Source organism: Notamacropus eugenii, chromosome 3 (genome assembly GCF_028372415.1).
Source record: "Notamacropus eugenii isolate mMacEug1 chromosome 3, mMacEug1.pri_v2, whole genome shotgun sequence".
NCBI classification, from domain to species: Eukaryota; Metazoa; Chordata; class Mammalia; order Diprotodontia; family Macropodidae; genus Notamacropus; species Notamacropus eugenii.
This window is the reverse complement of record NC_092874.1, coordinates 85237866-85382044: the sequence shown is the minus strand read 5'-3', so window position 1 is coordinate 85382044 and position 144179 is coordinate 85237866. Positions and strand designations below refer to the sequence as shown.

The window sequence follows — 144179 nt, the reverse complement described above, 5'->3', positions numbered from 1 at the left end:
TTTATATAAAGCTTTAAGATTTGCAAACATGTATGTCATGTATATGTACTACATATATACTATAAATATGATGTATACGTAATGTATATATAATATATCATACACATATAACATATACACACTGTACATAAAGGCATTACTTACAGTGTTTACATGCAGTGTGTATTGTTACATATGTATAGTACACTATGTATATATAGTGACTATGTGTTACGTATGTAGTATATTATGTGTGATGTTGGTATGCAGTGTGTACATGCTACATGTATATAGTATGTTGTGTATAGTGTTTATATGAAGTGTGTACGTGTTACGTGTATGTAGTATATTATGTATGGTTTTTCTACATAGCACGTGTGTGTGTGTGAATTTGATCTTCAGAACAACCTATGAGGAAGATGCTATTATTATCCCCACTTTATCTGGTCAGGAAATTGAGACTGAGACCAAAGTTAAGTGACTTGCCCAGGGACACACAGCTATTAAGGGTCTAAGGCAGGACTTGAATTGAAGTCTTCCCTACTCCAATCAATCAACAACATTTATTAAGTTCTTACTGTATTCTAGGCACTGTGTTTAGAACTCAAGCTATAAGAAAGGGCAAACACAGTACCTGTGTTCAAGTAGTTTATATTCTAATGACAGAGACAACATGTGAATAAGTATGTATGTGTAAGATTACATACAGAGTTACATATAAGGTAACCTTAAAGTGGAGGTGGTGTTTGAATTGAGTCAAAGCAAGCCAGAGATTCTAGAAGGGACAGATGAGGAAGGAGAGCATTCCAGGCATGAGACAGGACAAAAGCAGGATCAAAACTGGAGCGCTATATGCCTGAAACAGCAAAGGGACCCATATAATTGGATTACATGGAGGGGCCAGGTCATGAAGAATTGTAAATGTCAAACAAAGGACCTTTTATTGGATCCTGAAAGTAAGAGAGAGTTACTGGGGTTTATGGAGTAGATGACATGCTTTAAGAACTATGCTTTTAGGAAACTACTTTGGCAGCTTTGTGGAGGATAGATTAGAGTGGAGAAAGATTTGAAGCTGAGAGACCAATCAGAAAGCTAATGCAATAGTCCAGGTGTGAAGTACTGATGCCTGTGCCAGAGTGGTGACTCTAAGTGCAGAAAAGAGTCCTCAGAAGAAAGATGTTATGATCACAAAAAGGCCAAGATTTGGTGTCTAGTTGAATATGTGGGGTAAGACTGAGCAGCCAGAGATGATCGTGAGGCTGAGAACCTGGTTGACTCAGAAGAGGATAATGCCCTCAACAACAGTTGGAAAGGCAAGGCAAGAAAATAGCATAGGGGGGAAAGATGATGACTTGAGTTTGACATGCCTAGGGGACACCCAGATGGAAATATCTACTAGGCAGCTGGTGATATGAGACTGAAGTTAAGGAGAAAGCCTAGAACTACATAGATAGATAGATCTGGGAATCAGCTGCAGAGAGATGATTAAACTCATGGAGTTCATGAGATGACCAAGTCAGAGTATAAAGAGAACAAGGAAGAAAGTGCAGGGTGGAATAACAACTAGTGAAATTCAAGTTTGACATGTTCTCTACTATACCAAGTTACCTCTATATTACCATATATTTATCGTACAGTTATAGAGCTAGAGCCAGAAGGAATTGTCTGCTCCAACCCCCACATTTTATAAATGAGGAAATCATGACCCAGAGATGCTAAGTGACTCGCCCAATTAATACAAGCATTAAGTGTCAGCATCAAAATTTAAATCCTTGTGACTCCAAGTTCAGTTCTCTTTATCTACCTGGTTTTTGTTGGATTAAAAGAAAAACTTCTTGAGGGCGAAGTCTTTGTCCTGCAGTTCCTAATAGAACACTTTAGACATGTAAGCACTTTATAAATATTTGTTGATTTTGAATTTCCAACAGTTCAGCTACATAAGATTAGGACAGATACGTCATTTTCTGGTTCCCAGTATGAGGTACTCCAGGGAAAGAGAGGCCCAGGTGGGGCACAATGGTTAGCAGCCCTCAAGAGCTGGGGAAAGTATGAGGGCACTGGACTCCTAATGACAGGCCTGGTAAAAGGAGACATGGTTCAGGGAATCAAATGCAAATTCCATTGACTCACTTCACAGATGTTACCTGAGACCTCCTCTGCTCACAGTATGGAGCAAAGGGCCCCTGGCTTACTACAAATGCAATTAAAAATAATGATTAAAAAAACAGTGAATGATGGAGAAATCTGTGCTGTACTATATGCCTCTGGGAAGGAGAAATCTAACAGAGACCCAGATATACTTACACACATACACACAAATTGAGCTTAATTGAAGCTAATGGTTATCTCCTCCAGGCTATATAAATACAAGTATTGAATAGGTGTGGGAATAAATTATTCTAACGCTGGTAGAAACTAACGAGGCAGAATATGGAACACTGTGCCATTTTCTTCTGCCTAAAAGATGAGCACCCTGAAAATTACCTAGAGAGAAAAAGCCTGCAGTTTGTGACTTCACAGTCTAAGGTTTCTAATACTGTGGACAGCCCATGTGGCCAACATCCCTGGTTTTATACTGTACTAGCAATCTATGCTTCTCAATCAAGAGTTTGGCAGAGGAACCAGAGACAACATCTTGGTGGGTTTAACCCTTTCAACTCCAGAACGTCTATCCTGGAACCCCAACTGCCCGATCTGGCCCTCAACATCAGACAAGACCTAAAGTTATCTCATTTCCCTCCCTGCTAAAGGGCCATCTTCTCGCCAACAAAACACCCTTCTGCTATATGAGTACCCTCACTTCCTTGCCACCACCCCTCCAATTCTCCATTTCTAGAACCATGATCAAAGGAACTCAGCTAGTCCTCCTGAAAGTACCCCCCTACTCATCATTCTTGAGCTTTCTGAATCAAAGTACCCCACTCCAGCCACTACTACCCTATATGTATCATATCCCCCTACTGGAAAGCAAGCCCCTTGAGGGCTCTTGATTTTTCTAACTATCTCAGGTCTTTGTAAGTGATTTATTATTTATTAATTAATTCATTCTTAGTAGTACCTTATGCTTTAATCCCTTACTGAGGACTTTTCTCTAGCTACCATGCCACTGTGAATGATAAAAATAAATAAATAAAATTCATATAGCACTATTTAGGTTGTGGAGAGTATCTTATATATTCATGAACCAGAAGGATACAGGGATAAACCCTGCTGAAGTTGAAAGTCTTTCATTCAAATCCTGCCTGTGATACAACTATTGGATAAGTCACTTGACGTCTCTGGTTCTCAATTTCTTCATCTGTAAATTCAGGGATTTGATCCCTGCTAGCCTTAGATTTAGGATTCTATGATTATTTTAACCCCCAGAGAATATGGGAAAGAGAAAATGACTTTCAGTAGCTCATTAAAAATTATTCAATTCTCTTCCCTCTCTGGTAAGTCCCCCTTTCTTCCCCCTTCCCTGGATGCAAATAATCTCCCAGATGTGGTTTTGACTTCCACCATAAGGGAAACAAATTCAAGGTTACTAGAGAGACAACCTCCTGGCATTCACCTCTACTCCTTAGAATTCTTAACTTCCTTTAAGGCTCATCTTAAGTGCCATCTCCTGTAGAAAATCTTTCTTATACTCTTAGTTATTAATGTTCTCTCCTTCCTCAGACTAGATGGGATTTACTTATCTGTTGATTTTATTTACTATATGTTGCATCTCTCAGTGCCTGGCACAATACCTTGCACATAGTAGGTACTGAACAAATACTTAACGAATTGAATCAAATGTTAAGACACCAGATGGGCCATTTTTAATTTGGTATTTTTCATCATTTAGACACAGCCTGTGTTTCTATTTAATGGCAGACTTGGGTATTAATTAATCTAATTCTGCATAGAGATTGGAAAACAAGCTGTCAAAACCTCACTAAAAGAAACCTTCTTCTGGTTTCACTAGTCAGTCAGTCAGTCATTTGACATTTATTGGGTATAACTCTAGGAAAGAGAATATACCTATGAAGGTAGAAGCCAATTAGTTCACACCTAGAAAAGGAAATAGGTCATTCCCTATGTAATTGTCCATTTACATTTCTCAGAGAATTCTCTATAATCTCCCCTTACTATTGTGTGGCCACTCGCCTTCTCTTAAGGATGAACAAAACCCTCTTATATCCTGTTCTCCCCAGAGTGATGTGTTTTTCAAAGACAGGGGAATAACTTTGTCAGATGTGCAACTCTAGGTTGGATGTGGGGGTAAGCGCATCCTTGCTCAGATTCTTCCAGCGATAAGGCAGAAAGTTAACTCCATTAAGGCAGGGACGATTCCAATTTTGTCTCTGTATTCTGAGCTCCCGGTCCAGTGCCTTGCTGTCCAGTGACTCTGCAACTTCTTACTACCTCTTCCACATGACACTCCATCTCCTTTCTCAATGACTTTACAGGGCCATTCCCTATGACTGGAATGCATTCCCACCTCCCTCCCTCTAACAGAATTCCTTACTTGCTCCAAGATCTGACTTAAGTACCACTGTCTATTTCCTGATCCCAACTATTAGTGTCATCCTTCTAACTACCCTGTAAACAGGAGAATTCTCGAGTCAGCTTGTACCAGCTCCCAGACTGTTCAATTTTGAATGTGAGCATTTGTAACTCAGATATTGGCAATCACTAAAAATACCTTAGGTTCTGGCCCAAGAATGATGGATCTGGTCCCTCCCTTCCAAAGTCCCTCTTTTGTGACTTTGGAAGAGTAGAGTTTCTTTGCAGATAAAAGCTTATCTCTATGTATCTCTCTGCAGATGGAGGGATGCAGAGGCACATGAGGAACTGGCCAATTTGCCTGAGTATCACAGAAGCTGGAAGTACTATCTGGCCCAACTCTCTAATTTCACACCTGAGAAAACTGAGGCACAAGGAGTTGGTAACTTACCTAAGGTCACATAGTCAGTCAACAAGCATTTATTAAGTACCTGCTAGGTGCTAAGCACTGGAAATAGATAGAAAGACAAGACATTATCTGCTCTCAAATCGAAAACCTATCACTGTAGAACCTGAAATCTATACCTCATAGATAACAGATTTAAACAGGAATGAATCCTTAGAGATTTGACCTCCTATTCATCAAATGGGCCAAGAGGAGAAAAAAGGGAAAATGACAATTGTTGGAACAACTGTGGGGCGTCAGGCACATTAATGCATTGTTGGTGGACCTGGGGTCAGGAAGACAAGTTCAAATCTGGTCTCTTAGGCACTTACTATAGAGGTGACTCTAGGCAAGGGAGGTCTCAGTTTCCTCATAGATAAATTGGGGATAATAATAGCACCTACCACCTATCAAAGAAGATAACAATTATAAAGTTATTAACACAGTATCTGACACATAAGAAATACGATCTAAATGTTAGATATTATTATTTGTTACAAGGGAAGACTTCTATTTTTGGAGAAGGGAGAATGGTGGAGGAGAGTAATAATGGTTAAAAAAATAAGGTGATAGAGTATTAATTGACTTTTACCTTCTTAGGTACATTCTCTTACCTATAGATGATTGACAGCCAACCATCCACAATCTGAATGTATCCAAAATGCTCAGATCAATATCAATATCAATAAGATAACAGAGTATCAATCAGATAGAGGAGAGCAGAAGGAAACATATAAACAAGGTTAGTATTGATACTATCATGCTAAATTTAATATAAGCTTTTTTAAAAAGTTGTGCATAGGAAAGTCATGATTTTATACAGTCTTTTTTTTTCATTTCTTTATATATTGAAATCCTCATGTTTGATTGTCAAGTTTATAATAAAAAGAAAGAAAAAAAGAAAAATTATCACCTGTAATAAAGAAAAAAATATATAGAAACTGAGGCCCAGAAAAGTTAAGGGGTTTGACCAAAGAGCTAAGATTTAAATCCAGTTCCTCTGATTCTAAAACCAGCTCTCACAACACCACATCCTGTTGGTTGGCAAACACTACTGACCTGATCTCAGCTTACTTGGTAGACTCGTACCTAATTTTTTCTGAGGGCTGCTACACCTAACAATAGAGGGAATAAAGGAGGAAGCTGCAGTTCCTTAACATTAAAAAGGAATTGGATTTTATGATACTAAAGCTTTTCTCAGCTCAGAAGTTCCACAACTCAATGACAAAACTCTAAAATTCTCCGTCAAATTCATCTTCAATTTGTAATGGCAATGGAGAGAGTAGAGGGATTGATAAGCACGGGCATCATTCTTGGATAAAGCAATCTTCATGTGAAAGAGGCTGGAGAGCTTTCTTCTCAAAAGATGTGATGACTTGCAATTGAAGGAGAATGCAGGAATGTTCTGGTCAGCTACCTACATATTGAGGAAAAGGACCATTATTTGGCTGTGGAGTTGGAACTTGGGTTCATTTAAAAGGCACTAACCAGCTAGAGGCAGTCTTTTATTTTCACTCTTTTCCTTCCTTTGAGGAAAGAGAAGTGACTCTATCTGATGATCTCTGATGATCTCAGCCCTCATTCACCATTTGAGATCTACAAGTGGTGAATGAACACAGGACTCTGGTCTTTGTCTCTTTGCATTTTGCTCTTTCTTACTTTTAAAAAGGAGAAATATTGGAGATAGCTATGATTTTGTGAAGTTCAAAAGGTCAAAATGGTTAGCTAGTAGAGGTCAGATAGCTAGAATCAGTGCCAGGATTTGAAGCACCAAAGCCTGAATGCATGCCACATTTTTTGTCCAGGCCAAATGGTGAGAATTAAAGTTGAGAGTGATCTGTTTGACCCAGCAAAGACCGAAGAAGGCAGGCAGGAGAAAATACAATTGTTTATCTTTGGAAGTGAACTTGGTGGGGCAAACGCTATGCAGAAATTGTTTTAATTTCGAGTCCACTCTCCCCAGGGAACAAGTATATAGTATAGAGGGTGTATGTAGACTAGAATATAGAGTATATGGTGCAGAGTGTGCCCGAGGGTTTTGGAGAGAAGAGGTGTTTGCTATTTCTTCAAAATAAATACTCCTCTGTAAAAAAAAAAAAAAAGTCACCTAAGTGGCAAAGTGAATAGAGTACTGGTTCTGGAGTCAGGAAGACTCATCTTCCTGAGTTCAAATTTGGCCTTAGACACTCACTAACTGTGTGACCCTGGGCAGTTTACTTATTCCAGTTTGCCTCAGTTTCCTCCCCTGTAAAATGAGCTGGAGAAGGAAACAGCAAACCACTCCAGTATCTCTTCCAAGAAAACCCCAAATGAGGTCACAAAGAGTCAGACGGGATTGAACGACAACAAAATCCCTTTGTAAAAGATAATTGATGTTAATTTGTTAAATGGAACAAGAGTGTTAATTGCTGGAGGTTAACAGTGGGAAGAAACACACTGGAATAGACGATCAATTAGAAAAAGACACCTCCAACTCTAGAAGCCTAAGGGAGAGAAAGTGTAGAATTTCACAACAATTCTAATAAATGGTACCACAGCTAAAGCTTAACTGCACTAGAAGGGGGCAGGAGTAGGTTATCCTTCATTGTATTAATACTCAATTGCACTTAAAGAGTGCTTTAAGATTTGCAGGCATTTAGCCCATTATTTTATTTGATCTTCACAATGCTGCTTCAAGGGAAGTAGTATAGGTATTATTTTCCCCATTTTACCAGTGAAGAAATTGGTGGTCAGAGATCCCCAGTAAATAAGACTCAAACCTATATCTAAGGATTTCAAATCTGAAATTTAATTCTTGGCAACTTTCACACATTTCTCTTAGTTTTTCCTTCTAAGGTCAAGAAAAATATGTCCTCATTCTTATTCCGCATCACTCTGCAAATACTTGAACTTGCTATCATCCTCCCTCCCCTCTAAGTTTCCTGCTCCAGCCTTGGCATCCTGATTTCTTTCAACCAATCATCATGTAGACTATATAAGTTGTGAGAAAATACCTTAATTCCCACTCTCAAGCACACATAGTGGGTCCTCAAGCAATGATACATCTCCCCCTCAGGGCTCTAGTGTACCCTCCTGAGGAGTCAGGGTGATTTTCTAATGCCACCAAATTCAAGATCCCACTGGTGTGCTTCTGCTTGCCCCCCAAGATTATCAATTGAGAATCATGTCAGTCAGCCAGCTTTAATGAGCTATTAGAAAGGCAGCACAGGAAAAATAGTAGGTACAAAACAGTCCTCCAAAAGTTGGTGACACGCTCTCCTACACATATGGAGAGGATCCAAGGGAAAGTAGACTCAAATCCAGAGAGCACATGTAGTAAAGGAGTAACTCAGAGCTGCAAGTCCTTTCCTCTCTTTCATGGCATGCTCAAGAAACTTCCTTAGGCAAACTAGGATACATTTTCTTTACTGGGATTCTTGTGGAGCTATGACTCTATAGCTAGTAGACACTGTTGTCAACTGATCTGGGGAGGCCACTAGGACCCTAACAAGAAGTCTAACATCTTCTGGACTAAGAAGCTCATATGGTCCTCTTCTGATAAAAGAATGGAGGTGGAAAGAGATCTGGGCCAATGCTAAAGCTGAGGTGGAGACCTGGGCTTCTCTCCCTACCTCCAAGCAGTTAGTCTTCAGGAATTTTATCCCAACTTGTTCCAACACCTCTAAGAATTCTAGTTCTAGACTAGCTTGATAATTTATACATGAACCATACAGTAAGACCAAATTTCTAAGACTTTCCAAACAGGATTCCTTTTCCAAGAATTTTTCTCATGTTTATTCTAAAGCCTACCTATGATTGATTTAAGCTAAACCCTATGACTAAGATTGATGATTGTTTTCACCTGGTCAAGGTTCTAGGTTCTCTTATCATTTACTATAAGTTGGGGTGGGGTGACTTGATTAGTAATTCAACCAACCATACCTTTACATGAATATGGTGTTCTTTCTCTGAGGGAACAAGAAATTCCTTTAAATCCAATTACATCAGTGAAATAGGTTTTGCCTTGAGGTTTATAACAAATCTAATACTTGGATGCAGCTGGTAGCCAACCATCTGCAGTCCGAAAGTGTCCAAAATGTTCAGCTCAAGCCCTGCTGGACTACTTCAACTTAGATTGACTATCTGTGTAGCCATGTGGATTTCACAATCCTAAGTCTCACATTAGGGAGATCTGCTGTGTTCATTTGGTAGTATATCAACTACCACTGTGTCTTTCAATCTGAGAATCACAAAGCACTTAACAAACCTTAATTAATTATGCTTGTAACCCCTAAGGTATGGCTGGTCCATCACTGACTAAACGGAATAGAACAGAGGCCAATGGGATGACTGAGTAAAGGCCTAAGATGAAGTTCTAATGTTCTTCATTGACAGAACTAAGAGCCCCAAACACAACTGCTTGTAATCCAGGATATGTAACATTAGGGAATTGACCCTTTTGGGACATGGAAATGGGACAAAAAACTTCTAGTTAAATTTTATGTAGTCTTCTCTACTTGAAAACTGTTTTTCCCTTCTTTATTACCATCTGATTACAACCATCTTGTCAATGATTAATTAATAAGCAGGAATTAATTGTATACTATCAATAAGTTACTACTGTCCTAAACACTATATGCTATATAAAAATATAAAATATATTCTCTTCTCTCCAGGACTTTCAAGTCCAGCTAGAGAGGCAGGAAAAATACACAAAGCAACAACAAACCAGATTGGATAAGCAGAATAGGCCTGAAATGATTGGTAGTTTAGAAAAGATTAGGTAGAAAACAGAGATTTACATGAAGGTTACTGAGCAGGAGAGGAAAATAATAAAAATTACATTAAAGACTATTAGTGTAGCAGCAGTATGCAGAAAGGATTGCATAGGAAGAAAATTGGTGTGCAGGAGCCCAGCTATGAAATTGTTGAAGTAATGAAGGTGATAAGAGTCTAGGTTAGGCTAGTGGCAATGAAAAGAAGAGTTACAGATAAAAGATATCTAGAAGGAAACGTTGGTAGGATTTAGTGGATGATTACACATGGGATCAATGAAAACATTGTCACACATGATTTCAAGTTTTCTAAGTTGTTTGAGTCAAGATAGATACATTTTGATATCAATTTCGAGTAACATTTTAGATCGCCAAATTGATGGTTTGTGAGTTCTTAGAAAAGAAAGTAATGATCAGGAGCCAGCATGAGATTACTAAGAACGAATTTTAAGTCTGAGAGACCCTAGCACCCAAAGAAGTATAGAGGAGACCACTAGCAAGATGAAACAAGGGTGGGTTTACCTTCTATACTGGCAAAGCAAAGCCCAGATCTCACAAATAATCACTTTCCCACAGTTGATAGCAACAAAGGCTAGTCAAAAGATCTACTAAAGAGAAAACAAAAGACTCTTCAAGAGGTAGCAGGTAGCAGATATAAGGAAGTAAGAAGAATTTGGTTGTGAGTTGGAGTGTTCTTTCTTTGTTTTCCTGACAGTACCACACAATGTCATTGAGTGTACAAACAGAAAACTGCTCTGTTTCTTAGAGAAGAGACTGAAAAGCCTGGAGGAACTTTTCTATTCCCCTCACTATCAAGGACAAGTGCTCCTTAAAAGAATAGCAGTGATCCAAAAGAAAACAAGGAAGAAAAAGAAATGTGAAAAGCAAAGGGGAATTCTTACCTGTGAGATTAAGGGTGAAAGAATGTGATTTGGAAAGGGAAGGGAAGAAAGACCACTGGAGATTTGGAGCTGTATCATATTTGGAATGATTTTGAAGGACTTTTTTTCTTAGAAAAGAGGAAAAAGACCATCTCTGGGAGAAGCAATTTCCTACGCTTCTAGTAATTGTGATGCAGTTACACAGGAGACATAAGGTAAGTAAAGATGCCCTCCAAAAATAGTAAGAAGGTGAAAAGGAGAGTACTGATGGTTGTTGCAGAGGGGTACTGAAGCAGGTTTTTTGTTTGTTTTGTTGAGGTTTTTGTTTGGTGATGGTTGTCTTTGTTTTGTTTTGCCCAAAATAAACAATAGAGAAGTTTGTTATCTGCCTGGGGCATGCATTCAGAACACGACTGAGACCCTCCAGAGACTTGTCAAACCCACTTCTGATGATCCGCTGGGTCAAATGATAGTACCAAAGGGAACCTAGAAAGCATTGCTAAAGATATAAAGTCCTGGGCAAAATACTTAAGAACATAGGAAGGCAATGGGTATGTTCATTACTACTGCTAACTGAAGATATGAAATTCAGTAGAGAAAATTTCAGATTTGGGAAATGAAAAATGGTGACCTAGGATGAGTCTTAGTTTCCTTCATCCTGGCTTAAAAAAACAAACAAGGATGAGCTTGGAACAAATGATGGAAAATATATTTTCATGAAAGGAAAGGGAAGGAGAGAACTAACCACATATATTTGAGAAGTCTGGTACCACAGAGAGTCAAATCTATTTTGGAGTTGAGGAAAATTTGTCCAAGATCACATAGGTAGCGAGTGTCAGGGGAATTCTGGTTAAGATACTGATATGAAGAGTGCAGCTTTCCCAAAAAAATATATTCCAGCACACACACAAAAAATTAAAGGGCACCAGATAGACTAATAAACAAGAAATTCAAAGGGAAACAAGAGTGATCTCCATCTTCCAGGAAAGATTGGGATTCATCTGTCAGTGAAACCACTGAAAGTCCACATAAAAAAAATCTGAAAAACTACCAGTGCTCTTAGAGTAAACACCCCAATGCCCGAAACCTGCAGTTTCCAGCAGGCAAGAAGCTTGGAATGCAAAGAAAGGAAAGCTCTAGAGTAGTCTGAAATCTGTAGCACTCTGACCATGAGAGGGAGTCGGGAACTAGCAGTTCTTTGAACAGAATGCCCCAACAGGACTGGTAGTACATAGGACACTGACCTAAATCACTCCAGAGGACCCTCAAAACTACAGAACTCTGTTGAGGAGAGGTGAGGAGGTGCTATGACAAGGAAACTCCAGGAAGTTTGGAGACCAATTGCCCTCTGTCCACATACTAAGGAGCAAAGTCTGATTGGGCTAACACAGGAAAGTTTGACATCTATGGCGCTTTCACAAGACACTCCAGAGGGCCCTGAAGAATTAAACCCTCTGATTCTGTACAATAAATAAATAGAATACTTTACCCAAATAACAGACTCCTTGAAAATTTGAAATCAGTGAAACTGTACTCCATGACAAAAATATTAGAGCAAATCAAAGGGTTGAAAAAATAGAAAAAAATATAAGGTATCTGCTACCAGAAACCACTGACATAGAGTAGGTCAAAAAGAAATAATTTTTTTAAATGTTTATTGATTTATTTTAAGTTTTCAACATTCATTTTCACAAAATTTTGAGTTCCAAATTTTCTTCCCATCTCTCCCCTATCTCCACCCCAAAATGCCGACCATTCTGATTACCCCTTTCGCCAATCTGCCCTCCTTTCTAAATCCCCTCCCTTACCTTATCCCCATCTTCTCTCTTGTCCTGTAGGGCAAGATAAATTTCTATACCCCATTACCTGTATTTCTTATTTCCCAGTTGTATGCAGAAACAATTCTCAACATTTGTTCCTAAAACTTTGAGTTCCAATTTCTCTTCCTTCCTCCCTCCCTACCCATCCCCACTGAGAAGGCAAGCACTTCAATATAGGCTATATATGTATAGTTTTGCAAATGACTTCCATAACAGTCATGTTGTGTAAGACTATGTTTCCCTCCATCCTATCCTGTCCCCCATTTCTTCTACTCTCTCTTTTGATCTTGTCCCTCCCCAAGGGTGTTTACATCTAATTGATCCCTCCTCCCATTGCCCTCTCTTCCATCATCCCCCCATCCTGCTTATTCCCTTCTCCCCTGCGTTCCTGTAGTGTAAGATAGATTTTCATACCAAATTGAATGTGCATGTTATTGCTTCCTTGAGCCAAATGTTATGAGAGTAAGCTTCACTTTTTCCCTCTCACCTCCCCCCTTTTCTCCTCCATTCAAAAAGCTTTATCTTGCCTCTTTTATGAGAGATAATTTGCCCCATTTCATTTCTCCCTTTCTCCTCCCAATATATTCCTCTCTCACCCCTTAGTTTTATTTTGTTAGATATTAAACTCACCCTGTGCTCTCTGTCTCCCTCTCTCTCTATCTCTTTCTCTCTCTCCCTCTCTCTCTCTATATATATATGTGTGTGTGTGTGTGTGTGTGTGTGTGTGTGTGTGTGTGTGTGTGTGTGTGTGTATAATCCCTCCAACTACCCAGGTACTGAGAAAAGTCTCAAGAGTTACACATATTATCTTTCCATATAGGAATGTAAACAGTTCAACTTTAGTAAAGTCCCTTGTGATTTCTCTTTCCTGTTTACTTTTCATGCTTCTCTTGATTCTTGTATCTGAAAGTCAAATTTTCTTTTCAGCTCTGGTCTTTTCATCAAGAATGCTTGAAAGTCCTCTATTTCCTTGAATGACCATTTTTTTTCCCCTGAAGTATTATACTCACTTTTCCTGGGTAGGTGATTCTTGGTTTTAATCCTAATTCCTTTGACTTCTGGAATATCATATTTCATGCCCTTTGATCCCTTAATGTAGAAGATGCTAGATCTTGTGTTATCCTGATTGTATTTCTACAATACTCTAATTGTTTCTTTCTGACTGCTTGCAATATTTTCTCCTTGACCTGAGAACTCTGAAATTTGGCTACAATATTTTTAGGAGGTGGTTTTTTTTTTTAGATCTCTTTCAGGAGGTGATCAGTGGATTCTTTCAATGTTTATTTTGTCCTCTGGTTCTAGAATATCAGGGCAGTTTTCCTTGATAATTTCATGAAAGATGATGTCTAGGCTCTTTTTCTCATCATGGCTTTCAGGTAGTCCCATAATTTTTAAATTGTCTCTCCTGGATCTATTTTTCAGGTCAGTTGTTTTTCCAGTGAGATATTTCACATTACCTTCCATTTTTTCATTCTTTTGGTTTTGTTTTGTCATCTCTTGGTTTCTCATAAACTCATTAGCTTCCATCTGTTCCATTCTAATTTTTAAAGAACTATTTTCTTCAGTGAGCTTTTGAACCTCCTTTTCCATTTGGCTAATTCTGCTTTTGAAAGCATTCTTCTCCTCATTGGCTTTTTGGACCTCTTTTGCCAATTGAGTTAGCCTATTTTTAAAGGTGTTATTTTCTTCAGCATTTTTGGGGTCTCCTTTAGCAAGGTGTTGACCCACTTTTCATGATTTTCTTGCATCTCTCTCATTTCTCTTCCCAATTTTTCCTACTCTTCTCTTACTTGATTTTCAAAATTCTTTTTGAACTGTTCCATGGCCTGAGACCATTGTATATTTATTTTGGATGTCTGGGACTTTTATGTCTTCCCTGATGGTAAGCATTGTTCTTTCTCTTCCAAAAGGATAGGAGAAAATACCTGTTCACCAAGAAAGTAACCTTCTATAGTCTTATTTTTTCCCATTTTTTGGGTATTTTACCAACCAGTTACTTGACTTTTGGGTCCTTTGTCAAGAGGAGGGTATACTCTGGGGACTATAAGATCTCAGTTCCTCCAACATGGCACAATCAAGGGAGAGGAATTACTCCTCTCCAGACCTGCAGACTGGTCTGGGAGCAACAAGAAACTTTTCTGCTCAGAGTCTGCAAGTAGTAGAATTCCCTTTCCACAACCGCCTCCAGATCTGCCATGCTAGCACTCCTCCTTATCCTGGGACCATGCTCAGGGATGAGGTTCAGATCTGTTGCTCAATTCCTCCAAGGGCTTTAGGCAGAGGGCAGGGCCACCATTAAGAGCTGAGGTTCAGATCAGCTTCTCAATTACCCTAGGGGCTTTAAGCTGAGGGGTACAAAAATGGACACTGGCTGCTGCCTGCCATGGCCACCACAGCCATCACTGCTTGATGCTGCTGCTGCTGCTGCTGCTGCCTCCCCCACCACCACCTGGGGCTAGAGCTAGAGGAGGACCCTGCTCCCTTCTCACCTAGTTTAAAAATCCCTCTCACTGACCTTTGAAATTGTCTTTGGCGCCTGTGGGTTGAGGGATCTAAGAAGCTCTGCTGCTGCTGGGGATTCCACCCTCAAAGCATGCTTTAGTCCTGCTCCACCTGGTGCCATGTGGCCAAGGCTGGGCTGTGCTTCACTCAGCATCTGGTGTGACAGACCTTTCCTGTTGGCCTTCCAGGTCACCCTGGGCTAGAAATTTCCTTCACTTTGTTGTTCTGTGGCTTCTGCTGCTCCAGAATTTGTTGAAAGTCATTCTTTACAGGTATTTTATGGGTTATGGGGGAAGAGCTAGAGTATGTGTGTCTTTCTACTCTGCCCTCTTGGCTCCATCCCCTAATAATTCAAAAAGAAATAAATTAAGAATCAGTGGACTCCATGAAAAATAGGAACAATAAAAAATTTGCATATCTTATTTCAAGAGATAATAAATAAAAATTGTCCAGATCTGTTTGAACCACAGAAGGAAATGGGGGGGGGGGGGGGGCGGGGAACTCTCTCTAAAAGTCACAGCCAAAATCCAGAACTTCTAACTAAGAAAAAAATAGTCCAAATAGCCAGAAAGAAAGAGTTCAGGTACTAAGCAATCACAGGATTACAAAAGACTTGTCAGCAACTAGTCTAAAAGACAGAAAATTTTGGATTATGATATTCCAAAAGGCAAAATATAGAGACATATCCAAGAATCACTTATCCCACAAAACCAAGTATAATCCTCTTGGTGGGAGGCGCAAGTAGAAATGAGGAGGTGGAATGGACCTTTAAGGGAAGAGAAGATTTTTAAATATTCCTATTAAAAGTTCCAGAGTGTTCACATCTGTTCTTAGATACTAGTTCCATAACCCTGGGAAGTCACTTAACCCTGTTTGCCTCAGTTTCCTTATTTGTAAAATGAGCTTGAGAAAGAAATGGCAAACCACTCCAGTATCTCTGCTAAGAAAACCCCAATGGAGTCATAAAGAGTTAGATACAGCTGAAACAAAGGGGCAAAAATAGATAAGTGTTTATTAAGTGCTTGCTACATGCCAGGTACTATGCAAAGTGCTTTACATATATTAACCTCATTTGATCCTCATAACAAGGGGGGAGGGGGAGATAAGAGGTTGAAATGAGGGGTTTCTATTATGATTCTCATTTTAAAGAAGAGTAGAGGATGTGTTCAGGGAGGACTAGTACCTGTGGTGTGGATTACTGCCAAGCCCTTTTTGGGGCTCTTTGCACCTTTGGTGTTTATCTGTTCCACTCAACTCTCACCTGTGGCTCCAAGAAGCTGCAGCATACACAGCAGTCATACCCCAGTAAACCATTTCAGCAGACTGGCCAAACCAGATTGAGGGTAACCAAGGGGTCTCAAACTCATTAGTGAGTTAGTGGGGTGTCTACCCCAAGAATGTGAAGACTTTCTCTGGTGGAATGGGCAGATGAGAACAATTTGTTCCAATGGCCACGAAGGCAGCTGAAGCAGGCAATGCTTAGAGTGCTTAGAGCTTGCTTAGACACTAAAGACGCCAAGGTCATCTACTGCAGCCTGAACTATCGCCAGTCGTCTTAACTCTGTCCTGCCCCTGGACTATGATGACTCTGGAGGAGAGAGTGAGGCTGATAACTTCATGCAACTCTGCCTCACTTAAATCCAGTTTACACAGGAATCAAAAGACATCACCAATACCATTTTACTATTATGCCTCAAAGTCTTGTGGTGACAGGCAAGTCATGAAGCCACACGTGTGAATACACTAGGAGCTAGAGTCACAACTTGGCACATAGGTGGCCCAGGCCATAGGGTCATTTCTCACTGGAAGCAGCAGGGGGACTTGGCAACACCCTGGGTGTCTGAGCAGCCTTTTAAGGATTGCACTGCTCACCAATGGTGTGAGGAAGGGGGCTAGAAAAGGTGCCCTAAACATTGTCTGCTTACCCAATCCTGACCTGATTACTGCGGCAGTCGGGGAATCCCACTATGTGGTCAAAATACAAAAAAATGTACAAAATGTACAAAAATATCTTCAAAGATGATTCCACTCATCATTGGCACATAGAACATGTGCACACTTATAGACAACACAAAATCTAGTAGACCTGAAAGATGAATTGCTCTTTTTGCAAGAGAACTCAACAGGTATCATATCCAAATAGCAGCCCTGAGTGAAACAAGTTTGATAAATGAAGGCCAGCTTACTGAAGTTGGAGGTGGATACACATATTTCTGGAGTGGGCGCAGTGAAGAGGAGCACTGTGAAACTGGCAGGGGTTTTGCAATCAAAACTAATCTAGTCAGCAAGCTGGTATGCCTGCCAAAAAGAGTGAATGACAGGCTCATGACAATGCGACTGCCACTTGCAGAAAAATGCCATGCCACCATCACTAGTGCCTATGCTCCCACCATGATGAATCCTGAACAGGTCAAAGAAAAAATTTATGAAGACATAGAGACCCTTATCAACAATGTGCCAAAAGAGGACAAGCTTATAATTCTGGGTGACTTTAATGCTAGAGTAGGTTCAGATTACCAGACTTGGCCAGGAGTCCTAGGGAGAAATGGAGTTGGAAATAGCAATAGCAATGATCATTTACTGCTAAAGACTTGTGCATCACATGACCTTCTCATCACCAACACTGTCTTCCCTTTACCAAAACACAATAAAATTTTTAAATTTCATGGATGCACCTTCACAGCAAACATTGGCATCTAATAGATTATGTGATTGTAAGGAGAAGAGATAGACAAGATGTGAGAGTGACAAAGGCAATGTTTGGTGCAGAGTGCTGCACTGGTCATAGACTTATCCTTTCCAAGCTAAATATTCACATTCATCAAAATTGCTGCCCTCGAGGCAAAATGACTACCAGAAGAATTGTCAACAAATTAGAGCTCTTCTCTGAGTGTGAACAGTTTGTTTTAACTTGGAGGGAAAGTTGAGCCACCACATAGTTGGCAATAGTGGAGCAGAAAAGGAGTGGCAGCTTTCAAAGATTTGGTGTACAGCACTGCATTTGCTTATCTGGATCAGAACACTCACAAATACCAAGACTGGTTTGATGAAAATGATGGGGAAATTCAGAAGCTGCTACATGAAAAACGAGAACTCCACAAGATTTACCAGCAGGATAGTTCATCCACCTCTAAGAAGGCAGCATTTAATTCCATCAAAAGCAAAGGACAAGCAAAGCTTAGAGAGATGAGGATTGCTGTCTCAGTAAGAAGGCAGATGAAATTCAGTTTTATGCTGATAGTAACAATCCAAAGCACTTTTATGATTCTCTGAAAGCTATTTATGGACCAAAAACCTATGGTGCGTCACAACTACTCAGTGCTGATGGAGCCATATTGATTGGTGATAAAGACATGTTCCTAGACAGATGAGCTGAACACTTCCATGGTGTTCTCAACAGACCATCATCAATCAGTACTGAGGTCATTGACTGTTTACCTCAGGTTGAAGTCAATCCCTCCTTAGCTGAACTTCCAACCGAAGAAGAGGTTTTGAGGGCCATTAGGCTCCTTTTATGTGGCAAAGTTTCTGGTGCTGATTCTATTCCAGCTGAGATTTACAATGTAGGGGGACCATTGCTCATACAAAAGCTGACTGAAATATTCCAGGTTATATAGCAAGAGGAGGTTATCCCCCAGGAGTTCAAGAATGCCTCCATTGTCCATTTCTATAAAGGTAAAGAGAATAGATTGTCCTGTGACAATCACAGGAGAGTCTCTCTCAGTCATTGCTGGCTAAATTCTTGCTAGAGTCCTTCTTAATAGGCTGATCCTTCACCTGGAAGATGGCCATATACCTGAGAGCCAGTGTGGCTTCAGAAAGGGCCAAGGAACAGTCAATATGGTGTTTGCTGCCCAGCAACTCCAGGAGAAGTGCCAGGAGCAGAACAGAGGTCTGTATACAACATCTGTAGATCTGACCAAGGCCTTTGACACTGTTAGTCATGAGGGTTTATGGAAAATTATGTCAAAATTTGACTGCCTGGAGAAGTTCATCAGTATTGTATGTCAACTTCATGATGGCATATTTGCCCAGATTTTGGATAGTAGACAATGCTTTCATGCCTTCCCAGTCACCAATGGAGTGAAACTGGACTGTGTACTTGCTCCCATGCTTTTTAGCATGATGTTTTCAGCCATGTTGTCAAATGCTTTCAATGAGGATGAACACGGCATCAAAGCCAACTACCATACTGATGGTAAGTTCTTCAATCTGAAAAGGCTACAAGCCAACACCAAAGTGGAAGGAGTGTTGGTGCAAGATTTTCTGTTTGTAGATGAATGTGCACTCAATGCAGCCTCTGAAGCTGAGATGCAACAAAGTATGGATCAGTTCTCTGAGGCCTGTGCTAATTTTGGCTTAATAATTGACACCAAGAAAACACAGGTACTCCATCAGTCACCACCACACCATCCATACATGGAATCATCGTTTACAACAAATGGAGAAGTTTTGAATGCTGTGGATAAGTTCACTTATCTTGGTAGTATCCAGGGATGTATATATTGACAATGAGGTTGATGCACGCATTGCCAGAGCTAGCTCAGCATACAGGAGACTCCAAAGAAAAGTTTGGGAGAGAAGAGGTATTATACTGACTACCAAACTGAAGGTCTACAGAGCCGTTGTGCTGACCTCATTGTTACATGCTTGTGAAACATGGACAGTCTACCAGCGCATTGCCAGGAAACTGAATCACTTCCTTGAACTGTCTTAGGAAAATTCTGCGGATCACCTGGCAGGATAAGATACCAGACACTGAAGTCCTTGCTCGAGCTGAAGTGCCAAGCATTCAAGCTATGCTTCAGAGAGTGCAACTTCGATGGGTTGGCCATGTTGTTTGAATGCAAAATATACACTTGGCAAAAAGATTATTTTATGGAGAACTCACATGGGTCAGGCGATCACATGGTGCCTAGAAGAAACGATACAAAGACACTTTCAAGGTCTGTCTCAAGAACTCTGGATTTGACTGTGTGACATGGGAGACACTGGCACTGGACTGTTCAGCATGGTGTGACCACATCAGAAAGGGTGCTGCGTTCTATGAGCAAAGCAGAATTGAGACAGCACAAAGGAAACATAGGATGCACAAATTTGGAGTATCCACCCCAAATATTCATACCTACTATCTGTGCCCAACCTGTGGTAAGAGCATTCTGAGCTCATATTGGTCTGATCAGTCGCAGTCAGATAAACTGAAACTTCACTTTATCATGGTGATGTCATTTTGATCATCTTCGAAAATGAAGGACAACAACAAACCATTTTAAAGATATGAAGGACTACAACAAACCATTTTAAAGATGAGAAAAACTGAGCCAGAGAGTAGTAAAGTGACTTGCCCAAAGTCACAAACTAGAAAGTGTCTAAGACCACATTTGAACTCAGGTCTTCCTAACTCCAGGTCCAACCACCCTCCATCATACATTTTTAGATTTGGTCTGAGTGTTATCACAAAATTCAAGGGTTTAAGGGATAAATTGGAAGTACAACCAAATCAGTTCTACCAAACTCACATATCCTATGTTAACATTGTATTTCATTATTATTGATAGTAGTGATAGTTCACAGAAGGACAACATGTAACTGTTGAAAGAGTGCTAACAGAAAAGGAAACATAATAAAAAAAAAAAACGGAGAAGTGAAGGAAGTTCCTTTCAGATCTATAATTAGGGGGAGAATTCTTTACCAAGCAAAGCATAGGAGAAATCCTCAAAGATAACATAGACAATTTTACCATAAAATTTAAAAGGTTTTACACAAATAAAATCAATGCAGCTAGGATTAGAAGAGTATATAAATTGGAGAAGATATCTTTGCCTCAAATATCTCTGATAATAATTGGGTATATCCAAGATATATAGGAAATTGGCAAAAATATTTAAGTCCAAGAGCCACTCCACAATGATCAAGTGATTAAAAAATATGAAGTTTTCAAAAGGAATGCAAACTATTTTAAAAATATGAAAGACTGCCCCACATCACCAATAAAAAGAGAAATTCAAATTAAAGAAACTCTGAGGTTTCACAAATAACCAATTATTCTATAAAAACAGAAATTGTCCATTTTAAGGGGTTATAGTAAGACAAGAACACTAAGACATTGTTGCATTAGAAAATGCACTAGAAAACAATTTAGAATTATGTAATAAATGGCACTCAATTGTTCCTATCTTTTGAACTAGTGAAGAAACTCCATAAATAAATGGAATAGTCTGCTTATCAGCTCTATGGAGAAGGGAAGAATTTATAACCAAAGGAAAGACAGAGAGCATTACAAGAGGTAAAACAGATAATTTTGATTATATTAAATTAAAAGATTTTTGCACAAACAAAACCAATGCAAACAAGATTAGAAGAAAAGCAGAAAGTGGAGTGGGGAGGGGGCGGGAATTTTACAGTCAAGTCTCTCTATAAAGGCCTCATTGCTCAAATATATAGAGAACTGAGACAAATTTTTAAGAATATGAGTCATTCCCCAATTGAAAAATAGACAAATGACATGAAACAGACAGTATTCAGATGAAGAAATCAAAACTATAGTCATAAGAAAAAAATGCTCTAAGTCATTACTGGTTAGAGAAATGCAAATTAAAACAACCCTAAAGTACTATCTCATACCTATCAGATTGGTTACTATGACAGAAAAGGAAAATGTTGGAGAGGATGTGGAAAAATTGGGACACTAATGCATTGTGGGTGGAGTTGTGAACTGATCCAACCATTTTGGAAGTAGGCCCAAAGGTCTATAAAGCTGTGTATATCCTTTGATCCAGCAAGATCACTACTAGGTCTGTATTCCAAAGAGATTTTTTTTTAAAAAGGGAAAAGGACCTATTTATATAAAAATATTTATAGCAGCTCTCTTTGTGATGGCAAGGAACTAAAATTGAGGGACTGTCCATCAATTGGGGAATAACTGAACAAGTTGTGGCATATGATAGTAATGGAATATTATTGTGCTGAGAGGATGCACAGGATGATTTCAGAAAAACCTGGAAAGACTTACACAAATTGAAGCAGTGAATTGAGCAGAACCAGGAGAACTTTGTACACAATAACAGCAATATTGTATGATGATTAACTGTGAGTAACTTAGCTATTCTAATCAATACAATGATCCAAGTATACTATTTTTTATTTTCTTTCTCTTTTTCTTGGTTTTATTTTTAATCTCTCTTCTTTCACACCATGACTAATATGGAAATATTTTTTGTATGATTGCACATGTACAACCTATGTCAAATTGCTTATTGTCCCAGGATGGGGGAAGGGAGAAAGAGAATCTGAAACTCAATTTTTAAAAATGAATGTAAAAATTTTTTTTATATAGCTGGAAAAACAAAATATTTAAAAATAGATGAATAAATTAATGTATATAAATGTAAGGGATTATTATTTTATAAAGTAAAAAACTAGTAAAATGGTAAATCAAAGAAACAGGGGAAGACTTTTGTAGTGATGCAAAATAAATGTGAATTTTTTCTATTTTTTCTATTAAAGTTACTCTAATTTTTTCTATTAAAGTTACTTTCCTCACCACAATCCTGTGAAGTAAGTAATGAAAATATTAACCCCACATTACAACTAAGAAAACAGAGGCTCAAAAACTTAAATGACTCGCTCATAGTCATATACTGTTAAGTATCAGAACCAGAATTTGAACCTCAGATTTCTGATCTCAAGTCTAGTTGCTTTTCCACTTCACCATGTTGTTGAGAGACACAAGTAATATTAGGGATAAAAGGAAGAATTAAGAGGAAAGGATATGAAGGTTTAATTATTAGGAGTAAAATGAGACCATGCCCAGAGTCACTGAATGAGTCCTGCTGTAAACCCCAGAAGTCTAGCTATATTTTGGCAATTTACCTGCCACCTGATGCCTACTAACCACAGAAACTTCAGCAGTACAAAGTGGTCCTTAAATCCCTATACTTGCACGCATTTCCTTCCAGCAAGGGAAGCAAAACCTACTCAGGATTTAAGTCAACCTGAATTTCGGAACCAAAATGACAATTTCCTGCTATGTCCTCCACACAAACTGACCCTCTTCCCTGCTGAGAGTTATGGCAGCCAATAGATGCCACAGCATCCCAGGCTTCTGCTATTTAAGCAGCTGCTTAAGCTGGAGCTCCAGGTGGTCTACACTCATTAGCAGTTGCTTCATCCACGGAAGCAGGTGGTGATGGGGGGGCAGGGAGGGAGAAGGGTACTATGCCAGGAGAGCTGGCATGGAAGTCGACCTCAATTTGGTAGCAGACTTTTTTAACCTTAAAAGACTGACTTATACACAGCTCCAGAGGATAAGTGTAAACCTGGCTTTTGCTTTTCATTATGAATCCTCTAAACCAGACATAATTCCGTCCCCAGGGAAGAGAATTGTTCAAGCTGCTGGGATTTAATCATTATTCCTTCTTCAATACTCAGCCTCATAGCAAGTTCAGTCTTTCCTTTCTGTACTACAGCTCAGTCGTCCCTTCACTTTTCTCCTCTTAGTTTCTCCTTTTGCCTGTCACTCTGGTGTCGCGGTTCTTTCCATTTCAGAGATCTGAAGACCTGTTCCCCATTGCCTTTCCTGCTCATATCTTAGTGTCCCCCTGCCTAACTGTCAATCCATATCTGACTGCATTTATGTCCCTTTAAGAAAGTCTGAATGTGACTCAAGTCTACCTTCCAACTCAAAGATCTAGATAGTCCTAGCTTCTTCTTAAGAGTAAGAGGGAATGAAGGCATGTTTCTCCGAATTAAAAATTCCAAGATGGCAGTCAATTGTCAAACTCCTATTACAAATTAAAGAATAATTGAAAAAGCATTTATTAAATGCTAACAGTGTGCTGAAGACTGTGCTAAATATTGAAGATCCAAACAGAAAAAGAAATGATCCCTGATCTCAAGAAGCTCACATTTTACTCAGCAGAAACAACATATATACATTAAGGAGTTCTACTGTAGGGTAAATGGAAGGTCCCAGAAATTCAGAGGCAGCTACTGGCAAGACTTTTGCATGACTGGCAGATTTGATGGCAGCAACCAGGAGGGGAAATCATCAGGGAAGATCTTATTGGAAAGATTGTAGTGGGTGGTTCCCAATTTATCCAAGTCCTATAAACATCTATGCCCTCTCTATAAAAGAGGTCCCAGAGGGGTCTAACATACCATCACCAGAAAGCAGGAAGTAGGACTTAAAATCTGAGTGGGGGAATCTGCCCTTGCATCATATTCCCCTTGTCTTTTTTTTTTTTTAGCATTAATAGTTCACTTAAACCACACAGAATGTAGATATCATATATTTGTTAAACTTTTTATTCTTTCCTATAATTTGGTATTGGTTTTTCTCTTTCTTCTAAGAAGTAGGTTGTCAGACTAAACTTGTATGGCTGACTCAGAAATGGCTCTCATGTTGGTAATCAAACATGGTATTCTTCTAAAATGTAATCAATTTCACTTTTTAATCATTTTATTTGGTTTTTGCACTATCTCATGCCTCTCTTTAGAAGGAAATATTCATAACATATAGGTGTGTCTTCAAGCTTTTCCTCTTTCTTGTTTCTTACTCTTGAACCACATATTCCATCATATTTTTACCATCTTCCCTATTCCTACCTTTGCACTGAAGTCACTGATGATTAAATACATGTTGATTCAATTAGGAGAATATCAATAAGTTCTTCATAGAATTTCTCTACCTCTTCATCCTCTACAGCAAATTTTGACATGTGAACTCTAACTATTTTCATGTTGGTATTTTTGTAAATCCTTGAGCATTGCAATAAAAGATTACCAAGTGTCCTATGAAATGACATTTCTTTTTTCATTTCAACGCATGCTAAAATCAATTCTATCAACCTTTCTAAGGAAAATACATAAGCCATCTTTTCATTGCGCTGAAACTTCCTTTTGTCTTCTGTTTTCATTCATAGTAAAAAAAATCAAGATTGTTGTGAATCAGTTTCTCCAGTAGTATGACTACTTTTTGGTCACTGAACTTGGATCTTACATGTAGAATATTAATCAGAGCTGTGACTAAAGACAGGAGTTCCAATTAGGGGTTTTCTCCACAGTGTTTGAATTGAGAGAAGCATTATCTCTACTTCACGGTACTCTGCCAGGCCGATGTCGTACTGCTCTGTCATAGCGCCTCACATTTACAGTATAGCACAACCACTCTCTAGTCTTCAGCCTGGGTCCTGGCGTGCTACTCCCTTTTCTCCTGGAACTTAGTTGCTGGCTGACTAAATACTGCAGCGACTTTCCAAACAGATCCTAGATTTGAAGGAGCTCACCAAAACAATATTTTCCCCTACCATCATGCCTCCTGCCTGCCCCTCAAGAGGCCTAGGTGACCCCTATGCTATGGTCCAGACTCTCTGGACCAACCCATCTTAGAACTCTGCCTGATTTGAGAGGACTTTATTAGTCACAAAAGCAGTGATTAAATTGATGGCCAGCCTCCTTTCTTTGAAGTAGTATCCAAAGGTCTTTCAATTTCCTGGAAGGTCCCAGGTAAACTACCCCAAGCCTACGCCACTCCATTGTCTTCCTTAACTTCACAGTGGCCTTCCCCTGAATCATACTGATCTCTGTCCACCATGTAACTGTACTGTGGTACTTGAACCAGATCTGAAAACCAGAAATCTTAGTTAGGTTATGGTCATACACAGTTAAATTAGATGGCCTAAAAACTTTAATCCTCAGTACCTTCTACTCTCTTTTTTTATATTCTGTCAATGTCATGATTAAGACTAAAGGGGAAAAAACAGACTAAAGGGGAATGCACAAGACTGAGGGTCATTTTATCCTTTTTGTTTTGTTTTGTGGACTGGTAGAACTAAAGAATCCAAGTTGCCAGCTTTCTGGTAATGAGGTAGGCTAACCTTACATAGCTAGGTTAATCAAAAGAAAGTAAACCCAATCTATCACTTAGATTCACGGATATTCTGGAATCAACTCAAAGAGATGATTGTTAAATTTTTAACGTGAGCATTTACTCCTCAAAATCAGCAAATGCTACAAATCAGAGCTAGTTTTATTAACCATCTGTTATTAAGAAGATGATGGAGGCAAAAGGGCTTCTGCATATAACTGTTAGGTTTGGCTCGTGCTTTTGTGGCTGTTTCGGTTTTGGACAATATCACAATTGCATGTAAAAAAAAAAAAAAAAGAAAATGATGGATAACAGTTAACAATGCAGATTAAATTTTAAAAGCATCTCAGGGGTACTTCTCTCCCTGCTCATGCACCCAGAGCTGGTTATTATTGAACTTTACCAACACACGTCTGCCTAGATTATGACTGAAGTCTGTATTATTTTGGGTTAAAGGTTTGGAAACCTGACCACAATGTATAGCACCCTTTCTATTGGGATATATGTTTCAAGTTCTAAAAAACAGGCTTAGGAAAGAAATTTGGAATTCTACCCTATTCAAAACTTTGGGATTTCCTCTTTTTTTATTTTTCGTGCTCAGAGTCTTTCCAAGATAAAATAAATAGAGGCAGTTTAGAGAAGTTTTAAATAAAATGACCTAGGTGCTGAAAGTCAGGAAAGGAAAATATTTTTCTCTGTATGGACAACTTGCATATATAGGAGTCAGAGAAGTATGATCTTTGTTTACAAGTATTTGAAGAGTGCAAACAGAGAGAAACTAATTATGTTAAGGGAAGGAGGTATAATTGGAGTAATTTGATTAAATTAAAGGGAGGAAGGTTTAGGCTTCTTGTCAGCAGAAAATGCTCAGCAGGGAAATCTAGGAAACAAAGAAAGAAATCGTTTCCTTCAGGAAAAGAGAAAGCCAGCTTGGATTTAGCTTTAAGGTTCTGGTAGCAGATATAAAATGGCTCTGAACTTGCGGAGAAGACAATGAATAGACAATCCCTCACTTCTGTGTTTCCTTGAGCATGTTGAGTATTTCTTTCAATATTATTTAATAATTATATAAAACCATGTGCATAGGCATGTGCATATGGGGCAGTTTTATAGCAGGGGTGATTTATTGTGTATATAGGACATAAAAGACAAACTTTATAAAAGGGAGGCATCTTGTAATAAGGGCATACATGTAAAGACATACTTGGAGGGCTCTGGGATCACTCTCCCAACCCATAATTATATCAGGACTATATTCCCTCAGGGCTCTCAGGGTAATCTATAGTGGTTGTGTCAAACTCAAACAGAAATGGGGCCATTAAACCATACATAAAGATCTCTGTGGGCCACATATTGATTTAGAAAACCACCCATTAACATTATTTATATTCAATTTTTAAAATTTTATTTTGTTATATATTTCCTAATTATATTTTAATCTGGTTTGAGACCATACTAGAGAGCTGTGCAGGTCCATAACACAGCCTGCACGGCACATGCACCTCTGACCTAGAGTAGTTGGGGTTTCCTAGTACTGTTACTCAAAAGCTCCCATCTGGTATATTTCCCCCTAATATCAACTGACTATTAATAACTCCCTAATATCATTTAACCAATAAACATCAATCATGGGATATTTAGTGAAAAGGTATAGCAAAGACCACAGTAGAACAAAATCCCAAATCAGGAGCATCTTCTCCTGTGCATACCTCAGTCCTTGACAAGAATGAGCTCAAATTTAAAGTGGTTACAAAACTCTCACCAAATTCCTTCTGGGTGTGATACTGTATCCCTGCTGCTGAGTTAATTCCCTACTAGACTGGGTCAAGCAGCCTGATCCTTAGGACTTCATGATGACCAGACTTGGCTCCTGCAGTTACCAAGAGTCTCTGATACTGACTCCAGGTATTGGACTTGGAAACCGTCTCCTACAAGCTTTCAAATCTCACAAGATCATAACCTGGTCCATTCTGTCTCACATACTCGCTCACTAAGAGTAAAAAGGAATAAAAAACATACAGGCCAGAGAAGCAGCAATGCTACGGACACATAGTAGCCTGGTGTGATGGCCAGTCTGAGGCCCCTCCCTCACTTAAAGACTCAAAGAAGTTCTTGTCTCCAGGGAAGAGAGAGAGATTTTGAACGTTTGAGGCTTTTGAAATGTACATTCAGTTCTGGTCTGCTAACCAATTAAAGGTTTTTTAGTTACCATTCAGTAAACCTACAGGAAACAGAAAATAATTACATCTACTCTAAATCAAGGTCATAAAGGACCCCTGCACATCGCACATTTATGTAAGAAGGTCCACCAATCCTCCATGTAGGAATTGGACATGCTCTAAGGACTGGGCCCTCACTGGCCAGTCCCCCTAATCCCTATTATTCATGTGAAAGGGTGTGAGTGTGTGTGTGTAGGAGGGGGTCAATCCTCTCAGTCTACTTGGTTTTACAGGGTTTTCAGACTTTGACTAGACAAATTTGCAGGATGTAAGAGAAAGGTAATAGAGATGTAAAGGAGTACCCATTTCAGACATTGAATGGCTATATTTATGTATGAAAAAGACTGGAAGGTAATTAGGGAAGATAATAGACTTGTTCTCATGGATACCTACAACCTACCACCTCTATGGGGAGAGGAAGGAGGTAAGTTTTATTACCAGAATGCCTTTCAAAGTTGTCTTACCTTAGATAACTGTATCACTTATATATATAAAACAATCACCTAACCATTTGGATTATGCTTACCAAATCTACAAATAAGACAAAAGTGGAAAGGACAGCTAACACTTTTAGGTCTCCTTTGATAATTTATCATTAATATCATGCCCCTCAACCACATACCAAGCTCTGTTTTCTTCTCTCTCTCTCTCTCTCTGTCTCTCATTATCATTTCTATGCAGAAGACTGAAAGATCTACATATCCAACCCTAGTGTCCCCCTTGAGCTTCCATTCTATATCACCAGCTGCCCTGATGGACATTTCAAAATAGCTATCTTATGCACATTTCAAACTCAACATGCACAAAACTCGTTTCCCGCCAAACTTCTTTATGTTGTGAGCATCATGACTCTATCACTCTCCCAGATTCATAATCTTAATGTAACCCTCAATTCTTCACTCATCTTTATTCTACATATCTAATAAACTGACAAACTTTGCCATTTCTACCCCTACATTCCTTGCATACTGCCCCTTCTCTCTACTCAGTCACCACCTTAGTTTAGGCATTCATCCCCTTTGGCCTAGATTATCACACCAATTTCCTAATTAGTTTCCATGTCTTAAGTCTCTCCTTGCTCCAAAATGCCCTCCAACGAGCTACCAAAGTGATATTTCTTAAATGCAACCATATTACTGTCTACCCAACAAATTCCAGTGACTTCCTTTTGCCTCAATGATAAAATGTGGACACCTCAGTTTGGCCTTTAAAGTCCTTCACAATCTGGTCCCAATCTACTTTCCCAGGCTAATTATATATTACTCTCTTTCCCATACTCTACGATCTAGCCAAACTGGCCCTGTTGCTCCTCACACATAGTATTCCATCTCCATGCTTTTGCATTAGCTGTCCCCTGTTTACATTGCACTCCCTCTTTTGCCTCACAGAATACTTTACTTCCTTCAAAATACAGCTCAAGCACCCCCTCTACCTGAAGACTTTCAGGATACTCCTAACTACCTACCTATGCCCTTCAACATAACTATCTTGTATTTAACTTTTATTTATTATGCATTTGTTACACGTCTATATGTTGTCTTTTCTACTAGAATATAAACTCAAGATTATGGAATTGTTTTGTTTTCTATGTTTGTATTCCAAACACTTGTCATCACGGTTCCTGGCACACAGTTGACACTCAATAAATGCTTATGGATTACTGATTTATGATACTGCTTTCTCTTGGTTGTTCTCTTCTCCTGACTTTTCTGACCCCTTTGCTGGATCATTAGCTACATCCTAACCCCATGAATTTGCATGTATCTCACTTAGATTTCATTATCCTGTAAATATGTTGAATTTCCCTAAAAGAATATAAGCTCTTCTTTCCTTCTATTTTCCCAAGCCACCTCTGTTGGTGAGATCATCCACTTCCATCAGTTCAATAAGCAGTTCTATGAAGATGATTCTGAAATGTACATATCCTATCCTGTATCACCAACTGCTTCCTAGAAATTTCTACCTATATGTTCCATAAACATCTCAAACTCAACACGTTTAAAATGCAGCTTATCTCACCTTTAAAACCTTCACCCTTTTCTCAAAACTTCCCCTTTTCCATTGAAGGTACCAGTATCCTGTCCAATTACCCAGGTTCATAATTGGAGCTATCTTTAACTCTTCATTCTCCCTTACTCCCCTATACCCAACTAGATGTCAGGTCATGTCAATGCTACCTCCCCAATATCTCTTGCATCTCCCTACTTCTCTCCATTCATAAATTCACTAGCTCAAGCCCTTACTACCTTGAGTCTTGGTCATTTCAAAAGCTTCCAAAATGGTCCTTGTGCCCCAAACCTCTCCCCTTATTCCATCCTCCCCACAACTACCATGTTGATACTACCCTGGCACAGCTCTAACCATGTCTTTCAAGCTTAAGAAGCTTCAATAGCTCCCTTATTGTCTCTAAAATAAAAGCTATTTTACTTAAAGTTTCACTATTTGGCTGCAACATATTTTTCCAAAGAAAATTCACATGACTCCCCCTCACACACTATACATTCTGTCCAGTCTGGCCTACTTCTCATTTTACTCTGCTTCAGTTCATAAAAGTCTTCCCATCTTTCTCAGAAACCATCCACTTCATAATTTCTTATACTGTAATAATATTCCACTCCATCCATATACTATAATTTGTTTAGCCATTTCCTGTTTGGGAACCCTCTCTTAATTTCATTTTTCTTTGCTACTACGACAAGATGATGCTCTAAATATTTTTGTGCATATGGATCTTTTTCACCTTAAAAATACTTTAGAATTGAACACCTTTAATGTTTCACGTATCATCATCTTTTTTCTATGTCATGGAAATGCATGTTTTATTTAAGTTCAGACCAAAATAAATTTTTTAAGAAAGAAGAATTCTACATAGCCAGACTAATTACTTTCTTGTTCATTTTATTTTTAAGTTAATAAGATATTGTTCAAAGTAGTGAATCCTGTGCTATCCTGGAGAAGTTCTTAACCTTAAAGACTCCACGGAACTAGGGATCAAAACTCTGCATTCATTAGGACGAATGCAATTCTCAGGAGAATTAGAGAAAAGTTGCCTGAAATACTTTAATAAGTAGATGGAGCATAAGGAAATCAAATGTATATTTATATACATTTCTTTTTTGGAAACACAATTGAGAGACCAAGATTAGCAGTTTTCACAGCTCAACTAGGTTCGAGTAGCCAGGTAGTAATGAAAAACTGAGCCACTCCATTCATACTCCCTAATATAAATCAACATTTTACTTATATATCCATCTAAGATATTAAACTTAAAAGTAGTCTTATGGTATTTTTAAGTGCATAAGATAAAAATGAATTTGGAGTATTGTCAAGAAAGGGCTATGACAGTCATACCATGATTGACATTTGATTCTACTGGCTCCTTTCATTCTTCCTAAATCTTGGAGCCATCTACTTATTTCATCCAATCAGCACTGCTTTGCCCATACCAACTGATCTTTCCAAAGAGGAACTGACAGTACATTTCCACATAAATGGAAATATTGGTCATTTCACATCTGCACACAAAAATATCAGCAACCATGTACACTAGGTTACCTTCAAAGGAGACATGGAAAATAATTAGCATCGGCATAAGTGCTGAGGATATGCTGGGTGGCTTATGTTAATAATACAAAAATTTGATATGGCATAGCAGTTTTAAATTTTATTTTTAATCTATGAAATCAAACAAGAATTTCCATAACATAGTATAATAAAATGATCGCATGTGAAACTGCAAATGTTATGCACAACTTGCTCTTTCTTTTAAATATATAATAATCATGTAACTTTTTTCCTCTCCTCCCCCTCAAGATGACAACTATTAGACACAAATATGTATATATAGGTAAAGCTATTCTCTCTATGTGTATGTGTGTGTGTGTGTGTGGGTGTGTGTATACATGTCTATTTATCAGTTCTTAATCCAGATGCATGTGGCTTCTTCCTTTATAGGTCCTTAGAAGTTAATTTGAGTACTTACAATACTCAAAACAACTTAGTTGCTCAAAACTGTTCTTAAAACAATACTGCGGTTACTGCATACACCATTCTCTTGGGTCTACTCATTATGCTCTTCATATTGGTATTTTGTACCAGTCTATCCACGTTTTACTAAGTCAACAAGCCCATTATTTCTTATAATACAGTAGCATTCCATCACGATCACATACCACAATTTGTTCAGCCATTCCCTAATTGATGGGCACCCCTGCAACTTCCAGTTCTTTGCTACCAAAATGAGAGTTATTTTAAAACACATAGGTTCTTTTCGTTTTTCCCTAATTATCTTTGGAAATAGACCTAGTGGTGGTATTGCTGGGTCAGAGTATGTATAGGCAGTTTAATAACTCTTTGCACATAATTCCAGATTGTTCTCCAAAATGGTTGAATCAGTTCACAGTTCCAACAGTGAACGTGTTCCAACTTTTTCATGTCCTTTCCAACATTGATAGCTTTCCCCTTCAATCATTCATCCAATCTGATATTTACAAAATATTATTTCAAGGTTGTATTAATCAATTATTTAGAGCATTTTTCATGAGTATATATAGTTTTAATTTCATCAGAAAACTGGTTGCTCATAACTTTTGACCATTTATCAATTGGAAAATGACTCATTCTCATAAGACTGGACAAAGTTCTTTATATATTTGAGATATGAAACCTTTACCTGAGAAAATGTGTATAAAAATGGTTTTTTCCTCAATTTTCTGCTTTTCTTCTGACCTTGGCTACATTTGTACAAAAACCAATGTGCAATCATAATTATCCATTTTACACCTCACACTACTGTTTATTCATAAATTATTCACCTATCCATAAGTCTGACAGGTAATATGTTCCATGTTCTTGAAACTTTCTTTGTAATTACCTCTTTATACTAGGTCACGTATCCCTTTTGACTCTATTTTAATAAATGTTGTATAACATTGGTCTATGCCTAATTTATTCCAGACTGCTATCTACTTTTCCCAACAATTTTGCCAAATAAGGATAGCAGTTTTAAATCAAGAAAAGATTAAGATAGTTAAAATATATACATCAGGATTGATGAAGCATGGTGTGATAGCAATGACACTGGAGTGGGATTGGGAGGAGCCAAGTTATAGTCCTGGTTGATACTCATGTGATTTTGACCAAATGAGTTCATTTCCCCCTACACCTCAGTTTCATGATTCGTAACATGAGAGTGTTGAGCTAGTTGGTCTCTTAAGAGCTCTTGTCTTCTATAGACTATGAGGTCAACTTGAATACAGATGTTTAATTCAATTTTTACCAGGAGTCTTTCAGTAAATCCTCACTCCAAAATGCTCATGTTATCCAAGAACCATATTTTTTAAATTGCCAAACATTTTATCCCATAACATTTTCTTCTTTACTGGGAGATTAGCTAGGACATTGGGGACATAACTATGCTGGCTCCACGTAGCTATGTAGTCTTTGGCTCAAAGTAGTCACTACAGGGCACTAACGATAGGAGCAATTAGAGTCAGGGTAGCTCAATGAAGGACTGCACACTTTACCAAGCTTGGAACACAATTTCTCTCCACAACCAGAGCAACCATCAGACAAAATAAGATAAAAGGAACTTAGAAGCCCCAGGCTTACTTGGCCTCTAAGATAATGTTATTTATAGTGGTAGAGACCAAGTATCAAGTGAGAAACCTGTTTAGTCACTTTTGTCCTCCCTTCACTGCTCAAGACAGTCATTTAGAGAGAATGTGCGTCTGTTTTCCCCAGGGAAGCTCTTGGTACACAAGACATTTCCAGCACCCCTTTTCCAGTACTGCACCGTTATATGGAAGACAAATTTTAAACAACATATTTATAGCTGGAATCATTGGACACAATTCCATTATTAATTTGAATTTTTTTAAAAATACCTTTTAAGTAGAGAGCTGTTCCTTTATTAAGCATAACTCATTTGCTCATTATTTTTGGGTATTTTTGATGTATTATTTTTCTTAATTTATCTTTTAGTTTCCTAAGACAAGTATATTCCCTTTTCTACACCACTGACATTTGAGAATATTTCATGTAATTATATAAAAATACTTTTTTGTATATGTGTGCATATGGATATAAATATTAGACAGATTTACTAAAGATACTTTAATAGCAATTAAAAGGTAAAACATGAATTTTCCATCTAATAATCTCCCCATGTGGTACAGATTCTTGAAAATGTAAATACAACATATACACTATATGTTTAAAATATTTTCTGAAACCAATACATTTTCATTTTTATACATTGGAAGGAATTGATTCCTCAGTTATAACTTCAAAAGTTCATCCAAAGTTCTAACAGAAGATTCGTAAAGAGATCTGAAACAAAGGAAAAAAAGACTTAGTTGTAGGGAAAAATTAGCACTAAATGTGAAATAAAAAAGAACTGAGAATTTATTGTAGCACTTTTAATCTTATTTTCATTAACATTTTTTGTTTTTACATCATTTTAATTTTTTAATACATCCCTCACCCCTCTCCTACCATAACAGTCCTTGCAAAGGAGTGGGGGAAAAAAAGACCAGTTCAGCAAAATCAATTAACAATAATTTTATCTGATAATTACCCACCACACCCAGTTTTTCAGTTCTGCAAGGACAGAAAAAAGTAAATTTTTTCAGCCTTTTCCCTGGGACCATATTTGATCATCATAATTACAAAGCATTTAATGCTGTTTCTTTTTTTCTTCCTTCAATCTGCATTATTGTAGTCATTGTGCATCTTATTTCTAGTCCCTTACTTCATGCTGCGCTGCTTCCTGTCTTCTCAGGTTTCTCTGAATTATTTATATTCATAATTTCTTATCATACAGTAATATTCCACATATAAACCTGTGTTCAGCTTATTCTGAATTAATGGTTATTTCCTTTATTTCTAGTTCTTTGCTACTACAAAAAGTGCTACCAATGAATATTTTCGTGTATGTATAGGACATTTCTGTCTTTAACTTCCCTGGGGCACATGCCTGGCAGAGACATCTCTGGATCAAAGGATACTGCCATTTTAGTCGTTTTATTACACAATCCTAAATTGTTTTTCAAGAGGATTTAACTAATACAGAGCTTCACCAACAGTGTATTATCATATGACATTTTTCCCAAGCCTGATACTGATTGTTCCCCTATTTTGTTATCTGTCAATTTGCTGAGAGTGAGATTTATATTTCCCTTACAAAAGTGATTTCTATCTTTCAGATGGTTGACAATAGTTTGCATTTCTTTTAAAAACTGTTCATTGATTTTTGTTCATGCACAAGGTTTTCAGTTTCATATAATTTAGAATAAGCCACTTCATTTTTTGGTGTGTTCATCCCTTCTTCAGTTAAGATTTTGCACTGCCCCCTCCCCAACTCCCAAATAAAACTGAGAGGTACCTGATCCAGGTTCTACTGTTTTGATACTGTGATCTTTTATACTCAGGTCAATTTCATTTCTTGTTTACTAGGGTAGATATGTGCTAAGATGTTGTTCTACACTTACCTTCTGCCAAGCTACTTTCCCATTTTCCCAACTGTGCTCTTTCTCCAAGTAATTTATGTTTTCTGGTTTAAAGAACACTAAGTTGTTGTCAATGATTATCTCTGATTCTTCCTTATCTACTTATCTACACTGATCTATTTTTAATCCAGTTACCCAATACCAAAGTTTTGATTATTATTGCTTTAAAATGATTTGAGGCCTAGAAATAGTATTTTCCTTCATTCCTTGAGATTCTAAGAATTTTGTTTCTCCAAATATACTGTCTTATTCTTTTGTTTAGCCTTATTAAGGTATTATTTTAGTAATTTTTGTCTCTATTAAGGTGTTAGCCCATTAATCATGAGCCTCCAATTATTAAGAGCATTTTTCAAACAACTACTGTATATGAGGCACTTTAGTAGATGCTGGAGAAATAATACCTAGTCAAGTCTTTTAAAGAAGGAGACAAGTACATACCTAAATGTATACAGCATGAATATTAAGTAAATAAAATAAAAAGAAAGGAGTTAAACACAAGGTAGCTTGGAAGAGAGGAGTAAGTGAGGCTGGTGACCTCGGGTCATCACTCCCTCAAAACAAAGTCAAGCACAAGTCATGTCATCATTTCTCTGATGCCATGGTCTTCTTTGAAAATGAACAATGAACGCAGACAGACAGACAGCTTGGAAGGGAGGGCACTAACAGGTGGGGGATCAGGAAAGTTTTCAAAGAGAAGATGCTGTTTGAGCTGCATCTTAAAAGAACAGAGGAACTCTGAGGCAGCAAGAAAAACAAGAACTGAAACCCAGGCACGAGATAAATGGTGCAAAAGCGCAGAGACAAAGTTGGAGTGTCGTGTATGAACAAACTATGGAGAGAAGCACTGGATGGATCACGGAGTACGGGAGGAAGAGTAATGCCCAATGAGGTTGAAAAGGCAAAAACTGAAGTAAGGTTTTTTAGGCTGGGCTAGAGGGAAAGACTTGAGTGACTGAGATCAATTATGAGGTAGTCGCAATAATCCAGGCAAGAAGCAATGAGAAAGTAACCTAAAGTGGTAACGGTGTGAATCGAGAGAAGACAGCCAGATGTGAAAAGTGAATGGATATGTGAGGTGAGAAAGAGCAAAGATACAAAAGTACAAAGGTACAAAGCTGGGAGACTGGAAAGATGGTGGTGCCTTTGACAGAAATAAGGAAGTTTGGAAGGGAGGGTTTGAGGGGAAATACAATGAAAACACTTTTGGGCATTTTTAATGAGATTTGTACAAAACATCCAGTTTGGAATGTCCATTAGATAATTGGTGTTAAGTGACTGATGCTCTGGGAAGAGACTGAGGATGGATATAGATCTATGAGTTATCTGCATAGGGACAATGGTTAAGACCAGCTAAGCTGATGAGGTTACCAAGACAGAAAATGTAGATAGAGAAGAGAAATGTTAGGACAGAACCTTGGGGAACACTCACAGTTAGGTGGAGTGATGTAGATGATGAGCCAGAAAAAGAGACTTAAAAAGAGCAATTAGAATGATAGAAAAATAAGGAAAGAGTATATGGTGAAAACCCAGAGAAGAGGGATGATTAACAGTGTCAAATGCCGCAGGTAGGAGAAAAATGAGGTCTGAGAAAAGACAAACTGTCGAGTTCTGAGAGAAGACACTGAAATCACTTAAAATTTTTGTGTTGTTATATATTTTTGAATTTGTTAACTTTTGCTTCATAGATTTAGGCAATAAGGCACATAGTATATCTATGTATAGTATTCATATTGGCATATTCTCTACAATTTCTTTAAATACATAACATAAGCTACATATTTATGTATCGGGGTATAGCAAATTCTTGTTTTAACATTAGAACTCATATTTTTTAGAAATCACCTGAAACATGGTGGATTTTGTTCCAGCTTCTCAGTTTTACTCTACATCTATCTTTATTTTTTAAAAAAATATTTCTTACAGGCAGAATGAGAGCAAGTACTTACCTAAGCTCTAAGACAAACTCCTTCAGATACCTCTGAAAAGAGAATCTGAACAAATTTTAGAGTGGCAGAATACAATAGGAGACAGACTATGGTAGATTTCCAACCCAGGACAGACTAGAAGGTTAATGGGAAGGATCTATTGCATGGAGGAGCACACATCACACAGGTTGTATCAGCGTGGACCCCTCAATAACAAAGCCAAGCAGAAAGCCCTGGGCAGTCTGAAGCAGCAGCAGCACTGTGGATTCTCAAACATATCAGCTCAGGTCGGGAGTCCAGTGGAAATGAGCGAGAGACAACCAGAGAACCCCAAGTAACTGCAGCAGCTGCTCCTGAGACTATCAGCCTGCAGATTAAATGTCTGTAGTCACCTACTTGAACTTCTGGGTGCCAAGATGGCACAGTGATCTGTAAATGCTACCCTCCTCCCCTTGTTGAGCTTGAAAAATCCAAAGAATACTTCCCCAGGAAAAATCCTGGAACAGCAGGATCAGCTGAAGAGGTAAACAGTCTCTTAGCCTGTGAGGCTACCTGAATCTCTAAGGAGGGTCCCTTTTGCTGTGGCTGAAGGAGACCAGTGCAGGACCAGTGCTGTCCCAGATAGCTCCACCTCATCAATTCGGGAGGAGATCCTGAGCCCCAGTGGGGTGGAGCCAGTAATCACCAACACCAGGACCCCAGGTGTGCCTCAGCACAGCCAGGGGAATCAGGAAGACACACATAATAGCAGAGTTCACCAACCGAGGAGATGGAGACCTCCTGTGGTGAGATTACCCCTCCCCTGCACAGTGAGCTCCAGGGCAACTCAGGGGAAACTCAGAAAGACTTTACCTGGCCTCTGCCAGCTGAGCATCAGGTAAGCTGCAGTATTTTAACTTCTAGCTGAAAGAACCAGAGGCCACAATATACATAACTTCAAGTTTCAAGCACAAGAACCATGGGACAGAGCCCCCTGTGCCTCAGAAGCAGAGATCCACTTTAAAAGCCAGGAAAAGGGTGATCATCATGAGCAAGAAGTAAACCAGAAAAGAAAAGACCATAGAATCTTTCTATGAGGACAAGGACCAAACCACGAATACTGAAGAGGTCAGCATTGAGACTGTACTCCTATCTGAAACATCAAAAGGGAATATGAACTAGTCTCAAGCCCAAAGAACATTCTTGAAAGAGCTCAAGAAGGATTTTAAAAGCCAGATTAGACAAGTAGAAGAAAAACTGGCCAATGGTTTTAAAAATATGAAAAAAGAAATCACGGAATAATTTAAAAGGAAAATTGGACAAATGGAAAAGGAAACACAAAACCTAACAGGGAAAATTAGACAAATGGAAGAGGAAGTTCAAAACCTAACTGGAGAAAATAACTCTGGAACAATTGGGTAAATGGAAAAGGAGATGTAAAAGTTAACTGAAAAAAATAATCTATTAAAAATTAGAATTGAGCAAGTAGAAGTTAATGATTCTATGAGACATCAAGAATCAGTCAAGCAGAATCTAAACAATGAAAAAAATAGAAGAAAATGTAAAATATCTCATTGGAAAAACAACTGACCTAGAAGATAGATCCAGGAGAGAAAATCTGAGAATTATTGGTCTACCAGAAAGCCATGATGAAAAAAATTATATTTCTTTTCTACAGCAGGCTGTGGGGGAAAGGGGATGGCGTTAATCCATTCTGCAAATCTCATTTTATTTGGATTATTTAATCCATATAATTTTAAGTTATTAGAGACCAGCCAAGATATCAGGACAAGAGGAAGCAGAGAAGCTTGGCTCCTCAGACAGCCTCATGAACAAAAATCTCATGAATGCCTGATTAGTAATCAGAAATCTAAGGAGAAACCACAGTGGATCATAAAATTTTACAAACATGCAAATAATCTAAGGCAGAGACTGTGGGATAGGGTCAGGATCATGGATGCAGATCCAGGGAACAGAATATGACTGCAGTGCTGTCACTCTGACCCCAGAATGGGGATTAGTATCTTTGACTCAAGCACAGAACCAATCCTAGGTGGAAGGGAACGCAGCTCCCAAACACAGGGGGCTTCAGATCTTTTGCTCTAATATAGGAGAGAAGATATTACAGCCAAATGTTGGAGAAGAGGACTCAGGTGCTATCTCTCTGACTAAGGAGAGGGGATCTTGGAGTCAAACAACACCCAAAGAACAGGGCCCAGTGCTAAAGCTTTGACTCTGGAAGGGAAAGCTAAGACTCAGTTCCCTTGAGCGGGGACTTTGGTGCTGTTGGTGTTGTCTCTCTAACCAAGGTAAAGGAACCTTAGAGTCAGATGCTGGAAGCGGAAAAAGGCCAGCATTCGCTGTTTTAACAAACCACAAGAAGAGATCTCAGTCACACACTGGTAACAGAATAGGGTCCTGGTGCTTCATTCTAAACCAGGAGAGGGAATTTTCTAAGCTGCACATTAGGGCTTCCAGCTCTGATTCCAACAGCAAGGACAGCAGCCAAGTAAGCACCATACAATGCCACACCAGTCCTGCCAAAAGCATGCAGAGCCTAGCCCCAAAACATAGTTCCAATCTTGGAAAGAAGGTTAAAAAGATGAGTAAACAAAACCATATAGAGACAATGATTCAAGGAATCTCCAATACGCAAATCCATAAGAAAATAACTCCAAAATAGTTAAAAACAAAGCCTCGAAGAAAAATACAGCTTGACCACAAGATTAAAATTCCTAGGTCAAAAAAGTTTACAAAAAACAGATTAAAAGTAAAATTCTGAATGAAATAACAAAGCTGGAGGGAAAAATTGGGAAAGAAACCTGAACTACTTAGAAAAAGACTTGGAAGTAGAATTACATAGTACAAAACTTTACCCAAGTAATAAGACTCCTTGAAAATTAGAAATTCCATGAGATAACAGGACATATTAAATGAAGTCAAAAGATTTTAAAAATAAAGAAAATATAAGGCATTTCATATAAAAAAACAATTCACCTGGAAAAGAGACAAAGGAGAAATAACTTAAGAATAATTACCTGAAAGTCATGCCCAAAAGAGCCTAAATATCATGTTTCAAGAAGACATTAAGAAAAACCAAACTGCCCAGACATATTAGAAAAAGGAAAAAAAGAAAAAAGAAGAGTTCACCAATCTAACAATATGTTGTTTACAAAAAAAATAATAACCTCAAATAAAAAAAATTCACACAGAGTTAAAACAAGATATTGGAGCTATTTTGCTTTTTTAATAAAACAATTTATTTTAATTGTTCTTCCACTGAAGTAAAAAAAGTAGGGTGAGCAACCGTAATTTCAGAAAACAGCAAAAACAAACTGGGGAATGACACTTACTGAAAGATACCATAAACAGTAATTTAACTTCAAAACCTAACATACAGATACCAGAAGAACATTTAAATACTTACAAGGAAAAGCTAAAAGAGTTCCAGAGAGAAAGACAATAAAACTTTATCAAAAAAGTCTAGAAAAATGTGCAACATTCCACACCTGTGGTCCTCCTAGCTCTGCAAAAGTGTGTGTTTGTCCTTCGTTGCTGAAGAAGAAGAAGCATCATTTACTATGGCTAGGAAAATTCTTAAGCAAACAAAGGAAAGAAACTACAAAAGTGAAGACAGAAAATTACAATGACATGACATTACAACGACATAAACAAAATCAGTACAGCTAAGATAAGAAGGGAAACAACCCAGTTGGGAAAAAAAAATGTTGCATCAAATATCTTTGATAAGGGTACGATAAGGAAGACATATATAAATTAATACAAATACATAAGAGCAATGTATAAGTTACCAAAAGATATAAGGGAACATTCTCAAATAAAGAATTGCCAACTAACAACAACTACATGAAAATTGCTCCAAATAACTAATAACAAAAAAAATTCCAGTCAAAACAATTCTAAGTTTCACAGCTTGTACAGTAAATTTGTAAAGATGAAAAAAGATGTATACAGTTAATACTGTAGGGCCTGCAGGAAGTTATACACATTTATATCTACTTTGGAGTTGTGAATTAATCCAATCATTCTGGAAAGCACTATGAAATTATGCAAAGAGAGTTCCTAAAATTTCCATACCTTTTCACTTGGAGATCTCAAGACCAAGCATACATGGTCTCATATATGCCTAAATATTCACAGCCAACACCTTTTTCTGGTAGCAAAGTCTTGGAAACAAAATAGGTGTTTCTTTTGAGGGATGAACAAACAAAATGTGATCCATAAATGTAATGGCATATTACTGTGCTATGAGAAATGATAACCATAAAGAATTCAAAGGAATGAGATAAGACTTATAGGAACTAATCATAATGTTAATAAGAGTTAAAGATCTTCCCCACCCATTAATACGCCTCACCTGAAGCACATTAAGGAAGCTTTTGTTAATTTCAATGAGGCACTGGGTCAGGAGAGTCATGATGCCCTCTGGCTCTGAAAAGTGTATATGTACTCTAAGGTGAAGTTTAACTTTGGGGTTTACTCTTTGGAAGAAGGTTCATGTACCAGATCAGACTCTAGGGAGCCTTTCAGAAGCCCCCCAGCTTTGAAAACCCAGATGTTGGTGCTTCTCTCTCTGGTAACTATGTCTGTACGTAATGGTCAGACGTCGGCTCTGTCTGTTGATCTGATGTATGTACTGCTCACATGGTCAGACAGTTAGAAGCCCTGTCTCATCTATTTCTCTGCTTGTATTTTCTCTGTTGGTGAATGTAATTAAAGTAGATTGTTGACCCCTCAAAAGTTGCTTTTCTTTTAGAAAAGCAGATGTAAGAAGTTGTGCAGCAGGCCCTCCTGGGTCTGCTGGGGTGCATGCTGTGATACTAATACAGAGCAAAGTAAGCAGAAACTGGAAAATTTACACAATGACTACAATGTAAATGGAAAGAAATAAACCTGAATGATGAGTAAAGTGACCCAATTTGTCCCTATAAAAAAGTTAAGAAAATGTACCTCTCTCCTGTCAGTGGAGAAGTAGAAGACTATGGTTACGGAATATCTGCCACACTGTCACACATGGCTAATGTTCTGATTGATTTTAATGAGCTTTTTTCTCTTTTTAAAAACATCTTTGTTACTAGGTTCTCTGGAATGAACATATTCAGTAGTGAATGTGATGTGAAAATAAAAAGGCATCAATTTCTTTTAAAAATGAGTTTATAGAAACAAACAACATAAGGCAAAATTCCACTTCTAAACTACAATACACTACAGTTTCAAGACTATTAGAATAGTCTTCTGAATCTTACACATACTGGCTATACGACCCTGGGAAAATAACTTACCGTTTTAGTGTCCTGAAGCAACTCTCAAAGACGGTTACAGAGAAAATGCACTGATAGGAGAAGTCCTTCACTGGAACTCCCTATACCCTTGAAATCAAAAGTCCCATTAAAAAAAAACCAAATTGAATTGGAAGGAGGGTGGGGAGATTTTTTAAAATTTAAAATCTTCTCTCATATTTGTCCTCTGAGGTTAGTTTCAGAAGAAGGCTTTTTCATAACATTAGAAGCTTTCACCAGTTGTATTTTGTTTTCTTGACAAGCAGAATTCCCTGAAAGAGCCAGCTTTAAAAAAATCTTGAAGCATACTCTTCACCACAAAAAAACAACACCTAAGAAACTGATTATTTATTGTTTCTTTATTAAGGAAATAAACTTCCCTGACACTAGGTGTTTTTGCCCAAAATTCAGGACTAAAAAAAGTTAACTCTGTTTGTCGTTAACTCCAAGGAAATGTTAACTGCCAAAGCACTTATAGCCTTCCTGTATCTTACAAATTTAAATCCTTATAGTTTTTTTCTTCTACAATTGAATCTTGTAGCTACAAGGAGCTTTAGAAGTCATATAGTTAACCAAGATTCTATCTCTTCTATGACATTCCCAATAGTGCTCATAGACTCACCTTTAAGCCTTCCAGGGAGGAGGAGCCCATTACATCCTGTGGCAGCTCATGTCTAAATCTCTCGGCAACTTCAACCCACTGCTACTATTTCTGTCCTCTAGGGTCAAATAGTATAAATTAAGTCCCATGGAATCAGAAGTTGAGAGTTGGAAAGGACCTCTGTGGCCATCCACTGCAACCCATACAAGAAAGGAATTCCAGACAGATTTTTTATTCTCAAGATAATCCTTCATAAATCTGAAGACTGTTATCATCCCTCTATTTCCACCTTGCAGTTTTCCCTTTCTCAAGTAAAATATCTACATTTCCTTAGATAGAACACTGAATATAATAGTTTTCAGTCCTCTCAAGAGCCACATTGCCCTCTTCTAGATATGCTCCAATATTAATTCAACTCAGCTCTAGCTACTTGTTGCAGTCAAATTCTATTTGACTTTTTTATAAATATAAAATATTACTATTTTATTATAAAATAGCTCACTAAATGCTTAGTATGAACTGCTATTTCAGACAATATCAGTTGTGTTTGGACAAGGATCACTTTTAAAAAATGAATTAGGATAGTGATATTAGTCAAGTTAACATGCTAACTCTGCAAACAGGACTTTATATGAACATAAACCATTTTCACATAATAAAGTTAAGGTTTATTTTGCTGATCCTAAAATGCTAATCAGTCTCATAGCAGATTAAGACATATCTGGACATCAGCACTTTGTACTGCCTGCATTTGGCTATTAAGTCAACCTAGTACTGCTAAAAAAAAAAAAATTTGCTGTTGATATTAAACAAGGCATGACAACTCACAATTTCTCAGCAGTATTTTGTTTTGTATTGTTGTGGATGGGTCTATACGAGACCATTAAAATTTTCTGAAAGGGTAGAAATTAAAGAAAATAACTATCTGTAAGAAAGACGGTCCTTTTGTCTTTCATTACACTCCTCTAGAGACAAGTTATCAAAGTGGAAAAATTAGCAGCAAGGTTCAGTAATAAGAGAAGCACTGAATTATGGTTTTGTAACTTATGCAATGCATTATCGTATATATGCACTGCTTTGTCTCTGTCTCTGTCTCTCTCTATATATATACACCCTAAATCAACTACTATTTATTAAGCACTTCCTCTGAGAAGAAGACCATGCTACGTAACAGATTTACAAGACGCTGATGATTCAGGGATCACCTCATCAATTTGCAAGATCCCATTAGCCTTGGTACTCCACCTCATTACCATTCTATATCCCTCTGAATGGAGGGTATCCTTAACCCCACTTTTCAGTTTCCTTTTTTCCTGGAAGACATATGTAACCACTTAAAGGAGTTAAGCCTATCCATACATACAAGAAGACCAAGTTGACTGATACCTATTACATGCATTCCATTACAACATGCATTTGCATGAACAGTCTATAGTGCTTATCCAATACTGTAAAATTGAGACAGATGACATAGATAGACAATAAAATGAGCCAAGAGTTGAAAAAGAGGTGAGATAGTATAGATGGATAATAAAGTGAGCCAAGAGTTGAAAAGGAGGCGAGCAGGCTGTATTGCTTTCAGGAAATTACAAAGCCTTTTTTTTTTTTTTTTACTCACCCCATGCTTCCCAAGAAATCAAAGGTCCATTTTATAAATTCTAACATTTTACTGTTGTTGTATGGCACAAAATATGGGACTGCCTCTAAAGAACTACAGATTAAGCATCACACAAAAGGCAATGGAAAGGATCATGGCAGTGTAAGCAAGATGTAACAGATAACCCACAAGGTACTCCAAAGAATATGAATAAAGAGTTCATCTTTTTTTTTTTTTTTTAGTTTTTTCTTTTTGTATTTAAGTTAAAAATGAATTAAAAAATTTAAATGGAAAATTTATTAGAAAGAAGCACAAAAAAGCAGGGTTGCTTTGAAAAATAATTGTAGTATTTAATACATCATTTTTTTTTAAAAAAGTAAATAGTGTGAAATGGAAATCCATAATTTTACATTGAATCTTCTTTTTATGTTGTGCTGTGTGCATGGAAATTGTTTTTGTCTTTTTGTATTTAAGTACAAGTGTATTTTTTTTTTAAAGGGTGCATAAAAGGGTGCATCAAGGAACAATGAATCAACAGGAAGAGATGAAATAATCATGTGGCAAAAGAAAACTATAACAGGCAAATAGCCAGAATGTTCCACTGGTGCCCTCCAAATGTCAGATGAAGCAAGAAAGGTTTTGAGGATACTAAACGAACTCACACGAAAAACTTCTGGGTGAGAGTGGTACAACAAGAGGTAGGAATGGATGGGTTACGATCAGCATTTATGAAGGAAACTTATGAATCAATGAGATCAAAAAGCCATGAATTTTTGAGCATAAAGCATTTTCATAAGGAAAAAAAGAGCTAAATTTAAACAATACCAAGAAAACCAGACTTGGCCTGGAACTCTGAGATGGAATTCATCAAGAAGCAGAGTCTTTATTTTATAACAATTGATAAATGTTTCACTCAAGTACATTATATTCTACCGAAAAGGGGAAATGGGAAGAGGTATGTCTGGAAGGTTCCACCTTCAAAGAAGTTTGGCTAGAAACTAGGCCTGGAAAAACTTCATGGAGGAGATTAAACTGAAAGAGGCAAAAAATCAGCAAGTATTTATTTAGCACTTATTATGTGCCAAGTACAGGGATATACAAATACAATGAATAAGACAACCCTTACTCACAATGGGTTTACATTCTAAGAAGAGGATGGAGGAAAGAACAGAAGGGAGGAAAGAATAGAAGGGAAAGATTATTGTACTTTGAATATGGAGACCACAGGTGGAAATCCCAGCTAATGAGAAGGCAAGAAGAGGTGGGGGAACTGTGAGCAATCCTTAAATCATAAGCCTATCTGAAAAGAGCTTTTGAAGGCTTTGAAAAGCTTATATCAATAAAAATAGAGATAAGTTTTTAGAAAGAGGATAAGAGTGTGGGAGTGGATCCATGTTCATCCAATGGCCAGTTTCCCAAGAAGCTTTTTATGCTTTCCTGAAGTGGGTTTTTAGGGTGGTACAGTGGACAGAACACCGGCCTGAGAATTAGAAAGATTCATCTTCTTCAGTTGAAATCTGGCATCAGTCACTTACTAGCTATGTAACCCTGGGCAAGTCACTTAACCTTGTTGGCCTCAGTTTCCTCATCTGTAAAATGAGCTGGAGAAGGAAATAACAAACCACAATGCCAAGAAAACCCTCAATGTAGTCTTGAAGAGTTGGACACAACTAAAACAACTCAACAACAACGAAATAGGCTCTGGAAATCATTTGTAACTACTTTAAAGCTAAGTTCAGACACAAAATAAGGATAATTAATACCTGCCATATCTACCTATACAATTATAAGACTAGCCTAACAAATGAAAGTTCATGAGAGAAAGAAATGTAAAAGGACTATTCAAATGTAAGATCCAATGTTACTAGATCAGAGAGTTAAAGTGCAAATCTGCACATGAAAATATACAAGAATTCAAGGTTCAGGCATTAAGAAGTTCACACAGCTAGTTAGTAGAAAAGTAGGGGCTGAAGCCCAGATGTTTTGGTGCCCCTTCCCCGAAGTATGGAGAGAGACTTAGCATAAATTCTAAATAGAGAGAAAAAATATCACCTAGACCAAGGGTTCTTATTATATGTATTATAGACTTGTCTGGCAATTTGGTGAAGCCTCTGGACCACCTCTCAGAATATTTTTAAACATACGAAATAAAATACACAGGATTACAAAGAAAACAAAAGGTAAGCGAAAATGAAGATGTAATTTTTTTTTCCATCAAAGTTCATGGACCCCATGAAATTTCTTGCTAAAGACTGTTGTATCATATTACATTGCTTTTAAAATTCTCAAAAATCTACCAATCTACTTTACATTATGTGTGCAATCAAATTCTACCATAACCTACATATAAAAAAGTAGGAAATATATACATTAAAATATTGAGTATATTTGGTTCCTTCAGTTAAAATTTTGTGATTAGAAGAGAATACCACAAAAACCTGTAAATATCATAGCACACACCAAGAAATACTTTGTAATTGAACTATTTGTTATGTCAAAAAGTTTAAGAGTTTACTCATGAATTTAAGAAATCAATAAAAGCCTAGTTACATATTCTACCACTACTACTATTACAACAACTACTAAAGCCTTCATAATTTACACAGAATATTGCAGAATGTCAGTTCTCACTGTCCAAATATTTCCTTGCACAGCTCCCTTATTGCCTACAAACTAAATATAATATTAATCTAAATCATAATTAGGGGGACAAATGTACCATATGTGTTGTTTTTTACTCCAAGGTATGAATCAAATATAAACAGCTTTTATCAACTGTTGCAAATAATCTCTTTTATTGTTCCCTTCTATAAATATTCATTCCATGGAAGGTTTTTAAAAACATTTAGAACAGTCGGTCTCAAATCCAATATCTGCTTTAAAAACAAAACAAAAAACCTACAGTCACAACCAAAAAGGTTTTTTAAAAGGCTAGGTTTTTTTTCAAAAGACAAGATTGTTTTTTACAAAAGACAAACCTTTAAAGAAAAAAAATATTTACTGTTGGAGACTCTACACTAAAACACTATTTAAATCACCCTACATAGAAATAATTAGTACACACAAAGAATTCACTTATAATATCATGGTCAATGACTCAGTGGAAGAAATCCCCAATATAAGTTCTAATCTCAACTTTAAAAGGAATATTTTTACTTCTTCAACCATAAATTCAGTTAACTTCTCACTTATGATGACAATACACATAATAATTTGGCAATTAAATATGTTATTGCATTAGCAAGTATGTACTGCTTCTCTTGAGAAAATTTGCTCAGTTTACAGCATTTTATTCTGAGTAAGGAAAAGTAAATGCAGTGAACAGCAAATTTTTATTTAAAACCCCACAGGCCAGTCAACAAACTGCTAACTTTGTTGGAGAGAAAATTAAATTACAGCTAAGAAAACATACATTTTTTTCAATTAATGCCTCAGTCCCTGAATTAAGAACTGGGTTAATGTTCCAAAAGAATCCTACAGATATGTGCTTATTTCAATTTTACTTCTCAAGTTCAACATTAGGTATATTATTTTAAAAAATTAATCTGAGGAAAAAATTTACTAAAGAAAAAAAACCTTAATTATGTTGCCAGCTTCCATGAGAGCAGATTTCCAAAGATACTTTCTTTTGTAATTTGCTTTGAAAAGTATTCTTTAGTATTCATTATGGGGTATTCAAAATATTAAGTTCTAACTTAAAAAGATCATTATAATGAAACAAAAAACTAAATCAGGAGAAAGCAAATGATTTGAAAAGCCAAAATGTATAGCATAATGCTAAGTGAAACATTAACCACCTAACACTAAGAACCACGTTACTTGATGGACTTTCCAATAGCAGCATTCTTTATATTTCTAGAAGGCTACATTTTAAAAAAAATGTATCTAAAGACAAAAATGATTTAAGTTTACTTTCCCATAGAACAATGGGGGTTATATTCCTGATCTGGTGTCCAACGCGTTATTAAGTAGTCACCAAAATGATATTTAATAAAGATTAAATTGTATATAGCTACATAGTATAAAATATTCTAAAGAACATATAAACTAATTAGGAGGACAACACAATAGCTAGTTACATTTACTTAAACTTATAAGGCATCATCATGGAACACCAAAAGCCTGAGTCAATTATGAGTAACTCAAAAATTTAACAGTAAGATGCTTGAATTTGGCTGTCAGTAGAGCACTGCCAACGAAAATATAGTCATGTAAAGTGACACTAAAAACATTCAAGACCTGTATGACTGGAAATGTAAGAAAGAAAGAACAAATGAACAGTGTGTTCTACACTGGCAGCCCCAGGAAATTAAAAGAACCAGAGGAAACCCTGTACATATGGTATGTTGAACAAATCCTCTATGAAAAGACATAGATAAGAATTAAATAGGATAGTCAAAATGATTTTTTTTAAAAATGCTACTTGTTGCTTCACAATACCAAAAAAACCCTGAAATCAATCAATCAAAAAGCACCTAATGTGTACCAGGGACTATGCTAGGCACTGGAAACACAAGTATAAAGAATGAAACAATCAACCAATCCCTACTCATAATAAATTTACACTGTAATGGTGAGGACAACATGTACAAACATACATATATATATATATAAATATATACAGTATTAATATAAAGTGAATAAATACAAGTATACTTTTTATACATAAATACAAAGTACTTAAGGAGGGCAATAGCTGGAGAGGGGGATCAGGAAAGATTTGACCAAAAGGTTTCATACAGAAGATGCTTCTTGAGCTACATATTAAGGTAAGAAAGGAACTCTATGACACAGAAATAAAGAGGGATCACATTCTGTATCTGGGAGGTTGCCAAGACAAAGACACAGAGTTCGGAAATGGAGCACTGTGTAAGAAACCAAGAGAAGGCAAATTTGATTATATCAAAAAGTTTAGGATGGAGAATAATGTCAAATAAGGCTGGAAAGATAAGATAGGGGCAGGTTGTGTAAGGTTTTAAAAGCTAAACAAAGGAGTTTACATTTTATCCCCTATATAATAGGAAGTGATTGGAATTAACTGAATAGGGGAGTCACATGGTCAGATCTGTACTTAAGGAAATATACTTTGGCAGAATTTGGGGGGGAAATGCATAAGGAGAGATCTGAGGCAAGGAGATCATAATCTGGGCAAGAGATGATAAGGGTCTTAACGTGTGGGCAGTAAGAGAGAAGGGGTTGGTTTCAAGAAAAGTCATGAAGATAAAATTGGCCAGCTGTATAAATTGATTGCATATGTGAGGTGAGAGTGAGAAGTCAAAGATAATGCCAAGTTTATGAACCTTAGGAAACTAGAAGTATGGTGGTGCAACCCTGTGACTTGAATAACATTCAATGGAAACTAAATATGGAACTGAGTTAGATCTTGATTTCATAAAATTAAATCTTTTTATTTCAGTGACAAATCATGCATAATGAATACAGTACTAAAAAGTATCACTAGAACACGGCTTTTTATTTTCCATAGATAAATTTAAGAATAGATTATAAGATATGACTATACAGTAGTAAGGCCAATCAACCCAAACATAACCGTCACTTACATCTAAATGAGTTATGAGTTTTATCTTTCAAAGTAATCACAATATAAGTTAAAACTTTTTTGGAATTCTTCTTTGTGAGGTGCAATTGAAATCCTTGATCAAATGGCATACAAGAAAATCACTTTAATCATGGTAAAATTACAAAACACTCTTTTCTTGCTATTGCCCTGCTTTTATTCCTTTTATCTGGCTTACTTCTGTTTCCTCTCAAAGAATCATAGAATCCTCAATATGAAAAGAAACTAAGAGTTCATATAGCACAAGTTAACAAGCATTTATTAAGCACTTACTATGTGCTAGGTCCTGAGATACAAAGAAAGACTAAAACAATTCCTGTCCCTAAGGAGCTCTGATTCTAAAGGAGGTGACAAAAAACAAACAATTACGTAATATGAAATATATACAGGGTAAACAGGCAGTAATCTAAGAGAGAAGACTACAGGGATAGAGAAAAGCTTCTTGCACAAGGTGGGACAACTGAATTTCTGATCAATGGATAAGATAAAGATTTCCCACTAGGTTTCCACAACTAATTCATCCTCAGTGACATCAACTCATGTTTGTATATCAAAGTTTCTACTCAGCTATGGCCTTTTAGTCAGAAATGCCTGAAGCCTCTATTTCATCAAAGATTCATTTTCAGGATTACATTTAGTTTTGCTAGGTTATTCTTGGTTTTAAGCCTAGACTTTCTGCTTTTGGCAAAATCATATTCTAAGTTCTCCACTGCTCTTTTATTAGTGGCTGCTAAAACTTATTTCATTCTATGGCTCCTTGGTACTTGAATTCTTACTATTTGGCTGTTTACAATATTTTTCCATTGATCTGAAAGCTCTGGGCTTTGGTTATAAGTTTTTTTTATGAGAGGAGATTTATTTTGGGATTTCTTTCATGAAGTGATAATGTGTGGTGCTTTTTTCTACTTTCACTTTACCTTCCACTTCTAAGACATCTAGGTAATTTTCTTTTATAATTTCTTGAAAAACTGTCTAGGACTTTTTTTTGGGTCATGCTTTTCAAGTAGCCAATGATTACTAAATTATATTTCCTTGATCTGTTTTCCATATCAGTTGTTTCTGAAGTGTTACTTAAGATTTTCTTCTACTTTTTCAGTCTTGTAACTTATTTAAATATTTACTGTTGTCTCATGGAATCATAAACTTATTTTTTGTCTGTTATAATTTTTAAAGACTATTGTTTGGTAATTTCTTATATCTCATTTCAAGCTGCTAATTCTCTTTCCAATTCTATCTTTCATAATTCTCACTTCTTTTTTAAGTTGTTCCTCCAGTACTCTCATTTTATTTATAAAATCATTTTTAAACTCTTTCTTTTAAACTCTTGCTCCATTTCTTCTAAGAATTCTAGTTGAACTTTTGCCCAAGCTATTTTTTTTGAGGCTTTGCTTGTTGAGGTTTTGAAGCAATTTCTCTCAGTTTTGTCAGCAGGGTCTTTGTTCTCATAACAGCTCTTTACAGTGAGGCTTTTTGTTTGTTTGATCATTCCTGATTTTGGAATTTGAGTCAAGGGCAAGTTATGTACACATCTGGAAAAAGTGTCCAGATTGAGTCTAGCTCCTGTTTTGTGTCCTGCCACTGTTTTCTCAGGGTAATGAGTATTGTGATAGTCAAGGATCTTAGAGTCTGCGCAGGCTAGGCATCTACAAGCTTCCAGTTCTCCCAAAACAGTTTGATCCAGGATGAATGAAGTATGAGCGCTAAGCCCTTAGTCTCAGCTCTGCAAGCTCTTAACTTGAGTTTGGGTCTGAGCAAGACAATTTTGGGCGTGTCCCTGCAAGAGTTCCTGTAGAATGCTGCTGGATTCAGCCACTGTCAGGCTCTGCAGGTTCAGAGCAAAAGAACTATAGATTCTCCTTCAGACTGGGCAACTGGCAGGTTGGTTATTCCACTGCAGATCTCCTTTGGGGTCCAGGGCTGAATCAGGGACCCCACTCTCCTCCCAGGGTCAGAGCCAGAAAATTACTACTCTTTTCTATATTTGCTTCCTTGCCCTGGATCACCAACCTTTATGCACAGGTGCCTTCCTCAATCTGCAATAGGCCTATGAAGTAGCAATGAGGTATAAGTGACGGAACTGTCAGTTAACATTGTTCCTGTTCCCTGCACAAGGACAATACCACAAATGGGACCTCTTTTTGCTCTAGTACAAAGCAAGGCATTTATTTGGTTCCCAGTTCTAATTGCTCTACACTGCATGCTTCTTCTAAACCCCATCTGTGTATGGATCTATCTGCCTATGCTCACCTCAGCAGGAGAAAGGACTCATAATTTTTTTTCTTGGATTTCCCAATCAGGATGATCGGTGAATTTTCTAGATCTTTATGGAATATTTGCTGGGGGAGGGCTGGATTAGACTGCTCCTATTCTGTCACCTTGGATGGTTCCTTCCCTTTGTTTTCATGTGCTAGTCCTAGTTAAATACTCCCTTGAATCAGAGAGAATAAATCTAATCTTTCACATGACAAACTTTCAAGGCAACTATCTTATTTTCCTCCCACATCCCCAGCTCCACCTCATTTTCTCTTCCCTAGACAAAATGTAGCCAGTTTTTTCAGCCATTACTTTAGTACTTCGTTTTAATTTCTTTCACTATCTTAATTTGGTGTTCTTCAGTTTGTTGGCTATTTTTTGTAATGAAAACTAAACATAGTACTACAAAAGTGAAGATTACAATTAAGATTGCGATTTCCACTTCATTCAAGTAGTTATTAAATGTTTATAATGTGCCAGAGATTGTGAGCCTAGGAATTAGATATAATAGGACAAAAAATGAAGAAGTCTCATCTTAAAAAGGATAAATTTCTATGCCTTTTAATCTTTGTACCATGACTCGCAATGCCTCGTAAACCCTGTGGCTGCCTGTCCTTAGGGAAAAACAGATATAATTTTGCTTGTTTTAATGCAGTAAATAACTTAAAACTATATCTAATAGTTTCAAAGCTGATTCAAACATAGATATGACCATGATGATTGTGTGAAAATTTTAAACTTAAATTTCCTGAACTTTGGTGGAGAGAACTAACAAATTATATACTTTCATTTAAACATATTAGATTATAACCCACAGTGTTTTGATGATTATTGTTTCTGTGGTGTATTTAGCTTTTTACCTTTCAATGCTATCCTCTTCCAAGGTAATTTCCATGTATCTGTTCAGCATTCTTTGAACAGTGGCAGCAGCATCCTTTACCTTCGGGTCTTTATGTTTACCTATTTAAAGAAGTTGCATTAAGAGAAGAAAGTTAAGAAACAAAATTAAGTCTATAAATTCAAAACAGTCACAAATACTATAAAACATCATAAGGTATGTATGTTCATATCAACATCTAGACATTCACAAGAACAGATAAGCAAGGTGTGTATGTGTATCTGAATATCTAGATATTCACAAGAAATAGATATGTTATGAACTTTATGGGCCCCTGAGGAGGGGCCCATCATAATAAAAGGGCACTGGATTTGGAGTCAAAGAAACTGGGTTCAAATTCCAGCTTTGCTCCTTAATCTTTGTATGACCTTGGACAGATGAGGTGACTCCTTTGGATCTATTTCTTCATCTGTAAAATGAAGAGGCTGGACTAGATGACATCTAATTTTTTTTCTAGCTCTAAACCTATGATTCTATCCATCTTTTTTATACATAAATACTCATAAACAAACATGCAGTTTTAGGGACTGCATTCCTTGTTCTTGCAGGCTTAATTCTTCCATAACTGCAGGTAAAAGGTGATATGATTACCATTTGCACATTTTATGAAGTAAGATTGTGAATTCTTGATCATTCTCATTCAATTCAACCAAAGATGACTAAATGCGCAAGTGTATGTACGTATATACATGTACATACATATGTACACATATGTAAATATAAAACTTTAGGGATTCAAAGATGCAAAAAGAAAGAGTCCCTATTCTTAAGAAACTTATATTCTACTCAAGGGAAAATGATACATGGAGAAATAATTAAAACTCAAAGTACCCTGTGATATGAATAGGACAGAGACAAAAAGTATTCATGGGAAATATGAAAAATGAGGGAAAATTTGAAAAACAAAAAAACTTGGCTGGGGAAATTGGAGGAAGAATATAGAAATTTTAATGGAGGAGACAGGAATTATGATGAGCCTAAGGAAGGGAAATCATTTGACAAGCAGAAATAAGTGAGCAGGTGTACAAGAATGAATAAAGGCAGGAGATAAAATAAGATCAATCAGTAAATATATTTTTTTCAATAAACATTCATTAAGCGCTTTCTATGCCAAGTGCTGAAAAACATGTAAATACAGCTAGCAGACTATGAGTACGGTAGGAATAGAGAGTGCATGAAAGAAAACTGAAAAAAGGCTTGAAAAATATATATCAATCTGACTATGAAGAAGTTTAAATAAATGCTAAGAATGTTACTCTATAAGCAACTGGGAACTACTGAAAGTTTCTGGTTTAACCTTCTAATTCCCATCTTTTCTGAACATCCCTGAAAGGTACTGGTGGATAAAAGGAGCTTAGCTGGGAGGTAACCTTTGCTCCCAAGTTAGATCCCAGACAACTCTAAAGTCCAGGAATAGCAGCACGGTAGTGTGTAGATCCAGAATCTTCTTGGTGTAAAAATATAAGCTGGGAAAACAAAGTAGTTTTGAATAATTTCAATGGAAGTCTTTGATATGTACTCACTTGATGAATGTCTACTCATTTTTCTCAGCCTACTTTGTTCCTTGCTAAGGACTCCACTGTGCTGCTAAATTAGAACCCTACTCTCTGGTTCAGAATTTTCTTTAGGCTGACTTTTAAAGCCATGAAAGTTGTCTAGGCCCCTATTAGGTTATTCTATTACTGAGCAGTCACTTCAATTCAGCCAAAATCCCTTTTCTGGTAGAACTATTGTTACCCATTATTCCAAATGTAAACTGAATCCACATAAAGGGATAAAGGCAGAAACAAATAAGTAATAAGAACCAAGGAGGGCTCCTTGTTTCATAAATGAGAAAGAGAAAGATTGTAGGGGCAACCATATTAATGTGGATAACTGAGAAAACATCTTTGTTTCAGGCTTAAAAATAGAAAATTTACTTGAAAACTGTCTGTACTATAGATTAGCATTTTATTAGAGTACACAAAGAACACTGAACTGGAAATCAAGAGACTTAGATTCTAATCCCAATTACACTACCAATGAGCTATTATAACTTTGAACAAAAACACTTAAACTAACATGAACCTATATCACGCATCAAGTAATTTGGCTCAGAAAAAAAAAATTTCTTTTGGAAGACACTGGATTTTGAATAGAAAATCAACTTTTCCCTTTTATTCATCAACAAAGAAAGCTTAAAGCCTTGCAAAGACATAAACCAGAAAGTGATTCAATTTAGAAGTCTCCCATTAGACTGAGAGGAGGGACTGACACTTCCCTTTCTTTATGGACCCAGAACTTAGCACACTGGCTGGGCTATAGCGTATTTAATAAATGTTAACTAACTGAAAGTACAAAAAAAGCACTAAGTGAAAATCAACTGGATTCCCAGTTCTGCTACTAATTCACTGTTACAACCTTAGAGGAGTCATTTAACATAAGTCTCAATTATCTTATCTTTCAGTTCTAAAATTTCATACAGGAATATATTCATCTCAGGATCATCTTTCCTCAATTCATTTCTTCATATGCCACTTAAAACAAAGGCCATTTTTATTTTCCTAGATCTGTAATTTGGCCCTGAATGGCCCTGAATATTTTTGTGTGAGATAAGGACAAAGTAAGAGAACATATTTATGAAATCATAAGCAAAAAGTTGAGGCTAGCAAATACCATAAAAAGAAACAAGATTCAAAAATATCTCAATAGGCTGAAACAAAATTAATAAATTGTGTTGTGCACACAGTGTCATGTGACACCTAAGGTAGAAGCTGGCAGTAACTAAGGAAACATCTGGTAGGGGGAAAGCTGGAGCTTGAGACAAAAAAGGAGGAAAACAGACTGACATAATCCAAAGATATGAGTGGTTTAGACTGAATTGACTGCCAGAAAGCTGAAAGCTAAGGTAATGTCACTAAAGTTAGTAAGTCAACATTCTGTGTGGAGAGAATAAAAAGCTGGAATTCAAGCTTTTTCAAATCTTAGATCCATTTTTATTTTAAAGTTTTACATGAACTTCCCTGGCTGGTGATGAAACCGTACTGAACCCTCAGATAAAAAGTTTATACCCCATGCCTCCTTCAAAAATTCTTCCCCAGGGGGGAGGAGCCAAGATGGCAGAATAGAAAGATACACATATGCTAGCTCCAAAACCACAGCCCATAAAATATCTGTAAAGAAGAATTCCCAACAAATTCTGGAGCAGCAGAAGCCACAGAACAATGGAGTGGAGGAGATTTCTGTTCCAGAGAGCCCTGAAAAACCAACATGAAAGGTCTGTCGCACCGTGGACCCAGAGCAGAGCCCAGCCCTGCCTTGGAGGCGCAGCCGAGAGGAGCAGATCCAAGCAGGCTTCAGGGACAGAATCTCCAGCGGCCGTGCTGGTCCCTCCACCCACAGGTGCCAAAGGTCGGTGGGAGGGTCTTTTCAGCTCCTCGAGAGGGGAGCGGGGGTCACCATGACTCAGGTTCCCTCGAGAGACAGCAGCCAGCAGCAGAGGTGGCAGCAGACAAGGGCTCCCAAAGCAGACAGGAGCCAGGTTCCATTGTTGAAGGTCTCCACATAAACCCCCTGAGGGAACTGAGCCCTGTGTGGCGGTCCTGCCCCACAGCGAAGCCCAGCCCCCGCCGAAAGCCTTGAGGCTGGGGATCAGCATTTGAATCTCAGACCCAAACCACTGGGTGGGGAGATCTGGAGGCGTGGTAGGTGTGGAAAGAAAACTCAGAAGTCAAGTAACTGGCTGGGAAAATGCCCAGAAAAGGGAAAAAAAATAAGACTACAGAAGGTTACTTTCTTGGTGAACAGATAATTCCTCCCTTCCTTTCTGATGAGGAAGTAACAATGCTTACCATCAGGGAAAGACACAGAAGTCAAGACTTTTGTATCCCACACATCCAAAATAAATATACCATGGGCTCAGGCCATGGAAGAGCTCAAAAAGGATTTTGAAAATCAAGTTAGAGAGGTGGAGGAAAAACTGGGAAGAGAAATGAGACAGATGCAAGAAAAGCATGAAAAGCTGGTCAACACCTTGGTAAAGGAGATCCAAAAAAATGCTGAAGAAAATAACACCTTGAAAAATAGGCTAACTCAATTGGCAAAAGAGGTTCAAAAGCCAATGAGGAGAAGAATGCTTTCAAAAGCAGAATTAGCCAAATGGAAAAGGAAGTTCAAAAGCTCACTGAAGAAAATAGTTCTTTCAAAATTACAATGGAACAGATAGAGGCTAATGACTTTATGAGAAACCAAGAAATCACAAAACAAAACCAAAAGAATGAAAAAATGGAAGGTAATGTGAAATGTCTCATTGGAAAAACAACTGATCTGGAAAATAGATCCAGGAGAGACAATTTAAAAATTAGGGGACTACCTGAAAGCCATGATCAAAAAAAGAGCCTAGACATCATCTTTCATGAAATTATCAAGGAAAACTGCCCTGAGATTCTAGAACCAGGGGGCAAAATAAATATTGAAAGAGTCCAGTGATCACCACCTGAAAGAGATCCAAAAAGAGAAACTCCTAGGAACACTGTGGCCAAATTCCAGAGTTCCCTGGTCAAGGAGAAAATATTTCAAGCAGCTAGAAAGAAACAACTCAAGTACTGTGGAAATACAATCAGGATAACACAAGATCTAGAAGCTTCTACATTAAGGGATCAAAGGGCATGGAATAGGATATTCCAGAAATCAAAGGAACTAGGACTAAAACCAAGAATCACCTACCCAGCAAAACTGAGTATAATACTTCAGGGGAAAAAATGGTCTTTCAATGAAATAGAGGACTTTCAAGCATTCTTGATGAAAAGACCAGAGCTGAAAAGAAAATTTGACTTTCAAACACAAGAATGAAGAGAAGCATGAAAAGGTAAACAGCAAAGAGAAATCATAAGGGACTTACTACAGTTGAACTGTTTGTTTACATTCCTACATGGAAAGACAGTATTTGTAACTCTTGAAACATTTCACATCTGGGTAGTGGGTGGGATTACACACACACGCACACACACACGCACACACACACGCACACACACATAGAGACAGAGTGCACAGAGTGAATTGAAGAGGATGGGATCATATCTTAAAAAAATGAAATTAAGGGGTAAGAGAGAAATATATTGGGAGAAGAAAGGGAGAAATGGAATGGGGCAAATTCTCTCTCATAAAAGAGGCAAGCAAAAGACTTTTTAGTGGAGGGAAAAAGAGGGCAGGTGAGAGAAAAACATGAAGTTCACTCTCATCACATTCCACTAAGGGAAGGAATAAAATGCACACTCATTTTGGTATGAAAACCTATTTACAATACAGGAAAGTGGGGGAGAAGGGGATAAGCAGGGTGGGGGGGATGATGGAAGGGAGGGCAATGGGAGGAGGGAGCAATTTGAAGTCAGCACTCTTGGGGAGGGACAGGATCAAAAGAGAGAATAGAAGCAATGAGGGGCAGGATAGGATGGAGAGAAATATAGTTAGTCTTACACAACACGACTATTATGGAAGTCATTTGCAAAACTACACAGATTTGGCCTATATTGAATTGCTTGCCTTCCAAAGGGAGGGGGTAGGAGGGAGGGATGAAGAGAAGTTGGAATTCAAAGTTTTAGGAACAACTGTCGAGTTCTGTTCTTGCTACTAGGAAATAAGAAATACAGGTAAAGGGATATAGAAAGTTATCTGGTCCTACAGGACAAAAGAGAAGATGGGGACAAGGGAAGGGAGGGATGATAGAAGAAAGGGCAGATTGGTGATAGGGGCAATTAGAATGCTCGGTGTTTTGGGGTGGGGGGAGGGGACAAATGGGGAGAAAATTTGGAACCCAAAATTTTGTGAAAATGAATGTTAAAAGTTAAATAAATTAATTAAAATTTTAAAAAAGGACATTAGCTAGCAATTATTTAATTAACCTTAATAATTATTTCATCCTTAAAAAAAGTAGGAAAAAAAGTAGAAAAATTAACAAGGATGATATTTAATTCTGGGTCAGATTGTCACCAACAGAGAGGAACTGGATGTTAGGATGGAAATGATGGTAATGTTCACATGAAATTACCATTTCATTTCAGAATTTGTGATAAAGAAAAAAGATGAAAACAGTGGGATATGAACTCTGGATTTTAAAGGTTCAAAAAAGGTTAGTTTCCCATTGAAGGCTACAGTCCAGGAAATGTGAGAAGAAAAATGAAACGAGTAACACTGAAAGAAAAACAATTTAATAATGAAGCAAATGGAAAATTTTCTAATATGGTCATATCAAGGTATATAAATGTAGAGAAATATACAAGCAACTTACCAACCAATTTTGATTTTCAAGAGACATGTATAGAACATGCAAGCCATGTAAAGTAATAAAGGTTGAATATAAAAGCATCACATATTTTTCACAAAATAAAATGAGGAATACTAAATAAAATTCAGAATGAATTGAAATGAATGAGAAGAATTAAGAATAACCAAAAGGAGTCTCAAAGAAGGAAAAAATTACTTCTGAAGATAATTTAAAAAAAAAAAAACAACCTAAAAATGCAATTGCTAAGCCACTTTCAGAAATCTGAGCAGTCCTGGGAAAGGAGAAAAAGTATTCAAGATTGGAGAAAGGCCAATATGATCCTGATTTTCAAAAATGGGAAGAGAATAGAGTTTGTAGACCTATAGGCAAGGAAACTTGATACTGATTCCTGTCAAAAATCTGAAAAGTATTATTAAAATAATAGTGAGCACCTAGAACAGGAGGCAGGGCCAATATGGTTTCAAAAGGAACTGGTCATACTAGCATAACATTATTACCTTTTTTGACTGGGTTACTAAACTGGTAGGGAAGGAAAATCCTACATAGTTTACAATTTTATATTTTGACAAAGTGATAAAAATCTCTTACAACTCTGTTGAAAAATATGGAGAGATATGAACTAGATGGATTAAAGTGGTAAAGAAGTGGCTGAATGATCAGTTCAAATATGACACTATGGTTCAAATGGAAAGAGAGTCCCAGCGAACTGCCCCTAAAATCTGTGCTGTTTAACATTTCTATCAATGACCTAAATTAAAGTACAGATGGAATACCTATAAAACTTGCAGATGATATAAAGCTGGGAGGGAAAAGCTAACATGCTTAACAAAGGATAAGATTTTAAAGATCCTGACAATGCAGAATGTTGGGTCAACTACATGAAGGTGTAAATAATAGGATATAATAAATATAATATAATTAATATATAATATAATAATAGGATATAATAAATAATAATAGGAAATTCATAGAGTTCAAAAAATTTAACTTCTGAAGACATATGAAATGTGATTAGAGAAGAGAATATGTGAAAAAGATGGTAGGTTTTACTGGAATGTAAGCTCAGTGAGTCAACACCGTGACATTACAGTCCAAAAAAACTAAATGTGACCTTACAATACATAAAAAACTACAGGATGAGGGAGGTAATAAAACCATTATACTCTGTTTTGGTCAAGAGAAGTAGACTGTATTCATTCTAGGCATCAAATTTTAGGAAGAACATTTACAAGTTAGAGAGAACCTAACTTTTTTTTTCTCACAATAATATTTGTACCCATAAATGCTGCACGCACATGCGCATGTGTCTGTGTGTGTGTGTGCGTGTGTGTGTGTACATGAAACAACAACAGAGAAACACATCAAGCAAGGTCTTTAGAGAAAAATGATATATTTTTATAGATAGAACTGAGAACTACAAAGTATTTCATTGCACGCTGCTTACCTTCCTTGAATTTAATTTTTCAATGACATAACAGGATTTACAGAATTCATATACTTTATAATTAGTAGGGATCAGAACAAGACCTGTGATTTTACAAGTACAGAACACTTCTAACTAAGGATATTACCTCTCTGCCAATACAGATAAGGGCTTTCTCTACAGCTCCTAGTCTAGACGATTAAGAGGTTAAATAACTAGTCCTGGGTTACACAGCCAATATGCGTCAGTTTAGATTTGAACCAAGGCTTTCTTGGTTTTGAGGCTAGCGCACTATCCACTACACCACGCTGAAAATGAATTTCAAAATCATACATATGATGTGAAGTCAAAAGAAATAAAGGAAAAAATATGACTTACCTTTACTAATAACCACAATCATACATACAACAGCTGTGAGGCTAACAATGCCTTCAATTTCTTCAGATGCTATGCAAACTGTCAATTCTTCTAAGAATGATCTGTAAAAAAAAGTTTATAAATATGCCTATTAAGAGATTACATGAGTTAAATTGGTCTATCTATATGTGGACCCTAACACTGATCAGAATGATAAACATGGTCAGAATAATTTATGTGTGTGAAATCATAATAAAGATGAAAATTATCCATAGCCATAAAGTGAAATATTTAAAAGGAAATATATACTTAAAAAATAGTAACAATTGTAGGTCAGACTTAGATTTTATGTAAACCATATTTATGGTGTAAATGTGGAAGGGAGGAAAGAAAGTGTTCTATATATAAACAAATGCAACAACAAAAACTGTTAAAATTTTATTCTTAAAGGGAAATAAGTCTTCCAAATTTTCAAATGAGAAGAATAATAAAATACGGTCATCAAGTTCCATAATAAAAATTTCAAAACAAAGTAAAAATATTTTACCTAATTACATTTACAGACTTCATTATGATTCCCATTAAACACCTTGAGAATGGTGGAAGATCTGAAAGGCATTTTGGTACTGCAAACTCTTCTGTATCTGAAATCTAGTAAGAAATTGTAAAATTAAATATATGAACTAATATATAAGCAGCAATCTGAATGACTAAAATAAGTCCATGGCTTAGCTAATACTGCTTTTTAGCATACTTTGAAAACTACCCCCTACATACTTGAAATAATATTTCAATTTTTATTAAGTACTTAAATACTATAGTAGGTAATATAGCACATAGAATATGTAGGTAATAAAGCATGTACAACATGTTGCATATAGGACAGATAGCTATGAGCAAAGGAAAGGTCTTTGCCAAAAATCAAACACTATCTTGGTTCGTCAAGCAAGTCCTTGATATAAACTCAGCATCTGCAAAAGAACCTATTTCAGGTCTAAGGTCACTCTCCAAATTGGTATCAGTTTGAATTAAAAGATGAACTGGCCAAAGAGGAAGGAAAAAAGGACAATTTCAGAACCAAGCTCTAACTGGGACTACACAAAAATTTGTCTTTTGAAAATTTGAGTTTCTGTCTTATACTGCCCCTTAGAGTTCTCCTTTCCCACTCTCCTTTTATCTACATATGTTCCTCCTTCTCACAACCCCTTGATTCCTATAGCTTTCCACCTCTCCAGAAGGAAAAAAAAGTGGTAAAACTTCCATGTTTATTTTTGACCACATAAACCCCTTCCTTCTATTCTTCCAGTGTTCAAGGAAAAGGTATTCTGTGAATTTTCTCTAATTTAACAAGAATTACAGAAAAAACAGAAAAGCCTTATATAAACTGATTCAAAGTCAAGTGAGCACAACTAGGAGAAGAGTTTATATAATATCAATACTGTAAAGACAAACAACTCTGAAAGATCTGATCTGAAAGAACCTAGGAACTCTGATCAACAAAACGAAAAGTTTTACAGGACTGCAGAGGAAACATACAACCCATCTCAGGCAGAGAGGTGATAAATTCAAGAGTTCAGAATGAAGCATATTTTTCTGACAGGGCTAATGTGAGGATTTGTTCTGCTTTGACAATACATACTTGTAACAGCATGATTTACATGCTTTTCTTAATGAGTGAGGGAAGGGGAGGTAGGAGGAAAAGAAATTAGAACTGAGAAGTTTTAAAGAAAGGTACCATTTCTTGAGACAGGGAGTATCTTGAATTTAACTGTATGCTACTTCTGCCACAATACTTCATACCTAAGTGCTTAAAATATGGCAAAACATATATATCTACAGAAAGATCATTTTGGTGATTACATATAAACAGATTCTGCATAAAGTCCTATACTCGATGAATTTTTATTTCAAATACTATTTTTAAAAAGGGGAGTAATACAGCTAAGAAGATGCTTAACTGTCCTATGGTCTACAAAGACAAGCTGTGAAGAATAATTTCAAGTTTGTCCTTTGAATCCTGCCCACTTTTCCACAGCCTAGCACAGTATTTGGCATATAGTTGCCTTGGTAAACTTATGCTGATTGTCTAGGAGCATGTTACTGACAGCAAAGACTAAGCATACAAACAAAAGGATGATGTAAGTACAGAAAAACTAAAACGTGCTGAATAAATAGGTGAGTAGGTATTGTGAAAAGTGTGAAAGACAGGATTGCTAGAGACATTTGGTGGCATACCCAGAGGTATGTGGACTGTTTTAAATGTAGCATTAAAACATGGTTTAGCAAAGAAGGGGAAGAGGACATCTTAAATGGAAAAAATTTGAAGAGTACAGTAGGACAATAAGCAGAGGCAAAGGGTCTGGAATCCATGTCATGAAGCTTGGCTGAAGAAACTGGATACTGAAAGAGAAACAGATAATATCTGCCTTCAAATATTTGAAGAGCTGTCATATCGAAGAGGGATTCAATTCCTTTTTGTTTTCAAAGAACAGAACCAAGAACAATGGATAAAAGCTATAAGAGGCACATTTCGGCTAAACTTGGAAACTTTAGAAAAACTTCTTAAAAGTACAACTGTCCAAAGAAAAAAATAGGCAACTATGGGGAAAACCATGGGTTCTCCTTCTTTTGAGGCTGGATGCTCACCTATCATGTTATAATAGGGGCTTACCTGCATGTGTGAATTTTATTAAATGCCCTCTGGGGGCCCATCCAATTCTCAAATTCTGTTGGGTGGGACAGGAGTCAGGAAGACATATCTTCCTGAGTTTAAATCTGTCCTCAGACATTTACAAGCTAAGTGAAAATCACTTAATCCCATTTTTCTCACTTCTTCAATCTGTCTTTCAAGAAATGGCAAAGATTTCAATATCTTTGCCAAGAAAATCCCAAATGGGGTCATGAAAATTCAGCTAAAATTACTGGACAACAAAGTTATCTATTATAATTCCCAATCATATTATTGGTAATTATGCATATAAAGTGCCCATTCACATACAAATAAATGTGGCTCAAAATCCTCATTTCCTTTAAGTGATTAAGAAAGCCTTGCTTAATACCCCTGGAATACTAGTTTTGCAGCTATAAAGCAGGTTACCTCACCCAGACTCAAAGCTACCCCAAACTGAAGGCCTCAAAGCCTTTACCCCCAAGGCTCCCTTTATCTGTTCTGATTCTTAAGTTAATATTTTATTGACACAACTTAAGATAAAAAGTGATGAACCTTATCTGTGAAAAACGGCAGGGGTGGAGCCAAGATGGCGGAGTACAAAGACACATATACTATAGCTCTTCCCCCAGAGCCCACAAAATACCTATAAAGAAAGACTCTCAACAAATCCTAGAGCAGCAGAAGCCACAGAACAATAGAGTGAAAGAGGCTTCCTGTCAAAGGTAACCTAGAAAGCTGACAGGAAAGGTCTACCTCACAGGACACTGAGCATAGCGGAGCCCAGCCCTGGCTGCACACCCCCAGGAGGAACAGGACCTGAACAGACCTCCAGGGCAGAATTCCCAGCAGGAAGGGTTCCAGACCCCTCAACCAATAAAGAAAGTCCCAAAGGTCAGTGTGGGAGGGCTTTCCCAACTGGGCCATAGAGGAACTGGGTCCCCCCAGCACTGGTCCAGGGGATGGCAGAGGCAGCAGCAGCAACAGCAGCAGGCGGCCGTGAAAGCAGCCTAGGTCCATTGTCCAGGCAACTCAGCTTAAAATTACTCTGGGGTAATTGAGCAGATGATCTCAAACTCAGCCCTCAGTCGCTGCCCTGCTCCCACCCAAAGCTCCTGGGGGAACTGAACAGGTGATCTAAATCTTGGCTTGAGCATTGTACTAGAGCGGAGAAGGAGCACTAGGAGGCTCCTCTTGACAAAGGATTCAGAAGTCAAGTAACTTCTGGAAAAATGGCCAAAAAAAGGGAAAAAAATAAGACCATACAAGGTTACTTTCTTGGTGAACAGGTCTCTCCTTCCAGATGAGGAAGATCAAGGCATACTGTCAGAGGAAGCCAAGGCTTCTGCCTCTGGTACCTCCAAAATGAATATGGAATGGGCCCAGGCCATAGAAGAGCTTGAAAAGCAAGTCAGCAGCTTGTTAAAGGAGAACCAAAAAAATGCTCTTAAAAAGAGGCTAACTCAATTGGAAAAAGAGGTCCAAAAAGCCAATGAGGAGAAGAATGCTTTCAAAAGCAGAATTAGCCAAATGGAAAAGGAGATTCAAAAGCTCACTGAAGAAAATAGTTCTTTCAAAATTAGAATGGCACAGATGGAGGCTAATGACTTTATGAGAAACCAAGAAATCACAAAACAAAACCAAAAGAATGAAAAAATGGAAGACAATGTGAAACATCTCACTGGAAAAACAACTGACCTACAAAATAGATCCAGGAGAGACAATTTAAAAATTATGGGACTACCTGAAAGCCATGATCAAAAAAAGCGCCTAGACATTATCTTTCATGAAATTATCAAAGAAAACTGCCCTGATATTCTAGAACCAGAGGGCAAAATAAATATTGAAAGAATCCACCAATCACCTCCTGAAAGAGACCCCACAAGAAAAACTCCTAGGAATATTGTGGCCAAACGTCAGAGTCTCCAGGTCAAGGAGAAAATATTGCAAGCAGCCAGAAAGAAACAATTCAAGTATTGTGGAAATACAATCAGGATAACACAGGATGTGGTAGCTTCTACATTAAGGGATAGCAGGGCTTGGAATAGGATATTCCAGAAGTCAAAAGGAACTGGGATTAAAACCAAGAATCACCTACCCAGGAAAACTGAGTATAATACTTCAAGGGAATAAATGGTCATTCAATGATATAGAGGACTTTCAAGCATTCATGATGAAAAGACCAGAACTGAATAGAAAATCTGACTTTCAAACACAAGAATCAAGAGAAGAATGAAAAGGTAAATAGGAAAGAGAAATCATGAAGGGCTTTCTAAAGCTCAACTGTTTACATTCCTACATGGAAAGATAATATTTCTTTACACACACACACACACACACACACACACACACACACACACACACACACACACACAGTACAGGTTGAGCTGAATCATAAGAGATGATATCCATAAAAAAAAAAATTAAGGGGTGAGAGAGTAAAATACTGAGAGGAGAAAGGGAGAAATGGAATGGGGCAGGCTATCACTCATAAAAGAGACAAGAAAAATCTTGTTCAATGGAGGAGAAAAAGGAGGAGGTGAGAGGGGAAAAGTGAAGCTTACTCTCTTCACATTTGGCTTAAGGAGGGAATAACAAGCTCACTAAATTTGGTATGAAAATCTATCTTACACTACAGGAAAGTAGGGGAGAAAGGGACAAGTGGGGTGGGAGGGATGATAGAAGGGAGGGCAAATGGGAGAAGGGAGCAACTAGAAGTAAACACTTTTGGGAAGGGACAAGGTCAAATGAGAGAATAGAAAAAAGGGTGGACAGGGTAGGATGGAGGGCAATATAGTTAGTCTTACAAAACATGACTATTATAGAAGTGTTTTGCAAAATGACACACATATAACCTGTATTGAGTTACTTGCCTTCTCAGTGGGGATGGGGAGGGAGTGAGAGAGAGAAGTTGGAATTCAAAGTATTAGAAGCCAATGTTGAGAATTATTATTGCATATTACTGGGAATTAAGAAATACAGGTAATGAGGTATAGAAACTTGTCTTGCCCTACAAGAAAAGACAGAAGATAGGGATAAGGGAAGGGTGGGTTGTGATAGAAGGGAGGGTACATTGAGGGAAGAGGTAATCAGAATGCAAGGTATTTTGGGGTGGGGGGAGGGGAGAAATTGGGGAGAAAAATTGGAACTCAAAATTTTATGGAAATGACTGTTGAAATCCAAAAATAAATAAATTCAAAAAAAAAAAGAAAAACTGTAACTTTAAGTCATGTACATTCCTCATCTTATCCATTCAATTCCATGATATCGCAACAAATGTATAAAACAGAGTGTTTCACATCAATAAAAAAAACTAAGTGTTCAAGTAGTTAACGAATTTCAGGAACAAATAAAAAAAATGATAGGGGCAAATGAGAAATATAGACTCATATTATTGAGGGTGCTACAAGTTCAAAGAATCCTTTTTCAGTCTCTTCTCATTTTCTGTTCCTGGCCCCATAAAGAACTTCTCCAGAGCCTCAATCCTTGCAATTATGCTTAGTATTCCTAATCTTATCCACATTCCATACTTTTCTAGTTCAAGGCCAAGATATTTCCTTTTTATCTATGAGAGAAATAATCTTCTATGCTTGAACCATTCAACTTGTGGTTATAAAGCAAGGAGATGGAAAAAGGGCATTAAGCCTGCATGAGAATGCAAAATGAGTTGGCTAAGCATAAGAACGTGCAAGGCATGGTAATGAACCTATATGCTGAGTTCAAGGTGGTCCTGCCTTGCAGCCTAAAACGACAGACTAGAGTAATGGGATACCAACCGTCAAAGTCAGGTGGTAAGTATGAATCAGTTACTTAGGCAAACCCTGAAAGAGCAAGCAGAAGATTTGAAGAAGCAGAGAATTAACAGCTGACAAATGGAGAAAGAAGGTAAGTACAGATAATTCAGTACAAGAAACGCACAGACATTTAGGTTATATAAAGCAGAAACCAGGTGGAATCTACATTAATATACATAAATGCTATATCAAGGAGTCAGAGACTGAACCAGAATGTTACAGGAGACCTTTAAAATCATCTTCTCCCACCATCTCATTTTACCAATGAGCAAACTGAGATCCATAGTGGTAAAGTGACTTGTCCAATTTAACAGTAGGTTACTGACATAGCTGACACTAGAATCCAATCTTCTTATTCTAAGGCCAGTGTTCTATCTACTATAGTGTGAGAACAAAGAGAAGTAAAGTGTTGATTTAAAATGCACTAGGATTTTTAACTGGTCAGTAATTATTCTTGTAAGGAATAACAGTAACAAGGATAAACAGAGGATTCAGATCTTTTTAATGCAGTAAAATAAGGTGGAAATGATCCTAAAAAACTATTTGTTATGTAAAACAAACATAAAAACAACAACAAAATCAACTCATTTTTCTTGGTCAATAAAGAAATAAACAGAATTAGAAATTCACTTCTTTTTAGAAACCAGTGTCCCATTTCAAGACCTAAACAGGAGTTTAAAAATCTGCTTTGCCATCAGTACATTTTATTGTATTTGTTGAAATAGAAAGTTGCCTGATGTATTATATTATATTTAGTCATATAAGAAAAATATCTACATGATCCTTTAAGGGACTTGTAAATTTAGATTATGTCTCTGTCTTGAAAGATGAAAGGGCTGAAGTGACAGAAGCTGGAAGAAATAACACTCCCAGAGGACCAAATGGAAGAAAAAATAGTCTGAGTAAGGGAGAAACTTCCCCTTCATGCATTCTGTATGCCAATTAAATCTAATTATTAGCTGTTTGCCAAATTTTCTCCTTCCTCTATGCATTTCCACAAGTTATTCAACTCTTTTCAGGGGTAGGATGTCTTCTACACTCACCTCAGTAAAGTATGAGAGACACAGTTTCATTTAGGACTAGTTCTATAATATTGTATTGTACCTTTCTAAATTGTTACAGCTAAAAAAATCTATTTAAAAAGTGGCCAAATTGTTAGTGATGAGATTACAGAGAATATTATCTCTAAACTAGTTATTCATATGGGTTTTGATTGAAAGCATGACTAATACCAGGAAATTTTTAAACTTATTTTAGCTAAGGCTGATGAGGGGCATGAGACTGCAAAATGAGTGTGAAGAAAATAATGTTAGTGTATAAACATCTCTTGGGCAGCAGTAGGAATTTGACATGTTTTGATTTGCTAACAAAACCTTAACTAGGCTAAAATGAAACCCAGAATATCAGTGAATATAAATGGTAATATGGTGGTTGTTAGAAATCTTCAAAGATAGAGACCAAGACAAAGGGTCAAGGATCAAATATCATTTGTGATGATTTAAAGGAACTTCATTTTTATTTATAAGCTATAAATTTTGTGTCTGATTTATACTTTCTGTATCTAGTTCAGACTGTACCAACCCAGTTACCTTAATATAGTGAAAACTAAGGACTGACATAAATGCTTAGCTGTGATCTTAAAAGACTATCTCAAATCTTTAAAACCCCTAATTACTGACAATGTCACATAGGAGTAAGTCAAAATTCTCTTCTAACAGAGAGGGAAAAATCCATTCCAAGTATATTTACTTATTCTTCCTGGAAAAGAAAAATTCTATTTAAAACAAGTTATTTGAAAAATCATTCCCTAAGAGTAATCTACAATTCAAACAATGGAGAAATTATTAAAAGAGATGAATCTTTGAAGGGTTTTCTCTACAACTACAATTAAAAGGAAAAGAACATCTATCTATAAAAGTCATAGCTGTCTCATTTTACTAGCAAATAACCATAAATAATTTATGTTACATACCAACTGAATACACCAGAAAACAGTAATATAATATACACCACCATTTTTCCAGTAACCTGGTCAAACAACTCAACTCTGATGTCCAATCACCTTGCCAACTCCTCTAGTAAATTACATTTACATAATATTACTCCTCTTCTCTCTAAATACACAACCATCATACAAATGAAGCCCCAATTATCTATTGCATAGACTGGTGCCACAACCTCCCAGCTGGTCTTGCTGCATATCATCTCTCCTCTATATAACACATCTTCCATACAGCTGCCAATCTATTATTCCTCAAGCATAGGCTTTACTGTGACACGCCAATTTAAAAAACTTCAGTAGTGACCTATTACTTTTTACTTTTACCTATTACAGGGTAAATTACAAACATTCTGTTACAATTTAGAGGCCTTTATATTCTGGCTCCAAACTTATCTTTCCAGGGTTATTACACATTATTCTCTTCAAACTCTTTATATTCCAGCCAAACCAACCTATGTAATGATCTCCCCATCAATGACATTCTGGCTCTCAACTCTATGTCATTAAACAGGTGCATTCTCCAATGGGAATCCCAGTCCCCTTCAAGGCTTACTCCTCAAGTGACTCCTCCTACCAAAGCCTATTAGTGATTCCCCTGGACACCTGTAAATTCTTATTTTTATTGTATATATTTTGCATTTAGTTATCTATTATTTTCTTCTAGTAGAATACAAATTCCTTGAGGGCAAAAGCTTACTTTCCCATCCTTGACCATCTAACTTCTGCACCATACTACTGATAATGACAGCTCAAAGCAATTACCAAAAGCATCTTATCTGCTCAACAAAATGGGTTTTTCTCAGGCTGTTTCCACTCTTTGAACAAACTCTTCCTCTAATATATTCCCTTCTCTGTTGGACTGCATGAAATATTCCTCCTTGCTGGTTCTCCTACTTGTCTGACCATTTCATGCATTCTACATTCCAGCCAAATTAGGTATTTACCAAAATATCTCCTTCCTCTTTGCATTTGCACAAATTGCTTGGCTCTCCTCCCATGCCGAGGATGTGCCCTTCTAAGTTTGGTTCAAATTGCTACCTCAAGGAACCTTACCTAATCTTTCCAACAGTTACTTCCATATCCTTCCTTGATCTATTATTAACTTATCTGTGTACATGTTTTATTCTCCCAATAGACTGCAAACTACTTGAAAGCATGTACCTCCTCTATTTTTGGCTTCATAACACAATGTCTGGCCCACAGTAGGCTTTTTTTTAATGTTTAAATTGAATTGGAAGGTAACAGAATTTGTAAGTACAGAGAGATTCAGAAAGCAATGCAAATCTGGTTTTTATTTTGCTAAAAATTTTAATTTTTTTCATTTAAAGTATAAATTCAAATATTGTGTTTAGTTTATCAATATTTGTTACGAATGCTATTTTGTTATGTTTAAAAAAATTTTAAGATGAAAAAAATTCAGAGACTCTTTTGATGTGTCTTATTCTTTGATTAAATATAATGATCATTATGGTCCTGAGCTTCATTTTTGGCTCTTGGCACAAAATTAAAGATTAAAAATATCTGTTGAAGATAAATTATAAGCTTTTGATTATTAAAGACCAACTTCATATTTATCCTCCTACTAGTTAGCAAGTAGCTTAGCAGGTTAGACTTTTGAGCTCTAAAGAGCTCTATGTTACATGACAAAAAAATATAAACCAATATCACTTCTTGCAAATGCAATCTTTAAATAAAAAGGACACTTTATAATGTGTTTCTTTTATTAAAGAGCTAAAGTCTTATTTTAAAGATTTAATCTTCCAACCTGAAATATATACCAAAATAAGCTTTCAACTACTTTCAGGGTATCTTGTTGACATTTCAGATTTTTCTCAGTGAACAAAGATTTTAAATTAGTACTTTAACTGGATATGATCAAAAACTTTCCTTACCTTCCACATCAATTCAACAAATATGTATTAAGAGAAACAAACTCATTATCATTTAATAGGTTAGATGTCTTTCACTATTTAAAAATGTTTGCCAAAAAACTTCTTTACCAGAACACTGAAATTCAGATGGTCACGCAAGAAGAGATAACTAACTTCATTTGTTTGAAGCCCACTCAGTTCTTCATATGGAGGAACATGACAACTTTAAAAATTCTACTGTTAAACAGGCACCTCTGAGAAAAAGGCCTTAAAAATAGACTGAGCCATTTGTACTATTAGAACACCAGATTTGTGTGACAGACTAATGGTGGCTAGAAAAGGCTGACATTTCTTACATTCTGACAACTGGCAACAAGAGACATTTGGATTCCAACGATACTTATCTCCAAGTTTCAAGGTTCAAAACTAAGGTCTCTATAAGAACTTGTCATGGATCTTTACATGAATCCCATCTTAAACTTACTATTTTCAGGGGGCTTTTTTAGTTACAAAAAAGGACATTTCATAAACTTTGGGACTAAATTTATCTTATAGTACTTTCTATTCTTTGTCCTAAAATGATCTCTTCCAAACTATAAATGGGTGACTTTCAGTTCTAACAACCTATTTTATGAATAGGTTTCTATATTAATTTTTTTATACACCTCAATCACAGTCCCTCTCATACTTTATCCTTCTAACAAAAACTGCTGCTCACCTTCTTCATCTATCCCCACGTGGAGTCTCTCTTTCATTCAAGATACAACCTGAGCTACTCCTTTTTAAACTTTTGTAGCTCCAATATGCCTTTGAGGTACAAGCACCAATATGTGCATAACTGGTATGAACATAAATACAGTTTTATACAATGGTAAAACAAAGCTATTGGGTTTTCAATGTGACCCTATTGTAATAAAAATAATTCTTCAGAAATAATTCTTAAAAGTGATCTGATTTTAGTACAGCAAAACTGTTCTTTGTGCTAAGAACACATTAGTCGCCAACAAATACTGCTTGTCTAAATTGATTTTAGGTACTACTAAAATGTGAAAAAATACTGACAATGGAAGAGAATAAGCATTTAATTATATAGTGCTTACAATGTGTCAGGCACTATACTAAATGTTATACAAATATCTCATTTGAAACTCATCACAACCCTGGGAAGTAGGTACTGTTATTATCCCCATTTTACAGTTGAGGAAATTGAGGCAAAGAGAGGTTAAATGACTTACCCAGGTTACACAGCTAGTTAAGTGTCTCAGGCTAGATTTGAACTCACGTACTCCTGCCTCTAGGGGCAGCTTTGTCTATTGTACCACCTACTTGCCCAAGTCTTACATCATGTGACAGGCAGCATGGTGCAGCAAGAAGAATACTGGATTTTAAGTCAAAGGCTCTAGGTTCATATTATGATTCTGTTTCCAGCTATCTAACCTTGTGATTACATTCAAGCATCTTTTATGTTTTGTATATTTCACAAAAGAACTATAGCAAGTTTACCGCTCAGAACTTAGTAGTTGTAGGAAACACTATAAAATCTTCCTTAAAAGCAGCATACTCAGAAATCTTTGTGAGGATTTTTTAAAGACTTCCTGAAAGTCTGAAATTACTACTGAAAATTACTGACCCATGTATTGAAAATTAGAATATAACTGTGTGATATTTTCTGGAAGAGCATACTTTACCTTTCGTAATTTGTGACTTATTTCAACCACTACTGCAGCTAAGAGAGTAGAAAGCATTCCTTGGTGTACTGATGTATTCATATGCCAAGACTGGACAGCACTTATAAATTCATCAAGAGGCACTTGAACAGAATAGAGTAACTAATACAAAAAAGAACCGTTATTTTAATAGCTAAAGGAATTTTTTAAATATTAATTCTGAAAACAAATAAACATATTACAAACAGCTCTCAGGATCCAAAGTCTGATTAACAGATCTGTGAAATAACAATTCTCACAATTTCTCTTCTTATTTTTAGCTTTTTGGCAATTTTAGTGCTTCATAGTTAACTCCTATCAGAAGGCAGTTTACAGAAGAAAACTCACATCAGAGGTTTGTAACTGCCAATATCTCTGGTGAAATATTTAATAAGGAAAGATGATTCACAGAAAATTTTAAAATCATCTTATTATATCAGTCCATATTATTCTTGCTACGTACTGACTAGATCAGGGGTGGGGAACCTGTGGCCTCAAAGCCGCATGTAGCCCTCTAGGTCCTCAAGTGTGACCTTTTGACTAACTGTAGCCTGCACTTGAGGACCTAGAGGGCCATATGTGGCCTTAAAGCCACAAGTTCTCCACCCTTAGACTGGATCAGCAAAACCTATGATAAAGCACAGTTTTTTCTATCACTGTTTAGACAATTTCTACCAATCTCGTAATGGTTTAGTACCAAAAAAAAGTCTTTACTTCTTTAGACACAACTTTAATTATATTCGTCTTATATTGTCTCTCCTACCCCTTGCTTCTTTTCATCTCAGCTCTTTCTGTCTCTCCTTCACTCCTACCTACTTCAGTTTCTCAGAAATATGGCTGCCTATGTGGTCCATTTGTATTGAATCATTTTTCACTTTTGTTTGACTCTTTGTGACCCCATCTGAGGTTTTCTTTGCAAAAATACTGGAGCTTCCAGATCTTTTTATAAAAATGAGATAAATGGAGTAAAGTGACTTGCTAGGGTCACAAAGTTAGTAAGTGTCTGAGGCCCAGATTTGAATTCAGGAAGATGAGTCTTCCTGACTCCATCTCTGGCACTCAATCCACCATGCTACCTAGCTGCCCTACAGTGGTCTACAGGTACAGCGTGAATTGGAAAATACTGACTTAATAGAAATAAACACCATTCAAATATTTTATGACTTTCAGCAACTCAATTCACTTCCCTAAATTCCTGATTTGTAAAATGAGGTTATGACAAGAGGATCTCTAAAGTTCATCTCTATTTTTTCATTAGTTTGGGGGGAAAAAAATTTTTTCTAACTATGTAAGTCTGGACAAGCCTATCAATTGTACCATCTAAGGAGGGGATTAGGAAACTGATGGTCTCTAAAGTCTCTTACAGGTCTAAATCCTTATCTTTAAAAAGTACACAACATTTCTTTTAAACACATTCTCAAACAAAATAAAAATATTTTCCTGGCATGAAAAATAATCTTAGATTAGTTTAAAGGAAACTGTATTTACACAAATTAGGATGCATAATTTTAATTATTTGGATTTGTTTTAATATTTTTATCAGTGAAGGCCAACAAACCAGAAATGAAAATTCAATTGCCTTTTAACCAAGGGTAAATCAAAGAACAAACAGCAGAAATACAGTGTGTCCTGAATGACTGCTTGAAATTTTTAAAAAATATATTCTTTGACTTTTCAGATGGACGAATGGACAACCCATTTGTCTACTGATAATAGTAAATTTTGTATTTAAAGTAAAAATTCGATGTACAAAATAAAAAAGTACTGGGGGTTGTAGGAGAAACTGGAAGGGTATTTTAAAGTAAAAATTCAACGTACAAAGTAAAAAAAGTATCTGACTGGAGGGGAGAGGCAGGATAAGTAAGAAGGTAAGTTACAGTGTAAGCCAAGAGAATAAGTGCTAAAATAAATGAAACAACATCATATAAAATTTAAATGCAAAAGTTTAAAGAGGTTTTGTTTGGGTACTTGAAATTGTTCAGGTGATTTTCCATATGACAAACTAACTCATGTGTAGTCTATTTCTAAATTTTAATCAACATATACTTCATAATATATGGTAATAAACTTGTATATTGCACCATATTTTTATTACAAGATGAAACCTTCTGCAAGGTAAAGCTATAACAACTCATTTCTGGTCATGATTTTACGGGTCAGAGCTTCATCTAATATAAAATTTTAACATAAAATAAGAAAGCTATTGAAATACCTGTAAGCCTTCTTCTTCTTGCTTTTTGAAATTGTATGCAACACATTCTAACATTTTCTGGAACACTTTCTGAATCAAATCAAAAAAAGCTTCAACTTCTTCATTTGAATTAGATTTCTGAATTAAAGAACTTGCTGTCATCTCTTTGAGAATACTAAGGAGTAATGGAATGCAAAAAAACCCTTTCTCTAAAAAATAAGAGTAGAAAAGAAATAACAAATTAGTTTCATTAACATATCTTAATTAAATTAATAGAAGTTTTTTGATCACTTAATACAGTTATATGAATAGCATTATGCTAATTATACTACCACAAAAATTCTACTCTGATCCTCTGGTGCAAATATGTTCCAAATGTATATAATTAAAATACAGCTTTGTCCATTAGAACCCTGCTCCCATTTGTTTCTATGATAAATTATAAACTGCTCTGTTGGATTTTAAAAGGCCTTTGCAATCTGGACCCTACCTAATTTTCTAGGCTTATTCAATACTACTTCCTTTCATTTCCTATATTCTAGCCCCCATATGCAATTCCCACATACAACAACATTATATCATCCACTGCCATTCCCTTCATAGGATGTGTTTCTCATTGTGGAAATACATTTCTTCTTTACTTCTGCCTCATAGAATCACTGGCTTCCTTTAAAGTTCTCATCATGTAACCTTAGATGAGACCTTCTGTGAACTCCTTAATTTCGAGTGCTGCTTCAGAATTATTTCATATTTACTTCTATCCATTTTATGGATATTTATATGTACGTATACATTGTTTTCCAAAAGTGAATATAATCTTCTTGAAAGCCAAAATAGTTTTAGATTTCTGTAACCGCAGAGGCTAGCACAATGTTGGGCATATAGCAGGTATTTAAAAATGTACCTCCTGACTAACAAACAGATATTTTATCACAGATGATCTCAGATTCTCAATAGGTATGTGAGAAGAAAACAAGATTGCACAGGTTTTAACAAGACATAAAGACTCTGAGAATCAAAAAAATCTGATATTTTCATATCAAACAGGGTGGCAGAAGACAGTTTTTTTGTTTCCTTTTTTTAAATTGACAGTTAATATAGAAACTGTGTTTATTTGTGATTATGAGTGTATTAGGGTTGAGTCAGCGTTACAGTAACAGTGTAATAAGATTAATACTTCATATTGATAAAACAAATAACTAAGCAAAGTATAGTATGAAGAAAAGTAAAATTAAAAATAAAGTAATCACTACAGCCTTGAATGAAATTGATCTGCCCTCTCCAATGCAAGGCAAATGAGTAATTTGAATAGATTCAAAGATCTTATGCTGCCTACAGGAAATATAGATAATTCATCAAGATATATTTACTGGTTCAAAGACAACTAGATCTAACTAGATTCCAGAGAATCTAGAACTATAGCAATGTAATATGACAAAGATGAATTCAAATTAGAAAGATGGGCAATGATTATCAAATAAATTAATTAAAAGATACAACAGGATACCACTGACAATGAGAAAATATTGAAGTTAAATATCTACACAGTTAACAGAATAACAATGTATTTTGTAAAGCAAGTTGCAAGAAAAATTTAAAAAGTTTTAAAACACACCAATTAATAAACAGACAATCCCTCTCTTTAAGGAACTCGCTATATAATGAACAGACAACAAAAAAAAATGTACAAACAAGCTATATACAGGACAAATAGTAAACAATAAACAGAAGAAAGTCACTAAAATTAAGAGCGGTTGAGAAAGTCTCCCTGTAGAAGATGAGCTCATAGCTGAGAATTAAACAAAGTCAGGAAAAATGTGAAGTAAGGTGACCTAGCCACACCAGATCTCAAACAGTATTACAAAGTGGTAATCATCAAAACAACCTGATACTGACCAAGAAATAAAGTAGTGGACCAATCAGTGGAATAGATGAGATACACAACACAGCAAAGTAAATGGCCACAGTTATACAGTGTTTGATAAATGCAAAAATCCAAAAAGCTGTTTCCAGCTATCCCTGATACAAGAACTCACTATCTGACAAAAATTGCTGGTAAAAATAGAATGCAGGTTGGCACAAAATAGGTGAAGACTAACATCTCACACCACCTATCAAGATAAGGTCAAAATGGATACATGATTTAGACATAAAGGGTGACACCATAAGCATATTAGGGGAGCATAGAATACCTATACCTAATTTGTCAGATCTATGGATAAAGGAAGACTTCATGACAAAACAAAAGATAGAGAACATTACAAGAATTAACATGGATAATTTTGACTACATTAAATTAAAAAATTTATGCACAAACAAATCCAATGCAGTCAAGATTAGAAGAAAACCAGAAAACTGGTAGGAAATTTTTACAGCAACTTTCTCTGATAAAAGCTTCTCAAATATACGGAGAAGCGCATCAAACCTTTAAGAATATAAGGTATTTTTCAACTGACCATCAAAGGATATGAAAAGGCAGTTTTCAGGAAATTGCTCCACATGATTATTGACTGTTGTTGTTCAGTCATGTTTTAGTTATGTCTAACTCCTCATGACCCTATTTGGGGTTCTTTTGGCAGAGATACTAGCGTAGTTTGCCATTCTCTCTCCAGCTCATTTTACAGATGAAGAAAATGAGGCAAACAAGGTTAGATGATTTGCCCAGGGACTCATGGCCAGAAAATGCCTGAGGTTAGAGTTGAACTCAGAAAAAAGGAGTTTTCCTGACTGAAGGCTTGGCACTCTCTCTACTGTGCCACCTAGCTGCCCTCACTATTAACTAGAGAAATATAAAGTAAAACAACCCTGAGGCACCACCTCAGACCTCCCAGATCAGTTAATATCACAAGAAACAGAAATGACAAATGTTGGAGGGGAGATGCAAAAATCACGACATTCATGCACTGCTGGTGCTATTGTGAACTAAATCAACCATTCTGGAGAGCAATGTGGGAACTATGCCCAAAGGGCTATAAAACTGCATAACCTTTGACCTAGCAATACCACTACTAGGTCTATACTCCAAAAAGATTTAAAAATAAAAGGAAATAGATCTATATGTACAAAAACATTTATAGCAGTGCTTTTTGGGGATGCAAAGAATTATAAATTGAGGGGATGCCCATCAATTTGGGAATGACTGAACAAGATGGGGCATATGATAGTGATGGAATACTATTATTGTGCTAGAAAAAATGACAAGCAGGAAGGTTTTTGAAAAACCTGGAAAAACTTATATGAACTAATGCAAAGTGAGCAGAACCAAGAGAACACTGTGCACAGTAACAGCAACACTGCACAATGATCAGCTTTGAATGACTTATTTATTCTCAGCAAAACAATTATCCAAGATAATTCAGAAGGTGTTATGATGAAAAGAGAAAGAACTGACAAGAGTTTGAATGAAAATTAAAACATACTTGCTTTATTTTTTTTTTTTTTAGATCTGTGTTTCTTTCATAGCATGGATAATATGGAAATGCTTTTGCATGACTACATATGTATAGTCTGTGTCAAATCACTGCCTTCTCAGGGAGGGGAAAGGGGAAAGAGAAAGGGAGAGAATTTGGAACTCAAAATTTTAAAAAATAAATGCTAAAAGTTATTTTTACATACAATTGGGGGAAAAAAAGCCAGAGAAGCCAAAAGGCTGAAATGAGAAGTGAGAGCATTCCAGGCATAAAGGACAGCCAAAGAAAATGCTTAGAGTCAGGAGGAGACATTTCTTGCTCATGGAACATCAAGGAATCCAGTGTCACTAAACTGAAGAGACCCAGAAAAACTTTATTAAAAGTAATTCTGTTTCCTAAAGGTTTGCTAAATAAAGTGGGTAACAATCTTAAGACCATTAATTTTTAACAAAACACTGGAAATATTCTTACAGGAAGAGTTGTCAACTAAAAAATTATACTTGTTCTCTATCAAAAAATGAACATACCTGTTTGCATAATTTCAAGAGTTATTTTTAAAAACTGCATATGAAACTTGTAATCTCCAAAGCCAATCATTACAGCATCCTTACACACTGTAACATAGGCCTACAAAAGAAAGAGATGGATTGACAAGATATGATAAGGAAAAAATCTATCAAAATGAAAATTTATAAAAAGTTTAATTTAATTCAACCAGAGATTCTCTAACATTTGATAAACTAGATCCTTTCTGAAAGATTTATATAAACATATCTGAAATGCTTCTTTAAGGACACAGTATGAGATACTGACTTCCCAATTCACAAATACTACACTTGCCCATCTTAACCTTTTATTTAAAAAAAAAAAAAAACCACAGGAAAAATAGTATTTCAATTAACAAAATGCATTCTGGTCATTTATATTGCTCTATGGTTTATAACTCTCCTTAATGAAATATAAGTCCTAAACTTATAATTTTAAAGGGAATTAATAACAAAATCCAAAACCAAGCCAATCTACACTGAGAAAAATGAGTTAAAATTCAAACAAAAAGCATTTATTAAGTGCCACCTGGCACAGGCACTGTGCTAAGCACTGAGGATATAAAGAAAAACAAAAGCAAGTCCCTGTTTTCAAAGTCTCACAATCTAATGGAGATTCAAACCTGAACAGTTTTCTGATAAATCTCTCTGCAAGACTTCAAGTGCTCCTCTTCTTGTTGATGAATAATAGGTAGAACTTGGTTTTCTATCCAAAATCCAGTTTCTTCCAAAAGGGACAGATAAAACTTTTCTTCTGAGCAAAACTATTCAACAATCAAAAAAAAAAAAAAACACAACAGTAATGAATCTTTTTGGTAATGTGCTTCTTATGCCATTGTAAGAGAACTTTAAAACTATATACCTTGTGGTAGAGATGAATACATAATCGGCAATAGATAGTAAAGGCTCGTACAGCAGTTGCTTGATTGAAGTGAGGCAACTTTGCATCAGATGACTGTATAACTGATATAATATCTTTCTGTAATGATGGCAAATAGTAAGTGACGAAGAATTTAAGGCTCATATTCTCAAAGATATGCAACCTCACTATTTTAGGTAAATCAAAAAGTCAGAATTAAACAATCTGATGGGGGGAGAATATTTTTTAACCTTTCAGTGTTTCCCAATCACCAGATTCATAAATCTGTCTCTAGAAGAACCCTGGATCTTTTTGACTTCTATACCATTGATCATAATGTTTCCTTATTTATGGAAAGACCTTTTTCTTCCTTTTCATCTCCTACTCATCCTTTCAGGTCCTATTTATTCAAGTGTTAACACCTTCATGAAGTTTTCCTTTATCTAATCAGGAAAAACTTATCTCCCCTAGATCTCACAAAGTTCTTTGTTTGCTCTGTTATACTATACATGTTTATTATTTGTCTTTGTGTCATAAACTGCCCCCTCTCCCACTCCTAATGAATGACTAGTTCCTTTCATAGTAGTTCCATGATAGTAGAGACTATAGCTAAACTTTCTATACCGTAAAGTTAGTTATTTCTTAATTCTTTTATTTAACAAATTAGCTGCCCATTTAGCAAGGTAAATGCAGCTCTGTGCCCAGTAGTCTACTCCTGAACAATAAACAATGAAAAAAGTTGTACTGCTGTTCCTCACTAGACATTTTAGGAAAAAATCAAAGTTGCTCAGGGACTTTTAAAAAAGTTTCCATCAGCCTTAAAAAACAATATGCCATCTTGTTGTTTTGATGGTGGCTACTACTTTTTTTAATTCCTTAAAACTGCTGCAACACAACAAAAAGTACTTTTCTGGCACATGCCCCTCCTTTTCATCACTCTCCCTTCCAAAAGAAAACAACGAATAATTGAGTTTGTGTTTAGTACAATTTTCATTACTCATCTTGATTCCCCATTTTGGCAGCAGGACCAAGATGAAGTAGGCAACAGTGGAACCAAAAACCTTTTAAATGAATCTTCAAATAATAATGATAAAACTCCAGGATTTAGTGCTCTCCAAAATGAATTCTTCACTCTACTGAGTTTAAAGTTTCCTTAATACTCAGATTCATCTCGTGTCAGTTTCTACCAGTACTCATGCTATTAGTCCTACGTGGAATATCCTTTATCCCCTTTCCATACTCCATCATCTGATGTCTAGCTCAAGATTTGCCTGTTTCATAAATTGTTCCCCAGGTCTTCTAACCCAATCTTGGTTTAGTCTGTTCCTAAACTCACAATATACATATGAAATGGATCACATAATTTAACCAATAATTGAGGGCTCACTAGTATTGGTGAACAGTTTTTTCACATTTTAAGTTGATCTTCCCAATCCATTTTAACCAAGATGCTCAGATGACCAAGGTTCTTGTTTAGGTTTTGCCATATACTAGCATATGACCAACAGCTAGTCACAACTTTCTGGACCTAAATTTCCTCATCTGTAAAATGAGGTGACTGGACAAGATAAATTTTATGGGCACTTCAAAATCCAAGATTATACTGAAAATACAAGTATGTGAAATTTGAACATTTTAACAGTATCTAGTCCTATTCAACATTTGGTATCTTCATTATGAAAAAAAATACCTTTGAAGTTTCAAGTGCTTTCAAAAGACTATTTAGTCGCTTTTCAGAGAGAGATAGCAGGAAATCTCGATTCTTATTGTGAAGCAATAAATACTCTAGGTAATCCAATGCCAATTCAGGCTTTGCCTGACGTGAATCCTGAATTCGTACTTGACGTTTAGAAGCTGGCTTACTCTGAATAAAAGGAAAGTACACATTAAATATTACAATGTTGTGAAAACAAGACAAATAATTTCTAATTAACAGCACCTTCATGCAACAAACAGCCACATAAACATATGAAATAAATGAACAGAATTCAAAAATTCACATACTTTCTTTATGGACTCTCCATCTGGCAACCAATCACAAATAAGCTCGAAGATATGTCCCACTTGTCCCCAAGAACAAAGACAATCGATTAGGGTGTGATACTTGTTTTCTGTAGATTCCTCTTCTTGATTTCTCAATGTAGAGATCACACCACAGCTAAAAATTCCAAAAATAAAATAACTATTTAAGATGGTAAAAGAAATTCACTGTTTCTAAAATATAAGAACTACCCAGATTCTTTAATCATTGGTGCATGAGCTCATCTTATAGCATTTATTTTGAATTTTTTACAGCACAAAACAAGTGCTTGAATAAATTACAAATAAAAGAATATTATAGATATATCTCAGTAAAATTTTTAACATTTTCAGGGAATGGTCCTCACAAGAATTTATAGTAACTGATTTTCATGCATTTAAAAGGTGACACTGGGTTTGGAATCAGGAAGATTTGAATGTAGCCTCACACACTAACCATGTGACCCTGAGCAAGTCATTTAACCCTGTTTATCTCAGTTTCCTCATCTGTGAAATGACCTGGAGGAGGAAATGGCAAACCACTTCAGTATCTTTGCCAAGAAAACCCTAAGTGGAGTCATGAAGAGCTGGAGACAACTGAAAAACAACTGAACAACAAAAATGGGTAGACAAATTATTTTGTGGTTCTTTCTTTACAGAAGCCTACTTTCTATTATTCATTTAAGCTTTTCGGAATCTTATGTTAAAAACATAAACAAATATTGGCTTTCACTAACATAACAGTTTAAAAGGAATGATTATATATTCTCCAATACTTTTGATTATATTTATGAAACATTTTAAATATATATTCTTAAATATTCATAGCTTTACAGTAAAGGTGTACACTGACCAATAGTGCCTCACAATAAAGTCATTAGTGCATCATAATTCATATCCCAGCTGACTTTCATGTTACTCAATTACCAGAAACCGGTTTCTCTACTAAAGTAAATACACTTAAATTTACTACTAACGTACTACAAAAGTCAATCTAGTGGTGGGGAACCTGCAGCCTCAAGGTCCTCACGTGCGGCCCTCTGACTGAATTAAAATAAGCTTCACAAAACAAAATACCCTTAAATAAGAGGATTTGTTGCTGTAAAAAATGGCTCTAAAACAAATTCTAGAGCAGCAGAAGCCACAAAATGATGGAGTGAAAGAGATTTTCAGTCCAAGACAGCCTGGAAGGCTGACAGGAAAGGTCTACCACACCAGGCTCGGAGCAGAGCACAGCCCAGCCTTGGGTGTGTGGCACAACACAGAAAGAACCATAGCAAGCCTCAAGGGGTAGAATCCCTAGCAGCAGCTGCGGCTCCCAGACTGCCCTATCCACAAACACCAAAGACAGCTTCAAAGGTCAGTGAGAAAGCTCTTTCACCTGGGTGATAAGGGAATGCAGTCTGGTCCTGCCAGCAGCAGCAACTGCAGCAGCAGAGTTCATTTCTGGAGCCCTCAGCCTAAAGAACTAAGTGGCTGGGGCGACTGAGTGGCTGATCTGGATCTCAGCCTTCGGTGGCAGTCCTGGAGTGAGGATGAACACTAGCTGGTGGAGGCTCTGGACAAGGAATCCTACTCACAGATCCTGGGCAGAACACAGTGCTTGTGGCTGCTCATAGAGAAGAGCAGAGGCCAGGAGAGGAGTAAACTCCTCTCCCTTGATTGTGCCACGTTGGAGGAACTAAGAACTTACCCTCCTCTTGACAAAGGACTCAAAAGTAAAGTAACTGGCTGGGAAAATACCCCAAAAGGAAAAAAAATAAGACTATAAAGATTACTTTCTTAGTGAACAAGTATTTTCTTCCATCCTTTTGGATGAGGAAGAACAATGCATACCATCAGAGGAAGACAAAAAAGTCCAGGCTTCTGCGTCCAAAACCTCCAAAAAAAAAATATACAATGATCTCAGGCTATGGAAGTGCTCAAAAAGGACTTTGAAAATCAAGTAAGAAAGGGGGAGGAAAAATTGGGAAGAGAAATGAGAGTAATTCAAGAAAATCATGAAAAACAAGTAAACCGCTTGCTAAAGGAGACCCAAAAAAATGCTGAAGAAAATAACACCTTTAAAAATAGACTAACTCAAATGGCAAAAGAGGTTCAAAAAGCCAATGAGGAGAAGAATGCTTTAAAAAGCAGAATTAGACAAATGGAAAAGGAGGCTCAAAAGCTCACTGCAGAAAATAGTTCTTTCAAAATTAGAATGGAACAGATGGAAGATAATGAGTTTATGAGAAAACAAAAATTACAAAACAAAAACAAAAGAATGCAAAAATGGAAGACAATGTGAAATGTCTCATTGGAAAAACAACTGATCTGGAAAACAGATCCAGGAGAGACAGTTTAAAAATCATGGGACTACCTGAAAGCCATGATCAAAAGAGGAGCGCAGACATTATCTTTCATGAAATTATAAGGAAAACTGCCCTGATATTCTAGAACCAGAGGGCAAAATAAATATTGAAAGAATCCAGTGATCACCTCCTGAAAGAGATCCAAACAGAAAAATTCCTGGGAATATTGTAGACAGATTCCAGAGTTCTCAGGTCAAGGAGAAAATAATGCAAAGCAGTTAGAAAGAAACAATTCAAGTATGTGGAAATACAATCAGGATAAGACAAGCTCTTGCAGCTTCTACATTAAGGGATCAAAGGGCTTGGAATATGATATTCTAGAAGTCAAAGGAACGAGGGTTAAAACCAATAATCATCTACCCAGGAAAACTGAGTATAATACTTCAGGGGAAAACATGGTCATTCAATGAAATAGAAGACTTTCAAGCATTCTTGATGAAAAGACCAGAGCTGAGCAGAAAAATTTGACTTTCAAACACAAGAATCAAGAGAAGTATGAAAAGGTAAACAGGAAAGAGAAATTATAAGGGACTTACTACAGTGGAACTGTTTACATTCCTACATGGAAAGATAATATCTGAAAGCTCACTGAAGAAAATAGTTCTTTAAATATTAGAATGGAACAGATGGAGGCTAATGACTTTATGAGAAACCAAGAAATCACAAAACAAAACCAAAAGAATGAAATAATGGAAGATAATGTGAAATGTCTCATTGGAAAAACAACTGATCTGGAAAATAGATCCAGGAGAGACAATTTAAAAATTAGGGAACTACCTGAAAGCCATGATCAAAAAAAAGAGCCTAGACATCATCTTTCATGAAATTATCAAGGAAAACTGCCCTGAGATTCTAGAACCAGAGGGCAAAATAAATATTGAAAGAATCCACCGATCACCACCTGAAAGAGATCCAAAAAGAGAAACTCCTAGGAACACTGTGGCCAAATTCCAGAGTTCCCTGGTCAAGGAGAAAATATTTCAAGCAGCTAGAAAGAAACAACTCAAGTACTGTGGAAATACAATCAGGATAACACAAGATCTAGAAGCTTCTACATTAAGGGATCAAAGGGCGTGGAATAGGATATTCCAGAAATCAAAGGAACTAGGACTAAAACCAAGAATCACCTACCCAGCAAAACTGAGTATAATACTTCAGGGGAAAAAATGGTCTTTCAATGAAATAGAGGACTTTCAAGCATTCTTGATGAAAAGACCAGAGCTGAAAAGAAAATTTGACTTTCAAACACAAGAATGAAGAGAAGCATGAAAAGGTAAACAGCAAAGAGAAATCATAAGGGACTTACTACAGTTGAACTGTTTGTTTACATTCCTACATGGAAAGACAGTATTTGTAACTCTTGAAACATTTCACATCTGGGTAGTGGGTGGGATTACACACACACGCACACACACACGCACACACACATAGAGACAGAGTGCACAGAGTGAATTGAAGAGGATGGGATCATATCTTAAAAAAATGAAATTAAGGGGTAAGAGAGAAATATATTGGGAGAAGAAAGGGAGAAATGGAATGGGGCAAATTCTCTCTCATAAAAGAGGCAAGCAAAAGACTTTTTAGTGGAGGGAAAAAGGGGGCAGGTGAGAGAAAAACATGAAGTTCACTCTCATCACATTCCACTAAGGGAAGGAATAAAATGCACACTCATTTTGGTATGAAAACCTATTTACAATACAGGAAAGTGGGGGAGAAGGGGATAAGCAGGGTGGGGGGGATGATGGAAGGGAGGGCAATGGGAGGAGGGAGCAATTTGAAGTCAGCACTCTTGGGGAGGGACAGGATCAAAAGAGAGAATAGAAGCAATGAGGGGCAGGATAGGATGGAGAGAAATATAGTTAGTCTTACACAACATGACTATTATGGAAGTCATTTGCAAAACTACACAGATATGGCCTATATTGAATTGCTTGCCTTCCCAAAGGGAATGGGTGGGGAGGGAGGGATGAAGAGAAGTTGGAATTCAAAGTTTTAGGAACAACTGTCGAGTACTGTTCCTGCTTCTAGGAAATAAGAAATACAGGCAATGGGGTATAGAAAATTATCTGGCCCTACAGGACAAAAGAGAAGATGGGGACAAGGGAAGGGAGGGATGACAGAAGAGAGGGCAGATTGGTAATAGGGGCAATTAGAATGCTCGGTGTTTTGGGGTGGGGGAGGGGACAAATGGGGAGAAAATTTGGAACCCAAAATTTTGTGAAAATGAATGCAAAAAGTTAAATAAATAAATTTTAAAAAAGAAAGAAAGGAAGATAATACCTGTAACTCTTGGAACTTTTCTCAGTATTTGGGTAGTTGGAGGAGTTATACACATACACACACACACACACACACACACACACACACACACACACGGCACAGAGTGAATTGAACAGGAAGGGATGATATTTAAAAAAATAAAATTAAGGGGTGATAGAGGAATATATTGGGAGGAGAAAGGGAAAAACAGAATGGGGCAAATAAAAGAGGCAAGAAAAAGCTTTTTTCAATGAAGGGTGAAATGAGGAAGGTAAGAAGGAAAAAAGTGAAGCTTACTCTCATCACATTTGGCTTAAGGAGGGAATAACATGCACACTCAATTTGCTATGAAACTCAATCTTGCACTACCGGAAAGTAGGGGAGAAAGGGATAAGTGGGGTGGGGTGATGATAGAAGGGAGGGCAAATGGGAGGAGGAAGTAATTAGAAGTAAACACTTTTGGGTAGGGACAAGATCAAAACAGAGAATAGAAGAAATGGGGGGCAGGATAGGATGGAGGGAAATATAGTAAGTCTTATACAACATGACTACTATGGAAGTCTTTTGCAAAACTAGACATACATAGCCTATATTGAATTGTGTGCCTTCTCAATAGGGATTGGGGGGAGGGAGGAAAGGAGAGAAGTTGGAACTCAAAGTTTAGGAATGAATGTTGAAAATTGTTTTTGCATGAAACTAGGTAATAAGAAATACAAGTAATGGGGTATAGAAATCTATCTTGCCCTACAAGAAAAGAGAGAAGATGGGAATAAGGGAAGGGAGGGGTGTGATAGAAGAGAGGGCAGATTGGGGGAAGGGGGTATTTAGAATGCACATTGTTTTGGGGTGGGGAGAGGGGAGAGATAAGGAGAAAATTTGGAACTCAAAATTTTGTGGAAATTAAGTGTTGAAAACTAAAAATAAATAAGCATTTAAAAAATAAATAAAAAATAAAAGGATTTGTTCAGCAAAACTTGCAACTCTTGTCAAATGGCCACACATAGCCTCCCAGGCGCAGATTCCCCACCCCTGCCCTATGCCCATGGCCACTTCAGGGATCCCTCTGCCTTGGTACTTGCCTCTCAAAGCCAATCCTTTTGACTATTCCCAACCTAAGACTATCCACACATTCTAAGGCAACTCTATCTACCACTGTCAATCAACCCTACCAAGGATCACATCTTTGGCTTCTAACATTATTCATATGATATTCACTACCCCACATCCCTTTATTATTGCTTCATCTACAATCATATCTTATAGCAACTAACAACACAGGTATAATAAGCCTATAAATAAGTCTTACTTTAATTTTCTATATGTTCAAAAAATATCATCTACAAATTAAGTATAATCTCTTGCCTGAGACTTTTGTCAGGAAAAAAAATTTAGATTTTTATACTGAATATATTGCAAACCGAAACGGATCTTTAAATTTGGTTATAAATTTACAAACTTTAAGGATTCAGTTTTCCAAAATTTTCCTTAATGTTAAATTTTTTATTTTACTTAGCTGAATCAAAATTAGATGCTCATTCTAATATCCGTTTTATTCACACGTTATAAAGTTAATGATTTTTTTTTAAATTCCAAAGCTCTGAACTTCAAATGATATGAAAAAATTCAGCAATAACATTACAAGAGGCCAAAGGTTAATTTTGACTTCCTATAAGATAGTCCATATTAAAAATCACTAGTTTTCATGTATTGTTCCAGTTGGTCATTTCTAGGGTTAGGTTCCCCTAGATAGCATTTAGGGAACATGCCTAGTGGTGAGATTTTTATACTCCTTCTGGAGGGGTGGAACAGAATGATCAATGAAAGGCACAATGAAAGGATGTGTGCATCCCTCCCTTAATTCCCCAACCTACTAAACATAATTCTTACATCTACCTTTTCCTGAATATGTGATACATCTTTCACTCTACCTATTTTGAGTGCCATATCCATTTTCCAAAGAATACAAATGAGGTTACCATTAGAGGTGTGTGACAGCGCCCAGATGAGTGGACTAATGTTATGACAACAAGTGCAGTAACATTGCCACATTTGTTTCAGTTCACATTTATTTGTTTTTGCTGTTACAATTTCTGTTACACACTCTTTTGGGATGATGTGACCAAGGTGGGTCTCTTCCCAAAATAGTTTGTATCTCCTTTAATTTTTGCTGTTTTAGTGAAGCATCCTACACATGATTTTGTGACCATGTCATTTTTGTGACATAACAAATTATCTTAAGTTCTAAGTCAGTCCTATAATATTTCCCCGCCCTGGCAAGGCAATCAAATCCTTATTGACAAAAGGGACTTCTATGCTCTTTGTGACGATTATCAAGAAATAGTGATGATCACAGTGAATGTCTATATTTTAATTCATTTCCCATTTTTTGAATCATCAACTTGTGTATTTTAGTGCCAAAATTGCTATAATTAAAAATAACATGTTTTCATCTCTACCTTTTATAAAATCATCTGTAACTTCACTATGGTAGGAACTTGAGGTTTAGGAAATCCCTTCTAATTTGGTGGCTAATGCTCTAACTCAAGGGTTCTTAAAACTCTTTTGTATCATGGGCTCCTTTTGTTGTCTGATGGAGTCTCTGGACCAATCTCTTCTCAAAATATTTGCTGCCTTCATTAATAATTAAAGGAAACTATAGATTTCATTCAAAACTTGGTGAAGATAGTGATACAGTTTTTCTTTTTTCCCATCCAAGATAATGGATCCCCTGAAAACTATCCTATCAATAGATTCCACGTTAGAAAACCCTGCCCTAAGCAGTCCAGAATTTGAGTATCCATGGAGAGCTGATGGCTCTCATGTCTGTAACCAGTTTGTTAAGATGTAGCCAGCTTCTAAAGAACTATAACTAGGAGGCTGTCCATTAATCAGGAAATAGTTGAACAAAATATGTTAAAGGAACATATTGGAATAGTGTTGTGCCATAAAAAAATAAAAAAGGGATGGTTTCAAAAAAACTTGCATGAACTAATGTAATGGCAATTTAAATGGAGAGATCTTTCCCATTCATTAATAGGCTCATGTAACCTGCCTGGGTCACATGGAAACCTGGGTAACATGGAGCTTGTGGTGGGAGGACTTTGCTGAATGTGTGGAACAAGGGTAGAGCCAGAAGAAACAGAGCTAGAGCAGAGTTGAGAGAAAATTTGGTCAGAATAGTCACAGCTAGGAAGGATGCAGGCAAGCAGGTGGCTGGCTAGTGTGACTGAAAGAGCTTGTTTGGAATTGTGTTTAAGGGGGGGGCTTGCTTGTGATTTGTTTAATGGACCTGATCTGTGGGAATCCTAGCAAGGGGAAGACTTGGGGATGGTGTTGTCCTCTGTGTTGTTATTGTGTATATATTTTTGTTACTATGATAGATTTGACTTTCTGATATCTGAATAAATGTTTTGGTTCTGTCGTCCATGTGGAAAATCTGTTGTATTTCATGATTTAGAATTGAGCTAGGATATTCATGGCTATCATAGGCACTGTGAATATTGCATTGATGCTACAACTAATTAAGAGCATAGTGAGCAGAATCAGAAAAACAACTTATATAACAATAACAATATTCTAAAAATGAACAACTTTGAAAGACAAGGATTCTAGACAATGCAATGTCCAATCACAATTCTAGATAACCAATGATGGACTTAATATGGAAAATCAGCTATTTTTAGAAACAGCCATTGTGGGATTTTGTTTTTGTTTAGAAGGGTTTTGGGTTTTTTTCTTTTTTTTGGAAGGGAGGAATGGGGGAAGGCAGAGAAAGTACATGCCTAATAGGACAAAATAAAATTTAAGAAAACAATATAGCGAACTTAAATATTATGCTATAATATTCAATACTCATGACTTCTCTATCTTCCTTCAATTCTCTTCTTAAAAGAAAATACTGTTTATATGCTAGGGTGAAGCTTTTGAATAATCCTCAAACCAGACTCCTTTCATTTCTTAATCCTGTACCATATTCTTCAAGACATTTTTCACCATGCTTTCCTCTGCTTACTTTCCCAATTATGCCAAGTAATGAAATACATCTTGACTTTATTTGGAGATCTGTTAAGTTCCTCATAAAATTTTCCAATGTATCTGTCCTCTACGTAGATGCTAACAAGTAAGTTGCAATTTTCATCATGGTAGTCCATTTACGTAGTTTTATCATGCTCACTTCAAGCAGGGATAGGAGTCCTATAAACGTATGCTTCTTACTTGCCCTTGAGCTCATCCAACATAAAAATGTCTGTATGTATGATTACACAAATGTATATACACATGTACACACACAGATACTTGCATAAACAATGTCATAAACATCTATACGTATGCTTATATATATACATATACATACGTGTGTGCATACATATATTATACATTTTAATTAAATTTTTATAATTAGAGCTGAAACAATTCATCAGCTGTTAACCAACTTTCTAGTAATTAACCTGTCTAAACTTGATTAAAGTAATCCGTGAATCACATACAGATGTTCTATCACTGAGGTACACAAGAGCTGTCGTTTGGCAGCACCTAATAGAGATTGTATTCTACTGGCACAACTTTCAAGATTGCAAGATCATCTACCTACTACCTTCAGGCCTTGGAACAGTAACAGAAGATACACACATACATACACACACACACACACACACACACACACACACACACACACACACACACACAAATATATAACAAAGTAAAGTACCACAGATTTTAAAACATATGTATACTTAACTCTATGATAATGTTTCTGCCTTTCCTGATAGATTAAAATAAATATAATTAATTAGGATTTGAGAATTTGTCACCACCACTTGAAATAAGTACCAAAAAAGCAGGTCTAAAAATTATGACTTGAGCTCTATGTAGTTCCTTCTCTTTTCTGTATTAAATCAAGGTGCTCTGGAGCATAACATTCTCTCCACCTCCTTCCATAGGCAAAAGTGCAGATAAGAATAGATAACAGGTTAAATGTACAAGTTCCTCTTTTGTACTTAAATATTTATTAGGCTATTTTAGTAAATTCAGTCTTCTAAATAATCAAACAAATAAATAAAAGCACAAAAAAGTCATCTCCAAGCCCCCACATTTAAAAAAATCCACACAGTACCTGAATGGGGGTACTGCAGATGCTGGCATAAAAGACAGTAATATAAATAATGGAATCTTGCAACGATCATCCTAGGAATAAGAGTAAAAAAATGCATTAAAGAATAATGTATAATGCTGAAAGCTTCCTTATACAAAGAAAGAGTTACCATTAATCTTTGCAAGGACTCAATATGGTATAATATGAAGTAAAAAGTAGCATTAAGGTAATATTTAACACATTAAAATGGTTTTTTTTTGCTGTTTCCCAAAAGCAATTTTATAATTAATGAGTGTCAGTCATTGAAAAGGACTTCAGCAGCTATTTAGTTCACCTTATTCCTAAATAAGGAGTCCCTTTAATATAAGCAACAGGTTCTTCAACATATATACATATATTATTTCATACATATATTACTATTTCAAAACGTTTTTCTCATCTTATATAAATCTGTTCATGTATTTTTAATAAATCACTGCTACTTCTATTCTAGGGCTATGCAGAAAAAGTCTAATTTCTACATGGCAGACCTTTAGATAGTTTAAAAGAGCCACTATGTCCAGCCCTAAGTCTTCACTGTCCCAGGCCAAACGTTCCCAGCTCTTCTGATTGTTCTTCAGGGTATTCATCATTCCAGTTACACTTCTAAAGACTCAGCTATTTCAATAGATCATGTTCATAACAATTAGGTTTAGTTTGATACTCACTGTAAAGTGCTTAAGGTACTCTGGAATCACAGAGGCAAACTTGTTTACGGTGTAAGCTTTTGCTTCTTTATTATGTTCCAGAGTTTTAAAAATGCTTTTCCACAAAATTACAATGACTTCCAATAAACCTGCCATAGAAGGTATGTCATTTATTGACAATGTATTCTCCAGCATCTAAAGAGAAAATAATTTTATTATGAAAAAGTAAAAAGAAAAAGATAGTCTCTAGCATTTAAAAACAAATTTTAGAAACACACAGCTAACAGATTCCTTAAGAAGTCACCCAGTCTGCCATCCATTCCTAACAAAATGCTATCTCAAAAATATGAGAAATTATTCAGCTTTCAAGACTTCCAACATGAGTATAAGATTTTTCTAAAATCATACTATGGAATACAGAGTAAACCTAAAAGACCTTTATCAAAATGGAAAAAAAAAACTGAGGTGGAATCATTTTCTTCCCCTACTTTCAGGAAAATGAAAATAACTGATGAAAACTTACCTTTATTTTTACTACACTGACTGGTTTATAATGTATGCATTTATATTCATTATAAAAACTTTAATTGTAATATATTCAACTGAAGGATTATGAAATTTCATATGCTTAAAATTTAATCTGTCCTAAAATGCATTCACAAAAAGCCAAGACAATATAAAAAACCTGTGATTGATTATATGAGGGAAGAGAGTTTCCCTAGAAGTTTTTAATTATGAATTGGGCTACTCTATTAATTATTGGTCATGATGAACATTTCCTCAGTAACATAAAGTTTTTAAAAATGTAAAAAGCAATATTTTATTTGCCTTAATTACACAGATATTCCTATATTGGTTAGATTTTAGGTACCAGGATTTTAAACTTGAATAATTAATTAAATTATATATACTTAATTTTAGTACCTAACACCATTTTACTTATAAAATTCAGTGAACCTATGCTACCACCTTTCCGTTTTGTGTTATTAAGAGTAGCTAAAGTGTCCTCTATCTCAAGCTACCTAATATTTAACTATTTTGTATTTATTTGTATTAATTTTCTATGCACATATTCTATACATACTTATATATGCCCTTACTTCTTCACCCAAGAGAATGTAAGTTCCTTGAGAAAAGATTGCTTCAGTCTTTGAATTTGTATCCCTAAGCCTTAGTACAGTGTCTAGTAGTAAATACCACTTGTTTAATAAATACCTGCTGATGGACTCAAACATTGTCCATTCCATCCAAAGTGATCTGCTTGATCTTCCTCATAAATGATACTCCCATCTCCCATTTCTGTGCCTTTGCACTAACTGCCCTTGGTTCTACCTGGAATTAATGCTTATCCCAACACTATCTTAGAAGTTCATGTTTCCTTTAAACTCTGTTCAGGCAACATCTACTACACAAAGCACAAAGCCTTTGCCTAATCCCTCCAACTGCTGGTGCCTTACTTACAAAAAAATTTATTGCTTACTTATTTTGTACGTGTGTGCATACATACATACATGTTATATGTGTGCATGTGAATATATGTGTATGTATATACATATACATATATCTTTTTCTTTCCTGATCAAATATAAGTTTCTTCAATTTTTTTCATTTCTGTCTTTGTATGCCCAGTTCCTGGTAATCACATAGGAGGCATCTAATAAATGCTTGCTTGCTGACTGGTTAAATAGAAGAAAGGTTAATAGAGAAGCAAAGGTGAGGGGAAAAAAAACCACATGTTAAGACTGACATCACATCTTCAATTCCTGTCTTTCACTAAAAAATATGATATCAACAGAAAACATCAATATAAACTTTCAATTTTCTACATAGTGCCTGCTTAAAGGGCACTAGAAAACAGTATCTACATTTGGTAACCAGGCTAAGAGTCTATTCTACTTACAGTTATGTTCTCTTTTTCTACTTCTTCCTCCTCTTCCTGACATTCTCTTACTGCCTTCTGGATACAGGCACTTAAGCAGTGACGAACAACATGAATTAACTTTGCTATAATTACAAAAAAAGGCAACGTGATTGATATATACATCTTTCTATCCAAAAGAAATATTCTGAGAATGAATTATAATCTGAATTGGTTAGAATTCATCTTAAGATGGGATCATAGGGAAGAAATACCTTATTAACACTCACCACCACCTCTCATTTCTGCAGTCATTTAAAACTCTGCATAAAGCTTTCCCAAAACAATTCTTTGAGGAAAGTAATATCAATTTTATTCTCATTCTACAGATAAAGAAACCAAAACTCCAAGAAGTCAAATTGCTTGCCAAGGGTTATACACTCATTTCTTTCTGGTTCCAAAACCAGCTCTTTTCCCAATTTTCAACACTTCCCGAGTAGTAATTCATTCAAATACTGAATGAAAATTACTGAAAAACACACAACATTAATTATTCATGCTTTAACTTATGAAATAAGTTAAAACAAAATTTGTAAAATAAAAAAGCATGTGTTGCTTACCTATATTAGTGGCAGCAGTGTGTTCATGAGCATACTTATAAAACTTTCTGGCTGCAGCTGGATTCATCTGTATTAACGTGACACAGCGTTCACACCATACATCCTCTGGTTGATTAACAGGCAAGAAAGAATTAAAGAGAAGGTTCACTAGGCGCTGAGACACAGGGCGTGAATCAATTTCCAAACGGGTCAGAAGATGTTCCATACTGCAAATTTTCCAAAACTTAAAAAAAAAAAATGTGGAAAGAAACCAATTTATCACTCTATAAAGATGGAAGACTTAGATCAGTTTCTATAGCATTATAAAAAAGAATCTTAACTGTAATTAAAAATATTATGTACCTTTCTTAAGAAATTACTTCATTTGAAATTACCATAGCAACATTTTTCACAATTGCCACCTCAAAACACTCTAAGTCATATATGCACATATTACTCCAATTTTAAGTTAGCATTTTGTATTCTTTACATTCTGTATTCTTATATGATAACGATGATTTCCTTTGTATAATGTTCTTTCTCTTCATATTTTTACAACTGTAAAACATGATATTCTGCAATAGCCTATTAACACAGAAAACAATTCCTAAATATTCTATTAATTTGGGGGTTAGGGATGAACAGTCAGGTCACAATATATTGTAGCCATCTTAGATTATTACTGTAGTCTCATTTATTTCCTAATTCTTAAAGATGGTTAAAAATGATATTGAATATTCAAGAAAAAAAACCTAATTTACTTAAACCAGCAGGGGGAAGCAGTATAATTAATTTTATAATTCTTTATTGCCTAAAAGCTATCTTTCCCCAAAAACAGAAAATTTAAAGCTAGAGAATACCATTGTCATACAAGTTTGAGTTCATAAATTCACGTAGCCATGAGTGCATGTTCTAACTAATTTACCAGAAGCACAACCATCAAAAATTTATTTCCTAAAATTCAAAACCTCAGTGGACTTTTGATGGATTAGGCAAGTTAGATGAGCTTGACAACAATAGTTGACATTTCTATTACACTTTAAGGTTTCTAAAGCACTTTACATAGAATTCTTATTTGATCTTTACAATATTGTGAGAGTGTATTACATATATTACTTGACACTTTTTAGATGAAGAAACTGAGGCTGAGAGATCAAGAGACATGCCCAGTAACACTCCACAGGGACAGTCTCTCATTTCTCATCAGGTTGTACTACCTTGAGTATTCTCTGACCAATCCATCATGCCCCAGGAAGCTTGTTATTGGGAAAACCTTTCAAGAGTCCTGGGACTCTACTCATCAACACCCTCAGTCCTCTAACAACAGGGTACAGGCAACATCTCCAAAAACTCCATTTAAGGAGGAAGCTCAGCTCATGAACTTCTCATTTCTCACTTGGCTACACTATTTTGGGACTTCTCTGACTTTTCCATGATACCATGCCCTCGCATCAGGTACCTCCTTGTCTTTTTACCCAACTTTTTAGTTTCCTTTTCTGTGCTGTTTTCTTCTGTTAGGTTGTAAGTTCCTTGATAGGAGGGGCTATTTTTCTTTTTTGTATTTATATCTCTAGCACAGTGACTGGCACATAGGAGGCACTTATATTTAAGTACACACAAATACCTATTATATCTCATTTGAACCTAAAGGCCCTCTGAGGTAGGTGCTACTATTACCTTAATTTGAACTAAAAGGAAACTTAAACTAAGAAAAATTAAGTGACTTGTCCAGTCTCACAGCCCTGTTAAATGTCTTAGGCAAAATTCAAACCCAAGTCTTATCAACCAACCCCAAGTCTGGCACTCTTCTCTAAAACACCTCTTCATGATTAGAAGATGAAGAAACACCACCTGTAATTCTAACAGCTGTAATGAACCTATTTAAACAAGCTAACTTTGAAAAACAGAAAATGGAGAAAGTTAAAGGCATTTTAAAATAATATAATTACTATTTTTTAGAAAATTTCATAGCTGGAACTCAAAGGTCTATCTATTTCTATTTCATAGAAAAGTAAATTATTCAAAAAATATAGAAGAGTTCCCAAAGTAAGGATCAGAAAATACTTCAACCAAACATTCAATTGAATTGCAAAGCAAGGAAATGGCATTTTGTCTATACCAACCAGGCACCTTTCATTGCCCTTTGGGTCACCATGAATTTCAGTTCTTTGGCAAGCATGTTCTTTGACTGAGATCCATTAAAACATAACTAGATAATGGTGTTAAAAAGATGGACTTCTGTTGCCAGGGGAAACTTGATATTACTCAAAGGAATGCACCATTTCCCAATGGCAATCCAGCCTGCTCCCCCTAATTATGTCCCATCTCCAGGCTAAACTCATGGCCATTTGCAATTTTTCTCTCAGAGACCTATATTGAAGGAAGAACTCTAAAGAACATCCAAATTACCTGCAAAACAGAGATTGAACAGTGGGCATTCTTCATCCTTTTTCTTTTTTTTGAGTGGCTACTTAAGTTAAACAATTTAAATTGACTACTTACGAAACTCTACTTTTTTTCCCTCCTCATATCTTGATGCAATCAAGTACAATGTCATCCATGAAGTACTGTTTCTAGAAAACTTCATCATCTATACGGAATTCCCCTTCAGTTTGGAACTTTGAACTCTATCTGAGAGCACCAGGATGTTTATCGAGTTTACAATTCCTTGTTTCTTACTTCATTTTACATTAATGATGAAAGTCATCAGTTACCTTGTTATAGCTTTTAAAGTTTCTTCTGATTTTCACTTATTGCATGGTAGATGCTTTGTTTGAGAGGCTATTAAAACACATATTTTATTAAGTCAATAAATACTGTGAAATTTTACAGTATCTACATATTTCAAATTATGTATCTTATCAAATTTCTCTAATTTTTCCTCCTTTGCAAATGATCCTGGAGTAAACTAGGAACTGTGAGTGGAAGCTTCAAAAGAACAGAATTATAGCTGATATAAGGTAAAATTTCCTAATAAATTAGAGCTGTCCAAAATAAACAGGCTGCCTTGGGATACAGTGGGTTTCCCTTCACTCAGGCTCTTCAAGGAAAGGCTGAATGAAGAACTGTCAAGTATACAGTAGAGGAAATTCTTGTTTAGTTACAGATTGGACCAGAATGTTGCTGAAGTCCCTTATCACTTTAAAAAGTGTCTGGAGAAGTAGGAGGAAAAAAATATTGCTCTGAATTTTATGTTGCCTCATATATTTATGAAGCCTAAAATATCATATGCAGCTACAAATCCCTAGAGAGTTGCTCTGCTGCTTAATATACTGTTAGTTTAAAGATATGATAACAGCTATACCTGCTAATTAGCTGCAGTTTCAATTTTGGTCTCAGTGACTTTAAGCTTGTTTAAAATTCACAATTCATCATATAGTATATGGTCTATAAATAATTTAAGTATATTTATTTTATTTTAAGATATCAATTTAAACAAAGATTCCCTTTCCTTGGATCAGACAATAATTAAAACCAGAAATTAAAAGTACCAAAATTGTAAAGCTGATATTTAAAGTGTTACACTCTGCCATGATAAAGACAGGAACTTTACTGGCTACATTCACAAAGAATATTTTCTACTACACGTAACTCTCCCCAAGGCAAATCTGTTAGAATATGTATTTTCAGTTAAATGAAAAAAACGAAACAGCTTCACTTGAAAAAAGTCAAACTATATTTAGTGTAAAAAAACTTAATATTTCATTTTTCTTCATTTAATTAATAGTAAAACATGAAAGTTTGGAATTTTAGAGAATGAAAATAAAATTTTCTGAGAGGGCTAAAGTGGTTAAAAAATTAATTTCTTTTCTTCTTAGCTCCTCCCACAACAATGTACTCTCGTCTCATAGCCACTTCTCATCACCTTTGTCTTCTTTCAAGGCTCATTTGAAGCGTCATATTCAGCTCAGTCTTGCCTGATTACCTCAGTTGTGAGCGTTCTCTCTCTCTTCAATTTTCCTTGGACTATACTTAAATGTCTTCCACTTCTAGTAAGATTTGAGGATAGATATTTGTTTCATTTTTGTCTTTTTACCCCCAGCATGAGAGGCAGTGTGGCATAATGGAAAGGGAGCTGACTTAAACCCCAAGAAGACTTAGGTTCAAGTGTCATCTATGACACGTAAATATTGTGTGAGGCTGGACAAGTAACGATCTCTGCAGTTCTCTGAAACAAGTGGCACCAAACTCAAACAGAGGATCCCTGCTGGAGCACAATGACCTAGAAAACTACAATTATCTGTATTTTACTGAATCCTTATTTGTTTTGTTAAATATTTCTGAGTTACATTTTAATCTGGGTTAGGCCACACTCAGGACTGTTGGAGGCCTGCATGTTGCCAGGAGTCTGACACCTCTGCTCTAAGACTCTAAGTTGCAAACCTGAATTTTCAGAGAAAGTTTCCTTACCTGGGAATTCCCTATACTAATGAATCACAGGTCCAAGTCCTATCCCAATCTCCAGAACCAAGCACAGTACCTTACATGTAGGAGTAGGTAATTAATCAATGTCAACTTAACTGAACTGAAAATTCATTCATAATCTCACCAGAACCATAAAAAAATAGGATTCAAATATTTCCCAAGAGCCCCAAGATGACACAAAATAATAGGCAAAACACAAAAGTGATTCATCTGTTTAAACTGAGAGAGTAGTTAAATATTTGGACTAGAAATACTAACCTATTACCTGAAGTTCCTTTGAGTTTTTGTTTTGTGAAATATTGACAAGTCTCATAACAAATTTATCTTCTGAATTATCTTAAGCAAGTTAAATTTATCCTACCTTTGCAGCCCTGACAGCTTTAATTTTCAGCAGCAGATCAACAAAAGCTACTCTCACTTTTTCAGAATTGTCATGGAGACTGTACTTTAGGATTGGTAGAAGCTGTTCTAATAATGGGTGGCTTAGTCTATTGTCCAAAATTATTGGCAAACACTGCAACAAAACAAGAAAATACACTTCAAAAAAGTAAACTTCTATAAGGTCAAATAAGAAAAAAATTCAAATTATTATTAGAATTATTAAGCTCAATTATAGACATACAGAATCCTAGACTTGGAAAGAATCTTAGATGCCATTTAATCTAATCCTTTACAATATCCAGCCTCTGCTTTGAGGCTTCTGCTATCTTATAACTCTGGATGAGTTAACAACCTCAGTTTTTTTTTTATTTGAAAATTAGAAGTTTGGGGAAGGGGTTCTTTATGATTCCTTCCAGTTCTAAAATCTCAAAAGACAGCCCATATATTTTCATATAGGTTTAACCCTTAAGGTCTTAAGTTTAACATAATATGTTTCCTCGTAATTTCCAAACATTGGTCTTAGAGTACTCTCTATAGCTACACATAAACATACCATCTTTCCCACAAAGTAGTTCTTCTACTATTTGAAAACAGCTACCAAATCACCTTAGTTTTCTCCTATAAAAATATTCAACACTTTAATCATTATGAAAATGACATGGTTTCAAGGACCTTCACCCTCCTGGTTACCTTCATCTGAATATAGTATGTCAAAGCCTTTCTTAAAACGCAATATACAGAACTGAAATCAGTTTTTTTGTTTCTATTAGAGATAAAATGTGATTATGTTCCTTGTTCTAGACAACACATTTCTGTTAATGTAGTCTCACATGAAAAAAAAAAGAATTTTTTTTAGTGACTTCATTTCAGTGTTCATTAATATTTAGTCTGCAGTCCACTAAAACTCCCAGATTATTTTCACATGAATTATCACATACTAATATCTCTACAACAATGCCATTTCTAAACTTATGCAACTAGCTATTTCAAGTTGGGGAGAGAAGAGGTATTGGACTGACTACCAAACTGAAGGTCTACAGAGACATTGTGTTGATCTCATTGTTGTACGCCTGTGAAACATGGACAGTCTACCAGCACCATGCCAGGAAACTGAATCACTTCCTTTTGAACTGTCTTAGGAAGATTCTGAGGATCACCTGGCAGGATAAGGTACCAGACACTGAAGTCCTTGCTCAAGCTGAACTGCCAAGTATTCAAACTATGCTTCAGAGAGCACAACTCTGATGGGCTAGCCACGCTGTCTGAATGCAAAACGCATGCCTGCCAAAAAGACTATTTTATGGAGAACTTGCATGGGGCAGGCAATCACATGGTGGTCAGAAGAAGCAATGCAAGGACACTCTCAAGGTCTCTCTCAAGAATTTTGGATTTGATTGTGGGACATGGGGACACTGGCACAGGACTGCTCAGCATGGCGTGCCCAATCTGTGGTAATGCACTCTGAGCTCGTATTGGTTTGATCAGTCACAGTCAAACACACTGAAACTTGAGTTTATTATGGTGATGTCATTTTGATCCTCTTCGAGAACGAAGGACAACCAACCAACATCAAAAGAAAGAAATTTTTTTGTGACTTCATTTCAGTGTTCATTAACACTGAGCTTGCAAGTCCACTAAAACTCCCAGATTATTTTCACATGAATTATCACATACTAATTTCTCTACGATAATGCCATTTCTAAATTTATGCAACTAGCTATTTCAAGCTAAGTGAAGGATTTTTAATTTTATACCTATTAAACTTGATTTTGTCAGATTCAAATGACTGTGCCACCCTAGTGACACCATTTTAAACTCTGATTCTGTGATCCAACAAATCACCTATTTTTACCAGTTTTGTGTCTCCTGAAAATGTGGTAAGCAGTTTCTCATTCAACATACAAATCACTAAAAACAAAAAAAAAGCTGAACAAAACTTTTTTAAAATAAATATAAATGTTTTCTATATTTCAAACCAAGAACTGAGTACTATGTTATACCAGTCACAACCTCCCTCACCCATTAGCAAAACAGGAAAAAAAACCCTTTAAAAAAGTTTTTAAAATACTCAATAGGCCAGAGAATAAAATTATATTTTTGTTTTACAATAAGCATCAGAGGTTCCCAAACTTATTTGGTCTACTACCCCCTTTTCAAAAAAATATTACTCAGAACCCCACTTTAACCCTTTAATGTTTTGTTTTTTTTAATCTGCATCATTTCAAAAAAAAATTTTTTTTTGGTTATTCGTAGTTGGGAAAAACCACTAATCTTCTTCACGTAAAAAAAGACTTCATAAAAAAGACTCCCAAATTCTTTTACACAATTCTACATATAAACTATGGTTTTTGAAGGTTATGTCTTACAGATTGGAAATATTCCATTTAAACAGGGCACAGGATCATAGATTTAGAGCTAGAAGAGATTGGTCAACTCCTTAATTTTTCAGATGGGAAAATGTCATCTTAGTAAAAGCTAAATTCCAAGAGGCTCTTCATCAAAGAGTTGACTACAAGGTTATTTTTTTTTTAATTACCGTAAGTCATGAAAGCTAAGGCATGGGAAGTTTATGATCTACAAGGTTAAGAGGAGTACTCAAAACGATAAAATAATGGATCTTTTGAAGTACTGAAGTATTATGAAATTAGAACGGCAAAACTGCCCTGTTTAAAATAGATATGGGGAGAGGGGATTAATTTAATAATGACAGCTTTGCTTTCAAAACCATTACCTTAAAAACAGAGCAGCGAACATCAGCTGAGCTTGTATCAAAAGCTAGGTCTCCAATTACTTTCCTCAGAAGGTCAGTAAGTATGACTGGAGGCATCATTTCCCAGTATTTTGAAGTAATTTTACAAACACCAAGAATTCCTGTTGAACGCACCAATGGATATGGATCTTCCAAAAGACTCTACAACAGTCAAGAAAGAAAACAGAGGCTCTATTATTAAATAATTTTCATAAGGCACTTAGTACCTCAAAAATGCTTTATCCCTCTATAACCAGCCCCAGACCCAAGACCCCTGTCTTGACCATAAGGTAGGTCCAGGGGCTGGATTTCTGCTCAGCAAATCCTCACCCCCCCACCCCTCCTGTGGAGAGAGAATGTATTCAAGACTATTGTGAGACTATGATAGAGCTGGCCCAACTAAAGATAAATACCTCAAAGATACCTCTCACCCCACTATAATCAGCCTAAATCCAGGATTCCATTGAGCCTAGCCTGGACAATAGGGAAAATACAAGGGATATTTGTTCTGCAGCACACAAATTCCCAACCCTCCCTTCCACCACTTACCATTCAGGATGCAATGAACTGAGTTAGTGGCTGTCTTGGATGAAGCTCTCTTTCTTGACTGCAACTTCTCCCTGTTTCACATTAGCTCCATCCCACCAGTACCTATCTCTCACTCTTCCCTTTCATTGTGTCCATTCTATTGTGAACAAACAGCCTTCCACTGCCCAGGAAATTATTTTGCATATAATTTTTATTTTCTTATATGTGCATAAAGTGTTTCCCACAAATAAAACGTCATTTGAAGACAAGGACTGTTTAACTGTACCCTTGTCTTCCCAGTCTCTAACGTAGTGCCTGACATAATAACTGCTTATTAAATGCTTGAACTGAATATATACTTCCATTCTTTTCCTTAACTAAATGTGTTAAGTTAATATTTGCTTAACTATTATTTTTTGATCCACATAAAGGAAAAATACAACTTTAAATTAACAACAGAATACTTCATATCATTGAAATAACTACTCATCATCATTAATAAGGATATACTATGTGCTCACTATATGCCAGACACTATGCTAAGCACTAGAGCTATAAAGAAAGGCAAAAATATAGTCCCTTCTCTCTAGGAACTCACATGTTAGTGGAGAAAACAGCATACAAACAACTATTTATATACGAGTTACATCAGTGTAACTGGAAAGTAATCTCAGAGAGAAGACACTTACAAGTGGGAGGAGGTGGGAAAACATAGCTTTATAAAAGGTAGCATTCAAATAGCCTTAAAGGAAGCCAGCTAAGCCCCATTTACGTTGCACTTTAAAGTTTGCAAAGCATTTTACACATGAACCTCATTTGATTTTAATAAAAACTCCATAAGGCAAAAATTGCTAATATTAGTAACCCCATTTAATATATAAGGAAATTGCAGTTCAAATTAAATGACTCCTCCATAGCCTCAAAGATAGCAAATGTCAAAGAAGGGGATTCCAACCCAGAGTTCACAAGTCTCATACTGTTTATGGCTATATTGAGATGAACATATCCACAAGCAAGACTATGGAATAATTTGGTTCTGAGGCCCAGAGAACTTATATTAAATGACTTGCTCAATGTCACAGTTATTAAGTAAAAGAACCAGGATTAGGACTCAAGATATCTATCCAGTTCCATATCCAGTACTCTGTCCATTTTACTGTGTTGTCTCTCTACTTACTCTCTTCAAACCCCAGTTTTCTTTTCTGTAAAAGGAGAAAACACTTTTACTTCCTCAAAGGGTTCAAGTGTTTCCCTATCCCAATTCATCTTGTACTTGGTAATGAAAGTTACTATCCTAAAGCACAAGCAATTGCTTAATAAACTCCAGTTGCTCCCCATTACCTCTTTGTAAGGAATCCCTTCATATCTTGACCCCTTATCTTTGTACATTTCTTACACTTAACTCCAAAAACTATGATCCAGCTATATTGGTGTCCATGCTATTCCTTGCAAAAAACACTCCATGCATTTTCACACGCTGTCCTCCATAAAAGAAATGCTCTTCTTTTACCGTCTCACCTCCAGACTCCCCTGACTTCCTTTAAGTCTATGAAAAGAAGGTCCTTCCTTCTTAATGCGAGCAACTTCGAACTGAGATTACCTCCAAGTTATCCTGTAGGTATTTTGTTTGTATAGTGTTATTTGCATATTATCTACCTTCATTAAGTTAAGAGCTCCTTCAGGACAGGGACTATTTCTGCTTTTGTCTGTATTCCTAGTAGTTAGTGCACAGTGCCTGGAACAAAAATGCTCAATAAATTCTTTTGACTTGACTTGATTTGGAAAATTTTGCCATTTCTATAGCTCCATCATCTCTCACATTCAATTCCTGCTCTCTAATCACACAGCTTCTACCTAAATTCAGGCTTCTCATCAAGATGATCACAACAATCTATCACTTCTCACCTAGATTATTACACCAGCTTCCTAACCGGTCTACCTACCTCAAATCTCTCCCCACTCTAGTCCATCCTACATACTGCTGCAAAATTTTCCTTAAAAGTAGGTATGGTTATGTCATTACCTTAGACCCCATTATTTAACTTTTAAACCAATCTTTCCAGTCTAAGTGAACATTATTTCCCCACTTTCACTCTGTAATCCATCCAAACTGGCCTCCTCTGCACCTCATACAGTACACTCTATGTCCCATATCCATGCCTATGCACTGGACATTCTATATAACAGGAATGGATTCCTGTGTCACTTCCACCTGATATTCCCATCTACTTTTATGAAACAGCTCAAGCAGCACTTTTTTACCAGCTTTCCCTGATCACACACGATGCTAGTGCCATCCCTCCAAAATCACCTACTTTGTGTGCATTTGTGGTTTTTTATTTTATATTTATTCTACATATAATGACGTAATCCCTGCTGCCTACACCATTAGAATATAAGCTACTTTCAAGAAGGAATTATTTCATTCTTTGTAATTGTATCCCCAGAACCGAGAAGAGTGCATGGAATATACTGGATGCTTAGTAAATGTTAATCAGTTGAATGAGGATCTTACAACAATGCAGTTGAAAAGAAAACAAGCACAAATAAACCACAGAAGTTTAGGAAATGGGTCGAAGTTTTTAGGAAAGACTTTCATAGAGGAGATGAGGGCTCAGCTAAACTCTAAAGGACAAATAGAATTTTTCCATTCCAGACACAAGGCAAAGCATGAGGCAAAAAACCAGCAATGAACAAGGCATGTTTAGGAACACAACCAGCAGCAGTCTGACAGCAACTGAATAATAATTCATGTTTGTAAAACTTACATAGAGTTCTTCAAACTGCTTCTGAATTTCACTATCCATGTCTACATGATTAAGGTTAGGATCTCTAATAGGAAATGCTTCAACAAATAACAATGCTGCATTTGATCGAACTTCAGGATTTCTGGCCTGTTCAGTAAAGAAAAAAAATCGATTATTTAATAATCAAAAGGAAAACTCTGCTGAAATATTTCAATTCAGTATGAAAAAGTAAACATATCTCTCCTTTTTGCTGATGAAAGACTATATATTACTGCCGGCTGCTAATTTCCCTCCACCATCAAAAACCACATGGATTAATTTTGTATATTCATATTTACATAAGTACATATGTGCATGTCTCCCCCATGTAAGTATTAAATCCTTGAGGATAGTGAAAATGTATAGATAGTAGACATTTAATAAAAGATTCCTGACAGATTGATTCAGGATTATTACATGTTTCATGTTTTGGGGTCAAGTTAAAAAATAGAGATATGCCTGACTACAGACTTTAAGAGTACTAGAAAATGAATTTAATTCAGTCTAACTACATTTTTCTTTTGATCTAGTATTACTCATCCTATGGTCATCCACAGCAAAGAGTAGTATCAGAAGAAGGAAAGAAAATTTGGAAGGTATTTTTGAATCTATGGATTTTTTTAATTCAAAAAGTCACATTTTTTCCTATAAGGCTACATGAAGCACATCTTTTATTAAAAAGAAAAATGAAAATAACATTCTAAGTTTAATGGTAAGAAGCTGGAATTTTCAACCTCTTGATTAGATAGATATCAGTAATATTTAGAGATTAAGTAACACCAAAAAAATAACATTCCCAGGAGGAGAGTTTGGGCATATATTACTATATTCAGAAACTGGCTTATATAGCTATCTGAAAATACAATGATTAACTCTACCAAAATTTGGAAAAAAAATATTAGTCTAACCTTATACAAAAGCATAGTACCAATACACCTAGAAAACCTTAAAAAATCCTGGAGTAGTACCTCAAAAAAATAATTTAGAAGACTAGAGATGACCCAGAGAATAGTAATGCATAGTGCTGAATTTTGTGGGTAGAAAAAACTTCAGAGATTTTCTAGTTCAACAACCTTATTTCACAGATTAAAAGTTTTAAGATTAGGAAATGTAAGGACAGTAAGGCTAATTGCTCAAGACGCTAAAGTTTATTAGCAAATTAAAAGAAAAGCTAGAATTCCTTTTCTATTTCACCACTGGTGAGGCAAATATAGACCTCTAGACCAATGAAATCACAGGTCTGGTAGGAAAAAAAGAAAACAAACCATGAACTTAATAAGCACAATATGAAATGTAGGTAATTTGAAGATTAAACTGACCTTAAAACATCTTTAAAATAAATACTAGGAAATACTACTAAATATACTAAATTTATGGAACTTTCTCAAAGGGTATAATTGTGACGTAGGACAATGAATGAAACTGAAATTAAATATCAGTTCTGTTGCTAGTTTGACAATAAAAAGGAAGTTCAAAACAGAATCAAGTTTGGGGAATGGTGTGAGGTATGGGAGAGAATAATGAATCTTGTTTTGGACCTTTCAGTTTCCTATATGGTAAATCCAGTTCAAAAAATCCAAAAGGAACTTAGTAATGTGGCACTGGAGCTTAAGAGATTATGGAAAGAGCAGCTGGGGAGAATCATCCTATAAATTTACCAAGTGATTCAGCTTATAACAGTTTTATTTTGACCAAAAAAATTCAAAATGGACGGATCAAGATGGAGGAGTAAAAGCATGTATGAGCTAGAGCTCGTCCCCCAAGCCCAGCCAAATATCTGTAAAAAAGGACTAAACAAATTCTGGAGCTGCAGGAACCCAAAGAATGATTGAGTGAAGCAAATCTCCAGCCTAAGACAGCCTGGAGGGTCCATGGGAAGTATCTACCATGCCATGCTGGGAGCAGAGCACAGTCCAGCATGGGCCCTGGTGGCACAGATAAGACCTGCGCAAGCCTGAGGGCAGAGGTGTGGGGGGAGGGGCAGGGAACGGGACACAATCGAAACTCTAGCACCTGTGGTGGTTTCCAGACTTCACAACCCCAAAACACTGAGGACAAATTGGAAGGTCAGTGGAAAAAACCTGTGGGACCTGTTTGAGAGAGGAGAGTGGTCTAGCCCTGGCCTTTGCCCCAGTCCCAGCCCCAAGGTGGTGCAAGGGGTAGAGATACCTGTGGGAGCCACTGTAGGAGCCAGGGCAGTAGCAGCCACCATTTCTGGAGCTCTAGGCCCACAGATTGTGGAGGGATTGAGCAGATGACAGTACATCCCCTTACCCCGACTGGAAGCAGAAAACTACCTCGACAAAGAGATCAAAAGTCAATTAAATAGCTGGAGAAATGAGCAAAAACTGGAAAAAGAATCAGACTACACAATCTTATTTTGGTGACAAGGAAGACCAAAATATACAAACAGAAAAAGATGACAAAGTCAAAGCTCCTAAATCCAAAGCCCCCAAGAAAAGTATTAATTGGTATCAGGCCATGAAAGAGCTCAAAAAGGATTCTGAAAATCAAGTAAGAAAAGTAGATCAAAACTTGATATATCAAAAGAGAGTGATGCAAGAATATCACGAAAAATGACTCAACTGCTTGCTAAAGGAGACTCAAAAAAATGCTGAAGAAAATAATCCTTTAAAAAATAGACTAACCCAAATAACAAAAGAGATCCAAAAAGCCAATGAGGAGAAGAATGCCTAAAAAAGCCAGATTGTCCAGATGGAAAAGGAGTTCCAAAAGCTCACTGAAGAAAATGATTCCTTAAAGATTAGAATTGAGCAGATGGAAGTTAATGATTTAATGAAAAGTCAAGAAATTAAAAAACAAAACCAAAAGAATGAAAAAAAATAACAGACAATGTGGAATATCTCACTGGAAAAGCAACTGACCTGGAAAATAGAATCAGGAGAAACAATTTAAAAATTATTGGGCCAAGATCAAAAAGAGCCTAGACAACATCTTTCAAGAAATTATCAAGGAAAACTGCCCTAATATTCCAGAATCACAGGGTAAAATACATACTGAAAGAATCCACCAATCACCTCCTGAAAGAGATTCCAAAAGGAAAACTCCTAGGAATATTGTAGCCAAATTCCAGAGCTCCCAGGTCAAGGAGAAAATATTGCAAGAAGCCAAGAAGAAACAATTCAAGTATTGTGGAAACACAATCAGGATAACACAAAATCTAGCAGTTTCTACATTAAGGGATCAGAGGTCCTGAAACATGATATTCCAGAGGTCTAAGGAGCTAGGATTAAAGCCAAGAATCACCTACCCAGCAAAACTGAGTATAATACTTCAGGGGAAAAGAATGGTCATTCAGTGAAATAGAGGACTTTTCATCAAGCATTCTTGATGAAAAGACCACGGATGAATAGAAAATATGACTTTCAAACACAAGAATCAAGAGAAGCATGAAAAGGTAAACAGGAAAGAGAAAATCATAAAGGAATTACTAAAGTTGAACTGTTTACATTCCTACATGGAAAGATAATATTTAGAGGGGCGGAGCCAAGATGGCGGAGGAGAAAGACGCACATACGCTACCTCTGAACCCACTGCCCATAAAATACCTGTAAAAAAAAAGAACCTCTGGCAAATTCTGGAGCAACAGAAGCCACAGAACGGAGCGGACGAGATTTCTGCTCCAGAGAGCCTGAAAACCTCTTGCAAAAGGTCCCTCACGCCCCAGACCCTGAGCAGAGCCCAACCCTGCCTCGGCAGCGCAGCGCCGAAAGGAGCAGATCCGAGCAGGCTTCAGGGACGGAATCTCCAGCAGCCGCACAGGTCCCTCCACCCACAGGTGACAAGGGTCAGTGAGAGGGCCTCTTTGTTGGGTCGAGAGGGGAGTGGGGTGCCCCCATAACTCAGGACCCTCGGGAGGCAGCAGCAGAGGTGGGAGCAGACCAGGGCTCCCCAAGCAGGCAGGAGCCTGGATCCATTGTTGAAGGTCTCTGCATAAACCCCCTGAGGGAACAGAGCCCGTGAGTCGGCCCTGCCCTGAGCACCTGAACTTAATCTCACACTGAACAGCAGCCCTGCCCCTGCCCAAAGCCCTGAGGCTGGGAAGCAGCATTTGATTCTCAGACCCCAAGTGCTGGATGGGCGGATCTGGAGGCGAGGTGAGGGTGGAGAGGACACTCAGTCACTGGCTAGGAAAATGCCCAGAAAAGGGAAAAAAAATAAGACTATAGAAGGTTACTTTCTTGGTGAACAGGCATTTCCTCCCTTCCTTTCTGATGAGGAAGAACAATGCTTACCATCAGGGAAAAACACAGAAGTCAAGGCTTCTGTATCCCACACATCCAAAATAAATATACCATGGGCTCAGGCCATGGAAGAGCTCAAAAAGGATTTTGAAAATCAAGTTAGAGAGGTGAAGGAAACACTGGGAAGAGAACTGAGTGACATGCAAGCAAAGCATGAAAAACAAGTAAACACCCTGCTAAAGGAGACCCAAAAAAATGCTGAAGAAAATAACACCTTGAAAAATAGGCTAACTCAATTGGCAAAAGAGGTTCAAAAAGCCAATGAGGAGAAGAATGCTTTCAAAAGCAGAATTAGCCAAATGGAAAAGGAGATTCAAAAGCTCACTGAAGAAAATAATTCTTTCAAAATTAGAATGGAACAGATGGAGGCTAATGACTTTATGAGAAACCAAGAAATCACAAAACAAAACCAAAAGAATGAAAAAATGGAAGATAATGTGAAATATCTCATTGGAAAAACAACTGACCTGGAAAATAGATCCAGGAGAGACAATTTAAAAATTATGGGCCTACCTGAAACCCATGATCAAAAAAAGAGCCTAGACATCATCTTTCATGAAATTATCAAGGAAAACTGCCCTGAGATTCTAGAACCAGAGGGCAAAATAAATATTGAAAGAATCCACCGATCACCACCTGAAAGAGATCCAAAAAGAGAAACTCCTAGGAACACTGTGGCCAAATTCCAGAGTTCCCAGGTCAAGGAGAAAATATTTCAAGCAGCTAGAAAGAAACAACTCAAGTACTGTGGAAATACAATCAGGATAACACAAGATCTAGCAGCTTCTACATTAAGGGATCAAAGGGTGTGGAATAGGATATTCCAGAAATCAAAGGAACTAGGACTAAAACCAAGAAACACCTACCCAGCAAAACTGAGTATAATACTTCAGGGGAAAAAATGGTCTTTCAATGAAATAGAGGACTTTCAAGCATTCTTGATGAAAAGACCAGAGCTGAAAAGAAAATTTGACTTTCAAACACAAGAATAAAGAGAAGCATGAAAAAGTAAATAGCAAAGAGAAGTCATAAGGGACTTTACTAAAGTTGAACTGTTTACATTCCTACATGGAAAGACAATATTTGTAACCCTTGAAACTATTCAGTATCTGGGTAGTGGGTGGGATTACACACACACACATGCACACGCACACGCACGCACACATAGAGACAGAGTGCACAGAGTGAATTGAAGAGGATGGGATCATATCTTAAAAAAATGAAATCAAGCAGTGAGAGAGAAATATATTGGGAGGAGAAAGGGAGAAATGGAATGGAGCAAATTACCTCTCATAAAAGAGGCAAGCAAAAGACTTATTAGTGGAGGGATAAAGAGGGGAGGTGAGAGAAAAACATGAAGTTTACTGTTATCACATTCGACTAAAGGAAGGAATAAAATGCACACTCATTTTGGTATGAAAACCTATCTTACAATACAGGAAAGTGGGGGAGAAGGGGATAAGCAGGGTGGGGGGGATGATGGAAGGGAGAGCATGGGGAGGAGGGAGAAATTTGAGGTCAACACTCATGGGGAGGGACAGGATCAAAAGAGAGAACAGAAGTAATGGGCGACAGGATAGGATGCAGGGAAGTATAATTAGTTCTTACACAACACTACTATTATGGAAGTCATTTGCAAAACTACACAGATTTGGCCTATATTGAATTGCTTGCCTTCCAAAGGGAAGGGGAGGGGAGGGAGGGAGGAAGAGAAGTTGGAACTCAAAGTTTTAGGAACAACTGTCGAGTACTGTTCTTGCCACTAGGAAATAAGAAATACAGGCAAAGGGGTATAGGATGGAGACAAGGGCAGAGAGATATGATAGAAGAGAGGGCAGGTTGGCAGACGGGCAATTAGAACGCTTGGTGTTTTGGGATGAGGGGAGGGGACAAAAGGGGAGAAAATTTGGAACCCAAAATTTTGTGAAAATGAATGTTAAAAGTTAAATAAATAAAAAAATAAAAAAATAAAAAAAAATTTAAAAAAAGATAATATTTGTAACTCTTGAGACTTTTCTCAGTATTTGGGTAGTTGAAGAAATTATATACATATAGACAGAGGGCACAGGCTGAGTTGAACAGAAAGTGATGATACCTAAAAAAATTAAATTAAGCGATGAGAGAGGAATATATTGGGAGGAGAAAGGGAGAAAGAGAATGGGGCAAATAATTTCTCACATAAAAGAGGCAAGAAAAAATTTTTTCAGTGGAAGGGAAAAGGGGGAGGTTAAAGGGAAAAAGTGAACCTTACTCTCATCACATTTGGCTTAAGGAGGGAATAACATGCACACTCAATTTGCTATGAAAATCTGACACTACAGGAAAGCAGGGGGGAAGGGGATAAGCAGGGATTGGGGAATGATAGAAGGGAGGGCAAATGGTTGGAGGGGGTAATTAGAAGTAAACACTTTTGAGATGAGACAGGGTCAAAAGAGAGAACAGAATAAATGTGGAGCAGGATAAGATGGAGGGAAATACAGTTAGTCTTTCACAACATGACTACTATGGAAGTGTTTTGCATAACTACACATGTATAACCTATGCTGAATTGCTTGCCTTCTCAGTGGGGATGGGTGGGAAGGGAGGAAGGGAGAGAAATTGCAACTTAAAAGTTTTAAAAACGAATGTTAAAAATTGTTTTTACATGCAACTGGGAAATAAGAAATACAGTTAATGGGGTATAGAAATCTATCTTGCCCTACAGGAAAATAAAGGGGACGGGGATAAGAGAAGGGAGGGGTGAGACTGAAGGGAGGGCAGATTGGGGGAAGGGGTAATCAGAATGCATGCTGTCTTAGGGTGGGCGGAGGGGAGAGATGGGGAGAAAATTTTGAACTCAAAATCTTGTGGAAGTGAATGCTGAAAACTAAAAACTAATTAATTAGTTAATTAATTAAAATTCACAAAATTCACCTGATCAAAACTACCTTTCATATATTTTAACTGAAGTATTCCAAATTAAGGGGCACAAATAACGTATCTAAAACATGTTCATACAATTTAAAAGATGGATTACCTTTAATCCTCTCCAAAGAATAGGTTTATACAATCTATATAACATTTCTTCTACTCCTTGACGAAATTTTTTTTGATGATGAAAATAACTTAGCACCTGTATAGCCAAAAGCAAAAATATGGTTAGCATTGTAAAATAAAAATTTTAGAAGTCCTTTCAAAGGAAATCAGAGGAAAAAATTATTCTGAACCCTCTAAAACAGAAATTGGTGGTTAGCATATTATGACTTCACACGACATTTTTGTGATTCTCTCAAAAATCACCTTCAATAATTTCTCAAATGGAGGCAGTAGGAAGTCATTGAATCTATTTACCTATAAGAAACAAAACTACAAAAGGAATGTAAAATATGAAATTATGAATCAGGAAACATCCATTCTAAAATTACCTCTAACAATTATTAGCTGTGTGGCTTTGGGAATATTTAACCACTTCACTTCTTAGGTTTCCTTCTATGTAAATGACAGGGCTAGACCAGACTGCTTTAAGCTCCCTTACAAATCTAAAATTTTGCCTTGGACCTCAAGACTTACATCTAATAAAAAGGCTCCCTCTTTTGTCAACTAGGAAAAATCTTTACTATTTCGTTATTCTATCCCTCACCCCTCTACTTCAAATGTTTCCCAACATTTTTAAAAGGAAAGAGAATTTATTTTTGTTTCTTCCTCTGCTTTTTTTTCCTACTCCCTTCCTTTCATTTATTCTTCACTTTAGGCATCCTTCTCAGTTTCTTCCCTAAATTCCTCACACACTGACTCATAAAAAAGTGCCTTTTCTAACTTCTAGTCAAACACAAGATTATGTTATTGCAAAAGAGAAAAATACTAAAAGACTCCATCTAATGTGGGCATACCAGATAACAAAGATAAAGGCTAGGGGCTTTTGTTTTCAAAATAACTTTCTAACAACTCCCTGTAAGGAAGTTTAATATAATCCATTATACATCAATAAAGAACTTTCAAGTGAAGAAATTGGAGCAAGAAGTTATTGTACACAACAAAGCATTAAGAAAACAATATGAAACCATCTCACTTTCAAATGAAAACTCTTATTCTACTTTTCAATTCTGTCTGCTTCTAAGAAAAAAAAATTTAACAAATATTTGCCTTTTATCCATATTATGTTTTAAGATAATTATTTAGGAGACAACACGGGTGAGAATGAAGTATGAATAAATGAATAATTAATGAATAAAGCATTTATTAAGCAAAACATATATATACATACATACATACACACCCACACACATACATATGTGTGAAAAACACCGGGACATAAATAAAAAAGTAAAACAACGCCTACTCTCAAGGAGCTGATATTCTAATGGAGGAGACAATGTTCCAAGTCAGATAGTCCTCAGAGAGCAGCAGCAAAGCAAATGGTAATAGCTCTTGTTTAATGTCATTTCCAATAATAAAATGTGTCCATTTCTAGGCTGCACTATGTAAGTGTTAAGAACTTTGTAATTTCATTTCTGGACCTTCAAGAGCTGGGGCTCTAGCACTCTAGGGAGGAGTTGCAAGGCAACATTTCAACAGCTGCTTTCCAGAATGACGCCTCTGGGCACTGGACTGGAAACAATGCTATTCCAAAGACTCTGGGAATCAGGATCATAAACTAGCTCCACTGGTGTCTGAAGAGAGACGGTGGTCAAAATGATGGTGGCAGATTTACTAGCCTGGCACATGTTGCTTCCTCTCTCTCCCTAGAGGTTCCCTGCTTTTCAGCTAGTTTGGCCTGTTCAGCTCACGAGCAGAAGTCAGGTGGCAGTTGATGTAGATGGCTGGCCCCTCTCCACACGAGATGCTTCCCCAAAAGACGGCTATAAGGGATAGTCTAGAAACAGAAATGGTGGTCTGGGGGAATGCTGTTGTTATGTACTATGCAGATAAAAGCCCTGACCACAAGAATTATCCCTGTTTAACCTGTTTAACATATTACTACTGGAGAGCTTCACTTTAGTCTACATGGCTAAGAAACTTAATTTCTTGCATGAAACAACATAAAATTATCAAGCAATACAAGTTATATACAGGTGAAAAATACATTTGTTGATATATGGAGCTTGTGAAATGACTACTACATGACCTTATTTTCAGGCTATTATAAAATTATCTTTCTAATGAAATTTTATGGCATATTTTCTATTAAAATACATGAAATTATAGTGCAAAAATAGGAAAAGATCGTGACTTTAGGAAATCTTCTGTATTCTTCATTTATTCTCAGGTAATTCAAGCATAAGCCTCAATAATCTAAGATTTAAACAAATCTTTTCGTAACAAATAAAATTACAGTTAAGTCCTATTTCAATTCTAGGCTAAGGAGAATGAGTTGATCGTACCAGGTATAAAAATGAGTAGTGTCTGCTAATCTATTTTGTCAATTCACGACTGCCAAAAAAACCAAATTAAGACAGTAAGTCCAGTGGACTGGGTTTCTAGTAGATAGCATCTGTTTTAATATGCCCAAACATAACAATAGAACAGATTTTCAACTACTTTCTGCCAACTTCTTTATGATCAATTAGATGCCACTCAAAAAAAAAGACAATAGTGCTCTAAATAAATAAAAATATGTAGACACTAATAAAATGGTAATATTTGTCTATGAAATCTGAATTTAAAATTTTAAATGGGAAAACCCTATTAACTATGTGTCTAGAAATGAGGTAAAGTTACCAGGAAATTTGTTCAGATTCTATAGCTTGTGGATTAGTATTAGCACAGGATGGATAAACAATGAAAATGATTTTAACATAAAAACAAGCAAACAAATTTATAATATCCTTAAGGTTTTTCTCAAATTCTATACTCCAAATGAAAACTTTAGGTCTTTATTCAGGATTTGATTCCCTCTTTGGTCTAGATGACTGTTCAAATATATTTAAAATATTAAGTATGTAACAAAAAAGAATTTTTAAAAATCATAACTTTAAGACAGCTGTAAAAAAGCATAATAGTAGTAAGAGGATTATAATCCTAATTATTCATAAACATGTTTCATAATAACATTAAGGTCTATTCAAAGCACATCCTACACTTTATATCAACAGGAAACTGAATCTTATACATCCAATGTATACTAGAAGACTGTAAACAGTAGTAAAACTAATAACTGTTTAAAAAAAAAAAAAAAGATCCCCTTAACTAAATTACCATTTTGACTGTAAGGAAGATCAATAACATTAAGGTCATTTTTTTTTTTAATTTTCAAAATCATAGAGAGTTAATTAAATTTGAACATAAGAATCATAATAAGAGAATTGAAAAATAAATATATTCTACATCAAAATGTAGCTTGCAAAATTAATCAGACTATTATGATAGGTTCTATTTACTTCTCGTATTTTGGAATGCACTGGAGAACTCCTTGGAAGATGAATTCCATGATGCATGAAATCCTGAATACAACCATCTTCAATTACCTGAAATAAAAATGTAGTAAGAAGAATTGTATTAATACATGAAAAATTTCAGAGACAGTGAAATAATTCTAAGCAGTATAAAAAAATCTAATTTTTTCCTCTTATACTTAACTTGGTTGACAAAAACATGTTTAAAATGAAAATAAATAGGTTTTGTTTAAAAACAGATATACTTTTAAACTTTTAACTCAATACATGATCTGAATTCTTGTAGGGCAGGGGTTAACACTCAACTATAATTTTTATTTTCTGAAGACAATTCAACTGTATGGCAAATAACAGGATCAATAGCCAAAGCTTTTCTTGTGCTCTGGTGAGAAAAGCCAAAGATCTGTTTCTAATATATAGCAGTCATTAATTGAAAAAACAGGTCTTAAGTGATTTTTAATGAGCATTCAAAGAGTTTTTAACGATTCTCAGAATTCTAAAAAAAAAAATGTGCATTTAATAAGAAAATCACAAGACTTGTGTCAGCAAATGAGTAAAAGCACCATCTAGTGACTTTTAGATATATGACTAACGAATCTAAAGGGATGTATGCAAGTAGTTAGTCTAGTTAGAGAAAGGAAGAGGAAGGGAGTGGGAAGGGGATTCAAAACTTTAAATTTTCCTTTCCCTATGGACCAATGTCTAAGGAAGACGTTCCATCAAATTAAAAGCAAATACCTCCAACATTTTCCCTGAAGCCTTCTTCCAAGCTCTGAAATAAATTTCAGCAACATGAACCATCAGAGATCTGTATAAATTTTAAAAATTTCATAAAAGTGAGTCAAAGCTACATATACTATATATGTATGTATGTGTATGTATACATATATATATATATGTATACATATACATATATATATACACACACACACTATATTTAACTATTGTCCCCAACTCGAGGACTACCAGAATAGTTAGGGCTAGCATTTTATCCATGAAAAAATATTAAACAGTAATATTAATTGTCAAATAGTAAAAAGTCCTGAGGAGGAACACAACACTGAGAAGTTGTTTTCCCAGTCTTTACAAATCACATCTTCACTATGCCTTCATTATTTTTAAAAAATTTTTAAATATTCCTACAACAATAAATGGATTCAAAAGCAAGTACAAAAGCATATTCCAAAAAAGTTTTTGGAATAGATACATACTTCAGATTATCCATTCTACTAATTCTCTCAATTATTCAGTGAATGATATTTATTGAATATTTATATACAAAAAGTCCTGTAATAGTTGAATGTTTTATGTTACAAAGAACATCATATAAATTTTAATCAAAAATACAGAAAATCTGACCTTTTTATAAAACTATGATCAAGTTTGAAATTTAAGTGACAAAGTGCTTCAGCTAAGATGGAATTTACGCTACAGAAATAATACTGAGGCACCATGTCCTCCCCCTTTCCTTTTTAGGCTAAACATTACAAATCAATACCAATATCCTTGATCCCACCAGGATGAGAAATTTCTTCATTAACTATCAATTCTGAACCAACATCATACCCTAAATACATCCCTTTTTCTTCTTGCCAAAGTCTTAGCCACAGTTTGAGACAGCTAATAACTACAACAACAATAAAAAATTAGCATTTACACAGCACCTACTATGTGCCAAGCACCATGCTAGGCACTTTACAAACATCATGACATTTTATCTGCACAACAACCTTGTGAGGTAGATATTATTATCTCCACTTTACAGTTGAGGAAACTGAGGCAGATAGAGCTTAAGTGACTCAGCTGCTAGATGGAACAGCAGATAGAGGACTAGGTGTAGAATCAGAAAGACCTGAGTTCAAATCCACCCACTCACCCTTTCTAGCTGCAAGTCACTTAACCTCTGTCTGCCTCAGTTCTCTCAAGTGTAAAATGGGTTTGACAATAGCACCTACTTCTGAAGTTTGCTGGGAGAAAACAAATGTGATAATATTTGTAAAGTGCTTAGAATTGTGCTTTGCACATAGAGGGCATTTAATAAATGCCTAGTTCCTTCCTTCCTCTGAAAAAAAACTGGGTGAAACTTCAGAGAGGAATTCCATCCTGTCTGAAGTTAAGGGAGGTAAGTGGACAAATATAAGGTTTCTTGATTAATACATCTGACTGATCCAATTTTAAGATACCATTGTTCTTAGAGTATTATACAAACCCTGAACCCTCACTTAAAATTACTGAGGAATTTTGTCATCTATTTGAGAAAATATTATCAATTGCAACTCCAAATGGTTTCTATTAAAGCGAGTTCTTCAACTCCATGCACCATCCCAGGATAGATTTGGGGGAGTCTATGAACTTGGATTGGGGGGGTGTAATTACATCTCTATACATTTCCTTCAATTATTTAAAAATATTATTCTGAGAACAGACATATAGGCTTCACTAAACTACCAAAAAGGATCTATATAGCACTCCTATATTAAAGAGTTTCCAAAGTTATAGAAAAACTGCCCATTTTTGGAACTCTCTCTAAGCAAAAGAGATTTATAATTAGGTTAAATAATTAATATAATTATTTCTGCCAGTTTTGTGTCTAAAATACAGCTTACACAATTTTCTTCTATCAAATAATTTAAAGAATAATTCTAATAATTAACAATGAAAAACTAGTCACTAATTTCTAATGATCTAAGTAGAAAGTGTGGGAGTTAATTTTCAAGGCTATTTTGAAAGCAAGTTCAGTTCATACTTTTAGAAAGTTAAGGCAATAGCTGCGTAAACAACATTAGCTACCTTTAATACATACTTTTTTAAATCTTGCAATTGTTTTTTAATGATCACATGGATAATTTTAATGAAGTTTACATTCCAGCTGAATAGAAAGCTCAGGAATCTTCTTCCCTATAAAGGAAAAGTAAGTTGTGATGTAAAAATAGTAACAGGACAAAAACAATTCCAATAATACAAAAGAAAGAGCAAATCCTTGATTGTTTGATAATATCACACAGCTCACAAACAGAAAGAATCATCACTAGAAAAAATTCACTGAGTTTTAAAATATATAAAGCTTAACATAATATTTCCTACAGACTACAAATGTTTCCATGACATGCACCAGGGTCCCCCAGGGAGGGAGGAAAGGAAGGGAACAGATATGGAAAAGAGCATAACATAGAATCTTAACGTCTTTACTTGGTTGTCAATTTGCCATCCCCATTCAACTCCCTCTCTCCCTAGTAATTAACTAAAGTCAGAAGAGTTAAAGACACAAATACAGTATGTGATATCAATACTATATCTCAGCACTTCAAAGACTTATAACTGCATTACTCATTATGACATAGAACTCATATAATATAGGAAGGTATACAAAAATCTTTGCATACATTATCTCATTTAAACTTCAGCCAAGTGAGGTAGGTAGCACAGTTATCAGTATTTACACTTTGTAGATGAGGAAGCTCAGGCTCAATAATTAAAAGTCTTGCCCATGATCAAAAAAGATACTTTCTACTCTCTCTAGCATCATATCCACTATATTATGCTGCCTTTCAACTTATGCCAAAAATTTAACTCTTATTCTGCCACTAAATTCTGAAACCTATACTTATAAAACAACAATCAGATGAATCCCATTCAAACATCTCTAAAACTTAACAAGAAAAAAAACATCTTAGCAGCAAGCTCCTGACACAGGTATGACATCCAAGACATATTTAAGGGACTGATTCAAATATGTGACAAGAACCATCCCAAATAAATAAACGCTGAAAAGATATGAACAAGTAGTTTTATCAATAGCTATATAAGAAAATGCTCCAACTCACAAAAAGCACGAAAAATGTGCTCCAAATCACTAGCAATAGTGAAAAGGTGTTTTAAATCACTAACAGTAGAAAATAAGTGTTCCAAATCCCTAACAGTAAGAGAAAGATCAATTAAAAATGAGGTTCCATGTCATACTTGTCAGACTGGTAAAACTGAAAAAAAAATGAAAAATGTAAAGGGGTAAAGGGTTTTTTCTTTATGTTCAATGGAAGGAATTTGTGTGGGCAGAAACTGGTATTTGTTCACTAAAAAATAAATTTTACTTTTAAAAAATACACAGAAAAGAACAAAGTATAGAAAGAAACACGGACTAGCAGCACAACTTTGAACTGAAGCCTTACTATCTATCACTTTCTCATATCCAAGCTGTTGCCAAAACCTGTCGATTTCACCTCTGCGACATCTCTTGAATATATCTCCTCTCCTCTGATATTGCCACTACTCTAGAACAGGCTCTCATCACCTCACAACTGGACTATTGCAGTAGGCTGCAGGGTCTGCTGTCTCAAGTCTCTCCTCACTCCAGTCCATCCTCCAAGCAGCCACTAAATTGATTTTCCTAAAGGACAGGTCTGATCATGTCTCTTCCCTACCCTACTCAAGAAATTCAAGTGGCTTCCAATCACTACAGGATCAAATATAAAATGTTCTGCATGACATTCAAAGTCTTTCAAAATCTATCCTCCTAATACCTTCCACCTTACATCCTGCAATATTCACTTTAATCAGTCAGTGACAATGACCTCCTGGTTGTTCCCAGAACAAGACACTCCATCTCTATCAGCTCTGGGAATTTTCTGCCTGTCCCCCATGCCTGGAATGCTCTCCCTCCTCAACTTGCCTACTAACTTCCCTGGCTTCAAGTACCAACTAAAATCCTTTATTTAACAGGAAGGTCAAACAAATCCTCTTAATTCTAGTACCTTTCCTGTTAGTTATTTCCTATTTATTCTGTATAAAGTTTGCTTTGTATAAATTAGTTTGCATATTGTCCCTCCCCTTCGATTGCAAGCTCCTTGAGGGTAGGGGCTGCCTTAGGCCTCCTTTCATATCCCCAGCACAGAGCACAGTGCCAGTCACAAGGGATATATACTTGATAGATGTCTATTTATTGACTGAATTTATTATATGACAAAAGGCAAGCTATACATAATAAACATGCGAAATTTAACATATAAACCATTTTTTTGGTTTTACTTTATATGCAGAACTATTCTTTTTTGGGTATTCAAATAAAAAAATTTCAAAAGTCAAATGTCAGAATGTGAAAAAAGCAAACTATAAATCCAATAAAAAGATTCTGAGAGCTTTTCTTTAAAAATTCTGTAAGAAAAAGAATACAAAAATATCCAGTCACTACTTCAACAGTTTGGACTTTTTAATTTACTTATTCCAAATGGAGATAATTACACATGTTATATTTGCTGCTGCACTCCCCAGTTCCTCAAGATCTGAGACCTCTGCTCATCTTCTAACGGTCCCTGGCATTTAGTACATACTAAATAAATATTTGTTGCTGAATTAAGAATTCTTATGTCACACAGACTTTTACATATGATTCATAACATATAATTAAGCATTAGCAACACAGTATATGTTTTGTTGCTTAGAAGGAAGCATTATTTTGCTCTCACCTTCGCAGATTTTACTGAATAAGAGAATTCCAAGAAGCATGCAAACAATTTGAGAAGGCTGAGAAACCTGCTATAAAACATTTCAAATCAGTAAACAGAGTCAGCTTCCTTTTAGTTCTAGACTCAGATACGTGGAAAGGTCTCTAATTTCGTCTTTATGCCTTTTGATACCTCCTCTTTGTCCATCTACCTCTTGTGAGTGTCCTTTAACCCACTGCACATATCCTTCAAAATATCACTTTTATAATCACCAGCATGAAGCAGGTAGGTGACACACTGGATAAAGTACCAAGGCTGAAGTCAAGACTCATCTTCCTGAGTTCAAATTCAGTCTTAGACTCTTACTAGCCATGTGACCTCAGGCAAGTCACTTAACCCTGTCTGCTTCAATTCCTCATTGATAAAATGAACTGGAGAAGAAATGGCAAACCACTGCAGTATCTTTGCCAAGAAAACCCCAAACGGGGTCAAAGAGTAAGACAAAACAAAATCGACAACAACAAAAGTACCTACAAAAATGTTTCGTGGAAGAACTGTGCTAAGAAATTTCTCCACTCAAAGGGTCTGTCTAACCAATTATATAGTAACTTCTCTTGGTATTCAATATTCTCCAGAATCAAAACCACCTTTCCCATTCAATTTAATTTCATCTTTGTTTTGTTCTTCCCTTTCTTCATATTAACAATTTCTGCCTATATACTCTGGCTTGTATAATTTAATCCTTTCTGCTTTCTCTATGCAATTTAAATGGCATACTTTTTAGGCACGATACAACTTGTTTCTTAAAAATTTATGACTCAGTATTCCCTAGTTCTTTTATGTCTAATTCTTATCTCCATAAGTGGGACCAATGAATCAGAGATTTAGTATTGGGAGAAATCTTAGAAAAAGAAGGAAACAAGCATTTATTAAGCCATCTACAGTGCCAAACAGTGCGCTAAGAGTTTTGCAAATATTATTTAATTTGATCCTCAAAACACTTAAGGAGGTCTGTTGTTATAATCCCTACTTTACAACTGAGGCAAGTGAAGAAAAAGGTTAAATGACTTGTTTCTGACACCAGTCCCAAAGTTCTATGCTCTGAGCCACCTCATTGTGTCTCTTAGGGGTCATCTAGTTCCACTCCCTCAATTTATTCACAAGGAAACTAAATCCAGATATTTTAAATGACTTGCCCAAGGTCACACAGGTTAGGTAGTAAGCATCAGAGAGGACCTAAGCCTAGATCGTAGGATACCAAATTCAATGCTCTGTTCATTACCATTGAATCTCTAGATATTATTGTTTTATTCATCAAGCAATACCTCCTTGGATAGGAAAGGAATAGAAAATGGTTAATACCTATGATCCTATGGAGAAAGAATGTAGGTACATATAGCAAATGGACCCCAAATAAAAAAAAACCTGTACTTACTTTTTCTGTCTTGATACAATTAACATTCATGAAGCATTGAAGCAACATATCTTTAATTTCATTACTTTCCTCCAAATCATAATCAAAGCAAAGTAAGGCCTGATGAATATTCCAAAGTCGACAAATGTCTGCACCCTAGGGAAACAAAAATAAAATATTAAAACCAATTTCTAAATCTTAGATATATGAGAGAAATAATAGGTAAAAGGAGCCAGTTCAGACAACAAATAATAAATGTATTTCTTATTATAAATATTATACCTGTTATAAGTATAAAAAATAATAAATGGCAATAAACGTATAAATTTATACAGAGGAAAGTTATGGGACCAGGAAAACAATTAATATGGTAATAGCAACACTGTAAGGGAAAATAATTTTAAAAGTTTAAAAACTCTGATGAATGAAATGAACAACTACAACTCTGGAGGGATCAGCGATGAAACCTGGTACTTTCTATTTGCTTGCATTTGTATCTCATAGTGTTTATCACAACATTCCAGGTATATAGTGTGCATTTGTTGCCTGCCTGCCCACTATATGACAGAGAGATTAGAGACTCATAGGAGAAAATGAGAAACATACTTTAGGATACCACAATGCATAGATTTGTTTTGCTAGATTATGCTAATTTCTTACAAATATTGTGGGGGTTTTTTTATTGAGGAAGGTGAAAGGGAAGGGTGCTAGAGATCATAATGTCATCTCATAAAAAAGAGGAAAAAAAGTGGTCACCAAAGAATTTTTTTGAACACACAAAAGAAAATGAAGTTCAAATGGTAATAACAGATTAGCAGAACAGCTTTGAAAGTAATATGCTGAATTCAATATACATGTTTTATATAAATATATAAAAAACCTATAGAAACAAAATGTTTTATTCACTATATATGTATAACGTATAATTTTATATAACAGTTTATATTATAAAATTTTACATACATAGATAAACGCCATATCAAACTTTAATTTCAACCTAAGAATATTTATAGGACACCTTAATCTCATATTCAAAGTTAGCAAAGAATTGCAACGTTCTAGTCAAGAAGTAGCAGACATGAAACCTTCAAGAATCTAGCAGAGAATCATTTGTAGCTTGAGAACAATTTTACAAAAACAAGGAAGGCTAAAGAAGGCATTGAAAGGCTGAATATATCTTAAAAAAACAAAGGAAATGAAAGCCTAGAAGAAGCATAAAGTTACTCAAATGAAAAGGAGAAAGGCTCAAGATTTGAGAGAAACAAAGAAAGCCAGCAAAAAGGAAATGGATAAAAAAAAAAGTTGGGAAAAGAACAGTAGGCAAAATGGTAAAAAGGTACTTTTTAACCTGGGTTCCATGGATTCCAGTTTTTTTGTTTTGCTTTGATATCTGTATTTCAATATAATTGGTTTCCTTTTAATCCAATTTATTTTATCTTATACATTCAAAAACATTATGCTGAGAAGGAAATCATAGGCTTCACCAGAATGCCAAAAGAGTTTGTGACCCAAAAAAGATTAAGAACCCCTATAACAAGTATTTTGTAAAAACCCAGACCAATTAGCATAACTTTATTACCCCAAAAGCAATAAAACAGACTTTAAAGACTAAGGTATAAGAAGGCCAATACCTTATCTGGTTCTGAAACACAATAAAATAACAAAGAATGGTAAAAACATAATATAGTCAATTTCAACTTACTGTTTTAGTATTAAGACTCTTTTTTAAAAGTATTATAAAAGCAGTTTTCCCCATATCTTCTTTGGCTTCAAGGCCTTTTTCCCACCAAGTCACACATAATTGATGTATGGAATTCTGTATTTTTCTTTCAGATTCAGGCAGGGCATGTATAATACCTAAATAAAAAGAAAGCAATTTTAAATACAGAAGAATGTCATTAACTCAAACACATGAAGTCTGGAAGAGTTAACATACAATGAAATGTAGCATGATAGCAGGGGTGAGAAACCTTATGCCACAGGTGGCCCCCTAAATCCTCAAGGGCAGTCCTCTGACTGAATCCAAATTTCACATAACAAATTCCCTTAATAAAAAGATTTGTTCTGCAAAACTTGGACTCAGTCAAAAGGCCATACCCAAGGATCTAGAGGGTCACATGTGGCCCTGAGGCTGCAGCTTCCCCATCCCTAGGATAGAGTTGGCCTCCGACCCAATCAGGTTGAAGTCTTGGTACTGACACTGAATGGCTGTGTAACCCTAGCAAGCTGCTTAAATTCTCAAGGTTTTCTGCAGTTTTCTAGTGCTAGAAGTGGCAGAGAAGGAGCAGACCTGCATTCAGAGAGGGAATTTCTTTCTTCAATAAGTCCCTGGACCGATAAAACCACAGATCTAGACCCTATCATAAAACTTACTCTCATGTGAAATTTCCCTTTGTATGTGAAGGGTCTGCTAAGCATGCAATGTAGTCTAAACATTGTTCAGTCAAGCCCAAATCTCAGTAACCCCATTTGGGGTTTTCTTGACAAATAAACTGGAGTGGTTTCCATTTCCTTCTCCAGTTCACTTTATAGATAAGGAAATGAGATAAAAAGCTTAAGTGGCTTGCTCAGGGTCACAAAGCTAGATAAGTGTCTGAGTCCAGATTTAAACTAAGCAAGATGAGTCTTTCTGACTCCAGGCTGGGCCCTCTATCCACTGTGCTACAGAGCTGCGTGCTAAAGCCACCTAAAGAAAAAAAAGTTTAAGCAGTTTACTAAATTATTTCTAAGCAAATTATGCTATTAACTATGAATGAGTGTTACTTTTTCATTAAAAGGGACCTAACAAATCACAAAATTTTAGAGCTAGAGAAGACTTTAAAGCTTATATAATACAAGACGTTACAGATAAGAAAACTGAGCCTCCTTGAGTCTAAGTGATTTAGCAAAGGGTAACAACCAGGCAGTGGCAGAAACAAGACTGCAAAGATAGCACTTTTTGCACTATGCCGCACTGTCTCTTAATAGTGTTGCATACCTACTTAATACACTTATTCAACAATTTGTTTTTACACAGGAACACAATTACAAACCAGTCTTTCCTCTATTGCTATCATTTACTAAGTTTTTCTGGATACACTTTAGTAGTACCAAGCCACATTTCAATGTATATTCCTTAATATCTATTACCAAAAATAACATCAGGGGGAAAAAAATCAGTGTTTCCATTTCTTGATTAAATTCATGAACTTTTGCCCTTACCAAACTCTTATTCATTCATCAAATAAGTAAAACAATAAAACGTAAAGGCTGCCATTGGCCATGATTTTTCAGACATTCACTAAGATATATACAAATTATGCAAATTCCATAAACCAACATCACTATTTCAAGAAAAAAACTAAATTCATTCAATATGGACCCATAATAAAGAAAAATCTTAGGTTATTTTTGTATATGAAAAAGCTCTGCCCCCTAATAAGAATCTAACAAGTTACATTCTAAATCACATAAATTTAAAGAAAAAAAATTTCACTGGTTCTAAAGCAAAGTCTTCTTTCAAGGCATAAAGGCCTTGACATCCTTTCAAAAATTTAATATTATAAAAAAAGAATCAACTTACTATTTAATATGATTGCACATTCCAGCAGAGCTTTGTAATTTTCATTTTCATTTACTACAGACAATGAAATAGTAATCACATACGAAACTGCATAGATGATTTCAAAGGTTTGTTTCTGTAAATAAAAAGCAAAAGCATTAAAATCACAAAATTAACTTCAACTTTTGAAGGAATTAAAGCATTACTAAATTTCTAAATATTGGACTATGCCTCAAAAAATAATTTTAATAAATTCTGAGTGTATTTTTAATGATGAAATAATCTGAAATACCACTAGATTTAAAGATAATATATTCCAGCTCACTATCATAAGGAATACATACTCAATCTTTAAGATTTCAAATTTTTTGGTCTAAATAATTCATAAGTACTTTATTTCAATTGTTAAAAATCATTTGCATTTTGGAAGGTATATACTACCATGTTTGGGCCATTTTCTATTTCCATATGATCTTCACATTCCATTTCATGCTTTTGCCATTCATCCACAGGGGTCTCTAGTAGAACATCTGTTAATAAATTCTTCAGCCTTTCCCATAATTCTTCTTTCTGTTTCCTTGGTAACTCCTCTAACAATTCATTTAAGTTAAAAGGGTCAAAGACATCTTTCTGTAAAGTTATCAGAATTAGATATTTTTTAAAAAAAAGGAAAATAGCACTTTTCTTTCTTAAGACTCTTTTTCGAAGAATGATGATTATAAATTTCACTTACCTTTAATACTTGTAACAAAAATTAACAACATACACTTTGTTGTAGCTTTCAAAAAACACTCTCCATGGGGGAAAAGATAAGTAAGTAGCAGTAAGGTAAAATATTTGTAAACAAAGATTTATACTATTGTCATGTAACTGAATAATTCCAATAAAGCTTAGCAGCTAGGAGGTATGGTAAATAAAAAACTAAGTTGAGAGTCTGGAAGGCCTGAATTCAAATCCTGCTTCAAATATCCATTAGCTATGTGACCCTAGACTGCCTTAATGTAAAACAGGGATAATAATAATTTACTTCCCAGGTTGTTTTGAGAATCAAATGAGTTATTTTTTAAAACTAAACATAGTATCTAATGCACAGTAATAAGTATTTCCTTCTTCTTTCCCTTCTCTTAATTTTAATTAGGTAATTAATCATCAGACTCAAGAAAACCTCCCTGTGGACTATACTTGCTGTGGGATCCCAGGAGAGTCACTAAACCAGCCAGTGCCCCAGATATCTTGAAGGCCGTAAGTTGCAAAGTATCAGTCTACTCTGGCAAATGAAAGCTTCCTTACAGGAAGTACCCTGTACCAGTGAAATCAAAGAAAGGGGAATATCATTAGTTCACAGAAACTACATGCAATACTTGTGCTTTGGGAGAGTCAATGAGTCATAGTTGATAGACAAATAGATCAGAGTAAGGGCAACCTGGATTGGAATCCCATCACTGGCACTATGTGACCCTGGGCACATCTATCTCCCTGAGCCGCAGTTTCCTCATAAACTGTGAACAGTAAAACTGGAACAATAGCACCTACCTCAAAAGGATTTTATGAGAACCAGATAAGATAATGGAAATGAAGTCTCTGCAAACCTTAAAGCATTTAAAATATGAACTAGCATTATTAAAAGTCAACTTTTCAAATATTACTAAAATTACCTACACATAGCATTTATTTTAAAATTACTGTGGATACTGAAATGTCTCAGTGATTGAAATGACTCAGAAATGAACAATAGAGAGCCATGGAAATATAAATCAAAAATTCATTGGAAACTAATTTAATTCTGAAGAATAAGTGGGTAAAAGAAAAAAATCATAGAAACAATAATCATATTAAATAATTACATTATACTAATCACATTAGGGGTGGAGTCAAGATGGCAGAGTAGAAAAATGGACCTGTAGAAGCCCCCCCACGTAGCCCATAAAGTGCCTGTAAAAAATGACTCTCAACAAATTCTGGAGCAGCACAAGCCACAAAAGGACAGAGTGAAGGAGATCTCCTGTCAAGGGTAACCTGGAAAGCTGACGGGAGGGGTCTATCCCATTCGACTCTGAGCAAAGCGGAGCCCAGTCCTGGCTGCACACCCCCGGGAGGAACAGAACCAGAATAGGCCTCCCCAGGGCAGAATCTGCAGCAGGGAGGGTCTCAGATCCCTGAACCCACAAGCGTCAAAGAAAGCTTCAAAGGTCAGTGAGAGGGCTTTCCCAGCTGGGCAAGAGGGGAGCAGGGTCCCTCTCAGCACCGGCCGCAGGCAGCGGTGGTGGCAGCAGCAGCAGGACAGCAGTGCTGTGTGGCAGTCACCCAGTCCCAGCTTCCATTGTGGGACAGGCTCAGCTTAAAACCCCAGGGGGAACTGACCTGCTGATCTGAATCTCAGCCCTGAGCATTGTCCTGGGGTGAGGAGGAACACCAGGACCCTCCTCTTGACAAAGGATTCAGAAGTCAAGTAACTGGCTGGGAAAATGCCCAAAAAAAGGAAAAAAAATAAGACCATAAAAGGTTACTTTCTTGGTGAACAGGTATTTCCTTCCATCCTTTCAGATGAGGAAGAACAATAAAAGGAAGAACTTCCTTTAGAGGAAGCCAAGGCTTCTGTCTCTAGCACCTCCAAAATGAATATGCAATGGGTTCAGGCTATGAAAGAGCTTGAAAAGGGAGTCAACAGCTTGCTAAAGGAGGCCCAAAAAAATGCTGAAGAAAATAACACCTTCAAAAATAGGCTAACTCAATTAGAAAAAGAAGTCCAAAAAGATAATGAGGAGAAGGCTTTAAAAAGCTGAACTGGCCAAATGGAAAAGGAGGTTCAAAAGCTCACTGAAGAAAACAGTTCTTAAAAATGAGAGTGGAGATGAGGGAAGCTAATGACTATATGATAAACCAAAAAATTACAAAACAAAACTAAAAGAACAAAAGATAAAGTGAAATATCTCATTGGAAAAATAAACTGACCTGGAAAATAGATCCAGGAGAGACAATTTAAAAATTATGGGACTACCTGAAAGCCATGATCAAAAAGAGCCTAGACATCACCTTTCATGAAATTATCAAGGAAAACTGCTCTGATATTCTAGAACCAGAGGGCAAAATAAACACTGAAAGAATCCACCAATCACCTCCTGAAAGAGCCCAGAAAAGAGAAACTCCTAGGAATATTGTAGTCAAATTCCAGAGTTCCCAGGTCAAGGAGAAAATATTGCAAGCAGCTAGAAAGAAAAAATTCGAGTAATGTGGAAATACAATCAGGATAACACAAGATCTAGCAGCTTCTACATTAAGGGATCAAAGGGTGTGGAATATGATATTCCAGAAGTCAAACGAAGTGGGATTAAAACTAAGAATCACCTAACCAGCAAAACAATACTTCAGGGGAAAAAAATGGTCCTTCAATGAAATAGAGGACTTTCACGCATTCTTGATGAAAAGATCAGAGCTGAAAAGAAAATTTGACTTTCAAACATAAGAATCAAAAAAGCATGAAAAAGTAAACAGGAAAAAGAAATCATAAGGGACTTTCTAAAGTTGAACTGTTTATATTCCCACATGAAATGACAATATTTGTAAGTCTTGAAACTTTTCTCAGTATTTGGGTAGTTCCAGGGATTATACATACATTACGTACATACGTACATACATACACTACGTACATACGTACATACATACACATACACACACAAATACACATATTTATATTTATAGAGAGAAACAGAGACAGAGAGAGCACAGGGTGAGTTGAATAAGATGGGATGAGATCTAAAAAAATAAAATTAAGAGGTAAGAGAGGAATATATTGGGAGGAGAAAGGGAGAAATGGAATGGGGGAAATTATCTCTCATAAAAGAGGTAAGAAAAAGCTTTTTCAATGGAGGAGAAAAGGGAGGAGGTGAGAGGGAAAAAGTGAAGCTTACTCTCTTCACACTTGCCTTAAGGAGAGAATGACATGCACACTCAATTTGGTATGAAAATCTATCTTACACTACAGGAAAGTAGGGGAGAAGGGGACAAGTAGAGTGGGGGGATGATAGAAGGGAGGGCAAATGAGAAGATGGAGTAGTTAGAAGTAAACACTTTAGGGGAGGGACAAGGTCGAAAGAGAGAATAGAGTAAATGGGGGGCAGAATAGGATGGAGGGAAATATAGTTAGTCTTACACAATATGACTATTATGGAAGTCTTTTGCAAAACTACACATGTATAACCTATGCTGAATTGCTTGCTTTCTCAGTGGGGATGGGTGGGGAAGCAGAAAGGGAGAGAAGTTGGAACTCAAAGTTTTAGGAACAAATGTTGAGAATTGTTTTTGCATGCAACTGGGAAATAAGAAATACAGGTAATGGGGTATAGAAATCTATCTTGCCCTACAAGAAAAGAGAAAAGATGGGGATAAGGGAAGGGAGGGTGTGATAGAAGGGAGGGCAGATTGGGGGAAGGGGTAATCAGAAGGCAAGGTGTTTTGGGGTGGGGGGAGGGGAAAGATGGGGAGAATATTTGGAACTCAAAATTCTGTGGAAATGAATGTTGAAAACTAAAAATAAAAAAAATTATAATAATAGTAATTACATTAATGACAAGAATGAGATGGCAAATCAAAATTTATGTAATGTAATCAAAGCACCAGTTAGGGGGAAATTTATATCTCTAACTGCTTAGATCAATAAAAAAGAGAAAAAGCAGATCAAGGAATTGAACATTCAAGTAAAAAAACTAGAAAAAGAATAAATTAAAAATCCTCAATTAAAAACTAAATTGGAAAGTCTGAAATATCAAAGGAGAGAGTAACAAAATTGAAAGGAAATCAATGAATAAATAAAACTAGGAGCTGGATTTATGAAAAAAAACAAAATAAAATAGCTAAATCATTGGTTAATTTCATTAAAAATAAGAAGAAAATCAAATTACCAGTATAAAAAATGAAAAGGGTAAATTCGTCTCCAAACAAAGATGAAATTAAAGCATTAGGAACTATTATGCCCAATTATATGCTAACAAATGCAACAATCTAAGTGAAATGGAAGAATATTTACAAAAATATAAATTGCCCAGATTAAAAGAAGAAGAAATAGAATACTTAACCCTATCTTGGAAAAAGAAATTGAAAAAGCTATCAATGAGCTTCCTCAGAAAAAACCCTCAGAACTAGATGAATTCATAAGTGAATTCTACCAAATTTTTAAATAACAATTAATTCTAATAATATATAAACTATTTAGAAAAATAGGCAAAGGAGTCTTTCCAAATACCTTTTACTACCCAAATATGGAAACGATAACTAAGGAAGAGCAAAAACAGAGAAAGAAAATAATTTCCCTAATAAATACTGAAACAAAAATTTTAAATGAAATACTAGGAAGGAGATTACAACAACATATCACAAAGATGATACATTATGACCAGGTAGGATTTATACCAGGAATACAGGAAAACTATCAGCATAACTAACCACATCAATAACAAAACTAACAAAACTCATGATAATTTCAACAGATGCAATGAGAAAAGAAAAAGAAATTGAAGGAATCTGAATAGGCAACAAAGAAACAAAACTATCACTCTGCAGATAATGATGGCACACTTAGGATCCCAGAGAAAACAGTAACAAAAAAGTTGAAATAATTATCAACTTCAGAAAGTAACAGGATATAAAATAAACCCACATAAATCATTAGTATTTCTACATATTACCAATGTCTAGCAGCAAGAAATAGAGAAATTCCTTGTCAAAAAATTGCAGAGAATATAAAATACATGGGAGTCTATGTGCTAAGACAAACTCAGGAACACAATTACAAAATGTTTTCACACTAATAATTATATTCATATCTGAACAAATGGAAAAAATATTAATTACTCATGGGTAGGTTGAGCCAATATAATAAAAATGACACTTCTACTTAAATTAATTTACTTATTCAATGTCATAGCAAACTACCAAAAATTTTAGTATACAGCTAGAAAATATAGTAATATTCATCTGGAAGAACAAAAGGTCAAGAAAATCGAGGGAATTAATAAAAAAAAAAAAGGTGAAGGAAGGTGTTCTATACCTTCTGTCAAACTGGATCTCTAACTATATCAGAAAGCATTAATCATTAAAATAATCTGCTACTGGCTAAGAAGCAGAATGGTGGACCAGTGGAATAAACTGGTACACCATACACTAGTAGTAATTTAAGTATTTGATAAACCCATTTCTAGCTTTTGCAACAAAAACTGCTGGGAAAATTGGAAAACAATTTGACAGAAACTAAGTAAAGATCAACATCTCATATCATATACCAAATAAGTTCAAAATAGGTACATACTTTAGACATAAAGGGAGATATCATAAACAAATTAAGGGAGCATGGAATACATACCATAAAATTATGTATAAGAGAAGAGTTTACAACCAAACAAGAGAGAACATTACAGGAAGTAAAATGGATATTTCCAATTACATTAAACTTAAAAGGTTTTACATCAACAAAACCAATGAAGCTGAGATTATAGGAAAGCAGATAACTCGGGAGAAATTTCTTACAAATTTCTCTGATAAAGGTCTCATTTCTCAAATACATAGAAAACAGAATCAAATCTATAAGAATACAAGTCATTCCCCAATTGATAAATGATCAAAGTATGAAATGAAAGGCAGTTTTCAGAAGAAGAAATCAAAGCTACCTATAGTGAATGAAAAATACTCTAAATCCCTACTGATTAGAGAAATGCAAGTTAAAACAAGCTAATATGATAGAAAAGGAAAATGCCAAATGTTGAAAATGTGGAAAAATTAGTACATTAATATATACTGTTGATGGAGTTGTGAATTGATCCAACCACTCTGGAAGCAATTTGAAACTATGCTCAAAGGGCTATAAAATTGTGCATACCATTTGATCCAATAATACCACTATTAGGTCTGTACCCCAAAGATATCAAAAAAAAAAGAACCCATACATACAAAAATATTTATAGTAACTCTTTTTACAATGACAAAAAATTAGAAATGGAAGGGTTGTCCATCAATTTGGGAATGGCTGAACAAGTTGTGGTATACGATTGTGATGGAATACTATTGTGCACTGAGAAATGGTGAGCAAGACTGCTTTCAGAAAAACCTACGAAGACTTACATGAACTGATTAAAAGTGAAGTGAGCAAAAAAAGCAGGAGCACATTGTACACAGTAACAGGAATACCGTATGATGATCAACTGTGAATGATTTAGCTATTCTCAGCAATACAATGATCCAAGACAATTCTAAATGACATGATGAAAAATGCTGTCCAGCTCCAGAGAAAAAACTGATAATCTGAATTCAGATCGAATCATACTTTTTAAACTTTATTATTCTTGGTTTTTTTGTGTCTGTGTTTTATTTTGCAAGATGGCTAATAGGGAAATGTTTTGCATGACTGCACATGTATAATCCATTTTAAATTATATACCTTATCAAGCAAAAGAGAGAATTTAGAACTTAAATTTTAAAAAAATGTTAAAAAATTTTATTTACATGTAATTGAGAAAAAAAATTAAATATAAAAAATGAAACAAAAAATTACCTGTACTTACAAACTTATCAACAATCACAAAACAGTGCAACATAAGACTACTACAGCTGAAACAGTAGAAGTATTGATTAAGACACATAAAAGTCCTAAGACTAGATGAAAAAAGTAAAATGAAAACAAACTCAATACACTTGAGCTGGTTTTTAGGAAAGGAGGGAGGGAGATAAAAAGACTGAAAATAAGGCAGATATGAAAATAAAATTTACATTAAAAAGTTTTTTAAATCCTCCATCTCAAGAAAGCTGAGCAAATAACCTTAAAATCCTTGACTATATTTTTTTTAAACCATAAGCAATCCCAATTAAAAAAAAAACTATAAGCAAAAAAAGTTCTTGAAGTTAGATATTGTTTCATTTTGTTCTATGTATCCCTAATGCTTAGCACAATGTCTGATACATAGTAGGTGTATATTAAATTGAACTGAAAAAACTGAAAATTACAAGACATACATCTATGACACGTTGGTTATAAAGTAATATATGTGGGATTGAACATACAAAAAGATCTAGAGAGGATGAGTTTAAAGAGCATTAGATTTGGAGTCAAAAGATGTAATTATAAATTCAGCTTTGCCAATTTGGAATTAGGCAAATAAAGTGGGTAAAATGTTTACACCCTTTGACACAGAGATTCCACTGCTTAGGAATATAACCCACAGGGTCGCTGATTAAAAAAAAGTTTCATATACACCAATTATTTATAGTAGGGCTTTTTTTGTGGTAGTAAACAAGTGGAAACAAGGTAAATATCCATGCAGTGGGAATCACTAAACAAATTGTGGCATATGAATGTAATGAAATATTACTATGATATAAGACAAAAAATTATGATGTATATGGCAAGACTTAGAAAAATTAAGGCAAAGTAGAGTAAACAGAGCTAAAAAAAGCAACATAAGCAATAAAATGACTACAACAAAGAAAACTAAAAGATCACAATAAAACAAGTGAAAATGAAGGATGAAAAATTTAAGTTAAAAAAAAAGGTTTTGCCCTAAAGAAGAGACAAAAGAAAGCACCTCATCTCTCTCCTTGGCAGAGGGCGGGAATGCACACATGTACAGTCAATTGTTTGATGTATTGATTGGTTCTGCTTATTACTACCTCCCTCTCCTTTTTTTGCTTTTAAAAACATCTTTGTTATAAAGAATGGTTCTTTAGGAAAAAAGAAGTGATATAAGAAAAAATTTAGGCACTCTGAAAACAAAAGATATCAACAAATTTTATTTTGACAAAAACAACATTTAAAAGTCCAGACTTGACATTTACTATTTGACTACTAGCAAGACTTGAGGCAAGTTACTTCCCCTTTTCTCAACCTTTTCTCTCATCTATAAAATGAATAATTTGTACTAGATAACTTTTAAAGTCCCTTTAAACAATAACTTTATAATCTCATGACTTCAAGATCATAATCAAAATCCTCAAACCACTTTCCAAAACTGCAGAATTAATCAGCATAAAGCTCTTCTTTACACAAAGAATCTTAACGGCTAATTCAGCTCACCCAACCCATACTTTAAAAAGAATCCCGGGGGGCGGAGCCAAGATGGTGGAGTAGAAAGACGCACATACACATAGCTCCGAACCCACAACACATAGAACGACTACAAGGAAGTAACTCACGGAGAATTCTGCACCCAGAGGCCAGGGAACATTGGAGCGAGGGAGATTTCTGTTCGGGAGAGACCTGCAAACCTCTCGCGGGGGGTCCTTTGCGCTGCGGACTGGGCACCGGGACTGGGAGCTGAGAGCAGCCCTGCCGTGGCCTCGGCAGCCACCGAGAGGAAAAGATCCGAGCGGGCTTCAGGGACGGGATCTCCAGCGGCCACGCGGGTCCCTCCAGCCACAGAGGGACCTGCAAACCTCTCGCAAAAGGTCCATCGTGCTGCAGACGCGGAGCACAGCCCAGACCTGCTGCGGCCGCCGCGGCCGCAGCACCGAGAGAAACAGATCCGACCAGGCTTCAGGGACGGGATCACCAGTGGCCGCACAAGTACCTCCACCCACAGGTGACAGGGGTCCATGAAAGAGTTTCTTTGGCGGGTCGAGAGGGGAGTGGGGTGCCCCCATAATTCAGGCCCCTCCGGGAGGTAGAAGCTAAGAGGCGGCTGCAGACAGGGGCTCCCCAAGCGGGCGGGAGCCTGAATCCATTGTGGAAGGTCTGTGCATAAACCCCCTGAGGGAACTGAGCCTGAGAGGGGGCCCTGCCCCGACCTGACCACCTGAACTTAATTCTCATACTGAATAGCAGCCCTGCCCCCGCCAAAAGCCCTAAGGCTGGAAGCAGCATTTGAATCTCAGACCCCAAACGCTGGCTGGGAGGATCAGGAGGCGAGGTGGGTGTGAGGAGAATATTCAGAGGTCAAGTCACTGGCTGGGGAGAATGCCCAGAAAAGGGAAAAGAAATAAAACTATTGAAGGCTACTTTCTCGGAGAAAAGACACTTCCTCCCTTCCTTTCTGATGAGGAAGAACAATGCTTACCATCAGGCAAAGACACAGAAATCAAGGCTTCTGTGTCCCAGCCCACCCAATGGGCTGAGGCCATGGAAGAGCTTAAAAAGAATTTTGAAAATCAAGTTAGAGAGGTGGAGGAAAAACTGGGAAGAGAAATGAGAGAGATGAAAGAAAAGCATGAAAAGCAGATCAGCTCCCTGCTAAAGGAAACTCAAAAAAATGTTGAAGAAATTAACACCTTGAAAACTAGCCTAACTCAATTGGCAAAAGAGGTTCAAAAAGCCAATGAGGAGAAGAATGCTTTCAAAAGCAGAATTAGCCAAATGGAAAAGGAAATTCAAAAGCTCACTGAAGAAAATAGTTCTTTCAAAATTAAAATGGCACAGACGGAGGCTAATGACTTTATGAGAAACCAAGATATCACAGAACAAAGAGAGAAGAATGGAAAAATGGAAGATAATGTGAAATATCTCATTGGAAAAACAACAGACCAGGAAAATAGATCCAGGAGAGACAATTTAAAAATTATGGGACTACCTGAAAGCCATGATCAAAAGAAGAGCCTAGACATCATCCTTCATGAAATTATCAAGGAAAACTGCCCTGAGATTCTAGAACCAGAGGGCAAAATAAATATTCAAGGAATCCGCAGAACACCGCCTGAAAGAGATCCAAAAAGAGAAACTCCTAGGAACATTGTGGCCAAATTCCAGAGTTCCCAGGTCAAGGAGAAAATATTGCAAGCAGCTAGAAAGAAACAATTCAAGTATTGTGGAAATACAATCAGGATAACACAAGATCTAGCAGCTTCTACATTAAGGGATCGAAGGGCATGGAATAGGGCTAAAACCAAGAATCACCTACCCAGCAAAACTGAGTATAATTCTTCAGGGGAAAAATTGGTCTTTCAATGAAATAGAGGATTTTCAAATTTTCTTGAAAAGACCAGAGCTGAAAAGAAAATTTGACTTTCAAACACAAGAATGAAGAGAACCATGAAAAGGTGAACAGCAAAGAGAAGTCATAAGGGACTTACAAAAGCTGAACTGTTTACATTCCTACATGGAAAGACAATATTTGTAACTCTTGAAACATTTCAGTATCTGGGTACTGGGTGGGATTACACACACACACATGCACACACGCACACATACATAGAGACAGAGTGCACAGAGTGAATTGAAGAGGATGGGATCATATCTTAAAAAAAAATGAAATCAAGCAGTGAGAGAGAAATATATTGGGAAGAGAAAGGGAGAAACTGAATGGGGCAAATCATCTCTCATAAAAGAGGCAAGCAAAAGACTCATTAGTGGAGGGACAAAGAGGGGAGGTGAGAGAAAAACATGAAGTCTACTCTCATCACATTCCACTAAAGGGAAGAATAAAATGCACACTCATTTTGGTAGGAAAACCTATCTCACAATACAGGAAAGTGGGGGATAAGGGGACAAGCAGGGTGGGGGGGATGATAGAAGGGAGGGCATGGGGAGGAGAGTACAATTTGAGGTCGACACTCATGGGGAAGGATAGAATTAAAAGAGAATAGAAGTAATGGGGGACAGGATAGGATGGAGGGAGATGTAGTTGGTCCTATACAACACAACTATTATGGAAGTCATTTGCAAAACTACACAGATTTGGCCTATATTGAATTGCTTGCTTTCCAAAGGGAAGGGGTGGAGAGGGAGGGAGGTAAAGAAGGTGGAACTCAAAGTGTTAGGATCAACTGTCGAGCAATGTTCTTGCCACTAGGAAATAAGAAATACAGGTAAAGGGGTACAGAAAGCTATCTGGCCCTATAGGACAAAAGAGAAGATGGAGACAAGGGCAGAGAGGGATGATATTAGAGAGAGCAGATTGGTCATAGGGGCAATTAGAATGCTTGGTGTTTGGGGGGGGGAGGGGATAAAAGGGGAGAAAATTTGTAACCCAAAATTTTGTGAAAATGAATGTTAAAAGTTAAATAAATAAATTTAATAAAAAATAAAAAAAAAAGAAAAAGAAAAAAAGATAAAAAGAAAAAAAAAGAATCCCCACTTATATGTCTGATAAGTAGTAATCAATTGATTTCTGATTAGAAAACTCCAATGAGAGAGGACCAACTACTTCCTAAGACAACCCATGGCACTGGTGGAGAACTCTGCTAAGAAGCATCTCTATATCTGCCTCTCAGAAACTTCTACTTACTGCTCCTAGTTCTGCCCTCTAGGCTTAGACTGAACAAGTCTAAGCCCTCTTGCACCTGAAAGCCCCTCAGATATCTGAACATAGCTTTCAAGTTTTCCTCCCATAATCCTTCTGTTTATAGGCATAAAAGTCTAGCAATCATCTGAATCTAGACTTTCTAATCACAGCTAAATTCAGTTGCTAGAAGGCACTGGGTTTGTTTTGTTTTAACTAGGGATCCAGGTTGTCTTTGACAATTTAGACCCTTAGCTCACCGAAACCTCCAGCATGGCAAATACTCCATACCTGATCAATCAAGTGTGAATTTATAGAGGTGCATAGATAAAGACCATGGAAATAGAATAATTGACAAGCTGTTGCAGGTTTTTGGCTATAATTGAATGTTTCACCTTTTTATTTATAAAAGCAAACTTTTAAAAAAAGTTTATGAAAGATTACTAAGTTTGTTTTTCTTCTTCTTAAATATGTTTGAGATCTGTGATGGGGATTTGGAAGAAAGATACAGAAAAAGATAGACAGAAGAACTGGATACTGAGGGGATGCCCATCAATTGGTGAATGGCTGAACAAGCTGTGGTATATGAATGTAATGGAATACTATTATGCTGTAAGAAATGATGAAAAGGAGGACTTCAGTAAAATCTGGAAATATTTATACGAACTGATACTGAGTGAAGAGAGCAAAAGCAGAAGAACATTGTACACAGTAACAGCCACAGTCTGCAATGATCAATTTTAAGAGGCTCAGCCATTCTCAGCAATACAAGGATCTAAAGCAATTTCAAAGGCCTCATGATGGAAAATGCCATCCACATCCAGACAAAGAACTATGGAGTATGAATGCAGAGCAAAGCAGACTATTTTCTTTTTTTAATTGTTTTATTTTTTTCTCATAGTTTCTCTCATTCGTTAAAATTCTTCTACACAACATAACTAACATGAAAATATGTTTAATAGGAACGTATATGTAAAGCCTATGTCAGATTGCAGGCCATCTTGGGGAGAGAAAAAGAGATTTTAAAACTTATGCAAGTAAATGTTTAAAACTAAAAATAAATAAATTAACAAAAAATCTTTTTAAAAGAAGGCTACAACAAGACCTCAAAACTAGAAAAAAAAAAAAGATAGGCAGTTCTCTATAGGGATGAGGAACTGGGCAAAGAATATTTTTCTAAGTCCTCCACAGATTAAAGTTGAATAAATTTAAAATGTCAGTTTAACACCACCCCACACACACATTCTTGCCCTCCCTAGTACTTAGAGACACCATAATATAGTGAATTTAGAGAGAGAAGACCTGAGTTCAAATGTTATCTCTGACATTTAGTAGCTGAGTGACCCTTGGTAAATTCTTTAATCTTTCCATGCCTCAGTTTCCTTATCTATAAAATGGGGCTGGATTCAATGGCCAGTAAAATTCTTTCCAGCTTTAAATCTCTGATTCTACGACTGCTTCCCTGGCCTCCATTTACCTATATGTGTTGTCTACTTCAGTTAAAACATAAATTCCTTGAAAACAGCTACTATCTCACTTCTGCATGTACTTCCCTAGTGTCTAGTACATCAGGTAATTAATAAATGCTTTTTCATTCATTCATTGATTTAAGAGATCTCAGGCTCAGGCAAATCATCTGACCAAAAATTATAGATGGGTTTCAGGTCCTCAACCATTGGAAGGAGCAGGAGAGTCAATATTTCTACCAAAAGTAATGAACAGTATTTGTAGTGAAAATCAGCAAAAATAAAGAACACATAGTACTCACATCAAGTCGAACAAACTGCAAGAAGTCTTCAACAAATTTCTTAGACACAGCTTGTAAAAATGTCTTACGTTTTTCCATGATGAAATATTTTTCATGTGTTATTAACTTTGTGACTCTAGAGGCAAACACAATAATTATTATTTCTAACTTGCATGTGAAAAGATTTGAATGAAATTTACAATCTAATACTAAAAAAAGCATAAATATCTTTAAAATTTATCATCTCAAAATGGAGAAAGGGACATCAGAATAAAGGAAAAATAATTCCTTCATTACCATTCCTGCAGACTAGGATGATACTTAGAAGTATTTTTTTTCTTATGTTATAGAATAGATTGCTAGGGAATTTCCTTACCACATTATCATAGACAACAGCGATAGCGTTAAAGATTAGAAGGAAGTCACTGTAGGTAGAGTCCATACTGTGGACAAATACATTTTTGTACCCAGGAGCAACGAAAAGTAATTTTGCTGAGAAACCAAGACATTAGAAAAGAGGAAGATCAAGCTAGCAGTCTTAAATAGACGGTAATGAGATAATCTCTCATGTAGAAGTACAAAAGGAAAAAAAACAAAACAGAAAGCAAGCACAACTCTATAGAGCTATATATCTATATATGGTATATATATATTACATATAATCTTTATCTACTAACGGTTTTTAATCAAATTAGTTACCTCTCACATCCAAATGGCTGCTGGAGAACAATTCATTTTTTTAGGAACAACAAACACTGTGAAAACAAGCAACTTTGAAAGACTTAACCACCGATGACCCACTTGATTCCAGAGGACCAAAGATGAAGCATGCTACCTCCACCTCCTGGAAGACAGGATGCAGAGTGAGACAATTTTGGACCCAGTGAAAGAAGTTTGTTTTCCTTGACTATGAATATTTGAATGAGTGCTTAACTATGCAAATCCAAAGGTTTTGTTTTTCTTTTATTTAACCCATGGAAGGGGGCAGGAAGATGGATGGGAGATGGAAAAAGAATTTTAATTTTTGAATAAGAAAATGAATCTCTCCTATCTTAGTCCCTAAATCGAAGTCTCTTAATTTAATTTCTATTGCAACTAAACTGTAAACACCAAACCCAGCACAAGAATACTCTCCAGAAATGTCCGTAGTATTAAGTGGTTGGATTACGCCGTCGGTCAACTCTGAAAGTCCCGTCGTATTATTATCTGAACAACGTCCATCCCTGCCAGGGTCCTGTATCCCATGGTCCTCACCGAAAGAACGCCACCGATCGGGAAGCACCAAGTCCCTGGTTTCTCCCGGCTGTGATGCTGGAGCCTAATCGAGGACGTCAAGGGAGGCCGGGGGGGGGGGAACTGGTCCACGCGGGGGCTTTTCACAGGGGGAGGCACCCCAGAAAAGTGGGGGAAGGGCGAAATTGGGGGGCGCTCCCCCACCCCCGACAACTCGGCCCTCTTTCCGTGAAGGCCTCGAGGCTCTCCCAGCTCTCGGGACCAGGGAAGGGGCAGAGGCTGGAAAGGTGAAGAAGGCCTCCCCCTTCCCAGGTTTAAAAAGAGCGCGGGCGGGAGTCACCGGGCCGGACCCGGCTACCGGCGGTGACCGAGGCTGCTGGCCTCCCGCCCCACCTCCGCCGCGACCCCTTACCCCAGCCCACCGGAAGGTTCCAAGTCGCCTCCCCGGACCACCTCCTCCCTGTCCGCTTCCTCGGCGGTTCTCCACCTCGCCTCACCACCACTCGCCCAACCCCCAGGCTCCAGCTGGCGGGAGAAAAATTCAAACAAACGCGCCAGAGCGCACGCCGCCGCCGCGCCGCCGTGGCCTCGCTCTCGACAGCGGAGTGGGCGGAGGAAACGCTGTTCTCGCGACACTTAGCCCTGACGCAGCTCTTCCAGGTAGGGGGTAAGCCCCGGCGAGCGGAAATAAAGCCCCGCCTCCCTTCGGCGTAGGAGAGAGGATGTTTTGTAGTTACTGTAACCAGGGGTCGCCGCGAGAAGCGGCCCCGCCCCATAGCTGTCACGAGATTCTCGCGAGATGTGAGACTCTCCGGGGGGGCCGCGCGCTCTCTCGGCCGCTCCTTTTCCGGTTTCCGGCATATCTACGAGCCCCTCCTTGCGGTTGAGGTTGGCCACGGGGTTGCTCTGGTTGCCTTGGCTCCGGCTGGTGCAGAACAAAAACATGGAGGCGGGAAGAGCTTAGAATCTGGGAAACGCGGGTTCAGGTCCTGCCTCGGACCCGTTTATTAGCTGCGTGATTATGGGCGGGTCTCAATGTCACTTCCATCTTGTGTGCTGGGGAAGGGAGTAACCGCACTTGGAGTTCCCCACCTGGACGAAACCGCCGACCCAGATTCTTAAAATCTCTGAGAGGTGGAAATGAACCTTTTTTATTTTTAGCCAATAGCTTTATACGCGAAGTGCTTCCTTTTGTACTGGCTGATGGCGAGCGCTAGATTAAATGGCATATGCACTTCAATTTCAGCTGACTGTGGTGCTTTACAGTTACCCTTCCACATCATGACTTTGCCCATCAGGTTTCAATGTATCTTGTTCCTGTATAAGAAATTAAGTGGAAATTTTAGAGAGGTTTTGTGGATGCCACAAATGCCAGCAGATGACCCAAAAAATTTAAAAACTCAGAAATGCATAAAATCTATGTATACTAATATAGAACATCAACATTTTTGTCTCTTACTGCCGTAATAATTCAAACTTCTCTGACGCAAAAGGGAGGGCTAAAAAATTTTTACAAGGATCCTCCAGAACACATGAGCTTTCTACACCATGGGGGTGTGGAAGGAATAACTGTATTTTAAAC

At 36.4% G+C, this 144179-nt stretch overlaps 1 protein-coding gene across 3 annotated transcripts; it reads right to left on the bottom strand.

Annotated features, from left to right (window-relative positions):
* Nucleotides 1–34036: 34036 nt before the first annotated feature.
* On the bottom strand, nucleotides 34037–143217 carry NCAPG2 (non-SMC condensin II complex subunit G2). Of its 3 annotated transcripts, none has more exons than XM_072652078.1 (29): nucleotides 142619–143217; nucleotides 142064–142208; nucleotides 141386–141500; nucleotides 127868–128056; nucleotides 127448–127562; nucleotides 125588–125742; nucleotides 123907–124041; nucleotides 119837–119931; nucleotides 117772–117841; nucleotides 117019–117105; nucleotides 113679–113774; nucleotides 106380–106505; nucleotides 103066–103245; nucleotides 100315–100467; nucleotides 95550–95772; nucleotides 94972–95075; nucleotides 93093–93266; nucleotides 92407–92477; nucleotides 82669–82822; nucleotides 82355–82528; nucleotides 80668–80784; nucleotides 80429–80569; nucleotides 79788–79887; nucleotides 75872–76059; nucleotides 73642–73782; nucleotides 62166–62269; nucleotides 61640–61740; nucleotides 53539–53638; nucleotides 34037–34267 (listed from the first exon to the last, which is right to left on the bottom strand). In XM_072652078.1, exons 3-29 carry the CDS (start codon nucleotides 141461–141463, stop codon nucleotides 34216–34218), a joined length of 3423 nt encoding a protein of 1140 aa, XP_072508179.1. In that variant the 5' UTR covers nucleotides 141464–141500; nucleotides 142064–142208; nucleotides 142619–143217; the 3' UTR covers nucleotides 34037–34215. The 3 variants fall into 3 exon arrangements, with proteins under 3 accessions (XP_072508179.1, XP_072508180.1, XP_072508181.1); XM_072652079.1 differs by having other exon boundaries at nucleotides 143010–143199; XM_072652080.1 differs by lacking the exon at nucleotides 34037–34267 and adding an exon at nucleotides 43279–43368.
* Between the last annotated feature and the right edge of the window lie 962 nt (nucleotides 143218–144179).

Coding starts and splice junctions, on each gene's coding strand:
- NCAPG2 (XM_072652078.1), bottom strand. CDS start 141,463: ATGGAAAAACGTAAGACATTTTTACAAGCTGTGTCTAAGAAATTTGTT. Junction 82,823..92,406: donor TCTGCAGTACCCCCATTCAG/GTACTGTGTGGA, acceptor TGGAATTTTTAG/CTGTGGTGTGATCTCTACAT. Junction 73,783..75,871: donor AAGAAGAAGAAGGCTTACAG/GTATTTCAATAG, acceptor TTTTTGTATTAG/TTACTCTATTCTGTTCAAGT.